The sequence below is a fragment of the Pipistrellus hanaki genome (genome assembly GCF_964339955.1).
Source record: "Pipistrellus hanaki genome assembly, chromosome: 11".
Taxonomy (NCBI): domain Eukaryota; kingdom Metazoa; phylum Chordata; class Mammalia; order Chiroptera; family Vespertilionidae; genus Pipistrellus; species Pipistrellus hanaki.
Window position 1 is genome coordinate 44,689,655 of NC_140513.1, and position 144,179 is coordinate 44,833,833.

Here is a 144,179-nt window from a genome sequence, read left to right on the forward strand (position 1 = left end):
TTAATGAGGGAGATTAGCAAGAACCGGAGAAAAGCTTTTAACACAATGAAAAGGTGTGCCGGAGAAAGAAATGACTTTGTTCCTGTGTGACTCAATGCTACCTAGTGCTGAGTCACCAAACCACCTAAAATCGCCTGTGTCATCGAATACACCAGTGAGCCTAACTGCATCATTTCCCACAAAAGTCCAAATTGTACGGAAGAGAACACCGAATAAAGAGACTTACTCCACACAATGAAAAAATGTCACTCGCCCGGCCAGCGTGGCTCAGTGGTTGAGCGTTGACCTATGAGCCAGGAGGTCACAGTTTGATTCCCAGTCAGGGACATATGCCTGAGTTGTGGGCTGGATCCCCAGTGTGGAGTGTGCAGGAGGCAACAGATCAATGATCATCACTCATCATTGATATTTTCCTCTCTCCCTTCCTCTCTGAAATCAATACAAATATATATTTTTAAAAATTCACTTACATGTAAAAAAAAAAAAAAAAAAAAAAAAAAATTCATTCAACAAAATACTAAAATACGTCCCTGCCCTTTCTGTCAAGAAATAAAATAAGCCCTGTCCCATCCCTGTCATCCCCTCCCCCCACACCTTTCCACCAAATAAGTGAGTTCTAAACAAAGTAAATTCGCAGCTCCTTTCCTCACTGAAAGGCCTACTTTGAGCCCTAACCCTGCACATTCATAGAATAGCCTAGGGCTTGCTCCCTGGAGCCCTCCAAGATCTCCAGCCCCTCCACCATCCGCTGAGCCTTCTCTCCTTTCCCTGTGGAAATGGCTCTTTTCCCAGAGTCCCTCAGTGTCCCAGGTGATGGGCAAGGGTGTTGAATTGTCTGCCAGAGAGAAACTAGAAGAGTGAGATTTTGTTTCAAGGAATAGATATGGGGTGCCAAAGGCCCTCCCCCCTACACAGAGGCAACCACACTTTTGAAAACGACTCCCTGGATTGGGGACCAATTGTGGGGCAACCTTGGGAGCCAGGAGCTGAAGACTGCAAGGTCACCCGAGGGGCGGAGCCTGGGTCACACACAGACACCAGTAGAAGAGCCTCCCTCCTCTAGGGATGCTTGGATTGAATGAGGTCAAATTGGCTCCACAGAAAATCCACGAACTGTTACGGCTTTGCCAAATCTGACACCGAAATCTAGGGCTGTTAGTTAATACGGTTGTTGAGGCCCTTCACTGCTCTGTCCCTGCACACCTGGGTGGCACACACACAGATGAGGGCTAGAGGGGTGCCTCCCGGGGAGCTAGATCCCTGTGACGGCTGCAGGCAGGATCAGGCTTCCCTGCTGCCCCAGGAAACTTGAACACAAGAGCATGAGCCTCACTCAGGGCCCTGCGCACAGGTGTCCTCTGCTGCAGTGTGCCTCCCCCCCTCTCCCCCCTCCCGCCACAATACCTTGTGGGCCAAGGGTAATGGCATGATCTCCTAGGTTTCCTGCAGGACCAGGTCAGGACTAGAGCAGCCAGAGCTCATGGATGATCTCCTCTGGCTGCAACCCTTGTTTTCTATGTCCAAATGTGCTGGATAAATAATATCCCTTTCCATTTGTGCCGCGATTCTGTTTTATAGAACTTGATCTTCCCTCCTTCTCCTGGCCCCCCATCAGCCCTCAGGTGTTGTCTGATGCTTGATTCAAGGCCCAAGTCTCTGGGTTTTCCCTTTAAGATTCTGATATGGACTCTCTGATTGTGAAGAGAGTAAAGAGCAGGCAAACTTAGGGAGGGAAAAAGAGCTAGCCAAAATATTCTCTGCCTGGGTTAAAGTCAGTGAGGAGCTGGCAAATCAATGAAGCCCCATGTCCCCTCTGTGGAGAGCAGTCCTCTGCAGTTATAAATACTGAGTTTGGTAGCACTTATAAATCTGGACAGATCTAGTTATCACTTGAGAATATTACAGAACTTTTCAAAAAAAGGACAAAAAGCAGGGAGCCCCCTAAACTTTCATTTCATGGCTTTAAGGACTGAAAATGCATCCAAATTCCTCTATCTTAGGTGACTGATGACAAATCATCATAAAATCATCTCTGAGGAACGCAGAGCAAGTCTGGAGGGAAATCATGGATGGCTTGGATAAAAGCACTCATTTTGAAGAATGCCCAAAACTACTACCCCAAGAAGCTGTAAGATGAAAGAAAGTGTGGGAAATGAAGGAACAGAAAAACAAAACAAAAAACTAACAACTTGAAAACACCAATGAAAGAGGCATTAAATGATAAAGAAAGCCCATTAAAATCTCTGAAAAGGCAATGAAGATAGGTCAGCCTGCTTTCTTCAGAAATGATTACATGGTTGATGGCTATCTGAAATCAGAGAACATTAAACAAAAGAGAACCCCTCCACTGTCAATGAGACATCAATCTGAAGGATTATACCAATCCTGCCAAGTGTTTCGTTAAAAAGACTTGAAGGAGAAAGGTTAAGGACTAGTTAAAAATATAAGTGAAGAAGTTATTAACAAATCACTTACAGTTCAAATGAATGGTGTCCAAACTGAGCAAACATCTTTGCAGTCTGAAAACAATTTGAAAATGAGACTCAAAAACTTCAGCTAAAACTTCAAACACTGCTTGCAGGACTAGTCTACAACATGTGTAATGCAGATTTGCAAAAAAAAAAAAAAAAAAAAAAAATCAATGGAGGAATTTACTGTTTAGCAATCTGGAAGAAACTTCCTGAAGTATCGAAAAAGAGTCCCAAGCAGGGCCTGAGCTGGGAGGAGCCTGAAACCGAATTATGTGCTTTTGATCAGAATCAAATGCAGGACCTTTTCGGTCCAAAGACCAATGCTCTCACCACTGAGCCAAATCAGCGAGGGCTGGCATTACATCAGTGCATACAAGTACTTTTATTACAGCTGTGAAGGAGTGATCTGTCCTTCTCAATCTATGACCTCAGTCTGTAACTGCAATGTCATGATGCTGACTGGGGTACGGTAAAGAGAGGAAGTTATGTAATATGTGATGAGAACCTATAATGAACATTAAGTCAAAAAAAAATTTGGGAAGACCTTGAGGTGTCTCAAACTTTCTAGGACCAAAACCCAAACCAAACCAATCAAACAAACAAAAAAACGAGAGTACACTGAGCAAGGAGAGTAGGCTGAAATGAAGCTGGAGAGGTAAGCAGAAACTTAAAAGACGGTAGAGTCTTTTAAGTCCTGAGGAGGAGAGCACTTCACTCTAAAAGGCTCAACAGATCACACAGAGCTTCGAAGGTCATCAGAATTTTGAATTTAGGAGTAGGAAAGAATTAGTGGTTAAAAAATTATTTAGGTCCCTCATGAGATTAAAATTGGACCAATAGGTAATTTAGTTATTTCTGGAAGTGGCTTAGATAATTCTTTTCAACAAAAGAAAAAACAGTTTTGGTGGTTTTACTTTAAAAGTTAAGTATCGATACATAGCCCTGGCCGGTGTGGCTCAGTTGGTTGAGTGTTGTCTCATGTGCCGAAAGGTTGCTGATTCCAATCCCAGTTAGGGCACATACCCAGGTTGTGGGTTTAGTTCTTGGACAAGAGACAATTGATTGACGTTTCTTTTCACATTGGTGTTTCTCTCCCTCTCTCTTCCTCTCTAAAATTAATTAAAAAATACATTTAATAAAGTTAAATACACACATTCATTTGAGGACCACCTATGTACAATGTAATGCATTTCAACATCACCCACTTCCCCCTGAAATCCATGGTCTTTCTAAATTGACAGGGTAAGGGAAAGGTGACTACAGAGTTGAACATAGACATGATTGGTAAAAGTGCTCTAAGAACACAAATACAGGTTTTTGAGAACCTTTAGCAACTTTCCAGGAATATCCATCCTCACTGCCCACTTTGATAAGTACTAAATTTCAATGCAGTTTCTAAAGAAGTCTGTAGGCCTATTCTTCCTTACCATTTTCAACCCCAGGTTTAACCATCCTATATAGCAAAAAGCCAGAGGCATCATGATGGAAACAACCAGAGACCAGACCACCATGGCCCTTCAAGGCTGGCCCCAGCCCCAAGCAAGTGGTTAGGGGCAACCAGGCAGGCAGGCAGAGTGGTTAGGGGGTGATCAGGTAGGCAGACCAGCGGTTAGGAGCGATCAGGTAGGCAGGCCAGCAGTTAGGGCTGACCAGGTAAGCACGAGAGTGGTTAGCAGCAATCAGGTAAGCAAATGGCCCCTCAAAGGGCTGGCCCCCCACCCCCAGCAAAGAGGGAGGCCCAGGCCAGCCAAGCCATCGCACCTCAGCCTGTTGCCTGCAGAGGAAGGCCACTGGTGGCAGGGGAGGAGGGGCAGCGCTGCACAGATGGCAAGCAGTGGCAGTGGAGGGGGGGCCAGCTGCCTGCAGCCAGGGGAAGGAAAGCCCCGATAGGCCCAGATCTCAAGCCAGGCCTAGGGACCCTACCGGAAGGGTCTCATATTGTCAGAGGGTGCAGACCAGGCTGAGGGACCCCCTTGAGTGCACAAATTTTCGTGCACTGGGCCTTTAGTATTATAAATGGAATGTGGATGAATATAGAATGTCCCAAATAAGATAATGGATATAAAGATCTAATAAGTATAAAATCTTTTATTTAAAATGAGGCATATCCTGAAATACCACAATGTAAAACCCTGAGAATAAACTGACCCGTAAAAATTGCTTTATAATGGAATTTAAGTAACTGCTCTGTGACAAAAACAAATAAAAAGCAGAGTACTTAGAACTAACTGAAGTATCCACATTTGTTATGCTAAATTAAAAAATCATGTTTTCAAAAATACCAAGTTGGAAAATTAGTCACTATGAACCAACACCTCAATATAAAAATAAACCTATCAGGGGGAAACTTGGTAAAGGGTTCAAGAGACCTCCCTGTACCATCATTGTAACTTTCTGTGAATCTAAAATTATTTAAAAATAAAAAGCTTATAAAAACATATCTGGGGTGTATAAACAGACAGCAAATACATTGGTCTGAAAGATTACTTATTTTGGTTAATGTAGAATTTGGTGGTGGACTTACAGAAAAAAGTTAAAATAATGAAATCTAGAGTAAAATGTTGTAACAGAAATAGTGTAAAATCATGGAAAAAGAATGTAAAGCATCATGTCCATAGCTGGGTGACTTTGGACACATCACTTAACCTCAAAAATACTGTGAAAATGAAATGAGATGTGAAAGTACAGTTTGTAAACTGTAAAGCCTGTACAAATGCTAGCTATTAATTCAAATTTCCCAGCCTCAATTCTTTTTTGTAAGAGACTATCTCCATTTTATATCATACATTCTTCCAACGGAACAAGAACCCACTTTAAAAAAATGGTATTCAAACAGACAAATACAGCAACTCAGTTTATTACATGCAGATTCTTCTGCATTGTTGCTAACAGTTCACTGGTCCAAAATTACTAAAATACTTAAAAAACTATACATTATGTAAACAAAACATAAATAAGACAGCATAGTTCTTTGTACATATAGTTTAGTACAGGTTGTTAGGAATTTAGGAATATGTACAATTTTACACCATGGGCTGCATTTTCACAATGCATAAATATATATATATATATTTTACAGAAACAAAAATAAGATTTCACTAATGACACAGAATACCATATTGTAGATACACGCTGCAATAGTCCAAATTCAAGAAAAAACATGTCAATGCAAGTGCGCAAAAGGCTAGCTTACTCCAAACTAGTCAAACTCGACTTTGTTCAATTTGTTATACAGACAGGTAAAGCCTGTCTACTTTAAACAAACAACCTCTGAGAACATATACCAATGAGTGAAATGGAACAGGTATTTCCCTCTCCAAGAAAACAAAGCCTTGTTGCAAGCTAATGAAAAGATACATTAATACACACACACACACACACACACACACGTATAGTATGTTTTCAACAGTATAATAAACAGTTAAAATTTATATGGGAATCAAAACAATGCCCCATTATTTAAAAACTGGCTCGTTTAGTCTAAATTCAAGATGCAGCTGTGTCGGGCTTTTCTAAGCCAGATGACTGAAACGCAGGGAAGACAGAGGCAGGCTTTCGACTGGCAGATACAACAATTTGAGAGAGAGATGAAGAGAGTGAAGAAACCTTAGATGCTGGAGTACTTATGGTATTCAAAATGGCTCCTTCTGGGCTAACCAACAATTTTTTGACTGATGTGTCCAAATGAAATACTGAAGTACTACTTGGCAGTGGAGCATTATTAGAGCAAATGGCAGAAACCAAAGATGTCTTAGCTAAAAGAGTACTTGGAGGAGACTTAATTACTGAAGTCAATGACACCGCTGGTACAGGAGGTGGAACAGAAACTTGAGCAGTTGTGTTTATGATTTGTGGTTGTGTATGTACTGTGGGTAGAGAACTTGCATTCCCAAGAGAGTTTACAATTTTTGTAGAGGTTCTCAGAGACTGTTTTACAGGTTGCCCATTTAAATTATTGGATGCTAGAGTGGTCTTTTGGACAGGATTATCTACTGGTGTAGGCTGAACGCTTTGGCCACTGTTAAGCACTAAGGGAGGTCCATATTTTGGATTAGTAGATATAAGGAGAACATGGCTGCCAGCTCCAAGACCTTGTGGTGGAACAATAAACCGGGTACCATTAATCATGATCTGAGTACCAGGTGCCAAAGGCGTACTGGTGTTGATGACTATTTTTTGCTGGATACAAGGTTCACTGAACTGACTTTCTACCACACTAGTTACATGTGATGGTGCTGTAGCAGTATGAATGGCAGAGCCACTTGGAGTAGAACTGTAACTGGAGGTTAGTAAAGCAGGGGACACTGGCTGGTTTGGCAGAGAAGCAACATTGGAAATATTAACTATTTTACTTGGACTCGGTGAAAGGGATGGCAATTCAGTTTGAGGTTTATTTGTGTTCATATTTGTTGGCACTGTAGCTGAAATCCCTGGTGACTGAAACTGGACAGAAGTCTGAGATTGTCTTTTAGAAAGAGATACAGAACGTGTGGCTCCTGATACTGTTGCCACTGGTGGGACTGTGTTGATTTTAGGGGATATAGTCACAGGTGTAGGCAAGGCAACGTTAACAGGGATTTGCAAAGCTGATGTCAAACATTTAGGAGACACCGTTGGTTGTGTAGTTGAAATCAGAACAGATGATGCAAGATGTCCTGTTTTCACAGTTGATATCGCCACAGTGTTTCCGAGATTTGACGTGCAAAGTCTATTTGACAAAATAGGCATAATTCTTGAAGAGGTATCATTTCCACTGACTAAAACAGGAGGTCGTGTCCCAACTGAAGCAGAGGTTGAGGTCACCGAAAGAGAACCTAAAGATACATTTGCTCCTGTTACTGAAAACATGTTTACTGCTCTTGTTGCAGAAACCACTGATTCATTAACAGGAGTAATATTTTGACTCACAAAATTTGAGCTTACTGGAATTGAATTACCACTTGTCGACAATGGCAAAACATAGCCCTTGGCACTTTTTTCTTCTCCTTTTGGGGTTACATTTTGCAGTATGTTAATTGATGGTATAGCTGGCACGCTCCCTGAAGTATTCACAATTGCCTGACCTATGTTTAGTCCAATTTTCACATCTTTTATCTGAGACACAGTTGTTGATGAATTTATCTTCATTGGTGCTCCCACTGTAGATGGAATCAGTACTATCTGAGGCTGCTCTGGGGTCTTAACATATGTTTTATTCAAGGGGGGAGTTTGTTTTAATGGTTCTGCCACAATAGTTGAAGTGCCACTGGAAACTGGAGCATTAATAAAAACTAATTTCTGAGCAGATACACTTGAAGGTGTTGGTGCAGGTGTCACATTAATTGGAGTTCCACTGCCAGAAGAAAGAACAGATGGAGCTGATACCAGCATAACTTTTTGAACTGTAGTCCCACTGATCACATCTCCATTTGTTGCTACTGTTGCTTCTGATCTTGTAACAGGGTAACTTTTTGTGATATAATCTGCTTGTTGCTGTTTAGTTGGAGTATGAATAGCATTTCCATTGGTTTGTCCAAAATTTCCTGGTGGAAGGCTAATTACACTTACCGAACTATTTGCTGTTGATGATAGCAGAGGACTAGAAGACACAGAGGACTTTAAGGGAGAAGAGGGCATGTGTGGAGTCTTCTCTATCACATGGCCCAAATTACCACTTACAAGAGGTTGTCCTAATGTAAGTTTGAGATTTTTCCCCACGGACGGATTAAAGCCAGCTGGAATGGAAGCAGAAGTCGGTGTTTGGCCAAAAGGTGGAAGACTAGATGTAGTAGTCATTCCAGCTACTGGTGAAAAAGCAGAGGAGGAAGAAGTTGTTGATTTTGGCACCAGAAATGCCTGAAGCTGAGGAGCAAAAGTGAAAACTGAACTTGAAGATAAACTGTTGGGTGAATTTTGATCTGTATTTGTTTGTACTTTCACAACTCCAGTGTTCCCACCTCGTGTCCTAACAAGAATTGACTGTGAATCTCTGATACACACAGTTTTCAACTCTTGCTTTGCTTCAGAAGAATCAGAAGTTTGTTGTGCAAAACTGTTGAGGGAGCTACCAGGATTTGTAGATCCACTTAGTGTTGTTGCTGATAATAGAGGCTGAACTACAGAAGAAATGGTGGGTGAAGCAATGGGATGGGGGAATGTGGTTGCTGAAACTGCATTTTTTACTTTTCCGACCTCACCCTGGCTATTCTTAACGGGTGGTGTTAATAAATTACTTACGGAGGTTACAGGTGACAAAGGCTGTGGTCTAGCACTATTCACATTTGACAAAGGTGTAACGGTCTTGTTGAAAACTGCATTAGGTAGATGGGTAGAAGAAACAGCTCCTGTTGACTTGACAAGAACTGTTGCTGAAGAAGAGTTTGCATTTGCTGTCTGCTGGAAAGATAAACCATGTTGTTCTGTATCTTTTTGTTGAAGTGGTGGTATTTCTTTTGCAACTGCTTTTCCTTCCTTATGATGAATCACAAAATTCTTAGGCAGAATGAGTACCTGCTGCATGATTTTTTCTCCTGTCTTAGGATCCAGCATAGGTTGCATCTGAATCTTTACCGAGCTGTTATGCAGATCTACGGGCAACCACTGGCCACAGGGCGTTTTGTATACCATCTGTAAAGGACCTTTTGTACTGGTGTGGCAGGTCAATGCTGGCTTTGTGGGGCTTGTTTCTGGAGGAGATATAACTGGCTTTTCCACAACGGAAGCACTTTTACCTGTGGAAGGGGGCAGTTGATTTGTTAAGGTCACTTTGTTCCCAATATTCGTTGCAAGCAAGGCCTGAATAGGTTTGGTCCCTTTCTGGAGAGTAGACATTGGTGTTGAATCCACTGAGGCAAATGATTCTGGAAACAGTGGCTCTGTATGCTTTGATTCATGCAAATAGTCAATCTGCATATCATCTTCTGCATTCTCAACTGTTGTTTCATTTGTGCTTAACTTTGCTTTCTTCCTTGGAGAAAGTTCTTTTGTGCTATCATCCAGATGACTAGTTTGTTTGGACTGTCGCTTAAGTGTTTTAGGCAGTGTCTTCAGTATATCTTTTGAAGGCAATTCCTTTTTCAACAACTTGCTTCTGGCCATAGGAAACTCTATTTCTGACAATTTCATATCATCTGAAAATTATAAAACAATCATTTTGTTAATATAAATTGCAAGTGAATAGTAATAAGACTAATTATTTTTTAAAAAGTCAATCTTTGAACTGACAATTTATTAAGAAATTTATAAGGTGATTAAAGTCTCAGCACCAATGATGGTAATTAAGGTAAGATGACCTTTGACATAGTAATCTTGATATAATAAACATTTTCAAGAACAACCTATTATTAACAAGAAAATTCCTTTTGGTTAACTTCTCTAATTCTACTGACCATGCAAGTGCAAAAAGAATTTTTACATCTTTTAAAGAGATCAAGCCAGCAATTAAAGGCTAAAAATTTAGATTTGGAAAGAAATCTAGTCTAGTTCTCTTCTTCACAGGAAAATCTTGATGTCACAGAGAGATGGTTTCCCATTCTAGTCTATTTTTAGAGACTCTAAAGGATGAAAAGTATCCAGCTTTTACTGGTGTTTAATTATCCCTACAGTAAAAAATTTATGCTCATGTTTCGTCAAACTGGGGATAAGAAGTTATTCTTTTTCAATTTGCTAAAGACATAAAATACAACAGATTAATTCATTTCTAACCACAAATTTTCATACTCATCCTCATATAACTAAAGAAAGTAATTTCATTAAATTTACATAATAATATAATCTGATGAATTATAGATAATCTAATCCAGCCTTTATACAAGAATAGTGTATCCACTCGGATATCATTAGGCCATCAATCTTGGTCATTCCTTATTAAGAAATAATCTGCACAGTATTAGGGACTTTCTAAGTTCCCATTTAAAGTAAACATCAGAAATAGTGCTTCACACACAGTGATTAAGAAGAGGCTGAACCTATTTCAAAGCAAGTGCAGATCAAGGCTGGGTGGTCTGTAATGAGCAGTGGCACACATATAGTTTGGAGTCAAGCACTGACTCCAGAAACTCCCAGAAATGTAGTAACTTCAAAGAAACTTTTATTAAAGACATAGTACACCTTCAAAACATCAGATTTCCCCAATCAATACGTGTCATCAACCATTAGATATTTCATCTCCATATAATATACTAAAACTTCTCTGAGCTTTTAGTATGGATTTAAAAGAAAAAAGTTTTTTTAAATTAAACTTATGATTTCTTTTATTAGTATTGAAGTAACAGTCTTTGATTTATTATAATTCCATGATAATAATTAGCCATATTCTGAAAGTAACAATGGGGACTGAATTACAGAGGTATAATGCATAGTTTGTTTGTTTTTTAATGCCTACCTGAATCAAAGTGATCTTTCTCCAGGATATCTAGAGGTTCTGTTGAGTCTACAGACTTACTGATTTCAACTTTAGGAGATTCCTTTCCAGGATCTCCTTCACTTTCTTCAGTAGTCCATCGTTCTCTAGTAAATTTATCATGATCAGGCTGCCTTCTGAAATCATCATAGTCTTTCTTTAGGCGGCTCCTGAAATATAATGCCCAACATAACAACAACAAAAAATACCCATGTTTAGTTCAGTCTTTCCAATGATTATTGTTTAAGAAGACAAAACCCAGGGTATAGCATAAGAAAGTGAAAAGATTATATCTGCAACTACAAAATAAAGTGTTTGAACATTCTACCCATTTGTCTTTCTAAATGCTGCTGATAGAGAAACAGGTAATTCTAAGAATATTTATTTTAGAGAGTCTTTAAATGATTAATTATAATATTTTAAAAGGTCATTGAAAAGTTAATCAAGAAATTCTAAGAAACAGTACCTATCCACAGAGATTAACAAACAAACAAAAAAATTCCACCATTTAATCCTGAGAGTAATTATTTCTAAACCTTTGGGTCTACTAAAAAGAATTTTTTTTTTTCCCTCCACCTCCCCCTGCTCCTGAGCGGCAATCAGGACAGCAGCTGCCACTTGCAGTCACTGATACTGCTGGCCCTGCTGGCACTGGCTGTTGGTGTCAGCCAAAATCGTTACGTGCCTTTAGTGGGTGTGAGGTAGAAAGAATTCTTTATTAAGCACCTACCAAAGCTAAATCATGAAGAAATAGAAAATCTGACTAAATCTATAACTAATAAGGAGATCATATCAATAACAAAAAAAAGTCTCTTAACAAAGAAAAGCCTCAGACCTGACTACTTCACTGGTAAAGTTTACCAAATATCTAAGAAGAACTAATACCAATCCTTTCCAAACTTTTCCAAAAATCTCAAAAGGATAAAACATGTCTTAACTCATTGTTTGAAGCCAGCATTATCCTGATGCCAAATCCTGGTAAAGACACTATAGGAAAAGAAAACTACAGACTGCTATCTCTTATAAACATTAATGCAAAAATTCTCAACAAAAGACAAGCCAATCAAATTCAGTAGCATATTGGAAGAATTATACACCATGACCAAATGGGATTTATTCCTGAAATGCAATGATAGTTCAACATACAAAAACTGTTTACTAATGTAGAACACCATCTTAACATTATGAAGAAAAGAAACAGCATAATCATCTCAATTATTGCAGAAAAAGCATTTGACAAAAGACAACATCCTTACATAATAAAAACACCCAACAAATGAGAAACAGAAGGAAACTGCTTCAACATTAAAAAAAACAAAAAAACAAAAAACACCATACATGAAAAACCTACAGCCAACATCATACTCAATGGTAAAAGACTGAAAACTTTTTCTCTAAGCACAGGAACAAGGATGCTTGCTTTTGCTACTTCTATTCAACATAGTACTAGATATTCTAGCCAGAGCAATTAGGCAAGAAAAAGAAACAAAGGCATTCAAGTTAGAAAGGAAGAAGTAAAACGATCTCTTTTCACAGGTGATATTATATGTAAAAAAAAAAAACTAAGAGCTAAAAAATATTGCTAGAACTAATAAATTCAGCAAAGTAGGAAGATATTAAGTCAACACACAAGAATCAATTGTATTTTTATAGACTGACAATGATCAAAGTGAAAAGAAAATTAAAATACTTAAGAATTAATCAAGAACATGAAAGATTTGTACAATAAAAACTAAAAAAACATTGGAGAAGGAAATTAAAAGAAGACATAGGTAAATAGAAACATACCATATTTATGCATTGGAAGATAGTATATTTTTAAATTCTTTTCAATTACAGTTTACATTAGATATTATTTTGTACAGTATTAGTTTCAGATATACACACCGGCAGGGGGGTTAGTGAAGGGCAACCAAATGACTGAACAGCAGGCTATATGGGGTGACCAGGCCAGCAGGGAGGCTGTGAGGAACGACCTGGCCAGCAGAGGGGGGCAGTTGGGGGCAACCAGGCAGGCAGGGGGGACAGTTAGCAGCTACCAGGGCGGTTGGAGGGAGCAGTTGGGGGTGACCAGGTTGGCAGAGGACAATAAGAGGTGACAGGCCAGTGGGAAGGGGCAGTTAGGGGCAACCAGACTGGCAAGGGGGGCAGTAAGGGTGACCAGGCTGGCAGTGTGGGGCAGTTAGGAGCAAAAAGGCTAGCAGGGAGGGGCCATTTGGGGGTGACCTGGCTGGCAGCGGGGGAAGGGGGAGGAGAGGGGGGTGGAGGGGACAGTTAGGGGCAATCAGGCAGGCAGGCAAGCGATTAGAAGTCAGCAGTCCAGGATTATGAAAGGGAGGTTTTAGGGATCGGGCCTAAACCAGCAGTCAGACATCCCCCAAGGGGTCCTGGATTGGAGAGGGTGCAGGCTGGACTGAGAGACCACCCCATGCATGAATTTCATGCACTGGGCCTTTAGTACTGACATTATAACTGCCAAAAAATTTAAATAAACATTTCTCCAAAGATACACAAAGGACCAATAAGCACATGAAAAGATATTCAATATCATTAGAAAAATGCAAATCAAAACTATAATATACTACTCACTTCATGCTCATTAAGATAGCTACTATAAAAAAAATAGAAAATAACAGCTGTTGGTAAGAAAATGGAATCATTGTACACAGTTTGTAGGGAATGTAAAATTGTACAGTCATTGTAAAAAACAATATGGTGATTCCTCAAAATATTGAAAGTAGAATTACCATATGATCTGGCAATCCCAGCTCAGGGTATATACACAAAGAATTAAAAGCAGACATTTGTACACCTATAGCATAACAGTATTTTTCATAATAGCTAAAAAAAACATGAAAATTGTTACCTAAGTGTCCATTAAAGAAAATGTGGTAAATGCATACAATGGAATATTATTCAGTCTTAAAAAGGAAGAAAATTCTAACACATGCTGCAACATGAATAAACCTTGAGAACATTATTCTATAAGCAAGTCACAAAAAGAAAAATGTTGTATATTATATAAGGACTTACAGCAGTCAAAATTGTAGAGACAAAATATAGAATGGTGGTTACCAGGGGCTAAGGAGCAGGGAAAATGCAAAGTTAATAGGTATAGAGTTTTAGTTCTTCAGATGGATGGATAATAGCAACAAAAAATTGTGAATGTATTTAAATCACTGAACTGCACACTTAAACCTGGTTAGGATGATAAATTTTGTGCATTTTACCACAATAAAGAAAAAGAATGTAAGGCACAGAGAAAGGGTTTTATTAACATTATTTTTTTCAGGGCTTGGTAAGTCTCTTGTGCACAGGAGGCACTCAAAATAGCTGCTAAATTATAAACCAATAGAAAACTACTAAATATTCTAGGACACCTTCCCATAAATCCTAAATTAAGAGACATAAAGTAAGTAAAACAAATTATAAAGCTTGAGTTACCTGTTTCTTTGAAAAGCTTTCATTAATTTTGGTTCCCATGGCAGCAGTTCATTTAAAAGACGTATCAATGTACTATGCAATTCTTTTACAGCTTGCCTCCGATGATACCATTTGCCCTAAAAACACAATTTTAAAAGTAAATCCCTTAGATTTAATCTAAAAATGAATGTCAACCCTTATTTTCTGAGTAAAAACTAAAACACCAATATCCACGAAACAAGTATCTCTTCTAGAAGATTGCAGAAAGGATGATGTATCCTGTAATAAACCTTATTTGATACATTGTCATCATTTCAATACTGCAACGCTATACTGAGTTAATAATTACTGACACCTCCTCCATTTGCTAATAAGCATTACTCAAAAGCATTTCATTCACACATGGGAGGAATGGGAAGAGGGGACGGATGGAGTGAGCATGACAATGCATACGCGCTCTAGCTGTATGAAAACTCTTCTGAGGTATGTGCACTTCAGTCTCACTTAACAAACGATAAATGATTTAAAGTCATATAAGGTGAACCCGCATCTGCCTGATGCTGAACTTCAAGTTCTTAAAATTACTAGTTCTTAAAAACTGTAACATATAAATTCAATCTAACATAGGTCATAAAAACCTCTAATAAAGATACGTTTTAGTAGTACCCATAGATTTATTCAAGATATATCTCTAGGTAGCTTATGCCCTATTCTCCACAATGTTAGTATACACCTATCAACATCACCACCTCCATCATCATCATCATTTACTGTTATATAACAGATTATATTTTCTTTTTTGGGGGAGTAGTGGAGGGTAATGGCTTTGAGATGTAATTCACATACCATATAGCCCACTTGTTTTATTGTTTTAAATAACAAAATACACACTACTACATATGTTATGGATATTTAGCATGTGAAGAATTAATTTCATATCATAGCAACTGTTGAGCCAATTGCACGTTTGTAAAACATTAAGGCAGAAAAATTACCACTCCCTAAAGCAAAATGTATTCTAAATCTGTGCATAAATTTCCCAATTGTATATGTATCTAAAGCCTTTAGGATTTCAGTCATGGAAATTTTAATCACATATAAACCTGAGAGATTAAGTGTACAGTTCCTACTCTCAAAAATTTTTGTATTTTAAACCTATAGAATGTTTATGTACATAAAAACAATACATTTTTACCACTGAGGTGTTTTTTTTTTTTAATCTTGAAAGGAAATTGTTTATTAAAAATAGGAAGATGTGGGATTTTATGTGCACATGCACATAAATAGGCTCACTCATTCTTGTGTCTTCTTAGTGGCATGATAAATCATACCATTGTGAAAAAAATTTTCAAAAAAATCAATTTATTTCATAATATGCTAATGTAGATATATCTTCCCTTTTGTCAAATACTTCCAAGTTAACAATAATTTATACCTCAAAAGTCCCCCCGTCAAAGGAATATTATGCAATAGTACGAAGTGCTTATTCTAACTCATGAAAACAAGCAATTTATATAAAAAGCCAGTGACCATAATGACCATAACGACCATAGCTACGATAACTACCATAAGAACCAGTCACCATGACAACCACTGTGGCCAGCAAACAGGCCTGATCAGGGGGTGGGGCAAGCCGGCTAACCTTGAGGCCCCTTCTTTTTGCCTGCCTGCCCCTGATTGGACTCTCCCACCCTGATCAGCCCCTCCCCCCAGATGGCCATGCCCCAATGGGTCCCCACCACCCTGATCAACCCACAGCCCCTCCCTCAGCTGGTCCCACCTCTGATCGTCCCTCCACCTCAATAGTGGGTGGGGTGGGCCTGCCAACCTCCTGCACCTCCTCCCCTATCTGGCCCTACCCCAGATCAGCCCCTCCCCCATCAGAGGCAGGGGCAGGGCCAGCTGGCCAACTACCCATAGCCCCTTACCCAGGCCACTGGCCCCTAATTGGCACCCCAACCCCAATTGGGGGTGGGGCCTGCTGGCCCAGCCCTGATGGGGCCTCAATCGGGACAGGCCAGCTGGCCAACCTCCTGCCGTCTCCTCATCCCAACAGACCCAGCTCCAATCCGCCCCAACTGGGGCCAGGCCAGCTGGATCCCACCCATGCACGAATTCATGCACTGGGCCTCTAGTTAAATTATAAACAATAAAACTGACCAGAAAAAAACTTTCATCTAGGGAAAGCTAACCGAGGAAGGTAAAAAAGGCAAATGACAGCTGCCCTAAATCCTTTGAGGAATGAGATAGGTTTTTATTTCAAATAAGAAATTAAAATAAAATAAAATTAAATAAAATAGAAAATTAAAAAAAAAAAAGGTGGAGACTTTTCCCTTTAACAGGGCATGTCAACAATGTTATTTTTCTACTTAACTATCATTTAGCTCAAAAATAAAATGGTGAGAGTTGAAGTAAACTTTTCCTAAGTTAAAGTCAGTAGAAAGTAAAGAGAAATGAATGAAGGTGGAGAAAATATACTCTTTGTGGTATAATTAATTGGAAAAGTGTGAAAAGGTCAGAGAATACAAAGCATGCTGAATTCCTTTTAACTGAGGGTCAGATGGGGCAGATTAACTTGGGTAGGATGGTTACTGCTTGGATTAGTGTGATGGTGATGGGATGGGAATGCAGAAAGACTACCAGTCTTTGTGGGACCTTAGAACTAGGTAAGTGAAGCACAAGAAGGGAAGACTGTGCAACTGGATGTCATTATTGCAAGACATTTGTCATCTGTGTTTGTGTCTCTACTAAATTGCAACATTTATTTTTGTAGAGGAAAATTTTTAAAATATTAGGAAGATTTCACCTTTTGGTTTTCTTTTGGTTTATTAAATTTTAATTAATCCAATGCCCAGAAATAAACTTCTGAACTAGCTGATGTACACAGGAAGGAGTCAGTAAATATTAATCAGAGAATAGATTTCTAACTTCAATATAATTCTGTCTTACCCACTGACCTGTTTGGGAATGTCTATGGCCTTCTAACTTTATATATATATATATTTTGCCTTCTTTCCTTTCTTTACATTGCATATTCCCAAATTGAGATAGTGATGGAATGATATTTCATTTACATTTGAGAATGTGTATTTAACCATTCTGAATTTGGAAAGCAAACAAAAAGTTTATTACTTACATAACACAAATCAGAGAAAGACTGATAAAATGTTTTGACTATAAGATACAAATAAAGAATACAACACAACCTTGACGAAGGGCATTCCTATACCCCGCCATGGAGTATGGGTGTCCATAGTTTTCAGGTTGATTAAAAGGGTGACACAGGTTTTAAAAAGTTCAGAATCACTGCTCTGGGATTGGTATTTGAGGTAAGGTACTTTAACTACTTGGTAGTAAAAGAGTAACTCACATTGCTTCTTTCATTTATCATCTTTGGTAAATAAAAGCAAATTGAATTAAAATAATATATCCCTTTCTAATAAGAGATGATCTCAGAGTGTCACAGTATACAATGGGACTAATATAAGGAGAAGTTACAAAATTTTTACCATCTCTGACTAACTTAAGTTTCTAATTAAGTTAGTCAGAGATGGTAAAAATTTACCTTAACTTGGGTCTAATGTTAAATCAAACAAATATTGCCAGAACTTTTAAGTCAGATCATTAACTAAAGAAAGGCAATAGTTTTGCTGACTGATCAACTTGATTTACAAATACAGATAATATGTTACTATTTTTCTTGGCCTATACAAAGGCAATTCCTAAAGAAAAAAGAGACTATCTTGTTGTAAGTATCTGTATTTACAGGTAGTATCTCTGTAATGCAAAAATTAAAATATCAAATGCATTGTTTAATTACAACAGTACTTAAAATTATAGGGAACTAAAGTTTAAAAGTGAATTAAAAAATAAGAAAAACACGTAATTCCCCTATTTTCAAACATGTAAGACAGAATATGGATATAATAAAAATTAGAAAACTCTTATAATCTTTATCGGCATTAATCAATATAGAATCAAAGATAAAGATGGTAGGTATAAGGATTCATAAAAGGTCATTTGTGGAACAGAGCTATAACTGTTTCTCTAATAAAATATACTTAATAAGCTTTATGTATATAAATTTAGCTCTGACTTTTCTTTATAAACATGTATAAAAATGAGGATAAATAAATTGTTCTCAAAATTAGAATCCTATTTTCAGGGATAACAAATATTTTCTAAAATAATCCCAATGTGTTCTGTGAATTTAATAATTCAAACCTCTACTGAAAATCACTTTAAAAAAGAGGAAATAATTTAAATGAACGTATTATAAACTTTAACATAGAATACAGTATGAATTTCAAGCATAAACCATGGAACCAAAGGCATACAATATGGATTAAGTTTTAAGTTTACCTTTCAGTACTTTCTCATCCAATGTCCACAGCAGCTGCAGATTGCCAGCTCCCTTTCCATAAGATGTCCCAGATGTCAAACAGTGGAGGTTTTCTAACCTCATAGGAATTACTATAAAAAAGGAGTTGGCCTATGGTCACAAGGTAAGTCCTTTATTATATTATGCAGTTTTGTAAGTTTTTGAATGTGACACATTAATAACCTAAGGAGCCATGTGGAAAAAGAAACTTAAAAAAAATCACAAAACTGCACAATACTGTAAAATGAAAAGCTGAGTCTGTGTGTATGAAATGAGTGGGAAGGGAAACTTACCTTGCAACTAAAGAACAACTCCATTCTGTTGCAGTAATCTGAAATGGGTATGACAGCACCAGCCTAATGCTGGCTGCGGTGTTGCAAAGAGAGGGAGTTGGCAATCTACTGATGTTGGGGACATTAGACACCTAAAAGGAAGAAAAGAGGAAAACAAATTCCAGATTTATCAACTGTCTCACCACCATGGACATTTTTGCACATTTTAATAAATTTAGGTGGTTTGAATGTTAAATTTAGGTGAATTTGTTTAAATAATAATATATCATACTTTTCAAATAAAAAGCAAACAACTTTCAGGAAAGCCAAATGAATTCATACACAAAGATGTCTCATTTAAAATCACTAGCAATATCCAAAGGAAAGTTGCAAATATTTTAAATTCAGATGTGTAATAACAGCACAAATCACATTAACTATAATTAAGTATTTTAATAAACTAATAACTTGGCATTCCTGTAGTCCAAGTAATATTACATGAAAGGGTAATAAGTATTTATTTATTTTCGTATTGCCTACACCTAGAGAAAATACCACCATATTCATATATTCACAGTTTTGTGGGTAAGACATCACATTTATCTTGATAAAGACCCCTGAAACAGTCCTAATTTGGTAGTATAATGAAATGTTTGCATATAAAATGGAAAAAGTTAAAAAATATTTTAACATTGCCAGAAGTTCTAATATGAGCTATCACATGCTAGTATTTTCTATTGAGGTACTCTTACACATTTTCATCTATGACTAATTTGAGAAGGAAAATATTTGTACTTTATTTTAAAGAAATCCCATACTGAACAGCATATGTGCAATTTGCATTTTATTTCTAAATTAGCACTTAACTAGAAAGCGGGAAGACAGCAACTACATCAACAAAATCAATAAAATTGCAAGTTTCGGTGTCATTTGGATTTGTAGAAGAAAAACTGGATGACATATCACATTCTTAGTGAAATGTTGAGACAGTTACTATTAATTATTGGAAAAGGGAATCTAATATTACCAGATTGATGAAGCTCATAGTTTTGGCCATAAGCACCTCCAGAATTTAAATTCAGTTGTTCATAACCCTGGTCACTGAGGTGGCAAAATAATTACTAAATAGAAGATAATATAAATTTACTTGGGCTTTGAGAAAATTTGTTATTTAAAATGTTATTCATATTTGAATAAGCGTGTGAGATATGTGATCCAAAAGCGTTTAAGGCATACTTATTATAAAAGCCACACTATTATGAAGCTCTCACTACAGAAGGAAATATTACCTAGTTTAACCCTTGCTTGAAGCTCACTCCATTCTGGAAATACACAGCATTACTTCTATGCCTAATGTAAAAACACCCAACAACCCTTCTCCCTTGTAATTGGAACTTTCTTTGGGAGAAAAGAGGGTTTCAAATATTCTTTTTATGAAAGTTTTCCTGATGTGATTCAAACTATGCCAAATTGCAGTAAGTAGAAATAGTGAACAGTATTAATAGGGATTCAAATCCTTCTTAGTTGGGCAAAGTAGACTTACCATAGATAAATGAAAATGCGCTCTCAGACATTTCAATGACTATAGTCTTACCAGTCATGTTTTGTTCTGCCTCCTATTTCCTGTCATCTAGCTTTATTTTCTTACTATTATTTTGAACATGTCAGTTAACATTTGATTCTTCACAAAGTTCATGTTATGTGTTTTTCTACACTATTCTCAAGTAACATATAAACATGCAATTAATGAAAATGAGCAAGTGCATGGTGACTTCTGAATAAACACAGCTTGAAAATAGAAGATTTAATCTTTTATTTAAAAAAACTGGAGCTAGTCCAACCCTTGATTAAAGTTAATAATTTATCCCCAGGTGTTGAAGATAGAATCTTAAGCTCTGTAAGTGATTTCCTTGAGGACAGGAACTTAATTTCAATCTCTAGATCAGTGTTTTTCAACCTTTTTTGGGCAAAGGCACACTTGTTTCATGAAAAAAATCACGAGGCACACCACCATTAGAAAATGTTAAAAAATTCAACTCTGTGCCTATATTGACTATATATAAAGTAATTCTCTTGAATAGGAATCAAATAAACACAAAGAAAGTATTTTATAATTACTTTATTATGAAATATTAAGTAAACAAAATAGTGAAAAATTATAAAATTCTTGTCTTGTCTGCACCTACGGCACACCAGGCAACATAGTGTGCCGCGGAACAGCGGTTGAAAAACGCTGCTCTAGATTCCCTATCCAGTTCCTGATAGTATGCATAGGACACAAAAGATGTTGAGGAAATCCTATATAATGAAAGGCTAATATGCAAATTGACCCCACAGACAGAAGTTTGACCAACGGGAGGTAGACATGTACTGACCACCAGGGGGCAGCATAGAATGAAAGGAGACCCAGGCTGTCAGCCAGCAGCTGCTAGGGACCCTACCCATGTTGTGCACTGGGTCTCTAGTATTTTCCTAATGAATAAGACTGGAATCTGTAACTAAGTAAAGAAACTTATCTGTTGCAAGTTTTCCAAAAGGTCACTTTAATTTTTAAAAAAAGATTTAAATATGACTATTTAAAGACAAAGTAATCCCCTTACAGCTGAGATAGTTTTCAGTTTTGTTAACCATTAAATAGTTTACCAGAAGATCTAGAATTAAAAAACAATACAGATAATGATTCAATTGTCAAAACTTAATATTAATCTTAAGGACAATTTAGAGATTACTGCAACCATATCTACAACTAAAGCCATTAAATAAAATTAATTAGGGCATATTCAATACTTTGAATATACCTGAAGTTCATTACACACTCTAGTAAAATAGATTTGTATTCTAGACATCTAACTATAAAATAATTTTGATTTGATGCCTCACTGTGAGCCAATGAGATATGAAATGGAAACGAGGAGGAAATAGTCCCATAATCTTTCACTATAATAAAGTAAAATTTGTTATAGGTGTTAGAAAATAAGATGAATGTATAATAACTTCTTTGACTTATATTAAACTTTTACCATAACCCGTATTTTCCGGCGTATAAGACGACTTTTGAAACGAAAAAAAGTCAACCGAAAATCGGGGGCAAAAGACCAAAATTGCACAAAAATTACCTGCAGATCTTGACGGCAAAGTAAGTCTTTTCTTTGAAGTGGAGGGATAGTCTTATACAGCGAATAGAGGCCTAAACCTGTTTTAACTGTAAAATTAGGGGGTTGTCTTATACGCCGGAAAATACGGTAGGTTTTTTGGGTCCATATAAATTCACATAAGTGAAATTTTATGCATAATTTGACTTTATTTTTCCATTTATCTGTGCTTCACTTTTAAAAATGTATTACATCATATTTCTAAAAATAAATAAAGAAAATATATAAGCATGTTATCTGTAACTTCTTCATTTCCTAAGGAAGATAAAAGGCAAATGGTTAATAAACTTAAGGGAGGCCATAAATCATAATAGAGTGAAGACAGCTGAGATGGATCTGAAGCTAAACATTTTGCAATATATAAATGTATCAAATCAACACAATGCACACCTCAAATTTAGAGTGTTAATGTCAATTATATCTTTAAAATTTTTTTTCAACTATATCTTAATAAAAACATTTTTAAGTGGAAAAAAGAATATTTTAAAATTATCTGATAGAATCATAAAGGGTAAATGTTAACAGTGACAGTCACAAATTCTATCAAATAAGTGCCTGAATTAGGAGTAAATAATGCAATAAAATACTCTCAATTATGGGATATGATATATGATTTTATTGATTTTTACATAATTTTCAAAATATCAGCATAATAAATTGGCAGCAGCAGACAAAATTAGAGGCTAGAGCCCTTAGCAAATACGGGCTTACCGGCAGGGTTTTACAATGGCCACACAACTAACATTTGAGACCAGATAATTCTTTGTTATTGCGGGGAGGGCTATCATGTGCATTTGTGCATTATAGGATCATTAAAATGTCGCATATTTAAGCAGTATCACTGGCCTCTATCCATTAAGTGCCGGTACCACATCTTCAACTATGACAACTAAAAAGTCTCAGGAGTTGGGTAGTGGGAGTGCAAAATTATCCCTGATTTGATAACCACTGGCTAATGAAGAACTCTGTGACTCCAAAATATTGTCTAGCTAATGTATAGCCTTTGATTAGGCAGGAGAAGTATTATTGTAGGATGAATTTAAATAATCTTAATATATAAAAATTTCATTCATTACTTGAAATTCCTAATTCCTTTTAACATGTCTTTTTATATATTGTAACCATTACACACATATTATTTTGTACATTTTAAAAAATTTAACATTTCACAAATATTTCCATGTAGTAACAATGATCTACAAATATTTTATTTTGCTAGCTATATGATATACCACTGTGTTAATATTACTGTTTGGTTAGTCATCTCCCTATTGGACATACAAGCTTTTTCCAAATTTCCAATATTAGAGGTAGTCTGTGGAACACACCATTGTGTAAATTACTTTTTTGGGGGGTGGGTAAGGGTGAAATAGGGATAATAAATGTTAAATCCCAAATAGGACTACAGGATTAAAGAGCATAGACGATTTTATAGCTTTTTTATATACTGATTATGATATTTAGAAATATTAAATTCTGCTCAGAGCAGAAGTGCTTAATTGCTGAAAGGTATATTAGAAAAGATGTGCTCTTATAATTTTAGTTTACCTATTTGATAAGACTAGCATTCCATCATTTGTCATAATATAATCCAGACAAGGTTTCTTTTTTTATAAATAAGAATTTTTTTTTTTTTTTTGCCAAATGTTCATTTCTCCTCACACCCAATCTTTATACAGATCTTTGCTTATTAAAAAAGATGGAAACCTCTTTGAAAATATAAACTATGACATAAAAAAATAAGGAAATAAAGCCAATGCTCTCGCCAGTTTGGCTCAGTGGATACAGCATCGGCCTGGGACCCAAGGATCCTGAGTTTGATTCCAGTCAAGGGCACATGTCTGGGTTGTGGGCCCAGTCCAATGTGCAGGAAGTAGCCAAATGATTCCCTCTCATCATTGATATTTCTCTCTCTCTCTTCCTCTCTGAAATCAATATATTTTTCTAAAAAAGGAAATAAAGCCAATATGAGAAAAAAAGGGTCACATGAAATAACCAGAAATATAACCACTCCGTATAAGCTTGGCAAAATTTTTCCAATTTTGATTATTTAGAAAGCAATAATGTTGAATAAATTTAAAATACAACAGGATCAGACAAATTTATTAATACCTTTATTCTATCTTTCTGGAAAACTAATAAACTTCCTAGGTAGAAAAATGTTATTTTCCATATAATTAAGGAAAATGAAAATTATATCTCAAGACTAAAACTATAAAAATAATAAAATGTTATGATTTTTTCTTTAGCTCACTAAAGAATTCTATGATCTAAATAATAATGAGAAAGAAAAAAAAAACTAAAGGACTTCGTTCAACTATATACCTCTACCTCAACCAGTTGTTTGACATTAAACGAATCTCTGGTAATTAAGTATAGCATCTCTAGGATATTGAGCTTTTTTTTTTTTTTTTTTTTTAAAAAAAAGCTCCTAAATGAAGTATGGGATCTAGTGAGCTAGAGAAAACTCAAGAAATTTAAAGCATTTTTCTCTCCTCACATTAACCATAAATAGAACTAGTTGTCTTGCAAGAATAAATAGCTCAACCCAGATTTTAAAAGACTATACATCTTCCAATACAATGAGAGGCTCAATGGCAAATAGCAAAGCCTCTAAGTTGTTAAGAAAGATATATAGGTTTGATGTTCGGTTAGGTTATATAAGGATGTAAGTGATCAACGTTTCCCTCTCACATAAATGTTCCTCTCTCTCTAAATATCAATATAATATATCCTTGGGTGAGGATTTTAAAAAATTATTTAAAAAATTATTTTAGACAGAAGGGGTAGGGAAAAGAGAGAGAGAGAGAATCCATTTGTTGTTCCACTTATTTACGCATTCATTGGTTGTTTTATGAGCCCTGACCAGGATGAAATCCTCAATCTTGGATATTGGGTTGATGCTCTAATCAACTGCTACCCAGCCAAGGAGAAAAAACTTTTTAATGGAATGTTGAGCAAGGTGGAGGAAACAGAATAATTCTTCCTTGTTGCTTTGGTAGAAAACAGTATATGGGAAGGCCCTGCAGAGAAACTGGCTAAAGCAGCCAAGTGTTTATAATGAATCCATTTTAAATCCTCTCTCACATATATAATTTCTACCTTTAGTAATGGCATTTATGACAACTGAATATTTATATAGAATATACCTTCTTTGTTATTGGAGCCATTATTGTAAATAAGAAAGTTTATGAGAATAAATTGTTTTGACTCTAAATATTATTTTAGTTTGGCAGTGATATCCTCTTATGAAGACCAATATTAATTTTATTTGTCTGGCAATAGTGAAGGAAGCAAAGAATCGGTCAAAATGGTTATTATCACCACCAAGTTCAGGCATTTCATTATTAAGAAAGCCCCTTAGGTCCTTACCACGAACCCACTTCCAATAAATGTGGTTACTTTCTTTGTAATACACAGTACATATCATGCAAGGCAAGTACATGGACACACACAAGAAATGACAGACTGACAATGAAGACACAAAAGCAAAAATACAAACAAACAAAAACCTTCATAATACATAACGTAAAGACCTTTTGGTGTATGTTCAGTTACTGATATTTTTAGGGTATCAGTACAATTATGGATATTCATAATGATACTTCAGTAATCAAAAAAGGGTTAAATTGTGTTCAACACAGTATAAGGAGGCAGGAAATTTTCCATTGAATGATGAATTTCAGTTATGCAGAAAATTCAGTAATATGGAATACTGTATTCCAAATGATACTAGACCAGATAAATTAACTGGTATTCAATATTAACATAAACATTCAATAAAGTTAATTCCTGCAACTAATATTTATCACACTCAGTATTAGCTTTTGTAGAAAAAAAAAAATAAGAATGATACTGAAATGCAAACTTTTACTGTGTATTTTCTTTAGAATGCTATGTGGCCATTTAAGTGGTTGGGATAAACTGTTCATGAAAATCTCTTAAGCAGCCTATACATTGGTAATCTCAATAAGATTATCCCCACTAAGTACAATTCCAAGAACTTCTATTTCTTGAAGAGCAGAAATCATATTTTAAAACTGATATGCAAATACCAGGAGTCATGGACAAGCTAAAAATTTAGAGACATGAAATCTAATTAATTAAACCCTTCATGTCCCCAAGGACTAGAGTGCTAAGTATTTGTAATTTATAGGTGTTGTTTTTTTGTTTTGTTTTTTCACTCTTCTCCTTGTTCCTGTGAAGGAAACTCACAATATGCTTATGCCTCACAATACTACATAGAAGTGAGGTAGATGGCTTTATATAGAGAAACTCTAGGATGTGTGTATAAGTCTTTTTCTCTTACAATACATGACAAAAATAAGTACATAAATCAATTATGCTTAAAAACAAAACCCTAATTTATAATATTAGTACAAATTAAGATAGTATGTTTTACTAAAGCATAAAAACCAATTAGAAAATTAATTTAACAAAATTCTGTTTGGAGTCAAAGTATAAAAAATAATAAGTACTAAAGTATGTACTAAAAATAAACAGCTTTTGTAAAAAAAAAAAAACAACCTGTAACACCCTGATTAAAATATTATTTGTTCTTATTATATAACATCAGTCCTTTATGAGCATATAAAATCAAATATATTTTTGAATACTTTGGCTGAGGAGTAAATTGTCTAATATAAATGTTGTTTGTGAAATACATCACAGAAGTAAATTTTAAAAACATTGTGTTCATATTAAGAGAATGTCCGTATACCAAAAGTGTGTGAGTATATATATGAAAAGATTCTAATAAGGGTATAAATCATGTTTAATAAAATATTTTTATAATATACTTATTTTTGCATTCTCAGATTATACATTGAACATAATGTTTTCTTGTTAATAGGTGATTACCATTATGAACATTATTCTATCTGTTAGATTATAGCAATATTCTCAGGGGTACCACATGAGGGACTTCTGATATGCTTAAAGCTGTTTCACTTGTTTTAAAATAACATTGGAAGGTTGTAATTTTATGATACTTCAATCTCCTCCCTTCAGAGTGCTACCAATATGTCGTTTCTAAATAGAATATAAAATGACTACCTACTATAAATATGTTTATATAAAGCTTGCTGTATCACTAACTTTAATTCTAGATTAACAGATTCTGAGCAAAGACCTAAAAATGGCTCCATGACATTCTTAAAGGATAAAACAAAGGGATTTTTAAAAATGATGATTGATTTTCAAATTTGTGAAATAACCGAACTATGAATGCCAGTTAAATAGGTAGTACTGATTAAATAAATAATTGGGTGTTTTACCAAGTATTGAATGAATAAATATAATGCCCCTATACTCTATTCTCAAGAACAATATGAAATAAGGATGAATTTAGAGTGAAAGTCAAAAAAAGACCTTTAGCTGGCAAAGATTCTTAAGACATTTTTAGGCATGTATCAAAAACATCTGGGGCAAGATTAAACAATTTAGTACATCTTTTATATCACAGCTAATTAAAATTTTATGTTACTAAGCAATAAACTTCCATAGAAAGCACATAATTATTAAGAATATTTCCAAGGAAAGCATTACCCAAAAAATTACCAGTCAGACAATGACCAACCAGTATATTGGGAAATATCTAAAATTATACCTGATATAAACCAGGCAAACAAAATTAATTTACTTGCTCTGGCACAATTTTTACCTATTAAAAATAAAAAGCAGACCACACAGGAGAAATAAAAGAAACAATTTTTCTATTGTTCATTGCAAATTTTTATGTCATCCAGGAGAACAAAATAAAAAAGACTTTAGAAAAAAGAAGGAATAAATTTTTATGCTGACAATAATAGATAGAACTTTTGGATCAACACCTACCGATTTTTTTCTACTGTTTTCCAGATCTTTGAGTTCATTCTCGATTTTTGTGATTAAGTCCCTGAGTTCATCAAGATTAGTGCAAATAAGCTAAAATAAAACACAAAAACACAGCTTGATAACACATAATATAAAACACCCAAAATGTGGTAACAGAAGTTGTTTCAACACACACTGAATTCGCAATTATTTGTAATAGCTAAAACCGAAGAAAGCTCCGCAGTTGATACTTTAAAAGATATTTTTTATGATGTATGAACTTCAGGCTTAGTATAAAAATAGCTGAAATTTCAACATCAGTGGTTTCACCCCTCTTCCCTATTCCTCAGTTTGCTTTAAAATACAGGTAACTTTAACATTCCTAACTTTCAGACCAGAATGACAAAGATCTGGAAACTCACCCTTGATTTCACAGGTTACTGAATCACCTTTTAAGAAATACTTCACCAGGCAGTCTCTTAGTAGGTGAATAAATGCACCCCTGGAGAACAGTCATACCTTTGCTTTGGTTTGCTAACTATACAATTAAACAAACTACTATTGGTGTTGGGATTGCTAATAAAGGACTTTAACTACATGTGATATATTCAAAGACATAAATGAAATTAAGTACATATTCTTAATATGATTTTAGTAGTCCTTTAGTAAGACCATCTCCACACCTTTCCTTTCATAATTGTGTGGCTCATTTTATTTCACTTAGTAATATTTAAAAGTGGCCAAAATAATTTCAATTATTAATAATCAAATTATCTTGAGTTAATTACTAAAGTTTTAAACTGTAAAGTGTCAGCAACAAAAATATTAGTAACTACATTTTAGTTCTCATAAAATTATACCGAGTTTTTCCAATTAGTTTAATATACTTAACATTTTTCCTAAAATATTTTAAGCTCATATTTTTTAAAAAATATATTTTATTGATTTTATACAGAGAGGAAGAGAGAAGGATAGAGAGTTAGAAACATCAATCAGAGAGAATCATCGATCAGCTGCCTCTTGCATACCCCCTACTGGGGATGTGCCCGCAACCAGGGTACATGCTCTTGACCGGAATTGAACCCGGGACCCTTCAGTCCGCAGGCTGATGCTCTATCCACTGAGCCAAACCGGTTTTGGCTTAAGCTCATATTTTAAAACAAAACTACAACCAGCTACAGAGGAAAAGTTTTAGATTAATGAAAGTCTTGCTGTAATGTTTATACTGCGTGATAATTTAAAAAATACTCTTATAAAGCTATACATTCATTCATCAGCCCTTGTTTGTTTTATTCATTAATTTATGTGTAAGAATACTGTTTTCCTAAAAGTCATACTTTCTTTTAAAAGAAATAAACAAAAATAACAAAAGGAAGTGTTACAAGATCATTCCCAGTGACTAATGAATAAAACAGGAGACTAGGAGTCCCTTAAACTTCCTTTATTTTTAGGCTGAATTATATGAAATTGCTGATATGCCTTTGATCTACAAAAATGGCAATATGGCTCAACCTAATAGACTAAGGAAAATTTATCACAGATATTATAAATTATATTAAAATACCATTATCAGAAATAGCTACATAATTTCAAACTCACAGAACTGACAAAGCAGGTAAGATTATATAATTAAGTAACTCAAAAACAATTCCAGAGTAGAAAACAGTACACAAATATATTAACAGGACAGTACAACTAATATTTATTACAAATTATGCATTTCTATTTGCCAGTCTAGAGTTACGGAAGAAATGCTGATGGTCAAGCAGTGGAGTGGTTAACCAGGTAAGTGCCTCAAGAATGAAATTGTCTTCAATTTCTATTAAAGCCTAAGAACAATGTTGGCCCTATACCAGATTTTTAGCAAGAATTCAGTGGAAACTAAACTTCCCACTATAAAATCTATTATGACTCTCATGGAAAATTTGTTCCATAACTTACAGATGATTGGTTACACCCCTTTTCACTGAACTTGGTGTACTAGTTCATATCACAACAAAGATTTCTAATTTGCACATATAGCAAAGCTCAGAAGAATTTTCACTTACATCTTAGCTGTCTCATTTTATAAAAAAAAATGGCATATTTTGCATATAGTTTTTAAAAACTTATAGTTACAATGAAAACATATATTCCTACAACTAAACACATACTTAAAAAGGTAAAGATCTTTTAATTAACAATTAGCAAATCATCTAATGTGCTATACCGATTTTTATAAGTGATATTTAGATAATTCTAGTAACTGTATATTTGACAACCTATTAAAATGTTTTGCATTGGAAAAAAAACCCAAAAAACAATTAGCCATGAGGTCAACAAATATTTATATTCAACTTAAAGGAATAAATAACAGTTCTGAAATCAAACCATGAATGGTTTCCAGTCTATGAGCTATATAAATAAAATAACACTAAATACACATTAAAGTTTGAGGAGCACTGATTTAGTACAACTAAATAACTGGGTAAGCCACTTGAAAGTGTTATTTTTATATAGCTCATAGACTGTGGAAATCATTCATGGTTTGACTTCAGAACTGTTATTTATTCCTTTAAATTGAATATAAAGGGACATGACTTTTAAACATAAATTTTGTTGAATTTGAAAGTCAAAAGTTTTAGCAATGTTTACTTTTACATTATCTTAAAATGACTTAATATCTTAAAAATTTATACCCTTTATCTATAATTATAAAAGTGTAATATGCTAATTAGACCGGACGTCCTTCTGGATGACCTTCTTGATGAAGCCGAGGGTAGCAGGGGGCCGAGGCAGAAGCAGCTACCGTGGTGGGCAGGGGCCGAGCCCCTTGCACGAATTTCATGCATCGGGCCTCTAGTATATTAATACATACCTCTCTCTACATAAATTTGTACTACATACCTAACATACTGAAAATAGGGTCAAATTACACTACTACAAATTCTTGTATATGAATATAATTCTAATTTTGCTACTTATATTGAAAGAAAAAATAATTTGATTTTTGCAACTGTCATAGTTCTTCTGTTTTACAAAGTAAGGCATACATGTGGCCTTTAAACTCAACTTCAAATGATGATTTTAAAAATACAACCAATCCAATAAGTTCGCCTTTATAAGGAAAACAGATGCATTTCTTGAATAAAGCAAAACACCTATTAAAACCTCTTTCTCATTGCCTTGAATTTGAAAAACATATCTGAGGCTCAGGGCCTCAGAGGGGCTGGGGGAAAGCTCCACAGCAGCTCAGATTACAGTTGGACTGCATCGCCAACACTCATGAGAGCAATTTTCAGTCACACTACAGGGATTACAAGAAGAGTTTTATCCCCCAAGAAGAATCTCTTTAAGGCAGTCTCAATCTACTCTCAAGTTAACCTTTCACTTGATGCAATCCATGATGCAGCCACAAGCTAAAGGAACCAAAATATGTAATTCGGTCCAAACCTTGGCCTAGGCCAGTGGTCGGCAAACTCATTAGTCAACAGAGCCAAATATCAACAGTACAACGATTGAAATTTCTTTTGAGATCCAATTTTTTAAAACTTAAACTTCTTCTAAAGCCACTCCTTCAAAATAGACTTGCCCAGGCCATGGTATTTTGTGGAAGGGCCACACTCAAGGGGCCAAAGAGCCGCATGTGGCTCGCCAGCCACAGTTTGCCGAACACAGGCCTAGGCTAAAAAGGTGTATTCATGCTAGTTAAAACTAACAGTTACTAACCTAAGATAACACACTGGTAGAGAGGTTTTCTTCTACTATAACATGTTCTACTATAACATGTTCTTTAGAGGTCTTTCTAAATAAAACAAAACAAAACAACATCTAACAACTGGAAATGTATTATAGTTTTAGGATTTAATTTACTATATCTAACCCTTTACTTTTATTAAATGGCAAATATTAAAAGGCCGGCTCTTCAACTCAAGAAGCAGAAATGTGTGTACGTAGTAGTGAAGTCCCATAGAGATCAAAAGAACCCCATTACCACATCTCAAAAAAATTACAAAATAATTCATTCTTTATTACTGCTTCAAGTTAGAAATTTTGCCCTTTGGGTTATAAACTCAGAAGGTTTTAGAGATATGTACTGTATTTGTTCCAAAAGGAGTAAGGTAACATACAAAAATAAAACAATATAGCAAATTACATTAAAAAGCAAAGGGATACAAGGCAGAAAAGTCAGAATGAACAGGTCCAAATGAATGGATCATGTTCACTACCATTTTAATAAAACATTCCTATATAACTTATTATGAAAATTGTGAGCAAAATACTACATGCATGGTGTAAATTAAAAATATATACTGTATTTAAGTTAAAATTATATTAATATCTGTTAAAACTGACAGGAAAATTCACTTCTTATGATCACCGTACCAGCAATAATGAATTCTTTAAAACTTGCAAATAAGAATATCTTGTGTGACATAAAAAAATAAATCTGATTAACATAACAAGTTAAATTTTTTTACAACTATATTAAAAATGTTTTCTCAATGTACTATATATATATTGTACATTGTACATAAGAATTTTAAGGTGTAAATAAAAACCCATGCTGTTGTTAAAAGTGAAACAAAAAGCTGAAGTTGGAAATACTTAAGAGATAGCAATTCAAAATAATAATCAAAAGGTCCTTAACAAAGTTAAGCACTTAAAACCCTAGGGGTTTTTTTGTTTGTTTGTTTTAGAGGTATTAAGGTTCAGTGAGTTTATGCTTACATTTTAAAACAATACTTTTAAAGTCTTAGTTGGATTCTAAATTTCCTGTGCAAAGCAGCCTTTAGGATAAATGACATATATAATAGAATAGGAACAAGTGTGCATTATATAAAAGACTTTGATTACCAAAGAAAAGCAGAGTCACGGTAACTAAGGCTTTTAAACTATTTTAAAAACTTGTTTTAAAATAAGTTTTAAACTTATTTTGACTTGACACCCTAAGGTTTTAAAATACTTTCTAAAAAATAAAAAATAAAAAATACTTTCTATAATATTGTTATAATTATGTACAAAATGAGAATTCATATATAAGATTTCTTTCTCAATTAAACAAATTAAAGTAAAAAGCTTTTGGTAAAAATTAATTTTATTAAAATAAAAATATTTTCTGATTTTTTGCAAATATTTCTAACTAAAAAAAATTTTGACAAATTCCCCTATATGCCAACTGTATAACTCAACCCAACACTAGAGTAGGGCTAAGCATAAGTTTTTCCCTTTAGTTAAATATAATGATGCAAATAATATTACTTGGTTCTTTTCACTTTTTAAATTCTTATAAGCTTAATCACGAGATTTCATGATTTAGGAAACATGACCAAATCTAAGATTTCTTTCAAGGACTTAAGCAGCTGGAGAAAGTGGTAATGGTCTAATGATAATGCTCTTGAGCCAATTCCTAACTGATTTTCCTACTCATAACACAGCATTTTTTTGTCTGAAGCGTCTGGCATGCTTATTTGAAAAAAAAATAAATAAAAAAATAATAATACCAAGTGACAAAATAGTAAGCTCTATCATTTAATCCTCAATACAACCCTTTGAGGAAGGTAGTATTATCATCCATTGTACAGATGAGAAACTGAAATCGGAAAGAGATGCAGTAACTTACCTAAGTTTCAGAGTTAATGGTAAAGTTGGCATTCAAACCCAAACTGCCTGGTTCCAAAATCCATATGATTAACCACTATGCAGATTACTGGTAAACCCACTGAATCAAGGCTGAAACCCAGGAACTTTCATTTTAAATAAAGGCATCAGATTATTTTTATACTATCTAAGGTTTGAGAAGCACTTTTTCCTAAGTTTGATGTCACTTAGGAAAAAGTGGCAGATATAGTTACCGTATTTTTCGGACCATAAGACGCATTTTTTCCCCCCAGAAGTGGGGGGAAAAAGTCCCTGCGTCTTATGGTCCAAATATAGCCTACACATATACTGTAAAAAAAAAGTTTTTTTACTTGCCCGGCTCTGTGTGGTCTCTGTGTGCTTGCCCGGCTCTAAAATGGTTCTAAATGCTGCTGTTTACTTTACAGGGTTGATTACATGTGTTTATGACTGTGATGTTGGGTTTTAATGCACATAAAATATTTTAGGACACTATTTGTTTCAGAATCTTTTTTTCTTCATTTCCCTTCTCTAAAAACTGGTGCGTCTTATGGTCCGAAAAATACGGTAGTCCTTTTATAGTACACACAAAGAAATAAATCTAATCCACCATTTGAATATCTACAGTGTATACTTTAAACGGGGATGGGATAATTATTTCCTTAAACTGAGATATAGATATTAAGAAGGTATATAAATAAACCTGGATTCTTCTGGACATAAATAGGCAAACAAGTTTGATTTCTAGTTTAGTTGAGGTCAAAATAGGATTCACTTTAATTCATTAGGAAGACTTGCAAGAAGGCATTTTAGAATAAACACCATGAAACAAATCTTCCAGCTAAACATTTCTATATAGTACTTTTATGTTTAATATTAGAAATGTGATACTTAAAACACCATGGTTAAAATAATTTGCAGAATCTGAGGCATTAAGTGTCACAATGCTAGAGCTTTTGTGAAGGAAATAAATTCACTTCTTTAGTACATAATGATCAGTCTTCTTACATGTGGGAAACTTCCAAATATTTTTAAAAACTTTACATAAAATTATTTTGAGAGGCAAAGCTCTAAGTTTTGCATGTAATAACAAAGTTTACTACTGACTGCTCTAGCTGGTTTGGCTTAGTGGATAGAGCGTTGGCCTTCAGACTGAAGGGTTCCAGGTTCGATTCCAGTCAAGGGCATGTACCTTGGTTACAGGCACATCCCCAGTAGGGGGTATGCAGGAGGCAGCTGATTGCTGTTTCTCTCTCATTGATGTTTCTAACTCTCTATCCCTCTCCCTTTCTCTCTGTAAAAAAATCAATAAGATATATTTTTAAAAAACTTTACTACTAATATTATCTACTATTATTTGCTTATTTGAAGCAAATGACCTATTTCCTGGGAGATAGGTGTCCATTTCCTTTATGAATAATACTATGGAATTCAAATTGTAAACCAGGCATAAGAACCACTATTGTCATAGTCTACACAGGGTGGCCATATTATTATGATCTCTGAACGCATAATAATTTGGCCAGTGTACATCCTATATAATAAAAGGCTAATATGCAAATTGTCCCCTTGATCAGGAGTTCCACCAGCAGGCAGGCTGGCCAACTGCCCATGTCCCCTCCTCCTGGCCAGGCTGGCTGGACCCCACCCATGCATGAACTCATGCACCAGGCCTCTAATACACACACACACACACACACACACACACACACACACACACTGAGTAGCCAGAGTATTATGCGTTTAGAGATCATGGTAATCTGGCCACTCAGTGTATTTCCCATCTTTAGCCAAACTAACACTAACTCTTAACTCTAACACACACACACTCTCTCCACCCCCCCTTCACTTCGTTCTCTCTCCTCTCCCTCCCTCCCTTCCTTGACTCATTAATTTAAAACAGCACAATCTAGCAAAACATGAACTTTTGACAGTGTCTCTCTCTCTCTCTCTCTCTCTCTCTCTCTCTCTCTCTCTCACACACACACACACACACACACACACACACACACTTAAAATCAAAGTTTCATGAAACAATATTACTCTTACTATATTGAGCACATTCTTTTAATTTCTTTCTATTTTTAACTTTGTTAACTTATAAAAGAAATGCTGGTCATGCAATCCACTCATTTCATGGTTTACTAATGAATACCACCTGCTTATTTTAAAGCACAGTCTATGCCAGTCATTACATATAAAAGTCCATCCACTAAGATAGGAATGGAGACAAATACCAACATCAGGCCAGAATACTTTGAAGGATTGAGGAAAAAAATGAGTGAAAGAAATAGCAAAGGCTAGTATGACATAAGTGTAAGAATGATAATATACTACTATAGCATTAAAAAAACATGTACAAGCAATGATAGAAAGGCCTCTAAATAAAAAGTGAATCCTTTTTTTTTTTATTGAATATGCTAGAACCAAGTTACTTTATATTTTAAAAAAATCATTCTAAGAATGTCATTAAAAATACTCTTTAAAAATATTAAGAGAAAAACAAGTTTTTCTTTCTTTGTCCATTTAAAAATATTAATTTAATAGAACTATAAATAAAAGTAAATGTGCAAATGAAAGTCTTCCAAGAACAATTAGTAACTTTAAAAGAAACAATTCCAAAAACAGAACTTTTACTGAAAAATAGATGTATACATTTATGGATATATGTAACTGTTAAACTCACTTTACATACTATCAATATTTTCAAAGTTATTACTCCTTTATTTTCTTCTTTACTTAAATTGACTCACAGAAACTCACTTTAACATCATTTTTATTTTTGGCAATGAAGTATTAGGTTATAGAACTTTTGGAAATGAACTGGACACACTAATACAAAAAAATTTTTAAAGAATCATCTGTTGAAAAAACACACATCTTTTATAAAATAGAAAATAAAAATAAAAAATATTTAATTAGGGTGAGATTCTGCTTATTCTAGTATCAGCTTCAAACAAAAAAACTCTTCATATAGTCACATGTTAGTCAGATAATAACTTTTTCCTTCTTGCAGAAATGTTTAAAGACAACTGAATTAACCTTTACTTAATATTCTTTCTAAAGTTTATATACAACTAAGAGTTAAAAGATTTGTTTTTCATATTAACAAGTCAACCATTTCTACAGTGCCAAAATAAATAAAAATGGATTACCTTGGCAGTATTTCCATGCACATATATGGCTTATTCTTGGAAGACTTTCATTTACACATTTACTTTTATATATAGTTCTCTTAAACTACTTCTACAATACAGTATAGTATATAAAAAGAAATTTCTGACTATCATGAAAAAATAGAGGTAAAAATTTGTTTGAAATACTAGCAGATTAACTCATAAGTACCAGCGACGTTTGTACTTGTGGGGAAAAAGTCACAGTTGGAAACATTTCATTGAAAGTATGTGTGCGTTACAGTGGAATTTAGCCAATTTCTTTACAAACAATACAAACACTGAAACAAAACTTTAAAAAATGTTGAGAGAAAACTAAAACACTTACCTGAAATTCTGGTACAGTAGGTAACTTTGTGACAGTTTTCCTCTTCTTTGTGATTGCTTTTTTAGATATGGATTTTTTCCCTTTCAAGATTAAAAGAGAAAAACTTCATAATGCTGTTAATAACCCTTCATTAACAAAAATAATACACAGAACCTTGAAAATTCAATTATAACTAACGATGGATTCCAGTGAGTCAAATAAAAATGATGAATCAAAACAAGTCCTAGTAAAAGCAAACATTCAACTACAACTACCTATAACAGACACATAAACAAATGCCATATTCTTTATATAAGAACCAAATTATTACAATCTCCAATGTGTTGCACAGTATCAAAATTTACTGTAATAAGATTTCTCAAAAGAGTCACATTACAACTCAGTTAAAATTTAATTCGCAACTTAAAATTAGGTTACATAAGGAAAAAAAAATCTTACCTTTAGTAATAACTTATGTAGTCAGGAACCTGCATAGAATTATACTCTGAAGACTATGGTCTATTTACGTAGCCAACCCACTGTAAAAATCCTCTCAATAACTCAGAAAACCAAGTTTTTCTATCCCTTTAGCTCTGCACTTATCTAATCTTTCCTCAAGGGCTGCCTTTGGCAGTATTCAATGACCAGTTGTAAAACAAAGTAAACATCTCCCTTTAAAGTGCACCTACCTAATCATTTGTATAATCAAAAATCATCGGAGAATATAAACTTATATTCTTAAAGAAATAAAATTCATAGCATAGATTGAAGTATATCTCTGTGTATTTAACCTAACAAGAGACACAATTCAGATCATGTTGAAAGTAAATATGTTTTGTGCTCACTTCGGTGGCACATATACTAAAATTGGAATGATATAGAAGATAAGCATGGCCCTTGAGCAAGGATGACACGCAAATTCATGAAGCGTTCCATATTTAAAAAAAGAAAAAAGTATTTCCCCCCACTTGTAATTAGCAAAATCAACTAATAATAAGTTGGCTGTTAATTATTCAACAAACAAGAGATATAGGGCACTATACAATTTATGGGAATAACAAAGAATTACAAAATGAAACTGTCCTTCAGGAGCTGACAATCTATGTAATGGGATAAAAATTAATTGTAAATACTTAAAAGTTAACTTTCAGTCTCAATAATTTAAAGGGGAAAATTGAAAGTTACTGGTTTTTTGTGTTTTGTTTTTTTTTAAAGGAAAAGTGAGTTTAAGTACATAAAGTAACTTTGTTCTACATATACGCTATTGCTCCTTTTTAAACGTTATCCTATGTAGGTAAGATCTTGCATGAAAACAGTCAATTTAAAAAAATTTAAATTTATAGCAGTGACATTAATAGGATCATATAGATTTCAAGTATACATTTCTATGATACATGACCTGTATATTGCATTGTGTGCCCATCAACCAAAGTCAGATCATCTTCTATCACCATATATGAAGCCCCCTTGACGACCTGCCTTTCCACTAGTAACAACCATACTGTTATCTGTGCCTATGAGTTTCAGTTTTATATCCCACATGGGAGTGAAATCATATGGTTCTTGGCTTTTTCTGACCGATTCATTTCACTTAGCATAATATTCTCAAGGTCCATCCATGTTGTTGCAAATGAACAGTATTACATAGTATATATGTACTTCTTCTTAATACAATCCTCTATCAACGGACACTATGGTTATCTCCATATCTTGGCCTCCATGAATAATGCTGCAATAAATATAGGAGTGTATGTATCTTTGCAAATGAAATGTTTGAGTTTTTCAAGTAGATACCCAGAAGAGGATTGCTGGGTCATATAGTAACCCTATTCTTAATTTTTTGAGGAACCACCATACTGTTTTCCATAGTGGCTGTACCAGTTTATATTCCGACCAGCAATGAATAAGGGTTCTTTTTCTCCACAACCTCTCCAACACTTGTTATTAGCTGTCTTGTGGATAAGAACCATTCTAACAGGTGTGAGGTGGTATCTCATTTTAGTTTTTTCATTTCCCCAATAGCTAGTGAAGTTGAACATCTTTTTCATATATCTGATGGCCATTTATATGTCTTCTTGGAAGAGGTGCCTGTTCAGGTTCTCTGCCAATTTTTTAATTGAATTGTCTTGTGTTGAGTTGTATGAATTTATATATATATATATATATATATATATATATATATATATATATATATATATATGTGTGTGTGTGTGTGTGTGTGTGTGTGTGTGTGTGTGTGTGTGTATGTATATATGTATACACACACACACACACACACACATATTGGATATTAGAACTCTTTTTCTGAGCTGTTGTTTGCAAATATCTCCCATTTGGTTGATTGCCTTTTTGTTTTACTGATAGTTTCTTTTGCTGTACAGTCGCTTTTTAGTTTGATATAGTCCCATTCATTTATCTTTGCCTTTACTTCCCTTGCCTTTGTGATCAAATTCATAAAATCTTCTCTTAAAACCAAGGTCAGTAAATTTAGTATCTGTTTTCTTCTATGTAATTTGTCGTTCCAGATCTTATATTTAGGACTTTGATCCATTTTGAATTACTTTTTGTACACGGGGACAAACTGCATCTGGTTTCATTCTTTTGCATGTGGCTTTCCAATTTTTCTAGTGCCATTTTTTAAAAGGCTTTCTTTTCTCCATTGTGTTCTTTTGGGTTATCAAAAATTATTTGCCAATATACATGTAGTTTTACTTCTGGGCTCTCAATTCTATTCCATTGGTCTATGTGTCTGTTTTTCTGCCAATATCATAGATCTATAATATTAATTTGAAAGTCAGGTAGTGTGATATTTTTGGCTTCGTTCTTTTTTCTCAGGATTGCGTTGGTTATTTAGGGTCTTTTTTGGTTCCATACAAATCTGATGATTTCTTGTTCTATTTCTTTAAAAAATGGCATTGGAATTTTGATGAGGATTTCATTAAATCTTTGGGTAATATAGCCATTTAAACTATGTTGATTTTTTTCAATCCAGGAACGCAGAATACCTTTTCATTTCATTGTGTCTTTTTCAATCTATTAATAGTTTTGTAGTTTTCAGTATATACCGTATTTTTCGGACCATAAGACGCACTTTTTCCCCCCCAGAAGTGGGGGGAAAAAGTCCCTGCGTCTTATGGTCCAAATATAGCCTACACATATACTGTAAAAAAAAAAAAAGTTTTTTTACTTGCCCGGCTCTGTGTGGTCTCTGTGTGCTTGCCCGGCTCTAAAATGGTTCTAAATGCTGCTGTTTACTTTACAGGGTTGATTACATGTGTTTATGACTGTGATGTTGGGTTTTAATGCACATAAAATATTTTAGGACACTATTTGTTTCAGAATCTTTTTTTCTTCATTTCCCTTCTCTAAAAACTGGTGCGTCTTATGGTCCGGTGCGTCTTATGGTCCGAAAAATACGGTAGGTCCTTCATATCTTTTGTTAAGTTTATTCCTAGGTGTTTTATTCTTTTGGTTGCAATTGCAAACAGAATGTGTGTCCCCCTCCCCGCCCCCTGAAGTTTCATTGCTAGTATATAGCAGTGGATTTCTGTACGTTGATTTTGTATCCTGCAACTTTACTCTATTTGTTTATTATTTCAAATATTTTTTTTGTGGTCTTTAGGGTTTTCTATATACAGAATCATGTCATCTGCAAAAAGTGACATTTTTACTTCTATTTATTTCACTTGCCTGACTGCTCTAGCTAGGACTTCTAGAATTATGCTGAATAATAGTGGTGAGAGTGAGCATCCTTTTCTTGTTCCTGACTTTAAAGAAAAAGCTTTCCATTTTTCACCATTGAATATGATACTGTCTGAGGAAAACATTGACAATGACTTTAAATAAGTAACACAATCTACCAAAGAGCTTCACAACATGACCTAGGGAGTGGTAATAAAAAAACATTTATTGAGAGCCTACTATGTATCAGACACTTAGTAAGATGATTTATATAAATGATCTCATTAATTCTAACCCCCACCCCCTCCACACACACACACACACACACACACACAAAAAAAAAAAAAAAAAAAAAAAAAAAACATCAAAGGTAGGCAATTCCTCATTTTAATGTGAGATAACTGGAGAGAAAAAAATATTACTTACTCAAGTGTTACATTGTAAGTAAGCACCACAGCCAGGGGTTCTACCGCCTAAGTCCAAGTTCCATTATGCAATGCTAACCTCTCAAAAATCACAGTTACCATTTATTGATTCTCACAACTTGCCAAGCACCATCTTAGGTACTATGCTTTGCTATTCAAATTAATCTGTGTAATGCTACAGCATGGTAGGTATTACTTCATTTTTTTTTTTTTTTAACAGATAAACTGGCTATAAACAGGCAAATAAATCGATGGAAGACTTGTAGCTAATGTGCATTGGATCACGTATCTGTATTAGACCTGTCTCACATCAAAGCTGCGCTCTTTTCTTTTTTAAAGAACGTTATTTTATTTATTTTTGAGAGAGAGAGAGAGAGTTGGAGAGAGAGAGATATATTTGTTGATTCTTTTATGTGCCCAAACTGGGGATTCAACCTGCAACCTTTGGCTATTGGGACGATACTCTAACCAACTGAGCGCCCAGCCAGGGCTAACGCTGTGCTCTTTTTAATGATAAACTACTGTGCTCTTTCTAACTTTCTATAATGATATAATATGCTTTTGACAGATTTCAAAGCATTTCTTTATACTAAGAGAAGATTTGCATATTCACTATTACATAATACTTTCAATCTATAGCCTCATAAAAACAGTCTGAACAAAAAAATATCCTGTATTCTTCAATAAAAATTAGTTCTTTTTAATTAAACTTACTTTTAAAATAGAGCATTGTGTACTATAAAATCTCAGTCTTTTTTTAGTAATCTGTTTTTGTTTCAGGACAAGTTACATACTGCCTCTCAGTGGGCTTTCACTGCCCTAAGTCACCTGTTACTATAAAACAGAATGTAAGTCTCAGATCTAGGATTGTGCTGAAGTCAAGAACAGCTAAAACATACACAGAAATGCCCTAGCTGGTTGCTCAGTGGTTAGAGCATCGGCCTATGTATTGAAGGGTCCTGGGTTTGACTAGAATCAAATCCCCAGTGGGCGGCATGCAGGAGGCAGCGAATCAATGATTCTCTCTCATCACTGATGTTTCTATCTCTCCCTCTCCCTCCCTTTCTGAAATCAGTAAAAATATATTAAGAAAAATAAAGAAGCATTTAAAAAACGCACACACACAGACTTTCAACTTTAATTCTTGGGCTTAAAACACAGCCATGGGCAAAAAGTTGAATCTCAACATGTACCTAGAAAATGGATAAAAACCTTAATATAGTTTAATAATTAAAGTTACAAGTGCAGCCTAATGAAGCTTTTTAAAACCAAGCTTAGAACAGTTTAAGAAAAGAAATCCCAGCTTGAGAGGAAAAATATGACTAAAAATACATTTTACACTATAAATGCAGGCACAAACTCTAGTCTTCTAGAACATGTAGATACACTTACTGGAAAAATGAGGATGATTATTCCCCACTCCAACTCCTCCTTCCCTCTCTCCTTCACCTGGCTGCCTGCCTGTCTCCAGCCCTTGGGCTTCCACTTCCACTCCAATGCCTTCCTAGATTTGGCCTTCCCATGTATAAGCATTCTCCCAGCACATTCACTACTCTCTTAGTGTTTTCATTTTAGGAACCATAAGTGAATGGATAATAAGACATTAATCACTGTTAAAAGTAAAGGGCATTTGTATTATTAAATACCAAATCTGGGAAATACTTTATTCTCTTGGGCAAATTTTTCATCATACTGGTAATTTTTTAACCCTATCATAGAACAGCTATTTCTTTTTTTCTCCTTTAATTTAGAATACTGAGTCAGTTGTCAAATTCTGCTTCTTGTTGCACTATATTTCTCAAAATGTTTTTTCTTTACTGTCAATGTGATAGAAAAGTCATGAAATCATTCCTTATCTGGATTTAGAATTTCCTCTTTCTGAAATTACCTTCTACACCAACTCCTTCATCTAAATCTCATCAGTTTCTTTTTATAGCTATTTAATGATGTCCTAATTACCTGGCAAGATCCTTTCTCCTAATCCTGTCACTTACTAGCTGTGTTACCTTGGACACAGGAATAAATTTCTCTGTGCTTCAGTTTTTTTAATCCATATAAAAGGAAAGAACAACAGTATCTACTTTATGGAGTTTTTATGAAGGTTCAATGAGACAATATGCATAAAGGCTTAGAACAGTGCCTGGCATATATTAAACAATAGATAAGTATTCACTTTTTTGGGGGTGACATAGGGTGGGTGAGTAGAAGGCAATAAAACAAAAGGATATGGAGTACAGTTTATCTTTTTACTCTCTTTTACTGTGGCATCTTGAGTTGGTCCTCTAAAAGTTTTCCCCATAAAGACATACATAGTTAAGTGCTATAATAGTGCTACCAACACAGAACTATACAATCTTTCTTACAAATGCCAATCTGGATATAACCAAATATTGTAGATTACATTACTTTCTCGGTTATTCCCTATAAACCAGTATACTGTTTTTTACACATCTAATAGATATTATTTAATGCTCATTTCCTTGTACTGGGCTCGTGATTCTATTATTTAAAATAGCACAACAATATGAAAAAAGATATAGTAACTATGCAAAAAAACAAACAAACAAAAAAAAAACAAACAACAGTCTGAGATAAAGAATGACATAACACAAATAAAGAACACATCTGATTAGGGGAAGCTGAGGATTGACTCAGTGAATTAGAATACAGAGTTGGAAATATCCCTCAATTAGAGAACCAAAAAGAAAAAACAATTACTAAACAGGAGGATAGCTTAAGAGAACTGTGGGACAATGTGAAAGGTAACAATATTAGAATAGTAGGTGTGCCAGAAGAGGCAGAAATGGAGAAAGGAATAGAGAAGGTGGTGTTTGGAGAAATAATGGTAGAAAACTTAGCCCTAATCTGGTAAAGGGAAAAGTCACACAAGCTCAGGAGGCACAGAGAACTCCAAATAAGAAGAACCCAAACAGACCCACACCCAGACACATCATAATTAAAATGCCAAAAATTAAAACAAAGAGATAATCTTAAATACAGCAAGAGAAAGAAAACTATTACCTACAAAGGAGTTCCCATAAAGCTGACACCTGATTTCTCATCAGAAACTCTTACTGATGGCCAAAAGGGAATGGCATGAAGTACTCAAGGTAATGGAAAGCAAGGATCTGAGGCCAAGATGACTATATCCAGCAAGGCAATCATTCAAAATAGATGATCAAATAAAGAGCTACCCAGACAAAAAAAAAAAAAAAAAGGCTAAAGGAGTTCATCACTCCAGACTAGCATTATAAGAAATACTGAAGAGATTGCTGTAAGGCAGTGTTTCCCAAACTTTTGACATATGTGTACCCCTTCTATCGATATAATTTTCGTAACGCTGAGTACCCCTCGTACTCATGAGAATGCAGAATTAGGCGCAGCTAAGCATGGTGCAGTGCATATCCCCACCAAACTCCGGTGCAACGTGTACCCCCACCAAACTCTTCCCGTACCTCTGGGGGTACGCATACCACACTTTGAGGGATTGTTGAGAAGAAGAAACAGAGAGAGAAACCTAGCAATAGAGAATTAAAATGGCTATAAATAAGTACCTCTTAATAATAACCCTAAACGTAAATAGATTAAAGCTCCAATCAAAAGGGTAGCTGAATGGATACAAAAACATGACCCAACTATATGCTCTCCACAAGAGACCCATCTCAAAACAAAAGACACTCACAGGATAAAAGTGAAGGGATGGGGAAAAAAAGCTGGAGTAGCAATACTCATATCCAATAAAATAGACTTTAAAAGCATCATGCTAAGTGAAATAACCCAGTCGGAGAAAGATAAAGATCTCAGTCAATTGTGGAATATAATGAACAACAATAAACTGATGAACAAAAGTAGAGCCAGAGAGGAGGACTAGAGTATAATAAAAGTAATCCTGTTATTTGCAGATTATTAATATTTCCTACAACTTTTGTGATGTTATACTATGTTAGTACAGTTTTGGTAATATTATACTTAAAATCCTTTTATTCTTAAAATATGTTTATTGCATGAAATATTATATGTAAGATCATTTTTCTTCAATTGCATGTAAGATTATTATATTTAAAATCATTTTTCTTGAAATAAAAGGTCATAAACAAAGAATTAATAATCCCAAGGTTGGCAATAAACCTAACCTCCAGTGGCAAATACAATCAACTTAAGTGATTAAACTCTGCTCTCTATAATTAATACTCTAACAAATAAATGTAGTATATTCTAACACAAACTAATAGTCTCAAAGTTACTTGTCAATGGTCTTTCCAAGGTTTACATTAAATAAACTTTTGACTTTTATAGGAAACTCTGCCTTTTCAGAAAATGGAGTTAGCCTTAAAATCAACTCAATGATGACAAGATACATGTTAAAAATGTTACAAAAAAAAAAAAAAAAGTTTGACCTCACTTTTTTGCAACTGGTATATAAATATTTTTTAATCTTCCTAATCTATGTAAAGCAATGTTTGCCTTCTCAAAAGCACTTTCACTAACAACTTACAATCTTTTAAGATTTACTGCTATGGAAATTATTAAACTTACTGATAGTTTAATAATTTTAATCCTTAATTTTAATTAAGGCTAAAAAAAGAATGTTATAGAACAGAGTGTAGATAATATCCAAAATAACCTAAAAATAAACATAATTGTTATGAATAGATATAATAAATAAGTATTCTGGAAGAGAAGTATCTGTTGCTATAATAATGCACATTAAAGAAAAATCCAATGTTTTTCTATTCCATAATGTTTCCAAGAGTAAGGAACAGGCTTAAATTAACTAAAAATGAATTAAAAATTTTTAAAGGCAGAAAGAATATTCTCATTCTGAAAAATAGATAAAAATGTTTAAAAGTTACAAAATTCTCTTACAGTGCATTAAAATTATCAAATCATTTTTAAACAATCTGCTTTTGTGCCTTCTATTAAAAACCATCTCCCATCAAAATAAGAAGGTTTAATAAATTTGGAGATGCAACCAAAAATTAAAACATAAAAAGAACCAGATTAACCACATGTAGAATTTAGTCTACCCTAAATTAAGGTTAATAAATCAGTCATGGAAGACACAGCTTATCCCAAAGCATATTCTACACAATACTATTATTTGGAAAAAAGAAAAAAAAAAGCCCTGTGTTCAAATAAATTTGAAAAATATTAAGTTAAAAAAAAAAAAGAAAGTTTCTTTTCTTCAAGATCTTGAAGTGACCTTAATATACAGGCACAGAATCAATTATTCACAATTCTAAAGTCTCAAAGATTCCAAAAAATAAAATTTTTTAAAAATAATTTATATGATAGCAAAATCTGACCTGAACTGTTAAGAGATTCTTTATAATCTTCATCATTTAGTCTGATTATTCATACATTTTTCTTTTCTGTAGAAATTATGTATTTGATTACAGAGCTACTCCAAACTCCACTGAGGATGTTCCTTCGAAAACACTATATACACCATTAATACCCTTCTATTAATTTCTAAATCCCCAAACATAAATGGTACAAGAGTTTTATAAAATGCATTGTGGACCTGTACTAATGCACAATTTAACTCTATAAGAGGAACAGCTCCCAAACTTGGGACCAAGGTGCTCTCTCTTAAAAAGAAAAAGGAACCCTAACCAGTTTGGCTCAGTGGACAGAGCGTCAACCTGTGGACTGAAGGGTCCCAGGTTCGATTCCGGTCAAGGGCATGTACCTTGTTTGCTTTGCTGGTACATTCCAGTAAGTGGTGTGCAGGAGGCAGCTGATCACTATTTCTCTCCCATCCATGTTTATAACTCTCTATCCCTCTCCCTTCCTCTCTGTAAAAAAAACAACAACAATAAAATATATTTAAAAGAGAGAGAGAAAAAGGAAGACCTGACCGGTTTGGCTCAGTGGATAGAGCATCAGCTGCGGACTGCGGATCCCAGGTTCGTTTCCAGTCAAGGGCATGTACCTTGGTTTCAGGCACATTCCCAGTAGGGGGTGTGCAGGAGGCAGCTGACTGATGTTTCTCTCTCATTGAACTCTCTATACTTCACCCTTCCTCTCTGTAAAAAAATCAATAAAAATATATTTTTTTTAAAGAAAGGAAATAGTGGATTAGAGTATGTCCAAAACTGACTATAAAAGGCCACACAATATCTCACACCTAATAAAGAAACCCAGGGCAAAATGATGTACAATAAACTTTTGTTGTTATTATAATATTTTATGTAATAATGTAAAACAATAAGCAGCTTAGTGTCTGATGACGAAAGAGAGCTGGTCTATGCTTATTCACTGCTAACAACAGAACGGTATTTTCCAAATCCAAGTATTTTTCTTACTAAAGACTTGACTCTCTGAAATTTGCTCTGAAAATAAAAACAAAAAGGTATATAGGCAAGTGCATTATTTTCTCCTATTTCATGCCTGTAAGACTTCTCTCCTCAACTAAAAAGGCACACAGAGGATATCTAAATACTAGCTGAATTTGCTTCTGACCTTTTTTCATTCACTTGTCTAGAACTGGACATGAAGTTCTCAAATTTTCTCTCTGATCTACATTCTGAAGTTATATTTCAAAAATAGATTACTTTGTTTGTTTACAATACAAATTCATTTTATTCTAATCCTCATCAACTAATCTTTTTATTCTGCTACATCAATAAATATGTTACTTTCTAAACCACTTTAATTCATAATTAACTTTGAACACATAAATAAAATAGTAGGTCATAAATAAAAACTTAATCAAAGGTTTTAAAATATAATGGTATTAATAAAACAGTATTACATATTATAAAACTGGAAACATTTTCAAATTTAAAATATTTAATATTTCAGAGGCCAACATTTCAGAGAACTCCTCAAGTCAAACTTAATTTATGTAGCCTAATGGATTGCTTATAAAATTTTCAAAGTTTATTTTTGAAAGTAACTTTAAATTATTGTAGCTTTTCATTACTTGGCCAATGTGGACCTTTTGCAATTATTAGTTCAACAAATTAAGCCTGCTCCTGATAGTAAATTTTATACTACTTCCTTATCAATGATACATTGCATATACATTAAAAAATACATTTAATTATATTTAATGATTTAAATAACTAAGCTATAACATCTACTATAGCAGTTAAACTAAATTCATCCCCTCATTTGCCAATTCATTATCAAATTATTGCCAAGTCTTAATTATCTTTGTAACTGAGGGAATGAAAAAAAAAAAAAAAATCGAAATCCAATAAGCCACAATTTTAGTAAACAATTCAAGGTTTTCCCAATCAGGCAACTTTTTATTAGGGTTAATCATCTGCTTTTATCTCACCTATCCTCTGAATAAATGAGACATTTAAACTGATTAAATGGCAAAGATTAGAGAAAGCAAAAGCAATTAAAAAAAAGAGCAATCAACCACTGAATACTATAGGTCTGTATACACACTTTAACAGCTGATAACCCATTTAGTTTTCACTTCTTTTCAGGTTTAACTGACTTGAAATGGGTGAAGCCAAACTAAGGTTTGAACAAAGAAAATTTATCCTAAAGTGCCATTAGACTTTTTCTTTTGGACATACATAAAAAATAAAGTTTACAGTATAAAACAGTTGACGAAATGAGGGCACACAAATACTGAAGAAATAATTCTTTATATTTGATATTCCATGGGTTTGTGTTATCACCAGTGCCTCGACCAGAATTGTCATCATTTCAAAAACAGGCAATGACAAAAAAATTATTCATTTCTGCAGATTAGTTAAATTTTGAAAATGAACTATATGTTAATAAACACCGACTTTATAATCATTCAAAGTGCATACACATATTGGGGTGATATCCTGTATATTTATCGAATTTTTTGCTTTAATTTTAAATAGGCTGTGACAGCTTCCCGCCCAGTTGGGATGCCTTAATAACTCCACCAGGTGGGGTTCCTGCTTCCACTTCCTTTCCCGTGGTCCCACTCCTATCTACCTAGCTTTCTTCTGTCTCCTCACCGGGACAATTTCACCAGATACAGAATGTCTGCCAAGGTGAAAGAAATTAACAACAACAAAAAAAGAAATGAAGCAAACAGTCCCAGACAGAAATCGAGCTCGTGGGGAGTCATCCTAAGGCACTCCAAACTCCACAAATCTGCATCTCTACCTGCACCACAGCATCAGTCAGCATCTCCAGGCTTATCTCTGGGCCTTGCTGTTGGCGAAGATCAGAAAGAAAGAGGGAGATAAAGCAAAAGGAGAGAGAAATCAACGCAGGAGAGAGACATCCTGAAAAGAGAGACCATGGGGAGACAAAGAAACAGCCCACAAATGAAAGAAAAGCAGGCATCACCAGAAAAGGAAGAAAACGAGTTAGAGGCAAGCAACCTACCAGAGCAAGAATTCAGAGTAATGATCATAAGATGGCTAAAATGGAAGAAAAATTTGACAATATGAGTAATACCCAAGAGGAAATGAAGAAAAACTAAGAGGAAATGAAGATGACTCAAGAAGAAATGAAAAATGACATCGCTACTATGAAGAACTCAATAGAAAGCATCAAGAGCAGACTAGAAGAAGCAGAGGACTACATCAGTGAGCTCGAAGACAAGATGGAAAAAAATACCAATTAGAGCAGCTTCTAGAAAAAATAATTAAAAAGCAGGAGGAGAGCCTACGGGAGCTTTGGGACAATGCAAAACAAAACAATATTCGAATAATAGGGGTTTCAGAAGGAAAGGAAACTGAGGTAGACATTGAAAACATATTTCAAGAAATAATGACAGAAAACTTTCCCGAGATAGAGAAGAAAAAACCCACACAAATCCAAGATGCTCGCAGAGTCCCAAGCAAAATGAATCCCAGAAGACAGACGCCAAGGCACATTATAATTAAATTGGCAAACACCAATGACAAAGTAAGAATCTTAAAAGCAGCCAGAGAGAGACAGAAAGTTACATACAAAGGAACCCCGATCAGACTAACAACTGATTTCTCAACAGAAACTTATCAGGCCAGAAGGGAATGGGATGAAATATACAAAGTCACGCAAAGGAAGGGTCTGAATCCAAGAATACTGTACCCAGCAAGGCTATCAATCAAAATTGAAGGGGAAATCAGGAGCTTCACAGACAAAAAAAGACTAAAGGAATTTATCTCCATCAAACCAGCAATGCAAGAAATGCTAAAGGGTCTACTGTAAAAATAAAGAAATAGGAAGCAAAAAAGGAACACAGGGGTATAGAATAAAAATGGCGTCAAATGAGTACCTATCATTAATAACTTTAAATGTAAATGGTTTAAATGCTCCAATCAAAAGACATAGGGTAACAGATTGGATAAGAAAACAAGACGCATACATCTGTTGTCTACAAGAAACCCACCTGAGAAAAAAAGATGCACACAGACTGAGGGTGAAGGGATGGAAAAAGGTTTTCCAGGCAAATGGAAGTGAAAAAAAAAGCTGGGGTAGCAATACTTATATCTGACAAATTAGATCTCAGAGTGAAGGACATAACAAGAGATAATGAGGGCCACTTCATAATACTAAAGGGAGCAATCCAACAAGAAGAAATAACCCTGATAAATATATATATGCACCCAATACAGGAGCACCCAAATACAGTAAATAAAAATAAAAAAATAAAAAAAAACTGCTGGAGGACATTAAGGGAGAGATTAATAGCAATACAATCATAGTAGGAGATTTTAATACCCCACTGAGAACCCAGATATCAACCCAAATCACTATGCTCAGTTAATATTTGACAAAGGAGGCACGGACATATTATATAATGGAGTCAAGACAGTCTCTTCAATAAATGGTGCTGGGAAAATTGGACAAATACATGCAAAAGAATGAAACTGGATCACCAACTTACACCATACACAAAAATAAACTCAAAATGAATACAGGACTTAAACATAAGACGGGAAACCATAAAAATACTAGAGGCATCCACAGGCAGCAAAATCTCAGACATATGCCAAAAGAACTTCTTCACTGATACTTCCCGTAGGGCAATGGAAGCTAAAGAGAAACTAAACAAATGGGACTACATCAAAATAAAAAGCTTTTTTACAGCAAAGGAAACCATCAACAAAACAACAAGAAAGCCCTCTGTATGAGAGAACATATTTGCAAATGTTATCACTGATAAAGGTTTAATCTCCAACATCTACAGACAGCTTACACAACTTAATAAAAGGAAGATAAATGACCCAATTAAAAAATGGACAATGGATCTAAATAGAATATTCTCAAAAGAAGACAGAAGGAAGGCCAACAGGCACATGGAAACATGTTCAAAGTCACTAATTATCCGAGAGATGCAAATCAAAACAACAATGCGGTACCATCTCACACCTGTCAGAATGGCCAACATCAACAAATCAACAAACGACAAGGGTTGGTGAGGTTGTGGAGAAAAAGGAACCCTCATGCACTGCTGGTGGGAATGTAGTCTGGTGCAACCACTGTGGAGAACAGTGTGGAGCTTCCTCAAAAAACTGAAAATGGAACTCCCATTTGACCCAGTAATCCCACTCCTAGGAATATATCCCAAGAAGCTAGAAACATCAATCAGAAAGGATATATGCACCCCTATGTTCATAGCAGCACAATTTACAATAGCTAGGATTTGGAAATAGCCTAGGTGCCCATCAGCAAATGATTGGATCCGAAAAATTGTGGTACATTTACACAATGGAATATTATGCTGCCATAAAAAAGAAAAAATTCTCATCGTTTACAGCAACCTGGATGGAATTGGAGAGCATCATGCTGAGTGAAACAAGCCAGTCAATGAAAGAGAGACACCACATGACCTATTTATGGATGATAAAGAACATTATAAACTGAAGAACCAAAAGATAGATATAGAGACAGTAAAGCAACAAGCAGACTGTCAAATTACAGCAGAGAGGTTAGGGAGATCTGGGGGAGATAAGAGACCAACAGAAGGACTTGTATACATGCATATAAGTACAACCCATGGACACAAACTCTGGGGAGGGAGGGTATGTACGGGAGAGGGGGGGCATTGGTATATGTACAAAAATAATAATTTAATAAAAATAAAAAAATAAATAAAAAATAAATAGGCTGTGACAAATACATTATTTAAATTAGGTATAAGACAAACTTACAAATTCTGTTATGAAAATATGATTCATGTCTTATTAGTTGATATAGCTCTTTTCTTATATTTCACATTTTTCTGTATATGCAAATACAAACTGAAAACAGTGCTGAAAAATATATAATGTGGGGGAAAACTGATACCCAGAAAGATAATCTGGCCTGCCTTAGTTTAAGAAGCTAGTTGCTATGAACTTTAGTCCTGGGAATGCAATCTCCTGATACCAGTGCTTTTTCCACTGCACTGTAACTGCCCTTTCCCAGGGAAAAAAACGCTTCTCATCAGTGATGGAAAGTATCACTTATGAAGAAATTGGTTTAAAGAAATATAAACACATAATGTCCAAAGACTGTCAGATGAAAATTAAATTCAAATGTATTGCCCCAGTATTTTGTTGTATTGTTGTTAATAATAAAACCTCTTCTACTCTGGGTTTTAATCATAGGGAATAATATAAAACTTGACCCTTACATATGCATGCAAACACGCATATATACATGTTCATTTCATTCTGTTACGATGCCTAATTGAAAGAACTTAAAGTATGCATAAATGTAATTCTCACCCATTTGTATTAGCTTACCAGATTTGTGCTTCTTATGTTTTGCTTTCTTTTTGATGATCAATAACTTATTCTGGATCTCAGGTTTGTAAGACTTGAATGCAAGAGAATGAAGACCTTCACGCTTTCTCTGTAAGTTTTCATTCAAAGCATCTTTTAATTTCTTTTTTTTCTTTTTCTTCTTTTTTGCTCTCATTTTAGTTAGCTTGAGTTTCTTGTGGCTCTGCAGTGACTGCTCTAATAGAATATCCCTTACAACTTTGGGGCAGCTAATTTCTGCGTGATCATTGTGACTTCCATTTACATGTATTTGGCAAGATTTCAGAGCATTTTCTTTTAATGGACTGGGTTCGGGCTTTACTCTAGAAGTTTCACCAAATCTTTCGTGATTTTCTATAAACCTTATTTCACCTGGACTAAGAGGCTCTCCAAAGCCAGTAACTTCACCTGGACTTCCTGGTTTTCCTAAATTTTCTTTACAGCAATCAGTTTTCTTAATTTCGCAGGGTCTGCGAATTCTAATTTCACAGTTGGATTTCACTTCCATTTCAACAGAGATGTCATGATTATCCAAGTTCATTTTAGCATGGCAGCAAGTTGGATCCAAATTAACTTCTTTCTCTTTTTTGAAGGCAGAGGGCAGGCCTTCTCTACCACACCTATGTTCTCCATTACTTGTACTAAAATAGTCACACTTCAATTTCTCTAGTTTAATCCGAGGTACTCTTTGTATTTTAATGGGTGGAATTGGAAATTCTGGGGCCTGAAAAGGTCTCTGCTTGTAGATCCGTACATCTGCACCACAGAACTGTGGAAAATGTACGTAAGCATTCTCCAAATAATCGTAACCAAGTATAACTTCCCTGCATTCATGAATAGGCTGTCCAAGTACAGCATCTTGAACTTCTTTTTGTGTTTCATACACAAAATCACAAAGACCCTTAAGTAACCACACTTTTTGGTGGAAAGGTAGTTCGTGAAAAGGTTTTTCTTCCAATGGATTAACTTCTCCAAGAACTTTAAAAAACTGAGGACACAACCCAAGTTTCTCAGCACAGTTATTGGGATTTTCAGTCTGCCCTACAGCAGTGTACCACTGGTGTACTTTCTGTCTCAGTGCTGCTTCCCAGGTCCTGTAAGGCAAAGTAGGTCTTCGATGTAAGGTAGGTCTGCGATGAGGAGGACTTAGTAGAGAAGTCATTATTTTAGATAAAAAAGCATTACACTGAGGCATCAGAAGACAGCGTTCCAATTCGTAGAAGACTATTTCTGGCAAGTTTAGAATTTGCTGGGCTAAGCAAAGGAAATGCCCAATAGCTGGAATTTCCCACATGGTCTCCATACAAGTTGGAGCTGCTTGAGCTAGAAGTCTTCTTTCCCATTCTTCTATTTCCTTTTGACTAGCTTCTTCTGCCTCTTTTCTCTCCTGCTCCCGAAGCCTAAAGGAAATTTAACAAAATATGCCATTATTGTTTAAAGTAGAAGATGCCATAAAATAACAAATTTTGTCATATTTATCTTCAGTCAACAAGGCAACTGGCTGGTCTAGTTTACAGTATCAGTACAAAGTGTTCCATTGACTGTACCACTTCTTTGTCAGACAAGGAAACACACATTCAACTTGATCATGAGTTTTCTTGATAGAGGATTATCACTGACAATATTGCCACTCAAAGTAAAACTCTTATAATGTACAGCAACTTTAAAATAAAGGAAAAAAATTTAAAGCATGTTTTCTAAACAAAAGAAGTTTAGTGCTTTCTAGAATGTGACATCATAAAGGAGCTGTAAAGATGTTTATATCTTTTGAGCCCATAATTCCATTTCTAAAAAGTTATAATAAGAAAATAATTCAGAACAAGCAAAAGTTATGTGTCAGTGTTAATCAGTTTTATCATATAATATATTTATGATTATATCATATACAACATACATGATATATTATATCATATCATATATAAAAAAGTTTCATTACACAACTAGAAAATAAACTAGCTATTTTATGTAGCCTTAAAATTAGAATTATGAATATGACATATATAACGCAAAAGTACCAGAACACAACCTAGTACTGAACAAACAATAGCAATAATAAAAATATGCATACATTGGACAAAGACCTTATAGCATTTCAAAAATAAATGACTCCTAGATTGATTATGGGTGCATTTTTCCCCTTAAAAATTTTTCTTTACTGACACTGCTACAAAATCTTATTTAAAAAATTTAAATTATTTGAAAAGATAGATGTAAATCTTTTTTATATTGTATTAGGCAAGGTGTTCTTAGACATAACACCAAAAGCACAAGAAATAAAAGAAAAAATAAAGGGGACATCATCAAATTAAAAGCTTTGTATTGTGAAAAGACAATCCACAGGAGAAAATTTTTATAAATCATGTATCTAATAAGAGATTTGTATTTAGAAAATATAAGGAACACTTAAAACTCAATAGTAAAAAGATAAATAACTGGATTATAAAAAGGGCAAAGGATCTCAATAGACATTTCTCCAAAGGTATACAAAAGAACAATAAGCATAGAAAAGATGCTCAACATTGTTATCCCTTAGAGAAATATATATCAAAACCACAATAAGATACCAATTTATATCCACCAAGATGACTATAAGAAGAGAGATAACTATTGGTAAAAAGGTAGAGAAATTGGAAACTATTATTTGGCAATAAAGCAAATGAAGTGCTGATAATGCTACTGAACATGGATTAACCTTGAAAACATGAAACTAAGTGAAAGAAGACATCCACAAAGATCACATATTGTGTAACTCTATTTATTTATTTATTTTTAAAATATATTTTATTATTTTTTTACAGAGAGGAAGAGAGAGAAATAGTTAGAAACATCAACAAGAGAGAATCATCAATCAGCTGCCACTTGCACACCCTCTACTGGGGATGTGCCCACAACCAAGGTACGTGCCCTTGACCAGAATCAAATCTGGGACTTTTCAGTCCGCAGGCCAACGCTCTATCTACTGAGCAAAACTGATTTCGGCAGTGTGTAACTCCATTTATATGAAATGCCCAGAAGTCTATGTAGAGAGAAAGTAGATTAGCAGTTTCCTAGGATTAGGGAAGTCAGGGATAATGGAGAGTAATAGATAACAATCTTTCTTTGTTGAGTGATGAAATGTTTTAAAATTGATTTAGGTGATAATTGCACAACTTTGTGAATATACTTGATTGGTTTAATAAAGGATTATTTTTATTAATCAGGATGAGAGAGGGGAATCGTGGTTTTCCGAGCAGAGCAAAAAAGATAATGCGAATGCTATAGACGGCTGTGAGAGATGTGGCAATCAGGGTTAGCAAAAGGGCTCAGGCGTTTGTATAAGACGTGCTGATTGTTTTCATAATTAGATCCTTTGAATAGAATAACTGATCTTTACAATTTCAATAGGTAAATTGTATGGTGTATAAATTTTATTTCAAGAAAGCTGTATAAGGTAATATGAAGTTTTTTGAGGGGGGGGGGAATAGGATACAACAACAAATGAAGGAAAATATAATAATTTATATTATTCTTGATTTTTGAAAAGAATGCTTCCTCTAGAAATGATGTATAAAAACACTGATATGTGACTAATTCTTGGGCTTTATATGAAAACCCAGGTATAATGTCTGACACTGGCTATTTTCTATACTATCATATTGTAATTTGTTAAAATACACAGTAAGACACTATTTTAGCAATATCAGGACGTTCTTTCACTGAACATGCATCCATTTACCTTTTTTGACTGAGAGGTCACATTACAACTACCTTGTTACAACAGGTCCAACAAATTATTTGATCAAATGTTCCTAGTTCATTAAAAATATTAAACTGTCACTTGCAATTTGACATCTATACTAATAAAAGTATAATATGCTAATTAGACTAGGTCGACTGGCCATCTTCTGTACGTCCAACCTCCTTCTAAACAAAGCTATGGTGGTGGGGGCTGAGGCAGAGGCAGTTAGGGGCAATCAGACTGACAGGGAGAGCCATTGGGGGCGAGATCATGCCTGCAGGAGAGGGCCATTGGGGGCGAGATCAGGCCAGCAGGGGAGGGCAGTTGGGAGCAAGATCAGGCAGGAAGACAGAGGTGTTAAAGGCAATTAGGCAGGCAGCCAGAGGCAGTTAGGGGAGATCAGGCAGGCAGGCAGGTAAGTTGTTAGGAGCCAGTGGTCCCAGATTGTGAGAGGGATGTCCGACTGCCACGTATTTCATGCACCGGGCTACTAGTTTACATATATGATTATATCTGAATACAGAAACAATGCTACATATAATAAAATTAAATTTCTTTAAATGTACTTATAATTTTGAAGAGTTTTAACTTCTCACTGTGAATGGGGGTTAGTTAAGGTGGGCTGGCAGAATCAAGTTTCCCTGATACAAAGCTGGGACTCCAAAAGCCCACATAATCAGAAGAAAAATATAATAGAAATATCAGTCTCTTCTCCTGTCCCCAATTAGGAGACTGCAAGGAAAATTGTTTTCAAAATAGAAGTGGTAAATGGAAGGAAACAAAGTCTCTCTTAAGAATTTATGCCTGGCCAGCATGACTCAGTGGTTGAATGTCAACTTATGAACCAGAAGGTCAGTTCAATTCTGGTCAAGGGCACATGCCTGGGTTATGGGCTCAATCCTCAGTGTGGGATGTGCAGGAGGCAGCCAATAAATGATTCTCTTGTGTCATTGATGTCTCTCTCTTTCTCTCCCTCTCTCTCCTTTCCTCTCTAAAACCAATAAAAACATATTTTTTTTAAAAAAGAATTTATAACCATAAGTTTACTCTCATGTGGATTTTTACCACATTCACATTTTCAGGGTGCTCAGAAAAACATCACACTAAAATATGAGTTTAAAATATGAGTTAATCAGGTCTCATTCCAAAACTGTTGTCAGCTATTTGACCAGAAAAAAAAATATTAAATCTCTTAAGGAAATGCACCTTAGTTCTAGATCTTCAGAAACTCCTACTGATACAGTCACAAGAAACACGTTCATAATCAAAGATACATAATATCAAAGGAAACAAGGTACTATGAGGACAGGAAAAAAAACATGTATATATGGCCCACCAAAAACTTAAGATATAGAAATTACAGGACATGAGAAATAAAATGTTTAGTACAAAGAAATTTAAAACATGGGGAGTGGGTGTAAGCCATCAGTCAGACATCCCCAAGGGCTCCCAGACTGCGAGAGAGTACAGACTGGACTAAGAGTCCCTCCCCCGCCCCTCAGAGTGCATAATTTTTGTGCACCGAGCTTCTAGTAAAACAATAACATATATATAAAAAAATTAAAAAAATAACCTCTTAGAGAGGAAAAAATTACATTTGCAGAAATGACAAAAAGGTACAGAAATTTTTCAGTAGCAACAAAGTAAACCAGAAGCAATAACTAGCATTCATGAATGAGGACATTTCCAATCAAACAAAAAAACAGAACTGATTCTAACTAAAGTAACAACTTCTAAAGTGTCTTCTGTTACCCAAGATGAAATAACCAAGAATCAGATTTACTTTCCCATCTGAACCATCAGATTTACTTTCCCATCTGAACCAACAACAAAAACCCTGAAAAAATAGATAAAACAGTAGTTTTCAAAAACCTAAAAATCAATCAAAGGATAGTGATTCTCTAAGAGAAACAGATAGGTGAACCTAACAACTTCTGCAGCTGATTGAGAGAACTTCCAGGCCATGACATAGGGAGGGAAAACCCAGGAGAGCCTACGAGACTTCTTGAGTTGAGAAGGAACCCACAGTCCATATCTACACCGAGACAGAACACAGTACCAAACAATAAGAGAGCTGCATAAAGTGAGAACACCAAAGATGTACAGATGGTCCCTCTTGAATATTCAGCATATTGATTAGTGCATGCATGTAAAGAAACAACCCAGGGCTAAAGGGGTTGGGGGGAGGAGACACCCAAAATATTAGAAAACACAGTATTTATTCTCACCATCAATACTGGAAAAAACTCATAATGCATAAGATACTGGGTAAAATAGGAAAGTTGTGCCTTGATAGCAAAGAATAATTTAGTCCTAGACTGAACAGAGCATTCTCTGGACCTAAGTAACAAATTATAAAAGACCCAAAATGATCCAATTGTTTATAACAACTACATTTCAGAAATAATCTCAAGAAAGTTTATAGGAATATAAAAATACCTGGCACCCATCAATATAACACTCACAACATTTGCATATAAACCAAAACTACCAGGCATACAATGAAGCAGAAACTCATGACCTATAATGAGGAGAAAAACCAATCAATGAAAACTGACCCAGAAAAGAAACAAATGCTAGATTAGCAAATAAAATAGTCATTGAAACTAATCCATATGGTCAAAAAGTTAAGTAGAGACTTGTAAGATATAAAACAGACCCAAATCAAACTTTTAGATATGAAAACTAAAATGAAAATATTCTAAATGGGACTACTGGCAAATTAGGCGTGGCAGACAAAAACATTAGTGAACTTGAAGACAGAAACGATCCAAATTTCTATAGTATATACTTCAGGGGGGAAATATTACAGGATGAAGTTCTAAAATGCAAAAAGGATTGGAGAACAAATCAATTGTTAATCATGTGGGTAAAAACATTATAAAAAGACAGCAATAATTGCCTAGTTTGGGAGTAAAAATGAGACAGCCAAATTATTAATCAACAATATGTGAGATAGATGAGAAAGAAATCATAATTAAGAAGAAAAATTGAGCATGTAAGTTCCAAATTTAAAGAGAATTCGATCTTCATTTTCTACAGATGAATATCAATAGATAATGCCAAATTGAAAAATGAAGAAACAGCAATATAAGCATGCACTGTATTTAAAAATGTGGAAATAATTACTAGAAAAAATGGCTAAAGTTAAAAACGGATATTTCTAAGTCATAGACTTGAGGTGAGTTGAAGTGAGGCTTCCGCCTTTCATTAGAGGCCTCTGAGGAGACAAAATGATAAAAGCATGCACACCACTTTTTAAGAGTTTACAAAATATACATAGGAGCTTTAATCCAAAATAATCCATTAATTTAGGAACTAATGTAATGTATGCAAATCAATAGCATGAAAAGGGAAAGCAATACATGTATTTACATTTTACAAAGTGAATAATATATAATACATTTTAGAAAAACCAACCATTCAGATTAAATGTTCTGTCAAACTTCTTTCGTAAGTATCAACAAAAGAATCGTGTATGGTTCATTAAAGCAAAAAATGAATTTATTTAAAGATTAGTAGAGAGCTTACTTAAACTGTTAAGGAACAGAGAGCCAAATTTATAGGAGATCTGAAGATGTAAATTCCAACCACACTTTGGAAGCTTCTCCAGGAAATACTAGACTACCACCACTACTTGGCACCTCTGATACTAGAAAACTAGAACAATCAAAAGTTCCCACCACCACCTGTGCCAAAAAATAAACTCCCTTGCCCAAGACTGCCACCTCATGTTGCTCCTGTGCAATATCAAGTGTGAAGCATATGACTGGACACATTCCTCTATCTTAGTTGTGAGTATAAGAATATAAATTTTTCTGGCTTCTTTGGGAAGTCAGGACTTGTAACAGGATATTACCAAAATGTAGGGAAGATGTTAAAAAATGCTGAGTGGTCCACAAATGATGAATGTTTACTTCATTAAGTCACTGTTATTTAATGTTAGAGAATATGAAAATAAATCAATAATAAATCATAGTTTTATTTCACACAAAAATTTTGTTTTAAATCGTGATTTCCAAATCAATAAAATACCAATTAAGTTCATACAAATATATGAAACAAGAGTATTAAAAACATACACACTATTTCACCTGTTAAACCAAATAATTTTGCAAAAAAAGAATGGTGAACAGATCCAATATTTTTAATACAGCTAAAGTAGACATTATTGATCAAACTGCTACCTAGTAATGTCATATTCCACATTAAAAGAAATGTACTTCATGAGAGCTAACTTTCAGTTATAACTAAATTTTTTTTAAAACTAAAGTATTACAGCCGAGACTGGTTTGGCTCAGTGGATAGAGCATCGGCCTGTGGACTAAAAGGTCCCAGGATCGATTCCGGTCAAGGGCATGTACCTTGGTTGTGGGCACATCCCCAGTGGGGGGGTGTGCAAGAGGCAGCTGATCGATGATTCTCTCTCATTGATGTTTCTAACTCTCTATCCCTCTCTCTTCCTCTCTGTAAAAAATCAATAAAATATATATATTAAAAAAAACTAAAGTATTACATACTTCCCTGCTTATTAAACAAGGCATATAAAATATAATTTAATTTTCCGTAATGGCTCAAGGTCTCCGTTATAAACAGAATGCAGTGTTGTCTAAGTAGCTTAAAGAGTATTTCAGCACTATAAATTAACTAGCCCTTTCAGTTCATTTTCCCAGAACTCTGACTTGTAGTGTTGCTGTCTCCTAATTCAATAGTGCCTCTCTATACCTATCAGCCTCAAGAATGCCTGCTGTCCTATATGCATTTACCTGAAAATGGCAAGACTAACAAGCCATATTCATTATTTATTCTTTTTTGTTCAACACACACCATCTGCCATCTCCTTTGCATTGGTTTCCAATGCTGTCCAAATAAAGACAGCAATAAAGGAATGCCACGATTTTTGCAATCTGATATTTAAAAAAAAACTATTGTCCTGGCTGGTGTGGCTCAGCAGTGGAGCGTCAGCACAAGCATTGAAGGGTTGCAGATTCGATTCCAGACAAGGGCATGTAGCTGGTTTCCAGGTTCATCCCCCATTTGGGGCTGGGTGTGTGTGGGAGGCAACCAATGGATGTGTCTTTCTCACATAGATGTTTCTCTCTCTTTCTTCCCCTCTCTCCCTTCCACACTCTCTAGAAATCAATGGGGGAACAGGGAAAGTGTCCTCAGGTGAGGATTAACAAAACAAACAAAAGCAATCACATTATTTTATGGCATATATTGTAAAAAAAAAAAGGGGGGGGGGGGACATAAAAATTAAAATACAGAGTGGGAATTCCCTTCCTTTAACTGGAACAGATCACAAATCAGAGACCTAATAGTTGGACTTAAAATATCTTTTTTTTTTAAATTTACTTTTATGTTTGTATCTGCCCAAGTGATCAGCTAAAAATAATCAAATGCCCATCACACAACTAAAGTATTATCACCTTAAAATATGTATTAGAATTGTTCAGCTTGCTGTCAACTTGAATATAAAAGTCGTTTTAATCTAATTAGGATGGAAATTTTATCTTCACACATCTTGTATCAAAGGTTTTAATTTTCTTTTTTAAAGCCTATGCCCAAGGCTAAGGCACAACTACAGTAATCAAATAATCTTTGCAACCTTTTCCAATATGACCTTTCCTTATAATAATTTCAAAGTTCCTTTCTAGACCTAATTTTACACTATCAATAATCTGTTAGTCTGACCAACTCTTGGAAGGGTATTAGATTGACAGAATTGATATGATGGAATTCCAGGTATCAGGAAAGACGGTAAGGAAATTGTATGAAGGGAGGCTTTGTTTAGCAGTCCCATGTCTTATAACACATGTTGCTACCTAAATGTCACATTTTCCTTCTGATGACTACAAAGAAATCTTAGGATAGGTTCAAAAGATTTCAACGTTGAAACCGGTTTGGCTCAGTGGACAGAGCATCGGCCTGTGGACCGAAGGTTCCCGGTTCAATTCCGGTCAAGGGCATGTGTCTTGGATGCGGGCACATCCCCGGGGAGGGGGGGGGGGGGGGGGGCAGGAGGCAGCTGATCAATGATTCTCTCTCATCAATGTTTCTAACTCTCTATCCCTCTCTCTTCCTCTCTGTAAAAAATCAATAAAATATACTTAAAAAAAAAAAAAAGTTTAAGTTAAAAAAATTTGGCTCTCAAAAGAAATTTCAATAGTTGTACTGTTGTTTGGCTCTGTTGACTAATGAGTTTACCGACCTCTGCCTTAGACTTTTGTTTTTATGTAAGAATTAACAGTATGATTCTAAAATCACACAGAAAAGCACAGAACCTAGTAAAGCCTAACAATTTTGAAAAAGCAAATAAACAAAAAAAGCAAACAAACCAAAAAATAAAACACAAAGTTGGAAGACTCATTTACCAAATTCAATGCTTACTATGTAAAACTATAGTAATAAAGTCATTAGTACTGACTAATAGATAAATGGAACAGAATAGAAAAGTCTAGAAAGATTCACAAGTATATGTTCAACTGATTTTCAACAAAGATGCAAGCGTAATACAGAGATTAAAGAACAGTTTTTTTCAACTAATGATACTGGAACAACTGTTTATCTGGAAAAAAAATAAACTTTTATCCTTACCTCAAATCACCCACAAAAATTAATTTCAAATGGATCACAGACCTAACCATAAAAAAATAAAACTTCAGAAATTTCTGGGGAGAAAAAGGAAAAAATCTTCATAATCTTGTGTAAGCTAAGATTTCATAAGTCATCAACAGCATCAAATATTTTAAAAATTAAACTCAAAGTTAATTTTTCTTCTCTTCAAAAAAGCACTGAAGATGAAAAGGCAGGCCACACACTGAGAGAAAATATTTGCAATGCGTATTTATATATGATAAAGTATATAAAAGAACAGTTAAAATTCAATAATAAAATTCATGGGAATCAGGATAATGTTCTTTTCTGGCAACAGAGAAAAAGTATTGGGGAGCTTGATTATACATATGCTTAGTTTCTTTAAAAACTGCTGGGAAAGTGAGTATATGGGCCTTTATTATAATTTTATTTTATTCTTTACTCTATGCATAAAAGACATATAATTTAAAGAAAGAGTAAATACTATACCCAAAGAGAGAGCTTAATTTATATTATTCTATTAAATTAAATTAAAAGACACTTAAAGAAGGATTTCCCCCCAGGTCTTATTCACCAATGATACACACAAATATTTTGAACTACATAACCTCTGGAGTTTCTCCTAATTTTAAAGGTCTGTGAATCTATTCTAAGCTACAAAAATCTATATAGAAGTCCCCTAATTTAAAATTAATCATTAATTTGAAATAAAATCTAGAAATCTAGAAAGCATTCTGAAATCTTTTATAAAAATTATATTTGGCCCGCTGGAGGTCACTGTTTGATTCCTGGTCAGGGCATATGCCTGGGTGGTGGGCTACATCCTCAGTGTGGGGCATGCAGGAAGCATCCAATCAATGATTCTCTCTCATGGTTGATATTTCTTTCTCTCTCTCCCTTCTTCTCTGAAATCAATAAGAATATCTTTTTTAAACATTATTTTTGTATTGCTTCAAAATAATTTGGTTTAAAACTTAAAATTGTCTTTTAAAACAAATTTCATTGTGATATTTCACTATAAATTCATACTTTGGTAGCAATGCACTTTGGAACACTATTAAAATGAGCCCAGAAATTTGATATGGGCACACAGAAGTTACACAACTACTCTTCGAAAGTAGTTCCTGGAAATTTGAACAACATGAACTTAATTTTTTTAACATTTACCTTTTTTCTTCTTTTGCTCTCAGCTGTTCTTCCTGTCTCAAAACTTGAACCATTATAGATTCAAAAACTCCACTTGTCAAGCCCGCCAAACTTCGCGGTGTTGACCGACGCCTTGTTGAAGTACATGCAGTTCCCTTCTCATCCTCCAATCCATAATAGCCTCTAGATGTAACTGCTATCGTTGTCTTTTCTCTCAAGTGCCTTGGAGAAGAATAAGTCAATTCACAAGGTCAAAACTCCTGAGTAAGCAATAAGCCCCCTTAACCAGCATCTTAAGAATTCCTTTTGCTAACTACATAAAAAGTATTTAGTAAAATTAACTATGCTCCAGATCATTTTATCCTCCCTATAGAATTTTAAATTTTCCTTACTCAGCTCATAAAATCACTGAGTGATAGCTTCTTCCCTATGTTAAAAAAATACACATAACTGAAGTATTAAAGTCAGTTATTAAAGCACTACATCTTTAAAGAAAAGTTTTACTGTAAGCAAACTTAAAATGTATCTCATCTTTATATCTATTAATATATTTCATTCTACCAATCACTGGTGTGGAAAAATGTACAACAGAAAAATACTTTGGGAAAGAAAATTTATGATATATAAACACTTTGAATAAATTATAAACAAATGAATCATTAAAAAATATAGTTTTAAGTTGTATTACAATGTAATTATAAATTTGGAAATCTTCTGACTAAACTATAAGAATATAAGAATTCCTCTTCAATCTCACCACAAATGTTTTTCTCCTCTATAATATTTTATTAATACACTAAGATACTGACCTAATTTTAAAGATATTGATGTGAAAAAGTTTCTCAGCAATTTGCTTAATTGTCCATAAATTCTCTTAATGAATTTGAAATAACCGATTAAAACCATTCACACTGGAAAAGAAACATTACATTAAACAAAGTTTTTAAGTCTAGACTAAAAAGATTTCTGAATTTGTATCTATATGTGTTAACTGTAAAAAGCATCAGAGAGAAAAAATCTGCTCTTCTACCTTTGTAAAGAATGCCAGAGCCTCTGAAGGTTTTGTATATGCTGCTGTTTCTACAATGGCAAAATCAAGTCACTACTCAAAGTAAGCATTCAATATCCTAGAGAATTTATATACATTCAAAGTTGATCCTGTAGTCATATTTCTCTGCTTCAAAATAAAATAGGCTAATAGTTCACCTATAGGCTTCAAAATAAAATAGGCTAAAAGCTCACCAAAACATAAGCCTTTATGGCATGTAATACAATTAACCTCCTGTCCATCTTGGACTATACTTACATTGTTTTGTTTCTCTAAGTTAGAAAAACTTAACAACAATCTTAGTCTTAGGCCATATAGGTCCCACAAATGGTATAGCTGCAAGATTCTACTGAACTATGGCACGTTTATGAGTTTTCTCTGTTATAAGAAGACAATATTTTAACTAATTCAGCTTTAGGTAGGGAATGAACTTTTAAACTAGCTTTCCAGTAATTCTGAAGAATTTAGGCTAAACTATCCATACTTTTCAGGCTGATTCTTTTATGTACAATAGCATTACATCTGTATGCTGAATTGATATACTTGGGCTCATTTTAGTATAGAGTTTTTACTGGAGAACTAACTACATCTGTAATTTTAACCACTTCCTCATCAATACTAATAGAAGAGAACATTAATAAACAATATTACACTGAAACATAACAACGTCTCAGAGGTCACAGTGTATGTAGAGCGTTGGAGATAAGAAGAGTTGAGGGAAACGGTAAGCCACATGGGTAAATTGTTGTGTAAAAAAGTCAGAAATTCAATTGTATCCTTTAACTTCAGTCTTATAAGTAAAGATAAAATTAATAAATTACTTTTATTATATTTATTAAATATATTTTATTGATTTTTTACAGAGAGGAAGAGAGAGGGATAGAGAGTTAGAAACATCGATAAGAGAGAATCATCTATCAGCTGCCTCCTGCACACCCTCTACTGGGGATGTGCCCGCAACCAAGGTGCATGCTCTTGACCGGAATCGAACCTGGGACTTTTCAGTCCACAGACCGACGCTCTATCCACTGAGCCAAACCGGTTTCGGCAAAATTACTTTTTTAACAGTATTTTCTCAGAACAAAGAGCAAAAAGAAATTAATATCCTTTATTATTTATCAGAAAAACATAAGTTTTGATACTTATTCATAATTAAAAAACAAAACTATGTTTTTCTCATAGCAACAAATAAAGATTAAATACTGATACTACTCAGTATTGGAGCAGGTTCTAAGGAAAGAAAAATTATCATACAACAGTAGTGGATGTGTAAAATTGGCAGTGTTTTTGAAAGTCAAATTGATAATAATCATTAAGATTTAACATGCATATACCCTTTTACCTGTCATGCTTCTAACAATGTCCCAAATATACATACACACACACACATATGTGTGTATATATATATCTTCAACTATAAGCAACACACACAGAGAATATTGTTTATTTAAAAAAACTTGAAAATATAAACATCCTTTGATACAAGATAAATTAACTAAAATAATGTACCCACAATATGAAATAGCACCCATCCATTATAGAAATTGCTTAAGTCTATTTATGCTCACTGTAAAAGATGACCACTCTGCTGAATATAAAAAAGCAGTTTCTAAACAAAACATATTTCTTAACCCAAAAGAAATTATATACAAGTGTATATGTAAACATACATATGGCACCGAGTAGCATGTACATGTACGAGTTCAAATTCTCACCTAGACTACTGCAATCTCTTCATGACAGGTCTCCTGGCTTCTGCTCTAATCTCCTTACAGTCTATTCTGCATGTAGCAACCCAGGTAATCCTTTTAAAAGGAAATCAGATCATGTCATTCCCTGCCCTGTCTCCTCTAAAGCCTTCCAGTTACACTTAAAATATAATCCAAAGTTCTGATGGCCTGGCCTATAAGAGCTAGTATGCTATGGCCCTCATCTACTTTTCCAGCCCTCATTTTCTACCACTCTGCCCTTAGGTCTTTCTGTCCTGGCTATCAAAGTCTCCTTGTTATTCTCAGTCACACCAACATCAACTTTGCACCCGATCTTCATCCTGGGAGGCCTTCTTCCCCAGATATTTGTATGGTCAGATATTGTCACTTCATTCATTTGTCTGTTCAAATGCCAGCATATCTGAGAGGACTTCTTTGACTACTGTAACTCGGATCCCCCGTCACTCTCCATTTTCCCCTTCATATTACTTGTCACTAATTGCATTATATAATTATTTAAAATAAGCTTAATCTCACATTATAAGTATCTAGGTGAACAGTGAGACACACCAACAGCCCAGTGGAGAGGTAAAAAATATATCCGAGTACAGATGGCCAGGATGAGGCACCAGGGATGAGCCACTGGGACCACTCTTGAGGCGAGCAACCAGGAGCACATAAGATGCAGCACAGCCAGCAAGCTTTGGGGCCCTGCTGTGAGGTGTGTGGCAAGGCCAAATGGGAACTCAGGGGATATCAAGTGAGCAGTGAGGGGCATATGAGGTGAGAGAGGAAACAAAAAGAAAAGAAAAAGATCCAAATACAACAGGAATTTAATGTACTAAAAATGGTAAATAATATAGAAACATGATGCTGTGACCACTGGCTGAACATGAGAAAAAAGTAAAGCTGAATTTCAACCTCACTCCTTAACCAAAACAAATTTCAGACAGATCCATTCCTTTGTTCATTCATTCACTTATTTCTTCATTCAATATTCATTTAGGTGGACACATACACACTTATAGGCAAGATTCCTATCCTCATTAAGCTTACATGCTAGTAAAAAAAAAAAAATACAAAAAGCAAACAAATAGGTACAATAAGTCCTAATTATAAATTAGATATTATAAATTCTGTGAGGTAGTCAAGAATAAATTTCTCTGAGGTAGTGATAGGAGAAGGAGCCAGCACAACAAAAAACAAATGAACAAACAAAAAACCTTTGGTGATAGTGTTCTATATAAAAGAAAGAACAAGTATAAAGGTCCTCAGTTGAGAAATGGCTTGGCAGGTATGTAAAGAACAGCAAGCCAAACTCCTTTCTATAACTCATAAATGGCACTGAAGTCCTTTAAGCAGAGTGCTGATTTCTCTTAATGTACATATTTCAAAGTTCACTCTGGCTGCTGGTTAAAAGGCAGAGTATAACAGAACATAACAGAAGCAGGAAAGATTTCTGCCCTGGTGGGTTCCCTCAGCCTGGCACCAGGCCTCTAGTATACACAGAAGATCTCTGGTTAATCTCTCCCCGCCCTCCCCCCTTCCCTCTGAGATTCATCAGTCTGTTCCATGTTTCCATGCCTGTGCATTGAGCATCTGCCCCCCATGGTGGTCAGTGTGCATCATAGCTTCCAGTCGAATAGTTAGATGGTCGCTTAGACTTTTATATATATGTATGTATGTATGTATGTGTATATATATGTGTATATATGTATATATGTATATATGTGTGTATATATGTATATAGAATAAAATGAACTATTCCTGTCTTACTACATTAATCATACATTAATCATACATACATAAATACTATATTCTTCCCTTAAAGGAGGATATGATACCTGCATTGAATTTAATAAATACCTATTAAGTTTCTCTGCACTTGAAGAGATAAAAAAAAAATGCATAATTCAATCTTAAAATTTAGTGAGGCAAATAGATAGGCACACAGATAACTCCAATATCAAGGTATTCAAAAACTTCAGTATAAATTATATGATCCCAAAAAGTGGGTTCTGTAAGAACAGAGGAATATATGGAACCCATGCTGAAAAGAAAAGGGAGAAAGCAATGTGCAAAGTTTTCCTGTGGAGATGACAACTCTGCTGAGTTTTTTTAAAGAGGATGAATTTTTACTTGATATAATTAAACTAGTGTCCCGGTGCACAAAATTCGTACACATTAAAAGGGAATAAATTAGAGGAAATATTTTAATGCTGCTATTTGCCCTTTCTCTATAATAGAAGTGTCAGAGATGAAAGAAAATTAGTAAAATGTATACGAAAATCTCCCTGCTGTCAAAGAGTCTGGCGCACACCAGAAGGCTGAGTCAAGTCCCCACCCACCCGTGTGCACCTCAAAATCACACCAGACTGAGACCCAGCCAGCCCACCCCCATCAAGCCCCGCCAGAGGTGGGGGTGCAGCCTCAGGTCCCCTGGCTTGGCGCCACATAGCCCCAGGTCGCTGCTGACCGGTCGTTACAGCATCACAGCGTGATGACCATTTGCATATTAGCCTTTTATTATGATATTTCATTTGATCTTTATAAAAATGTTCATTTATTTCATTAATTCAAGAATTACCAAGTAACTATTATGTATGCCCAAGACCCTGGAGATACAGTGGTGGAGAAGACATACCCTCTGCCTTAATAGAGACATAGTACAGAGAGGGAGACAGATATTTTCCTAACATACTTTTTAAAAAAAAAGAGTTATAAACATATGCAAAACAAAGAATCATGAATTACAAGGAAAAAAGCAATTAATTCTACATCAGGTTTCATAAAGGAGATGTCATCTGAGCTGAGCTTTAAGTAATATTACAATTTCACTAGACAGAAAAAAAACTTCTAAGTAGATAGAGAAGGTACTGAAGATGTTTTGAAATTGTTCTGAATTTGATAAAATTAATGGCCAATGACTGCAAATGGAATTCTAGAGAAAGTTAATGTCTAATTCAACACAGTGTCACTGACAAAACCAGAATTAAACTCAGTTTACTCACAAAGGTCTGACATCTTCAGTATAATAAGTCACATAGTAAGACTTTCAACGTGCTAAATAACAGGAAAGCTATTTCCAAGACATTCCTCCTCTTATTTAATGCCAAGCAAAACCATTACTTAAAGGTCAGAGTTAAACAAGTCTCTTTAAAAACCTAACAGTATAAACATGTGCATAATACAAGAGGTACTATTTAAATTCTCTGTTGTTATGGCTGTTAGAGGCCTAATTTTTTCTTTCTTTAGTTAATTGGAATTTTCTCCACTTTAACCAAACTTCATCATAACTTACTGGATACTGGTTAATTCTGTGGTTTAAACATATGGTTCTTAACCTTTTTTGGGGTCTATGCCTCTCTACTGACGTAATAAAATTTTGCACCCTCTCTCTACAAAAACAAATTCACACACACACACACACTTTTGAATACTGTGGTGGAGGGGAAAGGCTGTTTAGAATTCCAGTTAAAAACTTTAAATTTTATAAAGGCTTGGAACTCATACAGAACTATAAAAGAGAAACACAAATTAAAATATCCATCAAAAGATTATTAGGTCAATTAATATAATACTTTACCTGACATAATTCAAAGCAATGATATGAGAGCTAACCTTGGATCTCTTTTCATTGTTCCCCAAAATCAAATTAGAAATACAACAAATAACTGACAAGTAATGTAAGATCATACAAACAAGTTTAAATAGGACAAGTGGATGGGAATGGCACTTAAGGTACTTAACTTCAGGCTTTTGATTTTGACCAAATTGCTACAACCAACCACAAATTTATACAAAACACAAAGGACAAAACATGAAATGCTATCAACAAAATCCAAGACTGTGGGAGTCTACACAAACAACCTTGTTTCTTCAACAAAATCACTGCAAGAAAGAGGGGACAGGAGTATGATTAGAGAGAGAGAAGGAGAAAGGAAAGAAAGGGAAATCTATAGTTACATTTAAACAAGAGTCCTCATCTCTGAGTTACAATCTGAAGCATTTATAGAATAATCAACTGTCAATGGTTTGTTCAAAACGATATAGAAGTTAGGTATATAGAAGACATGAATGAGGCAGAATTAGCCATAAATAAATATTGTTTGGGACTGGGTAACATGCACGAGGGTTTGAACCTTCTATTTTGCTTATTCTCCTCCGCCTTAATATATATGTCTAGATCTCAGAGAAGAAAGAGAGAGAGAGAAAGAAACATTAATAATGAGAATCATCTATCAACTGCCTCCTGCACGCCCCTACTGGGGATGGAGCCCACAACCCCAGCATGTGCCCCAAACAGATATTGAATGGCAACACCCTGATTCATAGGTTGATGCTCAACCACACTGGCCAGGCTCGTTGTTTTTTCATGTGTTAGAAATTCTCTGATTAGAAGTTTTAAAACAATGTAAAAACTTATCTAAAAATAGTTTGCTTTGTATAATATTCTATGACAAGCTCATGACTTCCAATGTTCCACCATTCTTTTTTATTAATTGATTTGAGAGAGGAAGGATGAGGGAGAGAGAAACATCAATATGAGAGAGAAACATCAATGTTCCCATAAATACCCCAACTAGGGACGTAACCTGCAACTTGGGCATGTGCCTTGATCGGGAATTGAACTGGCAACCTTTCAGTTCGCAGGGCAATGCTCAACCAATAGAGCCACACCAGCCAGGGCTCCATTCTTTTTCAGAGAAATAATTCAAACACCTGATACCATGTCTCCTTACCTTGCTCTTCCCACAACTTTCATTTTTAACAGTTACTTCTTCAAGGTGTATTCCATGTAAAGACATGAGCATGAGTCTGCTTCTCTTTGCGCCTGTCTCCCCTTCATTCTAACTATAACCCAAAATACAATGCTAATAAGAGTTGACAAATGTAAAAGCAGTGCAAAATTTTTTTTTTCAATGAAAGGAAAACTGTAAATTGTGAGGTGAGACTCAACATGAAACAATGTTACTATATCCCGAAGCATCAGTCCTCAAACCTTATTGTGCATAAAAATCAATTCAGGAGAGAAGATGGCTGCTAAGTAAATGCCGGTACTCATCATCTCCCACAACCATATCAAAATTACACTAAAATACAGGACAACCATCAAAATTCAGAACCATCTGAAAGTTGGCTGAATGGAAGTGCTATAACTAGAGAAGAAGAAAGCACAGAGACTGGTAGAAGGCGTGGAGGTTTGGAATGGGCTGGTCTGACACCCACATGTGGTGTTTTTTAATCAGGAGGGATATCTCCAAGGTCTCCTGTGAGGAGCTAGGGGTTTCAGCCCCAAACCAGACCCCCAGCCCAGGGTTCCAGAGCTGGGAAGAGAAGTCCCTGTAACTTTGAGCTGTAAAAACCAGCAGGGATTGTGGCTGCAGGAGACCCAGTTATTCCTCTTTTTTTTTTTTTTTTTTTTTTTTTTAATATATTTTATTGATTTTTTACGGAGAGGGAGAAGGATAAAGAGTTAGAAACATCAATCAGCTGCCTCCTGCACACCCCTACTGGGGATGTGCCTGCGACCAAGGTACAGGCCCTTGACCGGAATTAAACTTGGGACCCTCAGTCCACAGGCCAATACTCTATCCACTGAGCCAAACTGGGTAGGGTCCAGGTGTTCCTCTTAAAGGAACAAGCCCAGTACAAGTAGCAGCCATCTGCAGACCTCTCTAGTCCCGACAGGTGGTCCCAGGCAGTGACTGACTTTGCACTTTCCAGGAGGCCTCCAGAACCGTGCATCCAGTGGACAGCTTTATTCCATACCATATTGTAACTCTACACATCCACAAGTGACACATTCAATGGGCAGACTCAGGGAGCACCAAAGAGCCCCACTGAAGCAAGTCCTGCACCATGGAGGGTAAGGGGGATCTGCACAGCAACTCTTCCACTGTAGTAGCACCTGGTCCTCACAGCCAATTGGCCTGGAGGTCAATTCCTCCCAGTCACACTAACAGCAATAAAGGCTCAACTACAAGACTGTGCACACAGCCCACACAGGGGCAGACATAGAGTGCCAACTCCAGGAGACATGGCAGTTCTACTTAATACATAGAAACAAACACAGGGAAACAGACAAAAGGCAGAGACCAAGAAATATGTCACAAATGAAAGAAATAGAACCAAGCAAACTACTGTCTACAGAGTTCAAAACCATGGTTATAAGGTTACTCAAGGATCTTCACGAGAACTTCAAGGAACTTAGTGTGACTTTCAAAGACATGAAAAAGGACAAGTCGGAAATTAAGCACACACTAACTGAAATAAAGAATAATTTACAGGGATTTAACAGTAGAGTAGAGGATTCTGAGAATGAAATCAATGATTTGGAATATGAGGAAGCAAAAAACATCCAATCAAAAGAGGAAAAGAATAAAAAATATGAAGATAGTATAAGGAACCTCTGGGACAACTTTAAGAATACCAACATTCACATCATGGGGATGCCAGAAGAAGAGAGAGCAAGATATTGAAAACCTATTTGAAGAAATAATGACTGAAAAGTTCCCCTACCTGGTGAAAAAATAGACTTGAAAGTCCAGAAGCACAGAGAATCCCAAACAAGAGGAATCCAAAGAGGCCCCATAAGACACATCACAATTAAAAGGCCAATGGTTAGCCCTGACTGGTTTGGCTCAGTGGCTAGACCATCAGCCTGCGGACTGAAAGGTCCCAGGTTCATTTCCGGTCATGGGCATTTACCATATTTTTCGGACCATAAGACGCACCGGACCATAAGACGCACCAGTTTTTAGAGAAGGGAAATGAAGAAAAAAAGATTCTGAAACAAATAGTGTCCTAAAATATTTTATGTGCATTAAAACCCAACATCACAGTCATAAACACATGTAATCAACCCTGTAAAGTAAACAGCAGCATTTAGAACCATTTAGAACCATTATTAACAAATACAGTCAGCAAAAGACAAAATGTACTGTAAAACACAATAACAAGAGACTTCAGTAATAAATTAGAATAAAGTTGAAGATTTATGGTAAAGGTTCTGCTGAGATCTACAGTACGCCTACCCAGTAGTCAAGCACGGCAACAGAGGGCGGAGACGAATGATTGGGAAAATAGACGCGGCATTCTTCCGGGCACTGAGTACGGGCCAGCAAGGGGTACAGGCGATGATTACGGTTTAGATTACGCAGTTACCGTACACTGCACCTGGGCTGACATGGAGATATGGCTGCAGCGTGGGCATGGAGGCTGACTACCATACATGGGAACTCCTCTACCACTCGGGGTTTACAGAGCGGGGCAGACACTCTGGGCACGGAGGAATGGACAGTGGCTGCAGCAAGCACACAGAGCCGGGCAAGCACACAGAGACCACACAGAGCCGGGCAAGTAAAAAAAACTTTTTTTTTAAAGTATACGTGTAGGCTATATTTGGACCATAAGACGCAGGGACTTTTTCCCCCCACTTCTGGGGGGAAAAAAGTGCGTCTTATGGTCCGAAAAATACGATACCTTGGTTGCGGGTTAATCCCCAGTAGGAGGTGTGCAGGAGGCAGCTGATCAGTGTTTCTCTCTCATCGATGTTTCTAACTCTCTATTCCTCTCCCTTCTGCTCTGTAAAAAATCAATAAAATATATATTTAAAAATAAATAAATAAATAAAATAAAAGGCCAATGGTTAAAGACAAAAAGAGAATCTTAAAAGCAGCAAGAGAAAAGCAGTTAGTTACCTACAAGGGAGCATCCATATGACTGTTAGCTAACTTCCCAACAAAACTTTGAAAGTCAGAAGGGAATTGCAAGAAATATTCAAAGTGATGAATAGCAAGGACTTACAACCAAGATTACTCTACCTAGCAAAGCTATTATTTAGAATTGAAGGTCAGATAAGGAGCTTCACAGACAAAAAGCAAAAGGAGTTCATCACAACCAAATCAGTATTACATGAAATGTTGAAGGGTATTCTTTAAGAAGAGAAAGATGAAGATATATGAACAATAAAATGACAATAAATACCCCTAGCTAGTTTGGCTCAGTGAATAGTGCGTCGGCCTGCGGACTAAAGGGTTCAATTACTGTCAGGGGCACATGTCCAGGTTGTGGGCTCGATCCCCAGTGGGGGGCATGCAGGAGGCAGCCGATCAATGATTCTGTCTCATCACTGATGTTCTCTCTCTCTCTCCCTCTTCCTTCCTCTCTGAAATCTTAACAATATATTTTTAAAAATAGCAATAAATACATATCTATCAACAATTGAATATATAAGTCAAAATAAACAAACAAGAAATCTAATGAACAAAATAAACTAGTGAATAAAATAGAATCAGAGGCATAAAAACATGGAACAGACTGACAAATCTCAGAAGGGAAGAGGGAAGGAGGGGGTGGAAAGAGATTAACCAAAGATCTTACATGCATATATGCATTACCTATGGCCACAGACAATAGGGTGGTGAACAGAAATATTAGTAAAGTACTTACAAAATATAGCAAGAGGTTTAATCAAGCAGTTTTACCTTAAACTGGTTATTGCAATCTGTATCCTCTTTTTTTATTTTGTAGTGGGATAGAAATGAATTCCCAGACAAACAAAGAAATATGCTCTAGCTGGTTTGGCTCAGTAGACAGAGCATCAGTCTGTGGACTGATGCTCAGTAGCAGAGCATCAGTCTGTGGACTGAAGGGTCCCATTTCAATTTTGCTCAAGGGTACATGCCCAGGATATGGGCTCAATCCCCAGTAGGGGCCATACAAGAGGCAGCCTATCAATGATTCCCTCTCATCATTGATGTTTCTATCTCTCTCCCTCTCCCTTCCTCTCTGAAATCAACAAAAATATATTTTAAAAGAAGAAATATAAAACCTGTCAGAAGTTATTTTTTTCTGAAGGTACTTTCAAATAGCTGTATTCAAACGTTTTAAATATGAAAATTTTGTGTGAGTTCTTAGCACTAGCTATTTCCAAGTCCTTAAAACTGTACTTACAACATCTGTAGGTTTTATATTTTCAACATTAAAATATTAGAAAAAATTAGAGTGAAAAGGAAAATTAAAAATCACCTACAGTTCCACTACTCAGTTACAACATTCAATATGAATGTATACTATCTTACAACTTCAGTGATACATATCTTTAATCCTATTTACCAATATATAATTTATTCAAATTTATAAATAGTAATTTCCTTTAAGTAAAATCTTTTAACCATAAAATATGCTTAATGTAGAAAATCTAGGACATACAGAAAAGTTAAAAGAAGAAAAAGAAAAAATAGCCAAAACCTTTCTACTTAGTAATAGCCACTACTAACACTTAGTTCATTTGCCCAAGTATTTTTTCAGTGCATATATTTAGTATCCTGGCTTGTAATTCTGGATTATTCACAGATCCCAGGTGGGAGATAATATTTCCAAATGCTAGGTGGTAAATAATATTACCATTGGGGTTTATTATTCATCCCCATTTTTTTTTTAAAAAAAACACCTCAATTAACTCAATATGTATTTTTAAGATTTATATCACTATGTAAGGTCCTTGTAAATGAAAACTGCTATTATTTGTCCTTGGAAATGAAATTGCTATGATTTGTTCTGGGCACCTCTAAGTTCAGGGATATAGCCCACAGATGACTTGAAAGCTAAAATACAACTATTGAAAGGGATCCATTCTTCTCTCCAAAAACATGATTTTCTTTCCTCCTACTCCAGTTTTTCTTAGAAATAAAAATGTAGTTATAAATTGATACTAACAAGGACACTAGAAACAAACTGGAAGGCAGAACACATTAAACTCTATTGGTGCATTTTTACTGTATTAAATCTAGATCAGTCTCAAATTAATATTTTCAAAAGGGACAAAATTTCCTGAAATAATAAAGTCTTTAAGTTTACTATCCTATCTAATTAAGGAGTAATATGCAAATTGACCATCACTCCAACACACAAGTTTGCTGCCACATGTGGTCAAAGATGGCTGCCACAGATGGCCAGCAGAGGAGGGCAGTTGGGAGGTACCAGGTCTGCAAGGGAGAGCAGTTGGGGGTGACCAGGCCAGCAGTGAAGGGAAGCTGGGGATAATCGGGCCTGCAGGGAAAGGCAGTTGGGGGGGACCCAGGCCTGCAGGGGAGAGCAGTTGAGGGAGACCAGGCCTGCAGGAGAGGGCAATTAGGGGTGACCAGGCTGGCAGGGGAGTGGTTAGGGGGTGATCAAGCTGGCAGGCAGAAGCAGTTAGGGGCAATCAGGAAGGCAGGCAGGTGAGCAGTTGGGAGCCAGCAGTTCTGAATTGGAGAGTGTGCAGGCTAGGCTGAGGGACACCCCCCCATGCACGAATTTCATGCACCAGGCCTCTAGTATAAAATAATACCTTTTACATATTCCAAAATAAATTCTTTGCATTTTCATTAACTGTCTCTTCTTAATTAAGCATTTCAACTTTTAATATATATCATACACACTTTAATCATCTTCTTCTAAACTTTCATCTTTCCAGTAAATGTACTCAGTCCTTATATAAATTTCTGTCTTTAGGTCCCCTTTGTATTTTAACTAGATTCTGTTCTGGGAAATCTCATTCACTCACATTTCTTCAACTATCACCTTTCTGCAGGTTAATTCCTAATAAAATATTCTCTAATCTTGCCCTACTCACTCTGCTGAGCTACATACGCAGCCTTCCAATAATTCTCAGCTGAGTATCTTCAAATAAATGCCTCCTCTCATATTTCCTCAGCATTATCATCACCTGGGTTTGAATTCATTTTGGACATCATCCTTTCCTTCACATCCCACATTCATTTTTTTTTTTAAATATATTTTATTGATTTTTTACAGAGAGGAAGGAAGAGGGATAGAGAGTTAGAAACATCAATGGGAGAGAATCATCGACCAGCTGCCTCTTGCACACCCCCTACTGGGGATGTGCCTGCAACCATGGTACATACTCTTGACCGGAATCGAACCTGGGACCTTTCAGTCCACAGGCCGATGCTCTATCCATTGAGCCAAACCGGTTTCGGCCGCATCCCACATTCAATAGCTTCCCATTTTACCTGCTGAATATACCTCTTTCATATCCTCATCCACTTTTTTTTCTACATCCTATGATCTTTTCATGGAATTAACTAATAGCCTTCTCATTGGTCTCTTTTCTTCACTCTCTCTTCTTCCATTTCAGCTTTCAAACTCACTAGTAAAATCATGTCATCCCTTAGCTAAAACCTATGATAGATCTATATTGCCTACATTCTAACTTCCCTAGCAAGCAATTAAGAATCTCTGTAGTCCCAATCTACCCTTCTAGACTTACCTGCCACTACAGCCCCTCATTATCCTATAAGCTCATCACTGGTATAAACTATTCTTCTGGAATCCTCTGTACTCTTCTGATTCCATACCTTCAATGGTTCCTGTTTATCTACCACCTTGAAATAAGAAATGTCATATTTATCATTGTATCTACAGGGCTTTTTTTTTATCATATAATAGTTCAAGTAATTGCTTAATGAACTCCTCAACTTCACCTATCAATATTGTATCCACCCTCCAAAACTTTAACCTCTAGAATAAAATCTAATGAAGTATTTTTCAATTCCAGCTCCTCCCTCCCTCCTTGCAGTTACAGCTCCTCTGCACTTCCTTAATAATAAAGCTCACTACAGTAGTCTTCAAAGTATGCAGTCTTGTAATATAGTTATTTCAGTGAATGAAACAAGATGTACCATCGTGATTATGTTCTCTCAATTTGTAAGGGGGGAAAAAATTAAGGTACTAAATACAACTTCTTCTGTGTGTTTATTTTTTATTTATTTTTTTTGAAATGTATCATTGGGCATGTGGAGGTATTATTGATATGAGAAAATGCTAAGTAACTGATTTACTATCTGAAAAGGGATTTACTATCGGGAAAGGGAGGGAGGAAGAGACTGAACATAAACTGCACCTATGGATGAGGACAATGGGGGATGGGTAGGGGGCGGAGGGTGGGGTGGGAACCTGGTGGAGGGGGGAAGAAATGAGGAACCTTTGTAATAATATGAACAATAAAGATTGATTTTTAAAAAAATTTTAAAAAAATAAACACACAGTAAAAAATAAATAAATAAATAAATAAATAAATAAATACAACTTCTTCAATCAAGGGTTTCCTCCTGTAATTTTACAAAGCCTTTTGGGTTCCCTAGCATAAATAAATAAATAAATAAATAAATTAAAAAAATGATACAACCAAATATATCAATATTTCATGATAGTCTGCAAATAGCTGCATGACTGCCAAGTGTTGCGACAATGGAATAAGTTTGAGAATGAACCACAGTTTTAACATATTTTCCTTTTTTTAAAAAATGTATATATATATCATTGATTTCAGAGAGGAAGGAGAGAGAAAGAGATAGAAACACCAATGATGAGAAAGAACCATTGATTGGCTGCCTCCAGCACGCCCCCTACTGGGAGTTGAGCCCACAACCCAGGCATGTGCCCTTGATGGGAATTGAACCTGGGAGCTTTCAGTCGACAGGCTGATGCTCTATCCACTGAGCCAAACCAACTAGGGCAACATGTTTTACTTTTTATTATAACTATGTATGTACCATCTTTTAAACCTCTTGGAGAAAAACTGCCCCCCCCAAGTACCCAGCAGATACTCAATAAATGTCTTAAAATCCCTCACTCTTTCACCACTGCACTTAAACATTTTCTGAATCTTCTCTAAATAATACAATTATTTTTTTTAGAATGGCAACTCTAGCCCTGGCCAGTGTGCTAAATGGTTAGAACATCGGCCCACACACCAAAGGGTCATGGGTTCGATTCCTGGGTCAAGGGCATGTACCTGAGCTGTGAGTTCGCTCCCCATCCAGAGGCAATCAGTAGATGTGTTTCTCTCTCTCCCCATTTCCCTTCCATTCTCTTTGAAAAGTAATGGGAAAAATATCCTCAGGTGAGGATTAACAACAACAAAAAAGAAAGGCAACTATTAGAAATAGAAATACATGGAGTATCAAGCTCTAACATTCTATAGTTCTGAACAAGAGGCAAATCCAGACTCTTTTTACCAAAAGGTCCCCAATTTTTAAAGTTTTACATAAAAAGGATAGTTACAGAATCCAATGGGGGGAAAGGACAGTTAAAATTACTAAGAAGAGAGAAGCATCTTGTTAAAATTCCCAATTAATTTCTAGGTTTTTATCTTAATGGAAAATAAGCAAGTCAGCAAATTTCAAATTTAACTCAGGAGAGGATTACAATCAGTCCACAAAATTCATTTGTGTTTCACTTATTACTCTTACTTGGAAATCTCTATTTGAAAATTTTTGAGGTTTCATGATGATGCTTTTGTACTCTCATTCCCAAGAAAAATATCCTGTCAACTAAAAATCAATTATAAAAAATAACTTTAGCTCTATTTCAAGAAAGTCTTTTCACCCATGTACCATTTAACAGCAACTTAATTCAGAAATGAAAAACAATATTAACAAATATATATTATATTCAAGCTTATTTTCACTAAAAATGGCCAAAATTAAAATTTTAGGTTCAGCTCTGTTGGGATCACTGATGATGCCCTTCTTTAACCACAACCTTTTAAAACTAGGAAAAGCAATCTTCTGACTATATAGCAATGTTCTTAAAGCTTTCAAAAACATCATGGTTTAAAATTTGCCAGAGTCAAAAATTCTTATTACTATTTGAGTTTCTAAAGCTTTGTGCATAATTTCCTAACTATTAAGTATTCTCTATTCCTTTCCACTTATTTTCTCCCCACTTTTAATGTTAATTGATATTTCTTTCAGTTGTTTCAAATGAGTGAGATCCCTTCTAAAACTATAACCTTCCTGAGAATAGATATGTTGTTTCTTGGTTCTAGTTATATTACAAACTAGAGGCCTGGTGCACGAAATTTGTACATAGGGGTAAGGGGTATCCATCAGCCCAGCCTGCACCCTCTCCAATCTAAGACCCCTCGTAGGATGTCCAACTGCCCGTTTAGGCCCGATCCAGGTAGGATTTTTTGAGGTTTCAGAATGATGCTTTTGTACTCGTAGGGTTGGGCCTAAACGGGGAGTTGGACATCCCTCTCACAATCCAGAACTGCTGGCTCCCAACTGCTCACCTGCCTGCCTTCCTGATTGCCCCTAACTGCTTCTGCCTGCCAGCCTGATCAACCCTTAATCACTCTCCTGCCAGCCTAATTGATGCCTAACAGCCCCCTGCCAGCCTGTTTGCCCCTAAATGGCCTCCCCTGAAGACCTGGTCACTCCTAACTGCTCTCCCCTGCAAGTCTGGGTCCCCCCCCCCCCCAACTGCCCTCCCCTGCAGGCCTGGTCCCTCCCAACTGCACACCCCTGCTGGCCATCTTAAGGTGTCCATCTTGTGTCCTCATGGGGGCAGTCATCTTTGACCACATGGGGGTAGCCACCTTGTATGTTGGAGTGACAGTCAATTTGCATATTATTCTTTTATTAGATAGAATATGCATAATATGTTGTTACATATTGCCATCATATATTAACGTATTATTATACTTATAAACTATAGACATAGTGCTATTAAAAACACCACAAAAAGCAAGCCCAGCCCTGGCCTGTTTTGCCTCGTGGTTAAAGTGTCGGACCCAGCACCAAAGGGTTGCTGGTTGAAGGGCAAGATACCTCAGTTGCATGTTCCATCTCTGGACCAATAGGGGCTTGTGCTGGAGGCAACCAATCAATGTTTCTCTCTCTCTCCCCCCTCCCACTCTATCTGAAAGCAATGGAAAAATATCCCTGGGTGAGGATTAAATAAATAAAATAAAATTTTTAAGAAGCAAGTCAAAAATTAAAAAGATAAAATAAAGTGTGTGTGTGTGTGTGTGTGTGTGTGTGTGTGTGTGTGTATAAAGGGCTAATACACAAAGTGTCCCCTTGGGAGTTCAACCAAGAGACCAGGAGTTTGATAGCTCACTATGACGTGTACTAACCACCAAGGGGCGGCATGGAATGAAGAAAGGCCCAGGTTAGCAGCTGGAAGGCTCCAATCGGCCCTGATCACTGGCCAGGCCTAGGGACCGTACCTGTGCACAAATTTCGTGCTCCGGGCCATTAGTTAAAATATACTGACCTTGTATTTTCTTTCCTCACCCCAATCAATCACCCTGCATATCTCCTGGGTTGCAGACACTATCTGGAGCCAGACTGTAGCCATATGGAAGTACCTATAGTTCCCAGAAACACTATACTGTTTCGTGCCTTGCGTTCACTGCAGTTCAGCATTCTAGAACGCTCATTTTAAACCCTCCAAAAAAAAAAATCCCAGTTAGCAATATTCAACTTCAAAAGTCGGTTCAAGTGTAAACTTCTATATGATATCTTGTAATTACTGTAGTCTCTTTCCCCTTTCTCCTTCCTCTCAATTGCCATCCCCAGGGTTCGTCCATTCTCTTCAGATTTATGTCTCCTTCCTCTTAAATTTCCCTGTACCTTGTTTATATGTCCATTGCATAATCATTATCTTTTTTAATTCTCTGTTTCCCTCTTCAACTATAAACCATTTAAAGGCAGAGAACTTATCTTTTGATCTCAAGGGCGTGAATGTCTTGCTCTGACAGATACTCTCATATACAATCAACCAATCTAGCCTACCACTCTCATAACACAGATGAAGCAATTGAGATTCAAGTTATATGAGTGGGAAGTACTAATGCCATTGGGCTTTTCTATAATAACTAGAGGCCCAATGGACAAAATTCATGCACAGGTAGGGTCCCTAAGCCTGGCCGGCGATCAGGGCCAATCAGGGCCTTCCTTTGTTCCACACCATCCCCTGGTAGTCAGCACACGTCATAGTGAGCAGTCAAACTCCCGGTCAGTTGAACTCCCAAAGAGACAGCTTGCACATTAGCCTCTTATAGAGGATATAGCATCTTTTTAACCTAACCTAACTTGTCTGTACTCACTAAAGGAGTCACTAGTACATAAAGCAGATGTAAAGTTCTCCTCACTGTAAATTTTAAAATAAGAACTAATTCAGTATGTTCTAACAGAAGACAGGACAAAACTTCAATGGGCCCTGGCTGGGTAGCTCAGTTGGTTAGAGTGGTCGGCAAACTCATTAGTCAACAGAGCCAAATATCAACAGTACGACGATTGAAATTTCTTTTGAGAGCCAAATTTTTTAAACTTAAACTTCTTCTAATGCCACTTCTTCAAAATAGACTCGCCCAGGCCGTGGTATTTTGTGGTAGAGCCACACTCAAGGGGCCAAAGAGCAACATGTGGCTCTTGAGCTGCAGTTTGCTGACCACGGGGTTAGAGTGTTGTCCTGATGTGCCAAAATTGAGGTTTCAATCCACAGTCAGGAAATATATAAGAATCAACTAATGAATGCATAAATAACTGGAACAACAAATTGATGTTTCTCTCTCTTCTTACCTCTCTCTCTAAAAAATCAATAAATAAAAATGTAAATAAAACACACAACAACCTTACGTGATAATATCTAAATGACTTTTTTTGTTACTAAGATGTACCACTTATTTACAAATAAGGTATCTGGGTCATCTATTTGCTGAAAATTGTATTTATATGGACAGTCTATAGAACATTGCTCTGGAACATCTTACATCCTAAATGCATACTGAAGAGTTGCAACCTATGCTTTTTCTCAAAGTTGTGCCCACTCAAAGCATTTATTGAGTAGGCTAGTACATAAAAAGAAATGGTTTCCCAGCATCAACAGCTGTGGTCTGGCAAACGTATTATTTACAAAACTTTTATCTGTTTAAGACCATCATATTACTTTTTGCTACTAAAATGCAAGAATTTTATCTCTTTTAGCATAACAATATCACATATATATTGTTTATAAACAACAGAATGTTGTAAGTTTAAATTCTAAGTATGGATGCTATTAAATCATGTCAGAATGAACATAAGCCACTGGGATTAATTCTAAGCATTTAGAAATTTACCTTTACATACCTTTATGTGAAAGAGATATAGTCTCCCTTGCTCTTTTGTGGGACTCAAAAATTACTTACTATAAGCACAATGTTTGTTTGTTTGTTTTTAATATTTTTTATTTTATTGATTTTTTACAGAGAGGAAGGGAGAGAGATAAAGAGCTAGAAACGTCGATGAGAGAGAAACATCGACCAGCTGCCTCTTGCACACCCCCTACTGGGTATGTGCCCGCAACCAGGGTACATGCCCTTGACCGGAATCGAACCTGGGACCTTTCAGTCCGCAGGCCGACGCTCTATCCATTGAGCCAAACCGGCTTCGGCAGCACAATGCTTTTGAAAATATCTATAATTCATTCAAACCTATATGCTGCTTCTTGGCTCTTTCATACAGCCACTCTCTTGCCTCATTCTAAATTCTGTTTCTACATCTATAAAACTGTATACTTTGATTAGATTAAGTCTATGGGTCCTTCCACAGTATAAAATCTTGTGACATCAACTTTTATTACTTAAAAATAAACACATATGTATGGATCTTTTTTATGTCGGTCATAACTATAAAATCTGTGGAGTCAAGGGTAACAAATACACTACACTAAAGAATAATGTCACTAAAAGAGTATTAAGAGTAATCTACAAAGCAAATCTGTGAATAATTGTTACCAAATAATTATATTTATAAAAGGATTCAAGAAGAATCCTACTGTTTTCAATGAAAGAAGTCATTTTATGAAAACAGCATAAAGAAGCCAGTTGACAAACTAGATCACTTTAAAATTACAATTATAAATCAAAGACCAAAAAATTAACTAATACAGAAAAACACTAGTAGAATACCTAGTTTCAGATATGAGGAAAATATTCATTTTATTCAACTACTACTACTACTACTACTACAATGATTAACATTTATATTTGGCTCACTATGGGACAGGCACTGTTGACTTTACATGTACCTCATTTAATCTTACAGCAATCCCATGTGGTAGGTACTATTATTATCCCCATATTACAGACGATGAAACTAAAGCCAAAAAAGTAAAGTGACTTGTTCAAGTTCACTTCAGCTAGTAAAGAGTCAAACTACCATTCAATTATTTTCAGCAACAGTCAATTATTTTTCCATTCCTAAAAAATTGCCACTTGAGAAATTAATTTGGTTTGTATAAATTACATAATTATTAGAAGCTAATGTTTATTTTAGTAGCCTCCATTATTTCCTCTTACTAAATTAAAATAACTGTAGTTATATGGGTGGTGTACACCAGCAGCACTGTGCAACCTGAACCGCCTATGATTTGTGGTAGAATAAACACAAACATCTAAAAGCATTAACAATTTTGGCGTTGATGCACCCTCTATTATTGCAAAAGTTCAGTCTCCTCAGATGAAGCTGAGAGAAAAGATCAGGAGTACACCAGAGTGATCATTAACCATTTAGTAACTCCATAAATCTCCGATGGCCGACACAGGGATAGAAAACGACACTATTTTTTTAATGGTATGAAACCACCATCTTTATACGTGGGCTAAAATTATTTTCCTAACGGTATTTCATCCTAAACATTTTTTTTTAAAACTGTCATGCTAAAACTGTCTAAAAGATACGGGATCCAACTTCCATCCCACTAAAACTTTCCCTCTGCCTTACCCCTATAATTCTTCCTATGGGCACCATTTTACTTTATATCTTACAGCTCTTTGGGCCTGGCCTGGCCTGGGCTTCCTTCCCAGCTTCTCTCCACCTGGGTGACAGGTTCATTCGCCCACACCCGCCACCCCGCACCACACCACACCCCACCCCTGCGGGCCCCCGCCCCGAGCGGCTGCTCCTCCCAGGCCTCTCCAGCTCCGACCCAGCACCTATCAGCGACGCCCCCCGGGCCCTGGCCCGGCCCAGCCCCGGACACGTGTGAGGGTGTGTTTGTGTCCGCCCGCCGGTCCCACCTGGGACGGCGCGGTCCACTCACCGGGAGAGCAGCGCCAACTTCTGCTCCAGCATCATCTCCAGCTTCTGGCCCTGCCTGGAGACCCAGTGGTCCACGCCGTGCAGGCGGTAGCACGTCTCCAGCATCCGCCTGAAGTCCGCCACGAACTCGGTGATGCCCCGGTACTGGCCGCTGCTGAACTTCTCCTCCATCTTCAGCAGGCACATGCCCTGCCCGGGGTGCTGCAGCGGGAGGGGGCGACTGCCCTCCCGGGCCCCGCCGCGCGGCCCCTCGGCCGCCGCCGCCGCCTCCTCCTCCCCGGCGGCAACGCCCCCCAAAGGCTGCAGGAAGGGGGCGGTGAGGCCGCGGTGTTTCTCCTGCAGGAACTCGCCCAGGATGCGGTAGCCCTGCTGCAGCTCGTAGCTCAACTCCTGCTCCTTGCAGCCGCTGGCCCCGACCCCCATCGCCGCCTCCTCTTCCTCCTCCTCCGGGCCGTCCGCGTCTTCCCGCGAGGAGGCACTCCTCCTCCGTCGGGCCGACCCTGAGGCCCGGGCCGCCGCCGCTGCCACCTCCTCCCCGTCCTCTTCCTCAGCTGCGGCCGGCGGCCTCTGCTCCTCCCGGGCCGGCTCCATCTCCCCCGACGTCTTGGGCGCGCTCACGCCCCAGGCAGGCCCAGGCTGGGCGACGCGGAGCGGCCGCTCGAGGCGCCGGGGGGACGCGTGAGCGCGGGCCGCGTCCTCAGGGCGCCGCCGCCGCCGCCGCCGCGCCGCGCAGCCCCAGCCGCATCGGGCCTCGCTCTCCTCCTCCGCAGCCGAGGGCTCGGCTCCGTGCGCGCGGGGGTCTCGAGCTCGCTGCCGGCGGGGCGGGGTTACATGGCGCGCGGGGGATGGGGGAGAGAAGAGGAGAGCCTAGGTGCCCTCCTCTCCCCTCCCCTCCCCCCCCGCTGGCGGCGGCGCGCGCGGCCCTCGCCGGCCTCACCCCTCCGCGCCCCGCCCGCCCGCCCGCCCGCTCTTCACCCGCCAGGCCCGGCCGGCCCGGCCCGCCGCGGCCTCGGCGCCCCACCCCCTCCCGGGCCGGCGAGGGGACTGGGAGGGGGCGAGGACCAAGTGCGGGTCCTCTCGCCTCCCCGGAGGGGGCCGCAGCGCTGGGCCGCGGCGGCTCGGGCTCCTCCTCCTCCTCCTCTCCCTCACACCCCTCCCGCCCCTCTCTACCTGCGGGGCACCCGGGCGAGGAGGAGGCGGCGCGCGGACCCAGCCGGACGACAACTGTCAGTTAGAAGCCCCGCTGGGCGGGTTGGGGCTGGGGGGGGTGGTGAGGTGGGAAGGGGAGGGGCAGAGAGAAGAGGGAGGCACACAGGTCTCCTCCGCTCCACCCCCCACCCCCCACCGGGGCAAAGAAAGAGTCGCCGTCGCCATCCGCGATGCGCATGCGCGTCAAGACAGCCCCACCCCCTCGCGTCCCGCCCCGCTACGCGACAGCAGGGACGTCGGCGTAGCTGACGGTCCCCGAGATCTGGTAGGTTGCGCGGACCGATGATGTCATCAGCTTGCGGAAGATTTTAAGGGCGGAGGGGCGAGGGAAGCAAGGCGCCTGCGCAGAGTGGGCCGAAGGGCTTTTTGAGAGCAAGAACTGCGGGGGGGGGGGGGGGGGGGAGAGCGCGGTCATTTCTTTAGCGATAGCCCCTTACTATCCCTAAAAACTAAAATTGCCAGGTAACATTTGTTAATAGCAGATGAAAAGTAAGAAGACACAAAATGTAAATCCTATCCTACTTTTCAATTTGCATTTTCTTTCCCCTGGTGACTGCCGGGTTTTACATATAAAATCAGAATTTTTGAAAAGTGTAAAAAGAGGCTTAATAACTAGACTAACTGAAACATGCAAGGGACAAGGAGATGATTTGCAGAACTCGGATTTCTGAAACTCTTTATCTCCAGTTCTTAAAACCAATTCCTTTGAAACTAACCATGGACGTCCCGCTTTTGGCGGGACAGTCCCGATTTTCAACAATTTGTCCCGAGTCCCGCAGCATTTTTAAAAAGTCCAAAAGATTTAAAAGATTCTTTCCAAAAATCGGGACTTTTTTAAAACGCCGAGGGACAAATTAAAATCGGGACGTCTAGTCACCTTATTTTAACCTCATGTTAAAATGAAAAAACATATTTCCACATTTTTTATTCTTGATATCTGCTAAGAATAAAGGAGGGGAATGAAACCTCATTAAAAAATATATGCTCGGGATTAAAAAGGTTTTAAATATTTCAAGTCGAATCTGTAAAGCATTAGTTAGCTATTAAGTAGCCATTAGCATGGCCTTGTAATCTCTACACATTATAAAATTACTGTTTAGATATCTTAAAAGTGGAATCGTCCTTCACACTTGCTTAAAAATAAGTGGGCAGAAAGGAATTAATAGTTCCATAAAGCAGACATTACTGTTTTCCCATGTTCTATGTGAAAGATGCACATACTTTCTATTTAGAATGAGAAATATAACTTTCTTAAAGTAAAAGTTATTTAAATGGTCAGATATTCTGACTCTTGAGATTGTTTCTCATTTAAAGACATTTGCAATTTATTAGGTACTTACAGCATTCTCTCCTCAAAGCCTATAGATGTACTTCAGCTCACAGGTACAAAGGCAGGAAACTATTTCAGCAACTGGCAACCAAAAAAGTGTCTGACTGGACGTCCATCATTTCCTTTGACAAAGCCCAAAAATCTGGACCCATCCTATACCAGCAGATAACCCTCTTTAGCCACCAATCCTATTTCAGGATTCTCCAATATGTTAGCTTGCATTTGTTGAACCCTAAACACTTTATATTCATTATCTCCTTTCATTCTCACAACAATCCTATCAGCTAGGTATTATGTCTATTTTACAGATAAACTAATGCTTAGGTTAAGAAAGTAGTTTGCCAAATTTTAAATCTAAGTCTGTCATATTTCAAAATTCTTCAGGGGCCTAATTCCTAGTCATCTGGCAGAATTTCCAATTGTGCATGCAAAAGAGTGTAGGAAATTGCAAGAAATGTTGATCAAGGGCTTCTTAATTAAAGAATATTAAGATAAAGAAGCATGGCTGAATAGAAGGAACCTCAGCCATGTCATAGAGAAGCCAAGATGATTGTGATTAGGTCTTTGAACCTAAAATATGTATATATAAGGAATATGTTGGTTGTAGGTTAGAAAATATAGAAAAGTAAGTTTCAAGGAAAAAAAAATTGTAATTTAATCCCATTATCCAGAGAAAACCTCTATTAATATTTTATGGTGGGATTTTTTCTATTTATTTGTATATTTTTAATTTATCTTAAATAAACTTAAAATTGTGACTATACTATATTTAATGTCCTTTGCTTTTCCCACTTAATTAATAAATAATTGTATGGAATGGACAAGGAATTACATACTTAAAATTTCACCTTCAATAAGGATAACCAATGGACGCAAAACACTGGGGGGTGAGGGCATATATGGGAGTGGTGGTGGGGGGGAACAATGGTAAGATATGTACACGTATAATACCTTAGTAAAAAAAAAAATGGAAAAAAAAAAGTAAATGAAAAAGCTAAAAAAAATAAAAATTCATCTTCATATTTCTGACAATGGCCTAGGTGGCCTGCTTATCTGAACTGGTAGGTGGAAAATCAGGGATATTCTAATGTAAAAGGCATTCTAAACCATAAAAAAAAAATAAAAATAAAAATAAAAACCACAGTAAAAATACAAACAGCAGCAGCAATAATAGCTACCATTTATTAAGCACTTACCAGTACTTGCTAAACAGTTTACATATACAGTACTCACAATAGTACCGGGAAATCATGATAGTTTGTTATTTATTTTTAAATTTTGGGTCAATGATTTGCTGAGTAGAAAGCTTTTTTCTACCCTACAAAAGCCCAATATTAAAGACTGACATTCCAATTAATATAATTAACCCTACATTTCCAGTACCTTTTTCTTATAATGCACCTCTCATGCTAAATGACTGTTCTGAAAGCTGTTTACATTTTCATGTCTAAAGATAATATTAATTTTGCTTTCCTTTCATTTTCACAATAAAATATTCTTTAGTGCTACTATAGAATCTATTAAGAACTTCTTCAAAACAGAAATCTATTTAAGCCCCACTTCAAATTAGGCCTTCTTGTTGAGCTGCTTTGGAGGGGAAAATAGCATACATACACAATACAATATTCTGCTCAAATACATAACATTGAATGACTCCCATAAATATTATTTCAATTTGTCAAACTGTTATTACAGTGTGTTACATGGTACCAATGTTAGATGTCAGGACACCCTTTGCAGTAAACATGGTTTTTAGAGTCCTAGGTTATCTTCACAGAGACCAGTCTGGCTAAGAAAATTCTAAAGTTCTCATAACTCTCAGCTGGAGTAGAATGTGGGTGTTTCATCCAGTTCTGAGGAAGGCATCGTAAATATTATAGAGAAAATTCCCCACATCCACTGCAATATCTCAAAACGCCCAATATCCACACCTTCCTATTACCATGAAGCCCAGGAATATTATCAAGGAGGAATAAGCCTGCAACTATATTCTTCACCCATAATTACAAAGATGTTTGTCCTGGAAGTTCTCCTATCCTAACTTTGTGAGCTCTTAGCATCTTGTGATAGGCATTATGACATCCTGACACCAAGTATAATGCTTGCTCATGACAAGTAGCAACAATTTATATATTTCACATCAACTAGGGGAAGGAGAATAAATATTCTAAGACAGTGGAAGCACAGGTCATCACCAAGATCTATGGTTATGAGATAAAACATGCAAGGTGAACAGGTAATAATACTGGCTAATCCTGGAGAAACATGGGGAAGGAATACAAACTGCTTAGCAGGGAAAAAACAGTTCTCTCATTACAATGGAATCCATTCACAACACTTATTTGGAGTTGCTTTACGGTAGAGGATATTCAAGTAGTATTAAAGTGCTTCAAGCAAAATTCAGCAATTCCTGTAAGGCTTCCTGATGCTCGTCATCAAGTTGGGATATACATTCCAACCACAATTCTTCAGAAGTCTGTACCTCGCGCACAACATTAGCCAGGCGTTTGGCACAGGGATCTTCATAGTTAATAGTCTCATTAATTTTTCCTTCTGCAATTATATTGACTATTTTGGGAAGATTGGAATTATTTGGACCGAGTACAGCTGGGTGGTTACTTTCAATTAAGTCACAGAGGAAACTCAAAGTCTGAATAGCTTCCTCTTTATCCTCATGCAGTGGGAGCCATGACAACCAGTGGGGAAGAACTTCATCGACATTTACACAGTTAGGCTTATACCTCAAAATCTTGCCTACTGCTGAGATACAGTTCTCTGTAGCAATGACATTTTTTTTGGTTTTAGAATTTGCACACTTAATAATTTTTACCAGCAGTGGAACAGCTTCTGAACATAAAGAATGATAATCATCTCCACCAAACTGTGCCATAACACCCAGACCATAAGCAGCAGCTTGCCTGACTTCAGGGTTATTATCTCGCATATTTAGTAGCATGGGCCACCGAAAATATTCTACATATTTAAATGAGGTTGGACTACAGTGCTCTATAATATCATCAAATATACACAATCCCCACTGTCTATCTGGCCATGGCCTATTAGAACAAATTAGATTTACAATTAATGGAAGCAGCTGTTCAAACCATGGTAAAATCTTTTCTTTGTAAGTACTAAATAATGAGTGCAAAATATCTGATACTTTGGTCAAAATGTAAACATCACATTCATCCTCATCTTGCAAGGACATTTCAACCTGTTGGTCATAGTTTTCTTCCTGTCTCTTAACCTGTCTCAATTCTTGGTTTTTAAAGTGCCCTTCAAGTTTTGCTTTCAGTATTTCTCCCAGTTCTTCTAAGTGTTCATCATTAAGGCAGCCATCTCCCATTACTTCAATGGACTTTGCAAAAGAACTCATTATTTCTGAGAGTACATCTGTATCAGGTTCAGTCCCAATAGCCTTGATTAAGGGATCACATATGAATTGCCACATCTGTGCAAGATACTCTGGGCCACGAATTCTTGCACATTCCAGGAGAAATGGCATGGACTCAGCTGCTGCCACTCGAACATTGTCATGGAAATAAAATTTCAGTAAAGGAACCATCAGCTTTACAATTTGTTCTGTATATTCCACAAGTCCTTCCCTTAATTCCTTAGCATAGTAAACCAACATCTGGCAAGCAGTTGCTTTTGCTTCAAGTCCTGAGGTTTTAATTCCAAAACTCTGCTGATCACCAAGATTTACAAATTGCCAGCCATCATCATCAGTCATATTCTCCACATCTTGTGTGTCTAAGAGAGCAACATCAGGTTTAGCTGAAGCAGTCTTAATAAGAGGCTCAATAACCAGTGGAAGGTACTGTTGAAAATCACTTCCAAGAATTTTACACATTCTAGCCCATGCTGAAACCATATAAGAGGTCTGAGGGTCATCGTCTTCCATATTATTTAAATCTGATTGTGTCTTCAATAATAGCTGCATCACGTTTGATGCATCTTGCATAAATTTTTCCTTCCCAACAGCAAGACCAACATGGCTAATGCATTCAATAGTTTTTCCTTTCAGAAGCTTGAGTTCCTTTTGAACAGCAAGCTCAACAATTTGCTTTAGTGATGGCATAAATATATCATAATATGGAACAAACTTTTCTTCTATTGTATCTGCAACTGAGGCAATAGTTGTCACAAGCTGTTCTAAAGCCAACTTAGTTCCATTCCGAATCAACTCTTGAAGTTTAATCACCAAGATGGAATGTAGGTTTCTCACCATACTATCCAAATATATAACTAGCAATGATTTGGGGCAGTCTTCAATAAAAATAACAAGTGCAGAAGCTGCATGTGATTGCACACGCTGATTACCTTGATTTTCCATGGTACGCAACAGAGCTGCAATCACTGTTTCATGGAATCTCTTTTGGAAATTAGGTGCAAAATCTGTAGCCATCTGTCCTAGCGTAATACAGGCTGCAGCCCTTACCCTTGGATGAGGATCCTGAAGAAAAAGCAAAACAGAGTTAACCATTTCATCTAGAATTGGTTCCATTTGCTGATGGCATCCTTCTCCAATGGCAGATAAGGCCATTAATCCGGCATGTCGATATTTCCAGTCAGGGCTCTGAAGCATCTGCATGATATGCTCCTTCGTGATTGGTAAAACAAGTTTTCCACCGAGCCCACAGGCCAGTCTGTCTAGTGCACTCTCAGCAGCAACGGCATTGCTGTCAAAATCATCTTCTTCCATTTCATCGGCATTTACCCAGTCCTCATCATCTTGTAGATCAACCATCATCCCCAATATATGAGGAATTGCCTGTGCAATAATATTTGTGTATTTTTTCAACATGGGGGTTGCGGTTTCGGACAAGGTCACTATTACTTCAAGGGCCAGCTGGCGTTGCAGGTTACTAAGTCTAGAGTCTCCGCACAACTTTAGGCTCAGCTGCAGGGTATCTTCTAAGTAAGGACCCAAGTATTTAGGGACAGTGTCTGCAATCTCAACCAGGGATTCTAGCACGGAATCGTCATCCTGGTAGCAAGAGTCGTTCACGGCCTGTAAGATCCCGGGAAGCAGGTCCGCAAAGTCTTTGAAAAGAGCGATGTTATTCTCATTGGCAAGCACAAACGTGGCTGCGGCTCTGGCGGATAACGTCCTGATGGCTGGATGCTCCTGATCTTGAATGCACTGGTCCAGCAGCCGCTTGATGATATCCAAATCATGCCGCTCCTGGTTCCCAAAGATGCCGGGGAAGTGCCAGAAGACGTGGAGCGCGACCTCCCACAGAACCACGTTCTTGGAGTAGATGGAATCGACCAGGAACTTGAGACCCTCCGGCCAGTGGTTCGTGCCCTCCTCGTCGATCAGGTTCCTCGCCAGCACGGCGAAGATGTCGCACAGCTTTTTCCTCATGCTGGCGTGCGTCTCCAGCTTCACGGCCAGGATCAGCTCAATCTTGACGTCCCTCTGCACATCGGAGGGCAGGTTCGGGTAGACCTCCTCGAACCCGGAGGACAAAAGCCGCCGCAGCAGCGCGGCAGCCATTTGTCTCACCTCGTAGCCGGCTCTCCGGTTCCGGACGGCGTCCAGGAGGCACGTCGTCTTGCACGGGCCCGGGATGTTCTCGTAGACCTCCTCGGCCTGCCGCCGCACCATGCAGCTCGGGTTGACAAGGCTCTTCAGGAGCTGGTAGAACTCCGGCTTTCCCGACACGGTCGCCGGCACCACGGCAGCCCCGGCCGCCGCCATCGCGCCCTGTCAAAGCGGCCGCGACCCGGCGGGAGGGAGGGAGCCGGGTCTGCGGCTCCCGCAGTGACGTAAGCGGGGCGCCGGCGGGGAGGGGCGGGGCCGGCGGGGAGGGGCGGGGCGCCGGCGGGGAGGGGCGGGGCGCAGGCGGGGAGGGGCGGGGCCGGCGGGGAGGGTCCTGGGGCTGCGCTGCGGGAGGCGGGGAGCTGGGGGCGGGGACTGGTATCCATTCCAGTCAAATAAAAGTGCACCTGCGGGGGGGGGGGGGGGGGGGGAGAAAAAAAAAAAGTATGTCATTGATTGTATGAAAATGAGATTAAGGGTGATTTCCCCTTCCCCCCGCCCCCTTTATTTCTAAACTGTCTCTACAGTTACCCTATAATTTTAAAACAAGAAATACACCTTGAGAACGTGAAAGAAGCCGATCCCCAAAGGCCACAGATTGTAGGGTGCCATTTATAGGAGAGGTCTTGACTAGGCAGGTCTATGCAGATTAGTGATGGCCAGAGGCTGGGAAGCGGGAAGTGGGGGAGGGGTGGAGAATGGAGGATGACAGCTGTCAGGTATGGGGTTTCTTTCCGGGTGATGAAAGATGTAAAGACGAAAATGGATTGTGGTGATGGTTGCACACACCTCTGTGGTTATACTAAAAGTCACTGAGTTGTATAGTTCAGAATGGTGAATTGTGAGGTATGGGAATACTAATAATAAGCTCAATAAAGTTGTTTACCAAGTAAGTGTAATGAGAGGTAAAATAATAATAATAATAATAATAATAATAATTACTACCATCCCACTACCACATCTAATGCAGTAAAGCCGTGGTGCTCAAACTCGGCTATGTATCAGAATCGTTTAGTCTATGAACTATAAGAAAGAATGAAAAAGACAAGCCTGGTGTGGAAAGTGACCCGGGCTAGTAATCAGAAGACTTGAATCCTGGTCTTATCTCTAAATTAATTTTGTACCCTTTGTCATGTCACTTAAGGTTTTCCTTGCGAACGTTGTTTAAACTGTAAAATGCTTTTAAAGTTTTTCCTTTTAATAGGAAGCTGCTATGATTATTCCAAAAACCAAATGCCTCTGAGGTTAACTAATTTCTTTAATTCAGGCAGGTGTGTCAAAAATAATTATTGCTCTGAAATGACTGGGTCTTACTTTTGTATTATTATTACTTTGTCATTCTGTCATTTTGACCTTAGTTTGCAAGGTTGGTAGGATAAGTATAATACAATATCATTTTAGGTGAGAAATGGAAACTCAGGGAGGTTAAGGGATTTGTCTAAGATGACACAGCTGAGTGTCAAATTCACTTCTTCAGAAAGCAACACTAATGCTCTTTCTCCATATCACTTGCCCATGATTATTCCTGGTTTTGCAGCATGATCCGAGGTCTTCACCTATTGCATAGTAGGTCTTAAACTTCTCCAAGTGGGCTTAATTTTAATATTGTAAAATGCTATTGTACATACCCACAAAGTTAGAAAATCACAAAATTTAGGGGGAACCATAATCTGTAAACAGTGTTTCTCATTCTGTGGATTGAAAATCAACTATGGCAGAATAACTTGAGATAATTATTTTTAAATATAATAGATATTAAGTCCCAAAGTCTGAACCACTGAATCAGAGTTTCTGGGTCATAGATAAAGAACAAGCAGACAGTACTGATGGTTAGGGTTGGGATGGGGGAGTGGAGGGATTGACCAAAAAAGAACAATAATTCATGGAGAGAACAACATTGTGGTGACTGTAATGGGGTGGGGGTGGTGGAAGGGGGTATAGGGGAATAAATGGTGATGGAAAAAAAGTAAAATAAAGAAAAAACATTTAAAAAGAATTTCTGGGGAGTGCAACCCTAGAGTATTCAATTTTAACCAACAAAGTGGATTCCCATATAAATACCAAAATTTGAGTACCATTGGCAGCTTTGGTTCTGATTCCAAAATCTTAGCTATAGTTCTGCATCTTTCTCCAGACTCACTGGTTTTCTTACTGTTCCTTGAAAAAGTCCAACTGCAGGGCCTTTGCATTTGCTGATTCAGGAAATGTTAATAAGTATATGTAAAGGGAAAGGCTTCTGTTAACACTATATCTTAGGGGTGTCGAACTCAATCAGAGAAGGGGCCAAAATCTAAAATCCAGCCTAAATCGCGGGCCAAATGGTTTATTGAACAGTCATAAACTGACAATGTCATAAACTGACAGCGGAGTGCAGTGATGACAGCGCGGTGCGGGCCACATTGCAAGGCCTGGCGGGCTGGATTTGGCCGCGGGCCTTGTGTTTGACACATGTGCTATATCTATTCGCACATTAAAGATTTTGGAAACTAGCCCTAGTTGGTTTGGCTTAGTGGATAGAGCCTTTGCCTGCACACTGCTGGGACTTGCGTTCGATTTCGGTCAAGGGCATATGCTTGGGTTGGGGGCTCGATCCACAATAAGGGGCGTGCAGAAGGCAAACAATCAATGATTCTCTCATTTTATTGATGTTTCTATCTCTTCCTCTCCCTTCCTCTCTGAAAGCAATAAAAAAATATTGAAAAAAGATATTAAAAACTATAAAGAGATGCCACCACAGACCCAGCCCAGTGTTTTACATTTCATTTGTTATTTCTTTATTTATTTTAACCTGAGAGCATGTCTTCATTGATTTTAGACGGGGAGCTGGGAACCAGGGGGAGAGAAAGAGAGATCAGTTGCCTGTAATACTTTCCTGACTGGGATGAACCCTGGACCCTTCTGGTGCCCAACCAACTGAACCACATGGGCCAGGGCGATCAAAGTCTGACATATCAAGAGTTAATGAGGAAGTGTTAAACAGAGAACTCAGTTATATTGTTGGTGGCAGTATAAGTAAATTGGTACAAACAGTTTTAAAAAATGTTTGGATAATGCTTGGTTCAGATTATTCAATAACTAATTAACCGCCTAGGGCTGTGGAGGAAGTTAATCTACTTTGGGTGTGGAGGAAATCAAGGAAAAGGAGGTGATGTCAGGGCTGACTTTTGAAGAATGAATCTTCATGAACTATTTGAAGAAAGAGAAGAAGGTTGTTCTAAATAGAAGAAACATCTTTGCTCAAATACATCCCTTTTTTAGTACCACTAGAGCATTGGGTACGGGACTTGAGATAGCCTGGGGGATGACACTGGGGGTAGGAAGGAGACGGGTGGTTAAACAGAGGGAAGGCTATGAAGGGTCTTATATTCCATGTTAAGAATTTTTTTCTAAAAGTAACAAGGAACTTTTAAAATGATTTTAATCAAGGGCTGTGAAATAATCAATTTTTAGAAAGATGACTTTGATAATATCATGAAGACTAGAGGTGTTGAGGAGGACAATAAGTTAGTTAAGCTAAAAGTCTAAATTATAGCAGTAGTGAAGGGAAAGAAAAGAGGGCAAGGATTGGAGAGGTTTTAAGAAGTCACATCAATAGCACTCAGAGAGGAAGGGGAAGCTTAAGAAATCACCCCAAGTTTCAGACTGGGCATCTGGTTGGAGATGTTGTAATTTATCAATTTATTTACCTATATATGAATAAAGAGCAGTGTTAATGCAGATGGAAAGATTGGTAACTCTTTCTGAAGGAAAAAATAGGCTTCCTTAAGAAGGTGAGTCTCTTTCCCTAACTGGTTTGGCTCAGTGGATAGAGCTTTGGCCTGCAGACTGAAAGGTCCCAGGTTGGATTCCGGTCAAGGGCATGTACCTTGGTTGCAGGCACATCCCCTGTAGAAGGTGTGCAGGGGCAGCTGATTGATGTTTCTAACTCTCTATCCTTCTCCATTCCTCTCTGTAAAACAATCAGTAAAATATAATATATATTTTTTAAAAAGAAGGTGAGTCCCAGAATTCATGTCTAGCTGCTCCCACATCCTACACTTGCAGTCATCTTTTCAACAGTAAGAGCTAAACTGAATCCACTTTAGGAAAATTATTTGTGTATTTTATTTTGGTAAAACATAAACTAATTTAACATCGTAAGGTATTTTCTTTTAGATTGCATAATACTGTTATATTTATTTTTTGCACTGGAATTTCCTTTCTTTCTTCTCCCTTAAGTGGGTAATAATGCCCAAGATTTCAAGACTGGACTTGCAGATTTGGTTAAACAACTGGGTTACATTTGTCATTAAAATTGGCTTTTAAAATTGTTTGAACTGTTGTGAGGCCATTTAAGATTGTAAGGCGGCTCAATACCAGACAATGCAACTGTTTATTAGCAACTTACTAAAGGGGGAAAGAACAAAATAAATTGCGAATTTCTTCCAAGATATGAGAGATTTAGAGTCAAATGAGAGGGATAGAATTAAATTGGACATATTTGACATTTTTACAAGAATAATCCAGAATAAATAAAAAATACAGAAAAAAAAATACCGTGAATGCTCCTACTTACCTAAACTGAAACAGTCTGAATATCACAAAGATTAATGCCTGCCATGGACTAAAAAAATAACAAAGATATAAACAAAAGTGATGGGTTTCTAATATTAACAAAAACCTCCAAAATAACCATCTTTGGAGGTTACCAGGTCATCAACTCTGAAAATTGATGAAGATAAATCATCAAGTTTTGTTTTTTTTGTTTTTTCCCCCTATCTTTCTTGTGCAAACTGTATTTCAGGTTAACTAAATAGTTTATGCGAGTACATTCTTCTGTATAGAATTTGACCTAATAGATTCACAAAGAATGCTAAAATCAGAAAATCACTGTGTCGTAACCCCAAATGAAAGAATTTAATCTATGTAACACTAAGCAATGGATGTTTAAAAAAAAAAAAATCATTAAATTAAACATTGGTTAGAATTTAAAAATAGAGGGATTCGGCTGAAACCACCTGAAATTATAGATGAATCTTAATATTATTAAAAGTAGGATAAACCAGAGGTGTCATTAACCTGTTATCTACAGCTCCATATCCATACCTCCTGTAATTTGTTCGCTGATGCTGAGATTAGACTCTGGAAACAAAATTTCTTTTTTCACAGCTGAGTGCCTGATATAATAGTTTCCACCAACAGGAGGCACTAGAGATTGAACGATAGAAAAGGGACAGGAAAGGAATGAATCCTTCCTGTTTTTCCTTTTCTTGTCTAGATTGCCCCAGCAGTAGCCCTTCCTGCTGGTGGTGGCAGTTTCCTCTCTTTTACAACCCTGAAAAAACTCGTTCTCTTCCATCTTTGTAGAAACACCAGCGGTAACCAGGGCACTCCTTCCTCAGAGGTTTCTTCACCGGCAGCTCTGAGAGGTCCCTTTGCTGAGCTTACAGGTACTAGTTCCATTTTGTTCCCTCAGCTTTAGGGGCTGGCACAGTTCCCTCAGCTATATATTTTGGTTACCTCAGTGCTATTTATTTATTCTTTCAGGTCTTTCACACCTGTTAACCAATCCCTTAAATTAAATCTCTTGAAGTATAAAGTGTTTTATTTTCTCATCTATCAGGCCTTAAGTGATACATTCATAGCTCCTAAGAAGTCTTCTTAAGTCAGATTTATTGTGGTATAAGTTACATGAAATAAAATTCACCAATGTTAAATGTATAGTTTTGACAGCCAAGCAACCATGACCACCATCATATATAGAACACGTTCATTACCCCTAAAAGTTCCATTGTGTCCCTCAGTAGACAATCTTGTTTCCCCAATCTTGGCTTCTAGCAACCACTGATCTGATTTTTGTTGCTATAGCTTTATCTCTTCCAGAATTTCATGTAAATGGAATTATTCTGCATGTGCTCTTTGTGTCTGGCTGCTTTTGCTTAGCACAGTGCTTCTGACATTCATTCATTCTGTTGTTTGTTCTTTTTCATTCCATCATATGAATATAGTTGTATTCCATCATATGCATACTCTACAATTAGTTCATGTATTCATCAAATAATAAATTATAGTAGCTGTGATTTTAAGAAAAAAGACAAAGTAGACATATTAAACTATCTTATAAAGATAAAATACTTTAAAAAGTATCACTTGTATTGTTAGTACTATTACTAATACTAATATTAGGATTACAAAATTCAATATATCTGATTAATTACCAATAATATTTTAACAGTTTCTTAGGTAATAGACAAAATATAAATAGCACCTGTCAAACTAGGTTATATTGGGTAAGATCATCTTGAACAGTGCTAAAACATTTTTATCTGCATCTGACTTTCTAGGTAAGTTGAGGAAATTGTACCACCAGGAAGAAGTAACAACAATGAGATGTGCAGCTGAAACCGGTTTGGCTCAGTGGTAGAGCGTCGGCCTGTGGACTGAAAGGTCCCGGGTTCGATTCTGGTTAAGGGCATGTACCTTGGTTGCGGGTGCATCCCCGGTGGGGGGTGTGCAAGAGGCAGCTGGTCAATGTTTCTCTCTCATCGACATTTCTAGCTCTCTATCTCTCTCCCTTCCTCTCTGTAAAAAATCAATAAAATATATATTAAGAAAAACAAAACAAAAAAAACAATGAGATGTGCAGAAATATGAGAGACCATGAGTATCAGTATGTGCAGGTTGCTAGCCCCCATTTTAAATCTTGGCTGCATCTCTGTAAATAATCCTTTCAGAACATTCTCTTTTTTAAATTAAATTTATTGGGGTGAACTTGGCTGGGGTGGCTCAATGGTTGAGCATCGACCTATGAACCAGGAGATCATGGTTTGATTCCAGGTCAAAGCATGCCCAGGTGTTTGTTTGTTTGTTTGTTTGTTTTAATTAAAATATATTTTATTGATTTTTTACAGAGAAGAAGGGAAAGGGATTAAGAGTTAGAAACATTGATCAGCTGCCTCCTGCACACCTCCTACTGGGGATGTGCCCACAACCAAGGTACATGCCCTTTTCTGGAATCAAACCTGGGATCCTTCAGTCTGCAGGCCAATGCTCTATCCACTGAGCCAAACCGGTTAGGGCTATGCCCAGGCTTTAGGCTTGATCCCCAGTAGGAGGCTTGTGGGAGACAGCTGGTCAATGATTCTCTCTCATCGTTGATGTTTCTCTCTCCCTCTTCTTTTTCTCTCCCTGAAATCAATAAAAATATGTTTTAAAAATTTATTGGGGTGACATTGGTTAATAAGAGTATGTAGGTCTCAAGTGTAGATTTCTGAGATAAAATCTGTATATTGCATTGTGTGCCCATCATCCAAAGTCAAATCATCTTCCTTCACCATTTACTTGCCCCCCTTTGCCCTTTACTACTCTCCCACCCACTTTCCTCTGGTAACCACCATACTGTTGTTTATGCGTTTCAGTTTTATATCCCACATATGAGTGAACTCATAGGGTTCTTAGCTTTATCTGACTGATTTATTTCACCTAGCATAATATTCCCAAGATCCATCCACATTGTCCCAAATGTCAGTATTTCATCTTCCTTTTCTTATAGCTGAGTAGTATTCCATTGTATATATGTACCACATCTTCTTTTTCCAATCATCTATAGAAAGGCACTTTGGTTGTTTCCATGTCTTGGCCACCAGGAATAATGCCGCAATGGGCATAGGGGTGCAGGCTGTCAGAGTAGCTGCCATCTTGAATATCATCTTTCTCTATGTCAGTGGGAAAGAAAATTCTGAGCAGTGTTACATTAACAATTAAACCAGAAGAAAAACATGTCACTCGCACTGACAAATCATTGGCCTGCACCTATCGTATGACTCCATTCACTAAAAAGAGCTGGAAAGTTCAACCCTGCCACATGTGCCCAGGAGAGCCTGAAATATTTGATAAGTCTTTATTATTGCTAAAATCTGCAGTGCTAATTGTCGTGCTTCCCACACCCCGAGCCTCTTCCTCGATGCCTCGTTTCAGAGAGCTGCAGTCCAATAGCCACTGCTCACCTAACTAGCAACAGGGCCCTCAAGGTGCCCTGCAGTGGTACCTGGAGCTACTTCTTTAAAAAAAATTTTTTTTTAATATATTTTATTGATTTTATACAGAGAGGAAAGGAGAGAGATAGAGAGTTAGAAACATTGATGAGAGTCATCAATCAGCTGCCTCTTGCACACCCCCTACTGGGGATGTGCCCGCAACCAAGGTACATGCCCTTGACTGGAATCGAACCCGGGACCCTTCAGTCCCCAAGCCGACGCTCTATCCATTGAGCCAAACCGGTCCCGGCTACTTCTTTAAAAATTTTTTAAAATATATTTGTATCAATATTTATTTAAGAGAGAAAGGGAGAGGGCAAGAGAGATAGAAATATCAATGATGAGAGAGAATCATTGATTGGCTGCCTCTTGCATCCCCCACACTGGGGATTAAGCCTGCAACGCAGGCATGTGCTTTGACTGGGAATCGAACCAGTGCCCTCCTGGTTCATTGGTCCACACTTAACCACTGAGCCAGGTAAGTTGGGCTGGAGCCACTTCTTTGGCCCTCTGAGAGAACGTAACTTTGGGCATCCTGTAGTTGAATTTACCCAGCAGAGCTGTATAATAGCATTAATTGTCCACCCTGGCCCACTGAGGGTCTCATAAAAGCTCACAGAGAAAGCCCTATGGTCAAGATGACCCTTCCAGGAGTACTGTGAAATCCATTCTTTCTTCTTGCCAAGAATATCCAAATTTCAAGTATTTAAAGGACCTGGATACAAAACCCAACATTTCTCACTGTTCAGACTGTTTTTATTCCATAAAAACTCCCCATTCAGCTCCAATACCTTCTTAAAATATATATCATGTAAAAATAAATATTAATAGACATTAAGTCAAACCCATTATGTAATTTCTGAAGAAATATCTGCAAACTCAATTATAATAAAGATCCTTAATTAGAAGAATAATAGAGAGAAGTTGCTTTTGAAGGAACCATAATTTCATGTTCCTAGTCTCCGATTATGGCTTCTTAACTGGAGTCCGTGAACACCTGGCTACAATTTGTTTTTGTATAATTGGTTTCTTTTGTAATTTTTTGTATTGTATTTACTGCATTTAAAAACATTAATCTGAGAAGGCATCCAAAACTTCACCAGACTGTTAAAGAGTTACTTGGCATGTTAAGAACATTTCTAGAAAGTTCTAGTGTGAGAAAACATTTCCATATTTCCACAGGGTGGTGCTATTGCTTTAAGAGTTAAGGATGAGTAAGTCAAGCTCTTTGAACAAGAGTAAAAATTACCCTAGAAATTTTGAGGAACAAAGGGGTGATGTGGCTACAGATAGTTACAGTCATCTTAATTTTAAGAGAAAGTTTCCATTTCTAACAGGTAAAATGCAAATCCATTATTATCTAGTATATAAAATGTGTACTGTAATGGGTTTTTACTATTTTAAAGTAGTATCTATCACAAAAATGCAAGCTTTTGAGGACCTGTTAGCCAACCAATTCCCTAAACATTTATTCTACACAATATTACAGATTTTCTTTAACATACAGAGCTCTCACTGTGGTATCATTTTTCTTGCCCATGTTGTCAGGGTTTTATTTTCCCTGTTAGCTCCATTCTGAATTTATGTATATAGTCATCATATTTTATATGCACTGAATTCCAGCTAGATTTGGTCATTTATCAGATGTATGGCAACTTCAAAAGTAGAAATCCAACTCCTGAACAGAAACAGGAAGTCATATGATGGATATTGCACTAAGACCCCCAAGGAAGAAACAGAGCTAGTTTGTTAGCAAAAACAGCATATACATTAATGCTCAGCTTTTTGCAAGTTCAAGTTATACCACTTCGCTTTTATGAAAGACCTACATTACTACTGGTTTCCACTAACTGAAAGAAATCTGAAGAGGATTTTTTATTAAAGAAAAAAGGGTGAAAATAGCGTTCAGTACCTGATTTGCAATAAGCCGTTCTAAAGGCAGCAGCAAGAGTGTGGCCTCCCAACCTCCTTCCCATCTCGACGCCACTATAGCTTCGAGCTGTGTCTGTGAGCATCTGTGCTATATTTCAGTTTATTTTGTGCATTTCTACTTTAACTGTATGTTAGTATTATTTTAGGTTTTATGTGTTATTTGATGTAATTTGGTAGGTTATGTTTTGGGGAATGTTAAAAAATATTTCCATATAAATTAATAAATTTCTTCGCTTTACAACATTTTTACTTACAAAAGATTTCACAGGAGCCCTGGTGGGGTATCTCAGTTGGTTAGAGTGTGTTGTCAGGATACGTCAAGGTTGCGGATTTGTCTGTGAGGGCACATACTAGAAGCAACTAATGAATGCATAAGTAAGTGGAACAACAAATGGGTCTCTCTCTCTCTCTCTCTTCCACCTTCCTTCCTTTTTCTCCTTAAAATCAAGAAATAAAAAAATGTTTTTGAAAAATTTTTCATAGGAACACTGTACTTGGTGGGGAAACCTATACTTGAAACAAGTTGCTTCAAAAGAATCTGAGGCGGAAGATGGTAGTGAGAAATGGGTGGTGCCATAGAAGAAATAAGATGACTATGTGATAATTGTTAAAAGCAAGGTGATCTTTTTTATTTTTGTATACACTGAGTGGCCAGATTATTATGATCTCTGAATGCATAATAATCTGGCCACTCAGTGTATATCCTATATAATAAAAGGCTAATATGCTAATTGTCCCCTTGATTAGGAGTTTGACCAGCAGGCAGGCCAGCCAACAGCCCATGTACCCTACCTGTGGCCAGGCTGGCCATACCCCACCGTGCACAAATTCATGCACCGGGCCTCTAAAATATATATATATATATATATATATATATATATATATATATATATACATACATACATACATATACACACACACACACACACACACACACACACACACTGAGTGGCCAGATTATTATGTGTTCAGAGATCATAATAATCTGGCCACTCAGTGTATGTTTGAAATTTTTTGTAAAAAAAGAAAATTAACACATACATAAAATAATAAAATGCTGACAGGCTACATAAGTGAATATTTGGTTATCAGAGTGGGAATACACACCAAACCACAGAATTAACATAAGAGAGGAATGAGTGCTATTGTGTAAGATGTTGTAGGGCACAGGAAATGAATAAACGGGGAGGACGTGTGATGCTGAGTTTGTATTACTCAGTCCTCGTTTAGATTAAACTGTTTTGGTGAGAAAAAAAATTTTCCCCCCCAAATGATAAAAGAACATTTATTTGGTAAGTCAAAGGTAGAACAAAGAATTCCTAAAAGAAAAGGACTTAGGAAACAAATTACAGAGGTAAAGGAAGGGCCCTTGGAGGGAAGGCGTGAGCGAACTGGGTCCTACATCCTAAGGGTTTTAAGGGTGGAGATTTTAGGGGATGTTCCAGGGAAAGATCTCAACAGAATACTCAGCAGTTTTCCAGGTGTGTCCTTTCAGGGTTGTGGTCTCCATTGATTGAATGGCTGGCACCAGGGCAGGGGGGTCATTATCCAATGCAGCTGGTCCTGAGGGCAGCCATGGGGTCACTGGTCTGATTTTGCTGCTTTCTGGACCTGGAGCTGGAATATTGCTGAGGCCTAGATATTATCTCTAGGGAGGGAATGTCAGGGAGTCCAAACTTTATGATCAGAGATATTCTAGGGGAAGAAAAGTCCCCCTGGGGATGAGGTCCCACCTTACAAGTGTCCGCTGCTAGGCACTTGGGGCTTTCCATCCTGCTGATCTTCTGTACCTGGCCCATCATCCTTGCTCTGCTCCTGTCTATGTAACTACCTTCCACATAACCCCCTCACGAAGTGAATGAATGTCTAGCCTCTTGAACACTCTTGTGATGTGGAAATCACTTATTCAACACTGACACCAACAAGGCCTCATGCTGAACACACATAACGATTTCAATAGAAGGAGCTCATAGTTCAGTCGGTTGACAATTTATCTGACAAGATCAAGCCATGCTGTCATGTGGCTGGATGTTGCTGACTTTCAGATTCTCACAGGTCTCAGAAACACCAGGCAGAAAGAATGCTGCTAAAAAGTGAGTTTGGGAAGAAGAGCCCTGTACCCAGTAGGAGTAGGCATGTTGGCCTAAGGTTAATGCCCAGGAGTTAACTGGCATCCAGATGGGTACATCCAACCAAACAAGAACCAAAGTCCACCAAGACTTCAATTCTAACTAGAAGTAATTTTTTCAATGTTAAACACTCAATCTTTTAGAAAACGGCTCTTTTAAGAACAATGAAGTTGCAACATTTTCATATAGTTAACACAGCTAGAAATTTCCTCAAACTCTTTTTGCCTTAGCTTGTATCTTTTTTTATTTGATGTTTTTATTTATTTCAGAAAGAGGAAGGAAGAGGGAGGGAGAAATAGAAACATTAATGAGAGGGAAACATCTATTGGCTGCCTCCTGCATGCCCCCTACTGGGGATCGAGCCCGAAACCCAGGCATATGGCTTGACCTGGAACAAACCATGACTTCTGATACACAGGTTGACGCTTAACCACTGAGCCATAGCTTGTATCTTCAATGTTTAAGCTCTAGAATTGCCATGTTGTCAAAAGGAAAAGTCTAATGGGACCATTTCTCTTTAATTCCAGTAGAGAACAGAGAAAATATGAGTAAAGTCAATTATTTTATTGAGGGTGATAAATTACTCAAATGTTAAATGGTTGTAGGCAAAGTAAAGAAACACATTAAAAGTCAGGTGTGTTGGTAAAGGAATCAGAGTACTAAAGGCTCTGCCCAACAAATATCCTGAATCCAGCGTTTCTGTATTTCTTCTGGGTCACTTGCTATTCAAAAGATTCTGGAGACCAAATGAGATAGGATTCTTTTGGTTTTATCAACCAAGAGTCTTCAGATCTTCTCTCAGCCAAGGTATCCAGTGATAATATAATTTATGTTTCAGATTCCTCTGGAGGATTTGAAAGTCTCTTTTGCATCGCATTGCCACGCTCCCTGCTCTTGGTCCTCTTTTCCATGTACTCATTCTTCAAGCATTTTCTCATCTCCCGATCAAGGTCATTGCAATGACCAAAAAATTTCAGAATGCTGTGATTTTTGTGACATTCCTTAAGTAAGTTAATCAAGGCGTTGCATTCTTCAGTGTGTAGTGTGGAGATAAGTCAGGATGCATCTTTAGGAGAAGGTGATGGAGGTCAGCAGAGCAACCCGCCTGGCGGCCACCCCAGAAGAACTGCAGCAGAATTCACCGCGAACACGCCTCCCGCCAACTCCGGCTGCCGGGGAGCCAGGGCCGGTCGGCTCCGCAAGGAGAACGCCCCTAATACACCCTCCACAGCTGACCCACTCGAGAAAAATATTTTACAACATTTTTTCCTATCAGATCGAAAAATCTATTCTTATGAGACTTTGACTCTTCTGACCTTTTATTTGGGGTTAAGGGATTGGTGAAAAGGTCAGCAAAGAATTAAGTTAGGAAACATAAGAGACCTACTTTCCTTCAGCATTTTTAACTGAAAGGGGCTGAAAGAAAGTTTGTTGTCTTCTCAATTAGCTTTTTAGATCTTTCAAATAAGAAGATTTTGTTTATTTTTATTGTCTACTAGAGGCCCGGTGCACCTGGCCTGCATCCTCTTGCAGTCTGGAAGCCCTCAGGGGATGCCTGCCTGATGGCTTAGGGAGCCGGCCTAGGCCGCAGTCTGGCCTCCCTCTATGGGAGGTAGGGCGGGAGGAGACACGCGAGGCTGATTAGGGAATAGCCCCGCCCTCATCGCCATCTCCTTCCTCTGTCCATTGGCTGACCTGGCGCCACCTGCTCACCTGCCCTGCCCCTGCCCCCTCACTGACTAGTTGTTCCGCTGTTCAGTCAATTTGCATATTACACTTTTATTATATAGGATAATCCACTTGAAGATAATTGTTTTGAGAAGTCTGTTTTATCTCCACTCATAAAAGAAAATCTTCCTTGGTTGTTTTAAATATATATCTATGGGATTTAATATTTTTTTTAAAGTTAAATGAAAATGCTTTTTTAATTCATGAATACGTTCTCAGCCCCTGCCCCCACAGCTTCTACTGAAAAACATTTGGAATGATGTCCAAAAGGTCATCATTTGGCTGTCCGATCTAATTAGCATATCATGCTTTTATTATTATAGATGAGTTTTTCCCGTCCTCCCTACTCCCTTCCCTTGGAGGTTCATCTGTCTGTTCCATGCTTTTATGTCTCTGGACCTTTAAAAAAAAAAAAAAAAATATATATATATATATATATATATATATATATATATATATTGACTTCAGAGAGGAAGGGAGAGATGATGAGAAGGAATTATTGATTGGCTGCCTCCTGCATGCCTCACATTGGTGAGCCCACAACCCGGGCATATGCCTCGACCAGGAATCAAATCCTAGTTCATAGATAGATGCTCAACCACTGTGCTATGCCACCTGGGCTGGACATATTTTGATCATCGGTTTATTTTGTTCATTAGATTCTACATATGAGTGAGATCATGTGATACCTGTCTTTCTCTGACTGGCTGATTTTGTTGCCAGGAAACCCCCAGGTGGGCTCAGACTGCCTGTCACAATGTCCAATAACTAAGGCAGGACTGAATCATATAAGGCATTTATTGAGAAGGCCAGCCAACCAAGAAGACAGGGAGCTTACATGCATCCAAAGCTTGTTTTGCCCGTAGGGTGCAGGGGACAGGATTATATAGGAAAAATGGGCTGGGGTAAGGTTGGGAACAGAATGCAATTGCATGCAGTCCCGGACTTCAGCAGATGCATTGTTCTTGGTTGTCAGGCAATGAGATGACGGCTTGGCTCCCGGTAGGGTCGGCCTGGTCTTGCTTAACAGTTCTGCTTGTGTGTTGGGTACAGAATACATTGTCCGCAGTTGAATCACTTCCTCCATCACATGGTTTAGGATCAAAGGGAGTACGCAGGTGCACTGGCTCGAGAAATGACACTTAGAAAAGAAAAAAAACATAACCCTCTGTTCCCACATGTGTATGCTTTTCAGAATTTCAAACTAATATGATTATCTTTTAGATTAACTCAGGTGCTCTATCTATTAGATTATGAGGCCCCCTGTCAATTTGGTTTAGCATAATACTCTCCAGGCCCCTCCATGCTATCTCAAGAGTAAGTGATCCTCCCTTTTTACAACTGCCTACTATTCCATTCTTACTTGTTATACATTTCAAATATTATCTCCATCAACTTCTGGTGAAAGAGTAGGGCATAATAAAGATATTGAAGATAAGGCAGTACTGATAAACAAGACAGACATATTCTGGGCCTAAGTCCTTTGTCAGATATGTATTGTACATATATTCTCCCAATCTATAGATTGCCTTTTCTTAATGGTGTGTCTTCAAGAGTTAAATATTTTAATTTTGATGAAGTCAAGTGTATCATTTTTTTTTCTTTTATGGTTCATGTTTTTGTGTTATATAAAAAATCTTTGTCTGTCAAAAGATTGCAGATTTTCTCCAATGTTTTCTTTTAGGAGCTTTATAGCTACTTGTATTTTAGGGCTTGTGGGAATAATTTATCACCGAGTTTGTTGTAAATGCTAACAGTTTTTAGTTTACTATTTTGTTTCTTTATTTTAATGTAGGAATTCAAAAATTATGTCACTTCAGCTGTATCTCCAGATGTCCCTACAACATTTTATGGCTTGTAAGACTGTTATATTTCTTTAGTAATAGTTATCTTCATTTTTACTTGCTTAGTGTTCAGTACCTTTCACTAATTAATCCCAAATCTCCACACAGCTGCAAATCTGTTTTCAGCCTTAACAAACAGATTGAATAATAGGTTGCATTTGTTCCAGGAATCTTTTCTCATTCTGCACTAATTTTATCATGAGACTTCCCTTCATTGACGTTAATATGGAAAATCTTCAATATTCTCCTTGATAGACTGAATGAGTCCTAGGTCCCTTAGGAATCTCCAATTCTCTGGGGTATTTTTGTGTGTAAAGAGATTGACCTTTGCCTGTCTGGCTGTCTGATATTCATTATCCCTTATGTCTAAGAAGAATTCTGGTTTATTTGTAAGTGGCAGTGAGTCCAACCCAAACACATATTTCTCAGCCCAACTTACAGATTAGTTGGGCATGTGACACAGTACTGGGTGACACTATATAAGCACTTTAAAAGGTAGGGATATAGGCAGTCTCAGCTGACACACACATTGTGCCCTTTGCCTTTCCCTTTTCTTCCTTCAAGGAATGAAGATATGCCTGGCTGGTGTGGCTCAGTGGTTGAGCATCAACCTATAAACCAGGAGATCATGGGCTTGATTCCCGGTCAGGCCACATGCCTGGGTGGTGGGTTCAATCCATAGTGTGGGGTGTGTAGGAGGAAGCCCATCAATGATTCTCTCTCATCATTGATATCTCTATCTCTCTCCTTTATTCCTCTCTGAAATAAATAAAAATATAGATTTTCAACAAAGGAATAAAGATGTAAGTCGTCCCATTGGGAGAAAATATGTAAGTCACATCGACTTACTAATTTAGGTCTCTATAATTTAAAATTTCTCATTGTAAATTGGTAACTTGGCACTCTGGTTCATAGATCAGACTCTGTGAACCTATTTAATCGGAGTTTGCCTTGAGAGATGCCACTTTTGGCATATTTTCTTGATTTTTTTTTAAAAAAATATATATATTATTGATTTTTTTTTACAGAGAGGAAAGGAGAGGGATAGAGAGTTAGAAACATCGATGAGAAAGAATCATCGATCAGCTGCCTCTTGCACACCTCCTACTGGGGATGTGCCCGCAACCCAGGTACATGCCCTTGACCAGAAATGAACCCGGGACCTTTCAGTCCGCAGGCTGACGCTCTATCCACTGAGCCAAACCCGTTTCGGCACTTTTGGCATATTTTCTAACTAGTTTTCTTGGACTGCAAAATCGAGGGAGTGACTGAGAAATTCATCACTGTGAGTTTCTAATCACAACCAGCAACTCCTCCTCCCTCAACATCTTAACGCAGCAAGCTTTTTCCTTTGAACTGCTAGGGATTGTGTATCCTCTGGATTTGTACTGATTATACATAAATCCTCCACTTAACAAGGAATGGGTTTGACTCAGAGGCAACCTAGGATGGGCATAAGTGCTTTCTTCTTTGCAAGGGCACGCTATGTTGGCTGATAATTTATTCAACCGATCACATTCTCTCTTTGAATATGAGAATATGAGTCATAACACAGAAACAGTAAGGTAGAGAAAACTGTAAAAGTAAAAGCCATGGAGTAGTAAAACCACAAGTAAGAAAAAAGTACGAGCAAGTTGTAATTATATCAGAGTTGAATGAGTTGTGTCATGTCCTGATAATTATCCATTTCTCTAAAAAACCTTCTGAGATTACTTATACTGTACTTGATTATTTTATCTGTCTTTGCAATCATCTGAGTGGGCCTACGTGCTTTGCAACGTGAAAAGCTAATTACTAGTATTTCTCAAATTTGTTTCCTCATTTCCTTGTCCATTGCCAAATTTAGATTAAACCTTCATTCTTAATCACAGAGATGACTAGATAATGGTCATTTACAGTTTCCCAGCTTTCACTCTTCCCTCACGTAGCCTTTCTAAAATACAGATATATATCACTCTCTCTGGGTTCATGAATAATGCGTGTCAGTATCGGCATGTCACGTGACAGTGCATCACCGAGTTGGCTCTAGAATGGTTTCACTCTGTGTTGTGATCTGGAGATTGAGACTTAGAGATGCCTTATCATACTATGTAAGGAAGGAAGTGTAGCTCATAAAGGCCAGAGGTAACTTCATTCAGTCTTTTGGCTTCCGGCATCAAGTCTATGTCCCACTTTCTCCTGACCTTAAACACAGTGCTGCTCCTGAGTTATATAACCTTTTACACTAAACTAGTGATATCACTGTTTCTCTGAGTTATGTGAGCCTCTTCAGCCAGTTCATTAAAATTCAAGGAGGGGGTTTTGAGAAATTCTGCTTTGTAGTCAGTTGCTTAGAAGTACAGGTGATAACAAATGACAAGTGCTGGCGGGGATGTGGAGAAAAGGAACCCTAGTACCCTGCTGGTGGGAATGCAAACTGGTGCACCCATTATGAAAAGCAGTGTGGAGTTTCCTCAAAAAATTAAATATGGAACTGCCATTTGACCCAGTGATCCCACTTCTAGGACTATATCCTAAGAAACCTGAAACACCAATCAGAAAGAATATATGCTCCCTTATGTTCATAGCAGCACGATTTACAATAGCTAAAATCTGGAAACAGCCCAAGTGCCCATTAGTAGACAAATGGATAAAAAAAAAAAAATCTCTTACCCTTTGTGACAGCATGGAGGAACCTGGAGAGTATTATACTAAGTGAAGTAAGCCATCAGAATAAGATAAGTATCACATGATCTTGAAATATAGTGGCAACCATACTTTGGTAAAAACTGCTGTTTGAATTTTAACCCTTCTAGTTTGGCTCCTACACCTGATTTAACACGGGGGGGGGGGGGGGGGAGGGGGGGGGAGATGGCGGGGAAAGCTATTTTCCTTAGTTTTCAGGTGGAGACCTGGAGGCTAAGGCAATTTTCCCTTGCCTGGGACCAGGGCCACAAGAGATTAATTCCCACTGACTCAGTAGCTTCAGGGATAGAAACTGTAGATATCCTCTGAGCTCTGCTTCTGTGTTATCAGCTATCACAAGATAGGGCCACATTCCAATGTCCAGCAGTGGAATGTGGTCCAGCAGGCTGACCCTAGTCTTTAGAATGTAATCTTTAGGATTTAGAATTTAGAACAAAGGAAAATTCCTGTGGTTTGAACCTTTAAAAGGGACTGCCTACCCCTGAAGCGGTGCAGTCGTGTGGAGTCCACCTGCGTGTGGTGCTCTTGCGACTGTCCTGGCCAGTATTTATTTCAATAAATCTTTGCCTGCTTTTTAAATCAATCATCAGCCTCCTGTGGTCTTATTCTGAACCCAGGGTTCGACCCCACAACATTTGGAGCCCCCAGCAGATACCTGAGAGAGAGGAGAGAGGGCCCCCCCAGGAGGGGCAGGAACTCTCTGTCCTTTCGGGGACCTTAGCCGGAGACAGAAGCCGCAGGATTTATTGAAATCAGGGAGACCAGTCTCATAAGGTAAGGTGCCCAGGTTATGGTTGAGATCTCAAAAGGGTAAGAGTCCTTGGAGGGCTGGATGTGGCTTAACCTCCAGGCTCTGGCCGGAGGACACGAGAGTGTCCTCGGCCAGGGAGGACAATACAATGTCCTCTGCCCCAGGTGTCCGGACTGGTTGTCTTGTGTTTTGTCGTGTTTGTGTCAGGCCTATTTGTTTTGTGTTTTGCGTTTTGGTCTCTGTCAAAATGGGTCCAGGTTTATCTGTGTCTCCATGTTCCCCTTTACAGTGTTTTTAGAATTTTCCAGGACTTCAAGAAACGGGTGGATGAATACAGCTCGGAGGTTAATGCTTTTGATTTAACCACTCTTTTTCCCAGGTCAACGCCGGTCTGTAGGTTAACTTTCCCCTCACAGTTCCTAGGGTGTTAGTCTTATCTCCTTTGTCCAACATGAGTGCCATTTCTGTTTTGCTGAAACACTGTAATGCTACTTGTTTACTGAAAGGGTACAAGTACAGACGTCTGTTTGATATTTTGTTTATCTACTTGGGTATAATTATTTGTTCATATAAATGTGAAAATCTGTAAAAAATTTAAAAAAAGAGAAAGAAAGAAACCTTTTATTTGTTTAAAACTGAGTGCTCTGATGGCTAGCAAACTGCCCCGAGTGGCCACTGGGATTCCTTTTTCCCAGGGGTGCTTTGCTTTCTGTCAGAGGGGAATCGGCCCACCTAACAGGATTTATGTCTATGCTTATTGATTTAAAGGTATGAAGTTATAACAATTGTGGTACAAAAAGTTAAAAGCAGAGACCAAATTCTAAAGTTAACTATTTACAAGAAGGAAGCTTGAGCTGACAAAGTCACCAAGCCTGCCCAGCAAGCTCAAAAACTAAATGAATCTTGTTTCTGCCGTCACCCACTCTTGATCAGTGGTGGAGGAACGGTCTCAAAACTATTTGTCTCAATTGACCATTTAAATTTAATGTGATTAATGATTACAGCACATTGTAAAATCTTTAAAAGAAAAAAAAATATTTTAAAGGCAACTTGGTCCTTGTGTGTGTGTGTCAACTCTTAAATTATAGTTTTAAAATCAGTAATATTAATGAAAACACACGCAGAGGAGCTTTTCAGAAAGTTCAGGGAGTCTGATTGCAGTGTAGGGGTCACCGGTTCCCCCAAGGCACCTTTGCTAACAAGAGGCAAGCAGTGGACCGCCAGATGAAAACGCCCTGGTGGAAACCACCTCCTTAGCCACCTGGGACCCCCGTGCTCCCTGCCTCCGCCCACCTCCAGGGGTTGTTTTGAGTAGCTGGAGGCTGCTGCGAGGAAATTCCTTTGTGACCCCCTGCATCCCAATGAGACACCAAAACAACCCCCAGTGACTGCTTGGACATTTTTCACCGTGTTCTGTTAGGGGACTTAAAGGCGCAGTTAGAAATTCTCCCATTCGAGTTGGGCTGCCTTAGTAACCACCTGGTGGGGTTCCTGCTTCCACTTCCTTTCCCGTGGTCCCACTCCTATCTACCTAGCTTTCTTCTGTCTCCTCACCGGGACAATTTCACCACATACAGGAGAAGGAATACCACATAACCAGACATCCTGAAAAGAGAGGCCATGGGGAGACAAAAACATAGTCCGCACTTGAAAGAAAAGCAGGCATCACCAGAAAAGGAAGTAAACGAGCCAGAGGTAAGCAGCCTGCCAGAGCAAGAATTCAGAGTAATGATCATAGCATGGCTAAAAAGAATGGAAGAGAAATTTGACAAAAGCCAAGAAGAAATGAGAAAGAACCATGAGGAAATGAAGGAGAGCCATGAGGAACTGAAGAAGAACCAAGAAGAAATGAAAAGTGACATCGCTACCATGAAGAACTCAATAGAAAGCATCAAGAGTAGACTAGATGAAGCAGAGGACCGCATCAGTGAGCTAGAAGATAAGATGGAAAAAAATACCCAAGTAGAGCAACTTCTAGAAAAAAAGATTAAAAAGCAGGAGGAGAGCCTACGGGAGCTTTGGGACAAAACAAAACAAAATAATATTCGAATAATAGGGGTTCCAGAAGGAAAGGAAACTGAGGTAGACATGGAAAAAGTATTTCAAGAAATAATGACAGAAAACTTTCCTGAAATAGAAAAGAAAAAACCCACACAAATCCAAGATGCCCGCAGAGTCCCAAGCAAAATGAATCCCAGAAGACAGACTCCAAGGCACATTATAATTAAATTGGCAAACAACAACGACAAAGTAAGAATCTTAAAAGCAGCCAGAGAGAGACAGAAAGTTACATACAAAGGAACCCCCATCAGACTAGCAACTGATTTCTCAACAGAAACTTATCAGGCCAGAAGGGAATGGGATGAAATATACAAAGTCATGCAAAGGAAGGGTCTGAATCCAAGAATACTGTACCCAGCAAGGCTATCAATCAAAATTGAAGGGGAAATCAGGACCTTCACAGACAAAAAAAGACTGAAGGAATTTATCTCCACCAAACCAGCAATGCAAGAAATGCTAAAGGGTCTACTGTAAAAATAAAGAAATAAGAAGTGAAGAAGGAACACGGGTATAGAATAAAAATGGCGTCAAATGAGTACCTATCAATAATAACCTTAAATGTAAATGGATTAAATGCTCCAATCAAAAGACATAGGGTAACAGATTGGATAAGAAAACAAGACCCATACATCTGTTGTCTACAAGAAACCCACCTCAGAAAAAGAGATGCACACAGACTGAGGGCGAAGGGATGGAAAAAAGTTTTCCAGGCAAATGGAAATGAAAAAAAAGCTGGGGTAGCAATACTTATATCTGACAAATTAGATCTCAGAGTGAAGGACATAACAAGAGATAATGAAGGCCACTTCATAATACTAAAGGGAACAATCCAACAAGAAGAAATAACCCTGGTAAATATATATGCACCCAATACAGGAGCAACCAAATACATTAAAAAACTGCTAGAGGACATTAAGGGAGAGATTAATAGCAATACAATCATAGTAGGAGATTTTAATACCCCACTGTCACCCTTCGACAAATCATCTAAACAAAAAATCAGCAAAGAAATATCAATCCTAAATGACTCACTAGACCAGATGGAATTAATTGACATCTTCAGGACACTCCACCCCAAAGCCACAGAATATACATTCTTCTCAAGTGCACATGGGACATTCTCAAAGATAGACCACATTTTGGGACATAGGCAAAGTCTCTTCAAATTCAAGAAGATAGAAATCATATCAAGTATCTTCTCAGACCATAATGGCATAAAACTGGAAATTAACTACAATAAAAATAATCCAAAGAAATCAAACACATGGAGACTAAACAGCTTGCTATTAAACAAGGACTGGGTTACCAGAGAAATCAAGGAAGAAATTAAAAACATCCTGGAAACAAATGACAATGAAAGCACAACAATCCAAAATCTTTGGGACACAGCAAAAGCAGTTTTGAGAGGGAAGTTCATATCCTTACAAGCCTATTGCAAAAAACTAGAAAAAATAGTAACAGATAATCTAACTCTACAACTCAAAGAGTTAGAAAAGGAGCAACAAGAAAAACCCAGTGTAAGCAGAAGGAAGGAAATAACAAAAATCAGAGCAGAGATAAACGACATAGAGACCAAAAAAACAATACATAAGATCAACAAAACCAAGAGCTGGTTCTTTGAAAGAATAAACAAGATAGATGGACCTCTAGCCAGGCTAACCAAGAAACAAAGAGAGAGGACCCAAATAAACAAAATCAGAAATGAAAGAGGTGAAATAACAACAGACCCCACCGAAATACAACGGATTGTTACAAAATACTACGAACAACTCTATTCCAACAAACTGAACAACCTGGAGGAAATGGACATATTCCTAGAAAAATACAAACTTCCAAAACTCAATCAGGAAGAATCTAAAAATCTCAATAGACCAGTGACTTGGGAAGAAATTGAAACAGTCATCAAAAAGCTTCCAGCAAACAAAAGCCCAGGGCCAGATGGCTTCACAGGAGAGTTTTACCAAACATTCAAGGAAGAACTAAAACCTATCCTCCTCAGACTATTCCAAAAAATTCAAGAGGAAGGAACACTTCCAAACTCCTTCTATGAAGCCAGCATCACCCTAATACCAAAACCCGATAAAGACAACTCAATGAAAGAGAATTACAGGCCAATATCCCTCATGAACATAGATGCCAAAATCCTCAACAAAATTCTAGCAAATCGGCTCCAGCAGAGCATCACAAAGATCATACACCATGACCAAGTAGGATTTATACCAGGAATGCAAGGTTGGTACAATATCCGCAAATCAATAAACGTGATACATCACATAAACAAGTTGAAAGATAAAAATCATATAGTCATATCAATTGATGCAGAAAAAGCATTTGATAAAATCCAACACCCTTTCCTGATAAAAACTCTTAACAAGGTGGGAGTACAAGGATCATACCTCAACGTAATAAAAGCTATATATGATAAACCCACAGCAAACATCATACTCAATGGGCAAAAACTAAAACCATTCCCTCTAAGAACAGGAACAAGACAGGGATGCCCACTATCGCCACTCCTCTTTGACATAGTACTGGAAGTACTAGCCATTGCAATTAGACAAGAGGAGGAAATAAAAGGCATCCAAATTGGAAAAGAAGAAGTAAAGTTATCCTTATTTGCAGACGACATGATATTGTATATAAAAAACCCAAAAGACTCCATTAAAAAACTAATTGGCTTAATAAATGAATTTGGCAATGTAGCAGGATACAAAATTAACACCAAGAAATCTATGGCATTTCTATACACCAACAGTGAGTTTATAGAAACAGAGACTAAAAAAGCAATTCCATTTACGATCGCACCAAAAAAATTAAGATACCTAGGAATAAACTTAACTAAGGAAGTAAAGGACCTATTTGCGGAAAACTACACGACACTGAAAAAAGAAATAGAGGAAGATGTAAACAGATGGAAGAACATACCATGTTCATGGATTGGTAGAATCAACATCATCAAAATGTCCATACTTCCTAAAGCAATCTATAAGTTCAATGCACTCCCCATTAAAATACCAACAGCATATTTCACTGACCTAGAAAGAACTCTCCAAAAGTTCATTTGGAACAATAAAAGACCCCGAATAGCCACAGCAATCCTGAGAAAGAAGAGTAAAGTAGGAGGTATCTCAATACCAGACTTCAAACTGTATTACAAAGCCACTGTTCTCAAAACAGCCTGGTACTGGCACAAAAACAGACATATAGATCAATGGAATCAAATCGAGAACCCAGATATCAACCCAAATCACTATGCTCAATTAATATTTGACAAAGGAGGCACTAATATACAATGGAGTAAAGACAGTCTCTTCAATAAATGGTGTTGGGAAAATTGGACAGATACATGCAAAAGAATGAAACTAGATCACCAACTTACACCATACACAAAAATAAACTCAAAATGGATACAGGACTTAAACATCAGACGGGAAACCATAAAAATACTTGAAGCATCCACAGGCAACAAAATCTCAGACGTATGCCAAAAAAACTTCTTCACTGATACTACCCCTAGTGCAATGGAAGCTAAAGAGAAAATAAACAAATGGGACTACATCAAAATAAAAAGCTTTTTTACAGCAAAAGAAACCATCAACAAAACAACAAGAAAGCCCACTGTGTGGGAGAACATATTTGCAAATGTTACCACTGATAAAGGTTTAATCTCCAACATCTACAAACAGCTTATACAACTAAATAAAAGGAAGATGAATGATCCAATTAAAAAATGGGCAATGGACCTAAATAGAATATTTTCAAAAGAAGACAGAAGGAAGGCCAAAAAGCACATGAAAACATGCTCAAAGTCACTAATTATCCGAGAGATGCAAATCAAAACAACAATGCGGTACCATCTCACACCTGTCAGAATGGCCAACATCAACAAATCAACAAACGACAAGTGTTGGCGAGGTTGCGGAGAAAAAGGAACCCTCGCGCACTGCTGGTGGGAATGTAGACTGGTGCAACCACTGTGGAGAACAGTGTGGAGTTTCCTCAAAAAACTGAAAATGGAACTCCCATTTGACCCAGTAATCCCACTTCTAGGAATATATCCCAAGAAACTTGAAACACCAATCAGAAAGGATATATGCACCCCTATGTTCATAGCAGCACAATCTACAATAGCCAGAATTTGGAAACAGCCTAAGTGTCCGTCAGCAGATGATTGGATCCAAAAACTATGGTACATCTACACAATGGAATACTATGCTGCCATAAAAAAGAAGGATTTCTCATCATTTGCAGCATCCTGGATGGAATTGGAGAACATCATGCTGAGTGAAATAAGCCAATCAATGAAAGAGAAACACCACATGACCTCACTCATTTGTGGATAATAAAGAACATTATAAACTGGTGAACCATAAGATAGATATAGAGACAGTATATGAACAAGTAGACTGTCAAGTTACAGTGGGGACGGGAGGAAGATCTGGGGGAGATAATAGATCAACCGAAGGACTTGTATACATGCATATAAGTGCAACCAATGGACATAAAACTCTGGGGAGGGAGGGGATGTGTGGGAGGGAGGGAGGGGGTAAAAAAAAATCAATAAAATATATTAAAAAAAAAAAAAAAAAAAAAAAAAAAAAAAAAGAAATTCTCCCATTCCCCTTTCCAGGCTCATCAGAATCTGAGATCTTTATCTGTAGGAAGAATGTGACAGTTTCAAGCGGCTAGAGGCCTGGGAACAGGGTGCTGAGCCTGCTCCCTCCTCCCTCTACCTTTTCTAAATATTTTAAAATAATGGGAGGTTTGAGGCATGGTTATGCATTTTTAAAGAACATAGAAAGAAGATTTAAAAATTAATTTGAAATAGTAAAAATTTTTGTGAAGGTTGTGCATGTGATGAGAAGGGGAACAGAGAAAGGATTAAAAGGAAGAAAAAGCCAGCAGCAAATAGGAAAGAATTACCGTGTTTCCCCGAAAATAAGACATCCTCCTAAAATAAGACTGACTTACAGGTTTCTTTCTGAGTGAAATATAAGGCACCCCCCGAAAATAAGGCCCCCCCAGGCTCTGTCTCAGAATGCTATTGCTAAACAGGAGAGATTGATTCTGAAAGAAATGGAGTCACAAGAAATTCACCAGGAAATTCAGGAATTGGATTGTTATGATGATGTTCCAGAAGATGATGATATGATTGTCATTGAATAAATGAGTAAATTCTTAATACTGTAGGATTCACAGTTTGTCTGGTTTGTGTTGACAACTACCGTACTACCGTACCGTATACAGGTAATAAATTTCCTTTATTTTCATTTAACAATAAATGTGTACCGTATTCTTCTTCATGGAAAAATAAGACATCCCCTGAAAATAAGATCTAGCGCATCTTTGGGAGCAAAAATTAATATAAGACACTGTCTTATTTTCAGGGAAACAGGGTAGTATGCCTATTGTAAGAAACAGAGGCACCGAAAGATAGAATGTCCTGGCAGGTTAGCTAGAGAAAAAAACCCCAAAAAAACAACAAAAAAACTTAGACTCCAAGGATTTTTAACTTGAAGGGGGAGGACTGACAGGACTGGGGCTCCTTTCCATTAAGCCCCAAGGGTAACCTTACAAGTGGAGGGCAAACCTGTTACACTGGGTCAGTCTATTCAGTCTTGACAGAGCTGATAGGACCTCTAAGAAGGTATCAGTCCAGGGAGCTACCAGATAAACTGCCTATTTTCCTTCGACATCAAGAAGAACTGTGGACCTGGGAAGGAACACATACTGGGGGAACGCAGTTGCTGAACTGGACCAAAGTGGAAAAATGGGCCTTTGAGGAGCTAAAGAAGGCTCTCGTCTCAGCACCTGCCCTAGCCTTGCCAGATGTCACAAAGCCCTTCCACCTCTATGTGAGTGAGGTAATGGGTATTGCCAAAGGGGTTCTCACTTAGACTCTAGCTCCCTGGAAGAGGCCTGTTGCCTATCTGTCTAAGAGGCTAGACCCTGTGGCAGTAGGGTGGCCAGTGTGCCTCTGGGCAGTGGCCACCACAGCATTGCTGATGAAGGAGACATTCATATGTCCTACCCGTTCCCAATATTGTTTACATTTGACGTATTTATAGGTCCCGCTCAGTTAACAGGTTAAAGGAAGTAGGATAAGTCAATGATTTGCACATAAAACCAGTGGTGAATGAAATATAGTGGCAACCATACTTTGGTAAAAACTGCTGTTTGAATTTTAACCCTTCTAGTTTGGCTCCTACACCTGATTAAACACGGGGCGGGGGGGCTATTTTCCTTAGCTTTCAGGTGGAGACCTGGAGGCTAAGGCAATTTTCCCTTGCCTGGGACCGGGACCACAGGAGATTAATTCCCACTGACTCAGTAACCTTCAGAGATAGAAACTGTAGATAACCTCTGAGCTCTGCTTCTGTGTTATCGGCTATCACAAGATAGGGCCACATTCCAATGTCCAGCAGGATGTGACTAGCAAGGACCCTGCGGGCTGACCCCAGTCTTTAGCATGTAATCTTTAGGATTTAGAACAAAGGAAAATTCCTGTGGTTTGAACCTTTAAAAGGGACTGCCTACCCCTGAAGCTGTGCAGTCGTGTGGAGTCCACCTGCGTGTGGTGCTCTTGCGACTGTCCTGGCCAGTATTTATTTCAATAAATCTTTGCCTGCTTTTTTAATCAATCATCAGCCTCCAGTGGTCTTATTCTGAACCCAGGGTTCGACCCCACAACAATCTCACTCATATGTGGAATCTAATGAACAAAATAGCTCCAGAGACATAAAAACATAGAACAGAATGTGGAATCTCAGAGGGAAGGTAGGGGCGGGTTGGTCGATGGATGGGTGGGAAGAGAATAACCAAAGAACTTGTATGCATATATGCATAACCCATGGACACAGACAATAGGGTGGTAAAGGCCTGGGGCTGGGTGGGGGGAGGGCTAGACTAGAAGGGATCAATGCTGGGAGTAGGGGAAGACTGGAACATATGTAATACTTTCAACAACAAAGGCTGGGGTGGGGGCAGGGGGGAAGAAGTACAGGTGAAAGCCTGGGATTGAGACTGACCTCTGAAGTGGGAGTGGGGTGTATATGCAGTCCCCGGGGCTGAGCCATTGACCTGCTGTGCCTGGTGCCATCACTGGGTGGATAATGTAAGAACTGAGTTGAATTCCTGGACAAGCAGCTAGTATTATGAGGATTGCTTGGTGGAAGTGTGGGATCCCCTACCCCTTCTGAAAGCAATTTGTATCTAATTCAAAAAAATATTTTTCAACACATACTTTGTAAAGTTTTGTAACCAGCTTAATCTCTGAAATGTCTGTAATTTTGTCCATTTTTCATGTTTATTTGCTTAAGATCTATTGCTTTTGAATAGAATTGTCATTAAAGAAGGATATATATTTTTAGCTTTCAAAACCGCTTTGAGATATAAACTTCACCTGTTTAAAGTATAAAATTTAATTACATTTACTATATCTACAGAATTATATCACTATCCTCATAGAAAATTTTTATCACCCCCAAAAGAAAAGTTATATGAGCTGGCACTTTCCATGAAGCAGACATTTTATGAGTTGACTTTCTATGGATTGGCTTTACTGTACATTTCATATAAATGATATAACACTATGTATGGTCTTTGTGAAGACTGGTAATGTCCTCGAGGTTTATTGGTTTTGCATCATAAATCGGCACTTTATTTATCTTAGTTCCAAAGGATATTCCATTGCACGAATACTCCATATTTTATGTATCTGAGTCACTTGATTTACTTTTTTTAAATTTCTTTATTGATTAAGGTATCACATATTTGTTCTCATCCCTCCATTCCCATCCCTCACCCCTCCCCACTCATGCCCCCATCCCGCTGTTGTCCTTGACCACTGGTTGATCATACATATGAATGTATGCACACAAGTCCTTTGGTTGATCTCTCCCTTTTATCCCCACCTTCCCCCTGAGGTCCAACAGATTGATCCATGCCTCCTTGTCTCTGGGTCTGTTCTTGTTCATCAGCCTATGTTGTTCATCATTTCCCCTAGATGAGTGAGATCATGTCCTAGTGGAAATACACTTATAAGAACCGGAAATGAGACAAACAATAATGGTTATGCTGAAAGGCAAATGAATCAGTCTGTAGTGAGTTTCTTTCTGGGTCAACAGTTCTTTTGAGATCCAATTTCAATGTCAAACAGTTCCTTATGTGTATCTATCAGCAATGATATTTCAGTTCTGGATGGTGGATGATTTACTTTAGAATCCTTTCCATGCTGCTGCGACTATCTGCTCATTAGTTTTTGTGTTGATAGTTGTTTTCACTTCTCTTCGGTATGTAGACACCTAGGAGTGGAATTGCTGTTACGTGGTAACTATGTTCATCATTTTAAGGAACCACCAGATTGTCTTCCCACTCCAATTCCCATCAGCCATGTGTGTGGGTTCCGACTTCCTCACATCCTCTCCACCACTTGTCTATCTTCACAGCCATTCTAGTGGTGTGATCAGCTATCTGCTTTAGTTTTGATTTGCAATTTCCTGATGATTAATATCTAACATCTTTCATGTGCCTATTGGTCATTTGAATTTCTCCTTCGGGGAAATATCTGTTCATATTCTGTGCCTATTATTTAATTGTATTAGTTGTCTTTATATTGTCTTTTATTGCCGTCATATGAGCTTTTCCAAATATATTTAGAATATAAGTGTCTTAGGTATGTGACTAGCTCAGTTGAATTGGTGTTTTTGTTGTAGATAGTGCAATTGGGATTTTTTTTTTTTCCCCTGTAGATTTTAAGAAAAATTCTTTTGGTTGTCTAAAAAAGTCTATTTTTTTTATAATAGCTTGCTCTTTATATCTTTGGTACCGTGCCATCAATATTACTTTAAAGATATTGAGTAGATGTATTTTTTCCCTCTCTCTCTTTGACAGTTGCCTTTGGCTCTATCACCATCAGATCCTTCAGCAATTCTTTGTGGGGCCGTTTTCTTGAATTCTGGGCACATGGTTATTGATTTGGGAGGCTCTGCTAGATTCTTGATAAATTCTTTAGTAAACATGCACTCCTCTTTGCTAACAGGTGTGCCAGGCACAGTCCCTAGCCTATGTCTATGCCCACCCTGTCTACTCATCACGGGAGGGGTGTGTCTCTTCCTCTGTGGGATATGAGGTGACTAGACCTATATAATTTCCTTATTTTTTTTCCTAATTGTTGTTTATTACCCTTCCCCCCTGCTAGAATGTAAGCTACATGAAGGCAGGGATCTTTATCTGTTTTGTTCACTATTGATATAAAACTTAGAGGAGAGAGCTGGGATATAGTAGGCACTCAATAAGGATATGTTGAATAAACTAAACTTCTTTCTCTAGAAATAGGATGTAGTAATGTTTTTCTTATCAACTTTATTGAGAATAATTTACATATAGCAAAATGTATATATCCTAAGTATATAGTTCCATGAGTGTTCTAAAAAATATATTTTTTTTATTTTTATTTTTTAAAAATATATTTTATTTACTTTTTATAGAGAGGAAGGGAGAGAAGAGAGAGAGAGAGCTAGAAACATCGATGAGAGAGAGACACCAACCAGCTGCCTCCTGCACACCCCACACCATGGATGTGCCCGCAACCAATGTACATGCTTTTGACCGGAATCGAACCTGGGACCTTTCAGTCCGCAGGCTAACGCTCTATCCACTGAGCCAAACCGGTTTCGGCTAAAATATATTTTTATTGATCTCAAAGAGGAAGGGAAAGGGAGAGAGAGACAGAAATATCAATGATGAGAAGGAATCATTGATTGTCTCCTGCGTGCCCCACCAGGAATGGGACCATGTGACCTCCTGGTTCATAGGTTGATGCTCAACCACTGAGCTATGCTAGCTGGGCTATAGTTCCATGAGTTTTGACAAATGACAGAACCACCATGATACTCAAGATATGGAACAATTACAACACTTCAAAATTTCCCTTGTACTTCTTGTCAGTTAATAAACCCAGGTCCCCGAAAGCAATGATGCATATCAGTATAGATTAGGTTTGCTTGTTCTAGAGTTTCATACAAATGAGATCATTTTTTGAGATAATTATAAGTTACTTGTTTTATGTAAGTTCGTTATCTCCATATTATGATGTGACTTTTGGGTCTTTCTACCTACACTTTAGGCCTGCACTATATGTTCCTGTGCCCTGAGTTACTATAGGAACCGAATGGCAGCACAGTCCACCACACAGAACTCACCACAGAGTTCGGGGCCCACAACTCCAGTAGGTTGGTAGCATGGCTGAGAAAGATGTGGACTATGTTTCTTTTTCGTAAATGGTTCGCTCTGGCTTTGTTGTTCCTTGGCAAGTTTTCTTTATTCTTATAATTAGCCTTTAAAAGAAGACATTTGACAGCTTTAGATTTAGGAATTTTATAGAAACATATAAATTTCCACGAGAATATTTTGTTGAGGACTGATAGAATAGAAGCTAGCTGTGTGGGTCCTGGAACCAGATTGTAGGGTCGAAATCCTGGCTGTGCCACTAATTAGCTGTGTGACCCTGGCAAGTTAGTCTGTAAAATAAAGATGCTTTCTAGAGTCATTATGAGGATTAAATGTGTTAAACTGTGCTAAGCACTTAGAATAGTGCTTATTGTGGTAACCTCTCAGTAAGTTTTTATTGATGCTCTTGTTTACATTGTTGAAGGAATGTTTTACCAGCTTTTGCTATACATATATATATATATATATATATATATATATATATATATATATATATATATATATTTATGCCCAGAGACCTGAATTTGTACACACGAGCCCTCAGAACTCTATGGCAGAGTCATTTCCTTTTTAAACTTCATTTTTATATGTTCTGAGTGCTGAGATTTATTAATTTTTTATAAATATGCTTATTTATTTATTTATGTAAGTATGTATGTATATATTATGTTAATCCTCACCTGAGGATATTATTTTCTATTGCTTTTCAGAGAGAGTAGAAGGGAGGGAGGGAGTGGGAAAAAGGAAGAGAGAGAGAAAGAGAGAGAGGTGAGTGAGACACGACTGGTTGCCTCCCATATGCACCCCCACACGGGGTGGGGAGTGAACTTCCAACTGAGGTATGAAGTGCATGCCTTTGAAGGGGGAAAAAAAGCCAACACCCTTCGATGAGCAACACCGGCGAGGATGAGAAATCTACACTTTTATTATACAATCCAAATTCTGATCATATCCCTCTGGGAAAAATGTCTCTCCCAAACCTTATAATGAAGTAGCAACTCCCTAGATATATTTACTTTCTTTAAGAGAATAATAGCTCTTAATAAGTGGATATATTGTGTTTCAATAAATGAGGGTTTAATCTCTATGTGGAATGATGATGACTAATAAAATGAATGTTATATCTGTCAGAGGTAACTTTTTAAAAATACCATTTTAAGTTTTAAATCACTTATTTGAAAGTAAATACGATTCCTAAAAAAACAAAGGAAGAAAACACTAAAATCTCAGATATGTATTGGTTATTAGCTACTGTCCCTTACCCTCAAACCCATTCTTCTCTGTTCACCTTTATGATGCTGAGGCCAGGATCTGAAAGCCCACTACTCTTTTGCCAGGTAGACCCCTGCTAGGCCCTCTCAACAGGCAGTACTGGACAGAGCCTGGAAGTTTGAAGGAGGCAGAAAGGCCTGACTCCTCCTTATCTGTTTCTCATTCCTCTCCCATCACTCTAGCAAAGGATCTTCACCTTGAGTACAGTGCCATCCATTAGCCAAGTTGTCTCTAATTTGCAATTTTCCCCTACACGCCTAGAACCAGCTCCACTGCACCTCTCCAGAGAGACCAACCCCTGCTAGCTCATGTCCCTTCCTCAGGGGTCTCAGTCCAGCTCTGTGGCCCCTCTTCCAAACACTTCTAGCTGACTAACTGCTGAGCAGACTTCCTCAGAAGTCTCTGAGTCCCAGCCCTAAAGACTTCTCCTTCAAGCTTGTAAGAGTTAATTTTCACTCTTCTCTTTGTTTCCCCACCTCTAGCAGTCATAGCTGCTTTCTTCCATTTCCACAGTATCTTCAGTGTTCCCATTTGGCCTGGTCTGTTCTCCAATACCTGTTAACAATTCTGTATATTAAATATGTGACGAGCCCTGGTTGGTTTGGCTCGGTGGATAGAATGTCGGATCATGGACTGGAGGATCCTGGGTTCAATTCCTATTAAGGGCATGTACCTTGGTTGCAGTCTCTCCCCATCCCTTCCACTTTCTCTGAAAATCAATGGGAAAATATCCTTGAGTGAGCGTTAACAACAACAACAAAAATGTGACGAGATGTCATTTAAGTCATCATCAGCAAACTTCCCAGGCCAGTTGTGTATTTATTCATTATCCATTTCTGTTTACCTACTTATCCTTCTACTTAGCTAGTTAGTACATTTTTATCAAGAATTTTATATGTTTTGTGGACACTGCTTGACTTGGTGTAAACAATTCTCTTCATGGTATGGTCTGAAATATATCTTCTGGCCCTAACATTTCTCCCTCATGAGCCTGTCGCCTACTAAAATTTCCACCATCAGAGGAATCATCCTTTTAGGATGAGTTTTTCATTTCTGGAGATCCTCTTAAAATGCAGGTACTCCTCAGATGTAGAGTACTAGTAAGGAAGGTGTCATTTATAAAATTTCACATAGATTAGCAGATCCTACTGGAACACAGGACACTGTAGGTCTCCATAACTGGCCTATGAGCCCTTGTCCTCCACATCCTCCTGTATCCTCAGGATCTTCTTGGTGACATGCTACATTATGCCCCAATGAATATGTGTTAAATGCACAGGGCAGTTGAGGTGGGGAAGACTTTGTGTGGGACAGAAGGCCCTGTTGGAGTGTGTGTGTAGTCCTAATGGCCACAAGGCACTGAGTGGAACGGCTATCTGACAGGGGGAAAGGAGGAAAATGGCAGGAAAAGAGTGTCTAAAGTAAAAGTAGAAAACACTAAGAAGTAAACTTTGATTCCTTCCAAAGTCTTGCTCAGGCTGGCCCCTGACGCAGATATTGTGTGGAAGAGAAATCATCTTCCTGGGAATTGCCTTAAGAAATTACTGCTTACACCATAATATCAACACCCCTCTTTCTCTACTCTATCTCATCTCCATTAGTGCAAAATTAGTCATGAGATCAGCCTTACTGAAAATCACAAACCTAGGCAAAGTCAATATGAAAAACAAGTCACGGATTAAGAAATTGTGTTCTCTATGCAATCTCTTTTCTCCCTTAGGGGAGACCAGTTTTCTTTAAGCAGCTGTGAAAGTTGGCAACTGACAAAGAGTTGCTTGCTCATTTAGCCCTGTTGTTTCCGTCTTGACTTCATTCTCATTTGCAAGGTTTCTAGCATGGACTCCTCTTTTTCTCTCTAAAAATTGCCAGAGAAATGTTTAGCTATTTAACATCCATGTCAAAATCTATATTTATATTTTTTTTCTCAGAGCTCTCTTTACAAGGGGCTACTGGTTTTTTTTTTTTTTTTTTTTTTTTGTGTGTGTGTGTGTGTGTGTGTGTTTTTAATCTAAGCAGTAATGTAGAAGAGTCAGAAAACAAAATGAAAAGATGGCTCAAAAAAGAATGACATCAGCATCCTGCCGGAATAAGGCATTTCCTTTGTCCCCCACCCTAACCACAATAATAATTTGTCATTTATCCACAGACAAAAGTGCCTTTGTATGAGCTGTGGGACCCAGCACAGTACCAAGAGACCCAGGAGATGTCCCACCCACGCATGCGTTGGGTAACAGGCACACAAAGCTTAGTTCTAGTTGTGGATTCACTCCGTAGTGGCCTGAGCTCTAGCCCCTCAGCTCTTAGCCCCTCCTCATAGCTGCCGTCTGGGAACCCTGGAAAACAGCCTCCTAGGCAATTACCCACAGATGAGAGAGCCTTTGTGGAGTTCCAGACTTCTAGAGGAGAAATTCCAGTACACTGCTGGAGCAGAAACAAGAGTTTAGGCACACTTGAGTGAACAGCTTGACTTTACCCACATCTTCCCTCCCACAGAGGGCACAGTTCAGGGCCAAGAAAGATCTTCCACAGCCTGTGACTTATGCTGTGGAGGAAAGAGAGCAATATACACACTTAGTTATGAAAGTCACATAATATTAAATATTGGGTCAGCAACTAAGTAATTGCGGGTTTCACACATATATGGCTTCAGTTGAATTTTTAGGTTTGCAGACGTAGTACAAATGTAAAACACATTTTGTTATTTGATAGTTGGCTATTCAGCTGTTAATCAGTAAAAAAAGTTTTTTGATCTGTTTTGTAGTTTTCGTTTGGTGTTCGTTAAAAAATGGAAAATCAAAAGGAACATTTTCGTCATATTTTGCTTTTTTATTTCCTCAAAGGGAAAAACGCATCGCAAGCTCATAAAAAGTTATGTGCTGTTTATGGTGACGAAGCCTTAAAAGAACGGCAGTGTCAAAATTGGTTTGCCAAATTTCGTTCTGGTGATTTTTCACTCAAAGATGAAAAACGCTCTGGTCGTCCAGTTGAAGTTGATGACGCCCTAATCAAAGCAATAATCAATTCGGACTGTCACAGTACAACACGTGAGATTGCAGAGAAGCTTCATGTATCACATACATGCATTGAAAATCACTTAAAACAACTTGGCTATGTTTTAAAACTCGATACATGGGTTCCTCACGAAATTAAAGAATCACAGTTAACGCAACGCATTAGCAGCTGTGATTTGCTCAAGAAACGTAATGAAAATGATCCATTTTTAAAACGACTGATAACTGGCGATGAAAAATGGGTTGTTTACAACAATATCAAGTGGAAAAGATCGTGGAGCAGGCCAGGTGAACCAACTCAAACAACATCAAAACTGATATTCATCAAAAGAAGGTTTTGTTATCAGTTTGGTGGGATTACAAAGGAATTGTCTACTTTGAACTCTTACCACCCAACCGAACGATCAATTCTGATGTCTACATTGAACAACTAACGAAATTAAACAATGCAGTTGAAGAAAAGCGGCCCGAATTGACAAATCGAAAAGGTGTTGTATTCCATCATGACAATGCAAGGCCACACACATCTTTGGTCACTCGGCAAAAATTAATGGAGCTTGGTTGGGATGTTTTGCCACATCCACCATATAGTCCTGACCTTGCACCATCTGATTACTTTTTGTTTCGATCTTTACAAAACTCCTTGAATGGTAAAAACTTCAATAATGATGATGATGTCAAATCGTACCTGATTCAGTTTTTTGCTAATAAAAACCAGAAGTTTTTTGAACGTGGGATTATGATGCTGCCTGAAAGATGGAAAAAGGTCATTGATCAAAATGGGCAATACATTACAGAATAAAGTTATTTAGTTCCATGAAAAAATTGTCTTTGATTTTCTTTAAAAAATCCGCAATTACTTAGCTGCCGACCCAATAGTTTTAAGTAAAACTCAGCAGTCCCCATCTCATCTCTCCCCACCCTTGATTCCTGCTCCACATTGGCAACCACTTTTAATTGTTTTAATGCAGTATTTATTTGCATGTAGAATATACTTATTCTTGATATGTAAAATTCTGGCTTTATTTGTAGACTTCCTCTTATGGCACTGGATTGAATTGTGTTCCCCAAATTTCATGTCCACTTGGATTTCAGAATGAGACTTCATTTGAAAGTAGGGTCTTTGAAGGTGTAATCAGTTAATGATCTGGAATTGGATTTAAGGTGATCCTACATCCAATGACTGGTGTCCTTATAGAAGCACGCGGAGAAGAAGGACATGTGAAAATGGAGACATAGATTGGAGTTCTGCTAACCACAGGCCAAGGAATTCCTGGGGCCAACAGAGGCCAAGAAAGAATCTTTGCTAGAGGGAGAAATGCTATGGCCAGAAGGTGTATTTCAGACCAGACCATTTGCAAGGTTTCTAGCATGGACGCCTCTTTTCCCCCTCTTTTCTAAAAGTTACCAGAGAGGGAGAATCCAAGATGGCTGCTCGGGTAGGCAACTAGCCGCAGCCGCACACAACAATTTTAATAAAATACAACTAAAATATAAAATGGACATTACCCAGAACTACAGGAAAGTCGACTGACTGGAAATCCTACAACAAGAAGCAAGGAGAAAACCAGAAGGAAGCACGGAGGAGCTGTAAAAGCCCAAGGTACGGAGACACGCAGCGCGCGCGGAGAGGACGGAGCCAGAGAGGAGGGAGGCCGAGTGCCTGGCGGGCGTTCCCAAGCGGGAAGGAGAGAAAACTCCGACTGTGCTGGGCCCCTGACTGCTCTGAACCCCCGTTCTGGGCCAGACCCCGGGGACTCAGGCTCAGCCATAGGGAGCTGGGCTGTAAGTCGGAACCCCGGGGTAGCGGAGAAAGGAGGTCCCGGAGGCGCGCACACTGCCCCCAGAGAAGGGACGGTCGGCTGTGCCGCGGGATTGCCCTGACGGGAAGGAGACTGGGGCTTCAGACTGCTGTGAACGCCACCTCCAACTCCACTTCCAACTGAACTGAACCCCAATACCGGGCTCATTGGGGGAGAGCATAGACTGTTTGGCAGCAGGCGAAAATCGAGGGCACCTTTCTCTCAGAGGCGCCGGCAGTGAGCACTGAAGGACCCGCATAGGGCGGGGCTGACGGAAGCCAAAGCTGCAGGCTCCACCCTGAAATCCCGTCCCATCTGTAACTGCGAAATGCGACAACAAAATAGATCACAAACGAAAGAAATGGAGGACAAAAAGCGTCTGGATATAGAGTTCAAATCTACGCTTATAAGGTTTTTCAAGAATTTCCTAGAAAAGATGGATAAGGCCTATGAGGTTATGAAAAGAGACCATCAAGAAATGATAAGGGAACAACAAGAAATAAAGAATACATTGTCTGAAATAAAAAATATTCTACAGAGTCCTAAAAACAGAAGGGAAGATCGCAAGAATCAAGTCAAAGATTTGGAACATAAAGAGCCAGAAGACACTCCTCCACAGAAGCTAGAAGGCAAGAGAATCCAGAAAATTGAAGATAATGTAAGAAACCTCTGGGACAACTTCAAGCGAACCAACATCAGAATTATGGGGGTTCCAGAAGATGAGAGAGAGCAAGATATCGAAAACATACTGAAAGAAATAGTGACAGAAAACTTCCCCCACCTGGTGAAAGAATTTGACTTACAAGTCCAGGAAGTGCACAGAACTCCAAACAAAAGGAATCCAAAGAGGACCACACCGAGACACATCATTATTAAAATTCCAAGAGCAAAAGATAAAGAGAGAATATTAAAAGAAGCAAGAGCAAAGAAGGTAGTAACTTATAAAGGAGCACCTATACGATTGTCAGCTGACTTCTCAACAGAAACCATGCAGGCCAGAAGGGAATGGCAAGAAATATACAAGGTGATGAATAGCAAGAACCTACAGCCAAAAATAAGCTACCCAGCGAAGCTATCACTCAGAATCGAAGGCCAGATAAAGAGCTTCACTAATAAAAAAAAGCTAAAGGAGTTCATCACCACCAAACCAGAATTATATGAATTGCTGAAGGGGGTTCTTTCAGAAGAGAAAGTAAACAAAGATAAAAATTATGAACAACAAATACGTAATTATCAACAAGTGAATCTAAAAACCAAGGAAATTAAAAAAATCTGATGAACAATATTAACTGTTGAATATAATAGAATCAGAGGTATGGAAGGGGAGTGAACTGACGATTCTTGGGGAAAAGGGGAGAGCGGGGCGTGGGAAGAGACTGAACATAAACTGTGCACCTATGGATGAGGACAATGGGGAGAGGGGAAAGGGCAGAGGGTGGGGTGGGAACCTGGTGGAGGAGAGCAATGGTGGGGGGGGGGGGGGAAGGAACATTTGTAATAATATGAAAAATAAAAACTTATTAAAAAAAAAAAAAAAAAGTTACCAGAGAAATGTTTAGCTATATTAACATCCATGTCAAAATCTTGATTTCAGACTTCTAGCCTCCAGAATTGTGAGAAAATAAATTATTGTTGTTTTAAGCCACCCAGTTTGTGGTAATTTGATACAGCAACCCTTAGAAACTAATACAGTGAGAGAGGATTTGGCTTATCTGTACACCCCCATCATCTCAGCTCATTTCCTTCATTCCTACTCCTACTCTTCTAATCCTAGAATTGTTATTAATATTTTTGGTTGAATTAGTATTTACATTATTATATGGTTTCCTGCTAACCCAAGTATGCTATGATTTTATTTACTTTGTTGACAGTAACCTCTCCATAGTTAATTTGCTTAATTTTCTATGTGTTTATAATAATTTTTACACACTCTACAACAAGCTCTCAACACACATCACTTTATCAGTGTGTGTGTGTGTGTGTGTGTGTGTGTGTGTGTGTGTGTTTGGTTTGCTTGTGTTTTCCTGAAATCCTCTGGCTCTGATCTGGACTGGTGCTATCTAAGACAACTACACAGCTACACCCAGATCTTGCTTTATCATCATTCTAGGTATTCCCGTTCTCTCCCTGTTGTGTTAGAGTCTAGTTTCCTGGATCCTGAGTCTTCTACTTTTTTGGTTATATTTTGTTTTTTTAAAAAATATATTTGATTGATTTTTCACAGAGAGGAAGAGAGAGGGATAGAGTGTCAGAAACATTGATGAGAGAGAATTATCAATCAGCTGCCTCTTGCATACCCCCTACTGGGGATGTGCCTGCAACCAAGGTACATGCCCTTGACCAGAATCGAACCTGGGACCTTTCCGTCCACAGGCTGACGCTCTATCCACTGAGCCAAACCGGTCTCGGCGTTTTTTTATTATATTTTGATTTGGTGAAGCACATTCTCCGTGGCTTCCTTAGAAAGGGTATTTGGAGGTGAATTTATTAGTACCATGTTCATCTAAAAATATTTTGATTCCACCATTATACTTATTTAATTGTTAGTATGACTAGGATGAATTCCCCCCTTTCCCGGAATTTTAAGGCATTTCCCAATGAATTCTAAATTTAGTAATATTTTGGGACGTTTTAATTTCTGTTCCATTGCATGTGACCTTTACCCCATTTCCCAAAGCAGCTGGAGTTTTCTATTTATCTGAGATGAGAAATATAATTACAATGTATCTTTGTGTGGTTTACATCTTTTGTTTGTGTTGAATTCTAAACAAGAAAGAAGCCCTTTCAGTTTGGAAACTCACATTCCTCACTTCTGGGAAAGATTATCATCCTTTAATAATTTATGTGTTTTCTTCTGAGTTTGTGACATTCCCACTAGTTGAATATTGGACTTCCTGGGTTAGTGCTTTATTTTCCTTTATTTTTATCCTCCAATTTATAAAATAACCTTTTTATTTTAGAATAGTTCTGGACTATATCCAGAAGAGTTGTGAATACAGCCTACATCCAGCTTTCCCTATTATTAACATTTTATATGTGTACGGTACATTTGTTACAATGAACCAATATTGATCCATTAGTATTAAGTAAAGTCCATACCATATTCAGATTTCCTTAGTTTTAACCTAATGTACTTTTTCTGTCCCATGATTGCTTCCAAGATACCACATTACATTTAATCATCATATTTCGTTAGGCTCTTCTTGGCCTGACAAGTTTCTCAGATTTTCCTTGTTTTAGATGCCATAAATATCAAAGAACTGGTACTTGTCAGGTATTTTGTAGGATGATTGTCAATTGAGATTTGTCTGATTTTTTGCCTCATGATCAGACCGGGGTTATGGGTTTTGAGAAGGAAGACCACATAGGAAAGTGTAATTCTCATCACATCACAGTCAAGGGTACATGCCATCAACATAACTTACCACTATTGATATCAACTTTGATCTTCTGGCTGAGGTAGTGTTTGTAAAGTTACTCTTTTCCTCTTTCCATAATGTACACTTTGAAAGGAAGTCACTGTTCACAGCCCACAGTTAAGGAGTGGGGAGTTATGTTCTATCTCCTGAATATAGCATCTGCACAATTATATATAATTCTTCTGCAAGAGAGATTTGTCTACTCATATCTATTTATTTATATCTGTATGAATTCACGGATAATATTTATTTTATAGTTTTCTTATAATTCAATATTTTGTTGTTGTTGTGCAAATTGTTCTAACTATAGCCATCAGGAGTTCTTCAATTGGCTCCTGTGTCCCTTTAATGTACCTCCATTATTGTATTTTTGTTTTATTTTAAAAAAAAATATATATATATATTATTGATTTTTTACAGAGAGGAAAGGAGAGGGATAGAGAGTTAGAAACATCAATGAGAGAGAAACATACATCAGCTGCTTCCTACACACACCCCACTGGGGATGTGCCTGCAACCATGGTACATGCCCTTGACCAGAATCAAACCTGGGACCCTTCAGTCTGCAAGCCTATGCTCTATCCACTGAGCCAAACCAGTTAGGGCAGCACTTTCTTACTTTCTGGCACTATAAGATGCTCCAGGCTCATCTTGTATATTTCCTGCCCCATTTCTAAAACTAGCCATTTCTCCAAGGAGTTCTGGTCCCTTTTATTGGAGACACCAAAATTAACACCAAAATCTGGTTGTTATATGTGGTCACTGTCACTGGCTTCTAAGCCCTTTCACCTGACAGAGCAAGGAAATACTAATTCATGTATATAAATATATGTACAAATATTTCTATACCTAACCACTTATATCTACATGAAGTTTAACATTGGTTCACACAAATGTCTAAAATGAATCCATTATCGCACAGATAATTTTAGCCTCCTCCCTGTGCTTATCTGTAAATTCCTACTCCAACAGTGAGAAATCTGGCTCTCACCATCTGTTCACCCATTTACTTAATTATTCAAATCAGAATTGATATGTAGCAGTATAATAATTGTTCATCTATATCCTCAGGGTAAACAATTTACCCGCCAGAGTACAGTGCTTATATATATTTTTTCTGCCTGCAGTTTTATAGATGCCACTTATTCCCAAAGTTATGTAGGTTAGCACCTTTTCTCTCATGCCCTTTAATGAGGATGCTTTATATATTTCTAATAGAGCTAGATTCTTTCGTCACAGCATAAATGTCTTGCTGAGATTCTCCAACTCCCCTGAATAAGTTTTAAAAATTTGCTTGCATACATTAGGGTTTTCTCTTTGTCCTGTAAGGTTCTATAGGTTTTGACAACTGTATAATATTGTGTGTCCACTATTGCAGAGTCATAAATAATTCTCTGTGCTTCACCTATTCAATCCACCCTAGCCCTTAAATCATGGCAACCATTTAACTGATTCCTATCTCTATAGTTTTGTCTTTTCCAGATTGTTACGTAAATAGAAGGATATATTATAATATGAAGACTTTGAGGACTTATTTTATAGTTTACTCTATTTAGCAATATGCATTTAAGATTCACCCATGTCTTTGAAAGGCTTTATTACTCATTCTTTTTTTAAATCCTCACCCGAGGATATTTTTCCATTGATTTTTAGAAAGAGTGGAAGAGAGAGGGAAAGATGAAGAGAAATATTGATATAAAAGAAACACACCAATTGGTTGTCTCTGGCCGAGGAGGAGCCTGCAACCCAGGTGACTGAATTAAACCCGGGACCCTTCAATCCATAGACTGACACTCTATCCACTGAGTCAAACTAGCTAGGGCTATAGCTCATCTTTTTAATTGCTGAGTAGTATTCCATTGTATAGATGTATCACAGTTAGTTTGCCCATTAAGGACATCTTGGTTGTTCCTGTTTTTAAAGGTTAAGAATAAAGCTGCTTTAAGCATGCATGTACAGGCTTTTGTGTGAACATACATTTTCAAATCAGCTTGGGTGAATATCAGGGAGCATGATAGCTTGATATATTGTAAGAATATGTCTAGCATTGTAAGAAATGGCCAAATTATCTTCCAAAGTGGCTGTATCATTTGCATGTCCACCAGCAACAAATGAGCTCCTGTTGCTCTACATCCCCACTAGTATTTGATGTTGTCGGTGTGTTGGCTATTAGTCATTCTAATAGATGTATAGTGGCATCTCACTATGTATCTTCATCAATGGGGTGTTTATTCAGATCTTTTGTATTTTTAAATTGGGTTGTTTATTTGCTTATAGTGTGTTTTCAGAGTTCTTTGAACATTTTGAAGACAAGTCCTTTATCAAATTTATGGTTTACAAATATTTTCTCCCAGATTATGGTTTGTCTTTTTGTTCCCTTAACGGTGCCTTTTGCAGAGCAGAAATTTTAATTTTGTTGTTGTTAATCCTCACCCGAGGATATTTTCCCATTGATTTTTAGAGAGAGTGGAAGGGAGGGGGAGAGATAGAGAGAAAAACATCGATGTGGGAGAGACCAGGGCCAGGGACCCAGCCTGCAACTGAAGTACTAGTCTGTGTCCTTAACTGGAATCAAACCTGGGACTCTTCAGTCTGTGGGCCGATGTTCTATGCACTGAGCCAAACCAGCTGGGACAGAAATTTTTAATTTTAATAAATTCTAGGTAATTATTTTTTCTTTTATGAATTATACTTTTGGTATTGTATCTAAAGACTCATCAGAAAACCCAAGGTCACATAAATGTTCTGTTTTCTTCTAGAGGTTTTTATAGTATTGCTCTTTGCATTTAGATCTCTGATCCATTTTGAGTTCATTTTTGTGTAAGGTATGAGGTCAGTGTCTGTGTTCATTTTTCTGCAAATGGATGTCCAGTTGGTCCAGCATCATTTAGACTATCTTATCTCCATTGAATGCTTTGGCACTTTTGTAAAAACTAATTTAATTGTATTTTTGTGTATTACTTCTGGACTATTTGTCCCATTGATTTATGTGTCTATTCTTTTGTCAATATCATGCTGTCTCACTGTAGCTTTAAAATAAACTTGATATTAGGCAGTATGAATCATCCAAACTGTTTCTTTTTTATTAATGTTGTATTGGCTATTCTAGGACTTTTGACCTTCTATATATTTAGTAAACTTTAGAGTCTGTTATACAAAACTGCTTGCTGGAATTTTGATGTGAATATGTTGAAACTATAGATTAAGTTAGGAGGTATTGACACTATTGAGTCTTCCTATCCACGAACATGGAATATCTCTCCATTTATTTATATACTAGAGGCCTGGTGCACAGATTTGTGCACAGATTCGTGCACCAGTGGGGTCCCTTGGCCTGGCCTGCACCATCTTGCAATTTGAAACCCTTTGGGGGATGTCAGATGTCCAGTGCATGGATTAGGCCCCCCCAGGCCAGGCCAACGAACCCCACTGATGCATGAATCCATGCACTGGACCTCTATTATGCAAGTAAGATCTTCAGTTAATCTCTTCCCACTCTCCCCCCTCCTCCCTTCCTTCTGAGATTTTTCAGTCTGTTCCATGTTTCTATGCCTTTGCATTGAGTGTCTGCCCCCCTGGTGATCAGCATGCATCATAGCTACTGGTCAAATGGTCAAATGAATACTTAGCATATTAGCCTTTTATATATAGATTCTTTTATTTATTTCTTCAGTGTTTTATAATTTTCTATAGATACTTATATATTTTTTATTTTATACTAAAATATTTTTTCTTGCTATTATAAATATTTTTAAATTTAAATTCTAATTTTTATTAGTATTTGGAAAGCAATTAACTTTCATATACTTGTAATTGGCCTTGTTCTTATGGCCTTGCTTTTTCATTTCAGAAGTTTGTTTTTTTGTGTTATGTTTTGGGTATTTTTTTAAAATATATTTTTATTGATTATTTTACAGAGATGAGGAAGAGAGAGGGATAGAGAGTTAGAAACATCGATGAGAGAGAATCATCGATCAGCTGCCTCCTGCACACACCCCCTCCCCCACTGGGGATGTGCCCGCAACCAAGGTACATGCCCTTGAACAGAATCGAACCCAGGACCTTTCAGTCTGCAGGCCGACGCTCTATCCACTGAGCCAAACTGGTTTCAGCAAGAAAAGAATTTTTAAAGTATACACTTTGTAGAGAAAGATCTAAAACTCTTTGGTGCATATTGACAGGGTTGTCTTTTAGAAAACCTGAAAGAATCTAAAATAAATAAATAAATAAATAAATAAATAAATAAATAAATAAATAATAGCTGAAACCAGTCCAGCTCAGTGGATAGACCAGCCTGCAGACTGAAAGGTCCCAGGTTCAATTCTGGTCAAGGGCATGTACCTTGGTTGGGAGCACATCCCCAGTAGAGGGTGTGCAGGAGGCAGCTGATCGATGACTCTCTCTCATCGATGTTTCTCTCTATCCCTCTCTCTGTAAAAAATCAATAACATATATTTTTTTAAAAAAATACCCAAAACAATAAAAATCAATAAAAATATTTTTTTAAAAATCCTTTTCTTATTGCACTACATAAGTCTCCAGTATGATGTTGAATAAGAGTAGTAATAGAGGACATCTTTGCCCAAATACTAAAGTGAAAGCATCTATTTATTCTCTCATCATTAAGTATGACAGTAGCTGTAGGATTTTTTTAATAGGTGTTTTTAACTAAGTTGAGGAAGTTCCCACAATTTCTAGTTTGCTTAAGACCTTATTATCACAAATAGATGTTGAATTTTGCTACATATTTTTTGCATCAATTGATATGTTCATACATTTTTCTTCTTTAGTCTATTAATATGGTAGACTATATTGACTAATTTTTAAAATATTGTACCATCTTTCCTACATGATATGAATTCCACTTAGTATTAGTGTATAATTCTTTCTATGAATTGTTGGATTGATATGCTAATATTTTGTTGAATAATTTTTGCATTTACATTCATGAGAGATATTGGTTCATAGTTTTTACTTATTGTAATGTCTACATCTGATTTTGCTGTTAATGCAAGAAAAAGTATCTCAGATTATTAAAGACTATAAATGGCAAGAAGTTGTTATAACACCTTCATATCAAGTTGGAAAACTGTAAAGGCAAAGAGGGGAGTGCACTGAGCCATGTACACAAAATAGATGAAAAACAATTTAGAGATGTGGGAAGCCAAAAGGCACTGCTGCATTCACAGGCCAACCACAGAAGGAAGCTGCCCTGGAGGACTCTTCCAGCATCCAGCCAAGGAAGCGAGGGGGGTGGCTTCAGTAGAAGCAGGGGGAGGAAAGAAATCCTATATTTCCTGTTTGCTCTTGTTAACAAAGGTTCAGTCTGAATTTCCAAATCTTAGACTAACCATACAAAAAAACCACAAAAAAACAAAAAAGAACAAAAGAATAGTTTATAAGTTGAATCATGACTTTGATCTACTGTGTCCTTTTCACAGTCCACTACCGGAATAGTCATCTTGTTAAATTTAGTTTGGAAAATTTCTTTCTGGCTTTTACCCTTTCACTTCTGACTTTCTTTCCCTAGTCTGTCCCTACCATTCTATTTTTGTAAGTGGCTAGCCTTGCTTTCTGAATGTTGAAAGTTTTACATCTTTTCTTCCAAAATAAAAGTAACAGGCTGACTGAGATACTTACGTTGAGATTAGAAAAGCAGACAGAAGTCTCACTTGAAAATTTTTAAATTAACTTTATTTTTCTTAACTTTAAGTACACATATGAAAATACACATTTAAATGCTCTCTAAGTATTTTCTGCTTCTTCCCAGTTCTCTTTTTTTCTAGATCATGACCACTCTTCCCACCTCACACCTCTGAAAATAAAAATGTATTGCCCTCCCCACCATCCATAGCCAGACAACTAACTTGACTTAGTTCACAACAAGAATCTTTGGCAGTACTTTGTAGAGCCAGTGTGTGCAGTTGTCTCTGAGAGTTCCTGAGGGATTTTATTTTTTAATGTGTGTACTTGTCTCACATTTGGCTAAAAACTCAGGGTTCTTTCACTGCCTTTTGTCTTACACTTTTATTAAAAATATATTTTATTGATTTTTTACAGAGAGGAAGTGAGAGGGATAGAGAATTAGAAACATTGATGAGATAATCATCAGTCCGCTGCCTCTTGCACACCCACTATTGGGGATGTGCCTGCAACCAATGTACATGCCCTTGACCAGAATGGAACCCGGGACCTTTCAGTCTCCAAGCCGATGCTCTATCCATTGAGCCAAACCGGTTTCGGCATGGGATGATATTCTTTCATCAGAAACCTGGAGCTCACTTATCCAGACCTCTCTTTGTGTATCCATTGTCATTAACCCAGTGAAAAGCTTGGGTTACTTATAGTTTATCTTCTGCCAACCTCCTACTCTTATGCCATCCCTACTCCTTTTAAATTTTACAAGCTTATGATAGTTTGTATATGCTCAGCTGATGGACAGAAAACCTGGAAAGAATTCTGGATGTTAGCCCACCAGTCTGTCTGGTTTGAATAACCTGATAGAGCTAAAACTGGCACCCATGGCCCCATACCTTCATGGTGATCCAGTGGAACAGAGTGTACCACCATCTGAATATCAGACACTGAGTGGGATATGGTGCTGTTCATGTGACTGGCTAGAGCTTTGGGGGTGGAGTGGGAGTTAACTACAATTTTTTATTTGGGTTATGATCTCTTTCCTCTTCTTCTTCTTTTTTTTTTAAATAACATAAATGGATCAAAATTAAATAATTCAAGCCTTGCCTTCAATAAAAAAAAAATCAAGTATTATTTAACAAATTTTTCTTAACCAAAAAAAAAAAAAAAATACAAACAAGAATAGATCCGTTTCATATAAATTGTCAAATTGGTAGCATTCATTTATTCATCTTATAATGTGTTATAAGTAGTGATGACCCCTTATTCTTTGCTGTGTTACGCCCAGACTTCGTGATCCCCAAGGACCACCAGGGAGCCGAGTCTGATGCAATAAACAAAAGAGCCTTTTCCATGCTAGCATGGGCTCTGTCCCACTCACGCCGGCAGCATGGTGGAAGAGAGAGCGAATTTCGCCCAGTCCAGGGGTTTTACTCAGGTCGGTGGTGATGTCACTGCCTCAGCTAACCCTGATTGGTTGGGTGAGGGTTTAATTACAGAATGGAGGATAACTCCGCCCTGCCTCACAGTGGAGTCAGGAGCCCATCCTTGCCCTGTCCTGCCCTCTTAGCTGTATGTTTTCTCATTTTTTTTCTTGGCTAGACTGACTAGAAATTTGTTGATTTCACCCATGTTTTCAAAGAATCAGCTTTTGATTTCATGGATTTTCTTCATTAAAAACCCTCTTTTTTACAATTTCAATTTTTTCTACCCTATTTTTTTAATCATTTATTTTCTTCTGTTTGCTTTAGGCTTAAATTGTGCTTTCTTTTTAGTTTTCTAAGATGGAAACTAAGTCATTGATTTTAGATTTTACTTCTCTCTTTTTTATTTTTTTATTTTTTTTTTATTGTTTGAAGGATTACAAATAGTAGTACATATGTCTCCTTTTTTACCCCCTTGACCTCCCCCCCAGCCTCCCTTATCTCCCTCCCTCCCGCATATGCCTTCACCCCCTCCCCCAAGGTCTTGTATCCATTGGTTATGTTTATATGCATGCATACAAGTCCTTTGGTTGATCTCTTACACCACCCCCCTGCCCTGCCCCCAACCTCCCTTGACCCTAATGACACCTGGCCACACTAGCAGTCAGCAGCTGTGTGTTGCTGCAGGTTGCCCAGGACCAAACCAGACAGGGTTGGACCTGCATTGCCACCATCTGTCCATTATCCAGATATCATTGCTGGCATGTACATATAAGGAAATATTTGACATTGAAACTGGGTCTCAGAACTATTGGATACTGAAATTGGGACTCAAATATTTTTTGTTACTATATGTTTATTTCTAGTCTGCAGTTGCAAGATTTTTCAAAGAAAAGAAATGGGGGGAAATAGTTATAGAGATAAAGAACCATTGAACAGATTTTACTTATTTTAATGTATGAATTGAATGCTTTAAATTCCCTTCTAATTTCTGCATCTCACAAAAATTTTTAATAAGTTTTTATTGATTTTCAGAGAGAGGAAGGGAGAATAAGAGAAATGAAAACATCCATGATGAGAAACATCAATTGGCTGCCTCCTGCATACCCCTCCCTGGGATCGAACCCAAAAACCTAGGCATGTACCCTGACTGGGAATGGAACTGTGACCTCCTAGTTGATACGTTGAAGCTCCACCACTGAGCCACACCAGCTGGGCTGCATTTCACACATTTTGATAAATTGTATTTTAATTTTCATTTACCGGTATTTTTTTGTAGATATTAGTGTCAGAGGCTTCAAATTCATATAGTGTCCTTGTTTTTTGGCTCACCTTTTAACTTTGGGCTTCCCTTAGTATTCTACCTCGGGAAATTTTATCTTGTCTTTCAGCTGTGATTCACTATTGTCATGGTGCAGCCCCATCAGTATGATGTGGGGGAGGAGAAACATTCAATTACCTTCTGATTATATCTCAGGCTGTGACCTTCACAAAGATTTCTTCAGAGGTATAGTTTTTCCATCTTATCCCTTACTTCCTAGAAGTGATCATGACAAGATATGAGGGGTGAGAAGATATAGTCAAGGGTCTGGAATCTGGTTTAGGGCACAGGTTCTGCACCAGCCTGTGGTCCTTTCTCTCCTGCAGATCTCCTCTGTGCAAGTTCATCCTCACCATGGGAACCACTCTACTCTTGTCTGTTATGACTGTTTGCTCATCTTGTACATGCATACAGAGGTATTTTTCACTCAGGCTATCCTTACTCACGACCATGTTCTATTTCCCAGTACGAAAGGTTTGATTATCAAGACTGATTTATCAGTGAGTGTCATGTCAATGTAAGTCATATTTTACAAAACGTCTACAAATTTCCATGTATCCAAGAACTGGATAATTAGTTTTTTCTCAGCTAGGTTTAGATTAGCTTATTATGTATGGGTGAATCCTTTCTTTGGTTTTAGTCAGTGCTGAGGTACCTGGTAGGATCCATGGTTTCCTTCTTTTAGAAGCATCCTTGGAGTGTGTCTCACAAGGCCCAAGATTATTTTTTGCCAAAAAAATGGCTGGAGAAGAATGCTACAGATGTGTATCTCAAAGGCTTTATAAGTATATTATATCAACACACGTCTGTAACTTTTTTCATTCCTAATTTTAACATATATTCATCAACTGACAAATTTGCCTCTTGAGGTCAACAAAGTAGGAACTCATTATTATTATTAGTTGTGTTATAGTGTGGTTACTTTTCAAAAACGTTATTTTTTTAAAAAGTTTTACATTTATAGAAAA

General features: G+C 37.4%; 2 protein-coding genes and 1 pseudogene across 5 annotated transcripts; all 3 read right to left on the reverse strand.

The window, feature by feature from the left end:
• Positions 1 to 5,312: 5,312 nt before the first annotated feature.
• BRD10 (bromodomain containing 10) lies at positions 5,313 to 86,729 on the reverse strand. Of its 2 annotated transcripts, none has more exons than XM_084899573.1 (8): positions 85,865 to 86,729; positions 64,244 to 64,444; positions 52,744 to 54,161; positions 36,993 to 37,072; positions 27,915 to 28,004; positions 14,296 to 14,411; positions 10,834 to 11,021; positions 5,313 to 9,580 (listed from the first exon to the last, which is right to left on the reverse strand). In XM_084899573.1, exons 1-8 carry the CDS (start codon positions 86,452 to 86,454, stop codon positions 5,958 to 5,960), a joined length of 6,306 nt encoding a protein of 2,101 aa, XP_084755699.1. In that variant the 5' UTR covers positions 86,455 to 86,729; the 3' UTR covers positions 5,313 to 5,957. The 2 variants fall into 2 exon arrangements, with proteins under 2 accessions (XP_084755699.1, XP_084755700.1); XM_084899574.1 differs by lacking the exon at positions 85,865 to 86,729 and adding an exon at positions 65,032 to 65,115.
• A 2,823-nt stretch (positions 86,730 to 89,552) lies between these two features.
• On the reverse strand, positions 89,553 to 94,172 carry RANBP6 (RAN binding protein 6). Of its 2 annotated transcripts, XM_084898041.1 has the most exons (2): positions 93,974 to 94,172; positions 92,645 to 92,858 (listed from the first exon to the last, which is right to left on the reverse strand). In XM_084898041.1, exons 1-2 carry the CDS (start codon positions 94,107 to 94,109, stop codon positions 92,788 to 92,790), a joined length of 207 nt encoding a protein of 68 aa, XP_084754167.1. In that variant the 5' UTR covers positions 94,110 to 94,172; the 3' UTR covers positions 92,645 to 92,787. The 2 variants fall into 2 exon arrangements, with proteins under 2 accessions (XP_084754166.1, XP_084754167.1); XM_084898040.1 differs by having other exon boundaries at positions 89,553 to 94,172.
• A 12,430-nt stretch (positions 94,173 to 106,602) lies between these two features.
• Positions 106,603 to 107,158, reverse strand: LOC311630530 (COX assembly mitochondrial protein 2 homolog; annotated as a pseudogene). The gene has a single exon. The product of its transcript is annotated as a COX assembly mitochondrial protein 2 homolog (transcript).
• Positions 107,159 to 144,179: the final 37,021 nt, after the last annotated feature.

Coding starts and splice junctions, on each gene's coding strand:
- BRD10 (XM_084899573.1), bottom strand. CDS start 86,454: ATGGAGCCGGCCCGGGAGGAGCAGAGGCCGCCGGCCGCAGCTGAGGAA. Junction 54,162..64,243: donor AGAGCAAAAGAAGAAAAAAG/GTAAATGTTAAA, acceptor AATTTCCTTTAG/GCTTCGGGAGCAGGAGAGAA. Junction 9,581..10,833: donor GAAAGATCACTTTGATTCAG/GTAGGCATTAAA, acceptor TATAATTTTCAG/ATGATATGAAATTGTCAGAA.
- RANBP6 (XM_084898040.1), bottom strand. CDS start 94,109: ATGGCGGCGGCCGGGGCTGCCGTGGTGCCGGCGACCGTGTCGGGAAAG.